This window comes from Microtus pennsylvanicus, chromosome 7 (genome assembly GCF_037038515.1).
Source record: "Microtus pennsylvanicus isolate mMicPen1 chromosome 7, mMicPen1.hap1, whole genome shotgun sequence".
Taxonomy (NCBI): domain Eukaryota; kingdom Metazoa; phylum Chordata; class Mammalia; order Rodentia; family Cricetidae; genus Microtus; species Microtus pennsylvanicus.
This window is the reverse complement of record NC_134585.1, coordinates 77,693,773-77,820,101: the sequence shown is the minus strand read 5'-3', so window position 1 is coordinate 77,820,101 and position 126,329 is coordinate 77,693,773. Positions and strand designations below refer to the sequence as shown.

The 126,329-nt window shown below is 41.7% G+C and overlaps 3 protein-coding genes and 1 long non-coding RNA gene across 6 annotated transcripts; 3 read left to right on the top strand and 1 right to left on the bottom strand.

The window, feature by feature from the left end:
- Positions 1–30,697: 30,697 nt before the first annotated feature.
- LOC142853811 (guanylate-binding protein 1-like) lies at positions 30,698–91,011 on the bottom strand. The gene is made up of 11 exons (XM_075978979.1): positions 90,693–91,011; positions 43,756–43,965; positions 40,162–40,289; positions 39,330–39,439; positions 36,803–36,999; positions 35,859–36,107; positions 34,782–35,062; positions 33,963–34,175; positions 33,389–33,491; positions 32,974–33,167; positions 30,698–31,122 (listed from the first exon to the last, which is right to left on the bottom strand). Exons 2-11 carry the CDS (start codon positions 43,943–43,945, stop codon positions 31,012–31,014), a joined length of 1,776 nt encoding a protein of 591 aa, XP_075835094.1. The 5' UTR covers positions 43,946–43,965; positions 90,693–91,011; the 3' UTR covers positions 30,698–31,011.
- Positions 65,056–72,772, top strand: LOC142854023 (guanylate-binding protein 1-like). Its single transcript, XM_075979164.1, has 10 exons — positions 65,056–65,245; positions 65,483–65,610; positions 66,313–66,422; positions 66,645–66,841; positions 67,495–67,743; positions 68,525–68,805; positions 69,405–69,617; positions 70,322–70,424; positions 70,651–70,844; positions 72,662–72,772. The coding sequence occupies exons 1-10, from the start codon at positions 65,056–65,058 to the stop codon at positions 72,770–72,772; spliced, it is 1,776 nt and encodes a 591-aa protein (XP_075835279.1).
- On the top strand, positions 83,752–86,767 carry LOC142853810 (uncharacterized). Of its 2 annotated transcripts, XR_012911262.1 has the most exons (4): positions 83,752–83,937; positions 84,230–84,337; positions 84,999–85,086; positions 85,390–86,767. It is a non-coding gene; the product is annotated as an uncharacterized LOC142853810 (long non-coding RNA). The 2 variants fall into 2 exon arrangements; XR_012911261.1 differs by lacking the exon at positions 84,999–85,086 and having other exon boundaries at positions 83,759–83,937; positions 85,390–86,764.
- Positions 91,012–91,233: 222 nt separating the features above from the next.
- Kyat3 (kynurenine aminotransferase 3) lies at positions 91,234–124,728 on the top strand. Of its 2 annotated transcripts, XM_075981178.1 has the most exons (14): positions 91,234–91,349; positions 94,388–94,487; positions 103,712–103,770; positions 104,514–104,658; positions 104,901–105,050; positions 107,447–107,533; positions 107,939–108,064; positions 108,156–108,276; positions 111,139–111,215; positions 112,698–112,787; positions 115,647–115,833; positions 118,968–119,041; positions 119,479–119,565; positions 124,308–124,728. In XM_075981178.1, exons 2-14 carry the CDS (start codon positions 94,389–94,391, stop codon positions 124,368–124,370), a joined length of 1,365 nt encoding a protein of 454 aa, XP_075837293.1. In that variant the 5' UTR covers positions 91,234–91,349; position 94,388; the 3' UTR covers positions 124,371–124,728. The 2 variants fall into 2 exon arrangements, with proteins under 2 accessions (XP_075837293.1, XP_075837294.1); XM_075981179.1 differs by lacking the exon at positions 94,388–94,487 and having other exon boundaries at positions 91,250–91,349.
- The last annotated feature ends 1,601 nt before the right edge of the window (positions 124,729–126,329 follow it).

Genomic DNA, 126,329 nt, shown 5'->3' with positions numbered 1-126,329 from the left:
ACATGGATTACAGAATAACATGATGACACCTAAGCATAATGTAGAGCATGTAACTTTAAAAATGGATTCTAAATAATATATGAAATCTGTCAAAGGTATTCTAGTGATTTGCTTATAATCATGAATTTATACTACTTTTTTTCCTATTATTAATAGCTGGGTTTGAAATACTATTGATTTTTCACAAGCAAAATAAAGATTATTTTCTTGTACCTTGAGTAACACTTAGTACGATTGAATATGTGTGTGTGTGTGTGTGTGTGTGTGTGTGTGTGTGTGTGTGTGTGTCCCAATGCCAAAAGTGCAAATTGATTAACTAAAAGGGATTGATAACTATTTTGGAGGATGGCTTAGAGGGTGAAGTGCTTGCTATACAAACACGAGGACCTAAATTCAGATCCCAGCACCCACATAACGAACCAGACATGGTGGTGCACACCTGTAATTCTAGCACTGAGGTTAGCTCAAGGGCAGACAGGAGGATCCCTGAGGCTTACTAACCAGCCAGCCTAGCCAACAGATGAGCTTCAGGTTCAGTGAGAGACCCTCTTTCAAAAACAAGGTAGAGAGAGATTGACAATACAGTTTGATTGTTTGTTGGAAGTGTATGGAGCCAATGATAATCATATTAGTCAAGTTAAATCAAGTCTAAGAAAGACAGATAAATATTTTCTTTAATATATAGTACCAAGACTATATATAGATACATAAAATTACTTAGATATACATGATATGAAAGTCAAAGTGAAGCTAAAAAAAAGGGAAAAAACTAATGGAAGCAGTAGGCATAAAAAGAGGAGTAGGGAATAAAAGAGTATGTAAACATACAAGATATAGTTATATTAAAATATACTCCTGAAGAACAGCAGCATTATAATAAATAGATGCAATGATAATTATTTTAAAAAGCCTGTGATCATCAGTTAAGAACATTTTAAAATAAGCACTTTTACAACTCTATAAATTTTAGTTGAACTTTCTTTGGACTGCCAGCTCACAAAAAAATAATGACACAGAGACATCTCACTAATTATGAAAACTTGGTCTTAGCTTAGGTTTTTGCCCAACTAGCTGTTGTAACTTAAATTAGTCCATCTATGTTAATCTACATTCTGCCACATGGCTCATTAGCTCTCCTCCATACTGTGTGTCTTATTTTCTCCATCTGGCTGAGGAAATCTCTCTTCTTCCCAGAGTTCCTATCTCTGCCTGAAAGTACTGCCTATCCTATACCACACAGTTATTGGCCATTCAACTCTTTATTAAACAAATCCTAAGGTGCCTTGGTAGAAACACATTTTTATAGTGTGCAAAAGATTATCCCACGACAGTTAATAATATTGACAATTTAGATACATCAATCAATTTCTCAAAGAAAGCACACAGCACTAAAACTTGTCATATTTGTTACTTCCCTTGTTGCTGTAACAAGATACCCAGGAAAAGCAACTTAAGGAAGGAAGAGTTTATCATGGTGGACATAGCATGCTGGCAAGAGTGTGAGTAACCTAATCACATTGTATTCCCAGTGAAGAGACAGAGAGAGATGAATACTGGTAGCCCATTCAGTATCTCCTTTTACTCAGCTGAAAATCCCAGCTTATGACATTGTGTGTCCACAGTATGGGTAGGCCTTCCCACTCCATTAACCCAATGTAGAAACTCCCTCACAGATATGCCTAGGGGTGTGTCTCCGGAAGGTTCCAGATCTTCTCAGCTTAGTAATCAATATGATTAAATGTCACACACTTTTTTAGAATAAGCAAGGTTGCTTGAATTACAATCTCTCAAAAAATTAGATTTATAGCTGTAAAAAAAATTAAAAGTTACTTCTCCAAATCCAGAAGATTTTCCCTTATTGTGCATGTAAAGAAAACATAATAAAAAGTTGTTTAGAGCTTCATTCAGAAAATACAAGAAGAAGCATTTGCTAATTCATTCTATGAGAACAACACTGTCTTTATGCCAAAAATTTATCAAAAACAGTACAAATCAAATAAACCCACAGATCAATACTCTTCAGGAACTTAGATGTAAATCTCTATGGCAAAATATTAGTCAACAAAATACAGGAATGTACCAAATACAGAGTGCATAAATGGCTTCGTAATTGTGAGTTTGATAGACATGTGTGCAGATGTGAGTATCATTACTCCAGAATCTTTGCATCCAAATTGGCTTCTTCAAAAGGCAGATGTCCAATTCCTAAGAATTGGAACCCTATCTCAACGAAACAAAGCATGAGACGGGTTGAAAGCATAGGGCTAGAAGGACAAAGAAGAAGGCTGAGGCCACAGTGGATAATATTGCAGTGAATTTATGGGGTAGTGACCTGCTGCAGCAACAGAACACTCAGATTGTAACACCCGATTTGGTGTTACACCCTCGGTACAGTTCGCGCGCCACTGTACCGAACGCGAGTCGGGCAAGGGCCTGGAGATTGAAAAGAAGACACAGAGAGACCAGGGTCATTCGAAAGGAGATCAGCCGAATGCCACTTTATTCAGCATTGGGGGAGTCTTTATCTACCTGACTGCAGCACAAGGATCTCCGCCCAGGCAGGTGGGAAATTACCATATTATCAATGGAATGAATGCCCTGCAGCTAACCACCAGGCGGGGCAGGCGTAGCACAGAAACACACAGGAAGCTTAGTTAGTTGATCATAAACTGTCCCCACAAATGCACCACAGGAATAAGGGAGACCAGGGCCCTACAGGTCCCCCTTTTGTATAAATTATGACTAGGCCTGTCTAGGGTGGCATTGGACGTCAGGCAATACCCCTTACCCGTCATGGAAAAGCATCCAGGTCAAAACACATTTCCTGTCTTAGGTTGAGGCAGCCCCCCGAAAGCCTTTCCCGTCTTTGGCTCACTAGTCATCCATCACCGAGTTCAGCCAGATTTGTGCTGAAAGATTCTCTGGGGCAATAGCTAAGAGGACTTGCCACGTGGCAACATTGACCTGAGCTTGCCTTTGGCTCTGGCATCATAACCATGAAGATGATGCTCCAGCATATGTAAGCATCCCTTAAGGAGACTGTGATTGCTCAATCCTTAATAATTCTGCCCAAATTGGAGCCCTTTAAGTAAGTCTCAGCGCTGGTGAAAATAACCCTGGTATAGCTAACTAGAATAATCTGAGAGCCAATTAGTAAATTGTACACCTCAGGGTCCGTAAACAACAGCAATAAGCTTATTACTGTAACATCTAGCAGTGGTCTATAACCACAACCAAGAGCAAAATTAACTGCAATATTCATATGTAAATTTAGCTCAATTTGAATGGCTACGGCATTTGCAACCTGCCCTGAGAAGGTATCCTTTGTGCTAGCAGGAAGCAACTGACTGACTAATGAAAAATCCAGCAGCTTTAGCTGCTATGGCAGCAACAGCTGTGGCTGCCGATATCATGGGATGGGTAGATAGGTAGACGGGCGAGGAACAATCCTTGGCACTCGGACCACCACAGCCAGCTCATCAGGAAACCCGCAACTCTTCAGTTGACAAGCCAGAATCTCTTTGATCTCTCGGCTCTGTCCTGTCTTCAGGCTTCTGGACAGGAAAATCCACAGCACGCACCAGCCGCTCAGGTACCCATATTGGATTGTCAGTATCCTGCGGGAAAACACAAACAGCCCCTCTTCCCCACACCAGTACAGGATCTGGACCATGCCAGGTGCCATCTGATAGATTCTTCCATTTGACATGAGGCATCCCGGAAGAATCTGGCTGCCAATGCCTGTCAGCGGCAGTATGAGATTGAGCATCAACAGTCAAAAAATTTAAAATGTATAAAATAAAAGATAAATGATCTCTGGGGGTGGAACCATATTCCCCCTTTTTTGTTTTATGCAAATAGGCTTTGAGAGTACGATGTGCTCGCTCCACTATAGCTTGTCCTTGAGGATTATAAGGTATACCCATTTTGTGAGAAATTGAAAACTCAGAACAAAATTTGGCAAAGCCAGTGCTAGTATAGGCTGGTCCATTATCAGTTTTTACAGTTTTAGGAACTCCCATGTAGGCAAAAGCCTGGAGACAATGACTTTTAACATCTCGTAATCTTTCTCCTGTGTGAGCTGAGGCAAAAATGAGATGAGAATATGTATCCACGGTTACGTGAACATACTGCATGCGCCCAAAAGAAGGAACATGGGTGATATCCATTTGCCATAAATGATTAGGGGCAAGCCCATGAGGATTAACTCCCAAATGGGGAACAGTTAAAAGTTCTGTACACAGAGAGCACTTTTTAACAATATTAGTGGCTTGCTCTCGAGATATCTTAAAATGAAATCTTAAAGATCCAGCATTGAGATGAAAACGATTATGAGCTTTTTCTGCAGCTTCATAAGATTCCTGACTAACTACATAAATCTGACGATTAAGCTGATCAGCCAAAGCGTTTCCCTCACTCAAAGGACCAGGGAGGTCAGTATGAGCCCGCAAATGCCCTACGTAAATGGGTACAGATCGGGCCCAAAGCAAAGTTTGAATAGCCAATAACTGCATCTGGACTTGAGATACAGAGGCAATATAAGCTGCAGTTTCCAACGGTGCAAGAATTTTGCTTATATATTGACTGTCAGTAAAAAGGTTAAATGGAATATCAGCATATTTCTCTAGGGCCATCTGGACAGCAACCAATTCAGCCACCTGAGCAGAGTTAGTATTAACAGACTGAACATCAAAATCAGGAGGGGAGGCTACCACAGCTCTCCCAGTGGAAGATCCATCAGTAAACACATTTCGTGCCCCTGCCAGAGGCTGCAAAGAAATCATTTTAGGGAAACATACCGGATGATTTTTAAAGAAGGTGACTAACTTGTCAGAAGGATAATGATTGTCTAACTTGCAGGAATTAGTGCATAAAAATAAAGTCCAATCTTCAGCAAAATTTTGTAACCAAGTTATTTCTGCCTGGGTATAAGGTGTAATAACCTTATCAGGTAACATTCCAAAAGTTTGCAAACTAAGCTTATATCCTTTCTGAATAACACGTAGCACAGCTGATGGATAAGAGATAACAATTTTTACAGGTGACACATGTTCATGCACCCACAGGATGGGTCCTTGCTGCCAAAAAACTCCAGTAGGACTATGCTTGGAGGGGAAAATTATCAACAGCAGTGGCTGACTATAGTCAATATAATGAATATGAGCAGAGGCAAGCTTTTCTTCAATTAGAGTAATACATTGCCTTGCTTGAGGTGTTAACTCACGAAAGGAGGTTGGGTCTGGATTCCCCTGCAGAATGTCAAAAAGTGGTTTTAAGTCTCCAGTAGGAATTCCCAGACTGGGCCGGACCCAATTTAGGTCTCCAAGCAACTTTTGAAAATCATTCAAAGTTCGTAGTCTATCTAGGCGAAGAGTAACCTTCTGCGGTTTTACTCCTGTCTGCAACAGCTGATGCCCCAAGTATTGATCAGAAGCAATAACTAACCCAGCATGTGCTAGGCATTCTTGCAAGTCAGCAAAAGCCTCAAGGACTATTTCTGGGTCCTGTCCAGCTAATAGGATGTCATCCAAATAATGACTTATATACAGTTGAGAATATTTATACCTAATAGGGGCAATAACCCGTGCCACAAACATTTGGCAAATTACAGAACTATTGGCCATACCCTGGGGCAGTGTTACCCATTGGTAGCGCTTGTATGGTTCTTTGAAATTTATAGAAGGTACACTGAAAGCAAATTTATCAGAGTCTTTTGGATGCAAGGGAATGGTGAAAAAACAATCCTTTAGGTCAATAACTAAAAGATAATATCCTGCAGGAATGCCTACAGGCTGAGGCAACCCAGGTTGAGTTGCCCCCATAATTTCCATGCAATCATTTACTGCTCTAAGATCTTGCAATAACCTCCATTTACCAGACTTTTTCTTAATAACAAAGATAGGGGTATTCCAGGGAGAAGTGGATGGCACTATGTGTCCTGCTTCTAGCTGTTCCAGGAACTCACTCAGTAGACCAAGCTGGCCTTGAACTCAAGAGTTTCCCAAGAGCTGGGATTAAAGGCTTGCACCAGCACACCTGGTTTATTTTTGGGGCTGATTAACCATCCCTTTACCTGTAGGGCAGTTCCTTTTAATGTATCCTGATCTTCCCCATTGAAAACAATTCCTAGGCCTAGCTCCACCTTGGCCTTCCTTGAGGGCAGAAACGATGACCTGGCCCATCACGTGGGTGCCATCAATGTCTCTGCATAATCGGATAAAGTCATTCAAATCTCCATCTCTATGGGGGCGTAAGACTTGCTGACAGAACTTGTTTGCATTTTCGAAGGCCAAATGTTTAACGACTGGCATAGCTGAATCCACATCCCCAAAACTGCGGCTTCCCACCTGTAGAAGGCGGTCAATGAACTCAGAATAAGGTTCTGAAGATCCTTGAAGGATCTTAGAAAGCTGTTCTCGTGATCCTTTGTTAGGTAAAGTTTTCCAAGCTTTAACGGCTGCTGCAGCTATCTGAGCATAAATTGCAGGATCATAAGCAATCTGTGCTTCTAAACTAGCATATTGTCCTTCACCAGTTAACATGTCAAGGTTATTCTGGGGGAAACCTGCTTCAGCATTTTTGCCTGCAGTCTTTTTGCAATTTTCCTGCATTTCACCTCTCCATAACAAATAATCTCCCCCTGAAAGACAAGCCCTGCAAAGCTGCATCCAGTCATTGGGTATAAGGTTGAGGTCTGCAAAGGATTCCAATAAAGCTACAGTGAAAGGAGCATGAGCTCCATAGTCTACAACTGCTTCTTTTAACTGCTTAATATCCTTAAAAGCCAGAGGGTTATGTTGCCTGGCCCTCTGTCCCTGCTGATCAATCTTTTCCACAACAGGATAAATCTGCTTCTCTCCACTTAGATAATTTAACCTGTCCCGGATCTCTCGGATTTCTGCCTCTAAGTCCATAGGGGCAGAAGCAGTAGTGCAAGGATTATGCGGAGGAGACATGGAGACATCTCCGTTTGCTTCCTTCCTTTCCTCTTTTTCTAACTTCTTTTTTATCAGTGCGATCTCCTTTTCTAAAATTGCTTCTTCTTCTTCTATATCCTTTCTATTACTTCCTGTTCCTAAAACTTCCTGTTCCTCAAAACTCTTAATAGAACTCACAGATTCTACTTCCTGAATCTCCTCAAGGGTTTTGTTTAAACACTCTAATTGCTCTTTCATTTTAACATCATCACTGAGAAGAGCATCTCTGACCAAGAGCCATAGTGAAAATATCGCCATGGGGAATTCTTGTGGCCCTCGCTCTTTCAGTGCATTTTGAAGATCAGCCTTTACCTGCTCCCAATCAGTAATATTAAAACCCCCTGCATGTAGGAACCAGGGACTAAACTCTAAAACTGTCTTAATGATCTCTTCTGCTGTCTCAACTTTAATACCGGTGCCTTTATTTTCCAAAAGACCTAACAACTGGCCTGTTAACCGGCCCTTTAACACAGGAACAGAATAACTTGCACCCATAACCAATTCACCCTCGCCACACAATTTCTTACCTGCTGGCCAGGCTTCCCGAGGGCGACCTCTCAGGGATCCCTACTTCCCGATCTCGCAGATGGGTCTAGTTGCCGATGATCATCCCAGCGGTGCCTTCAATTGTAACACCCGATTTGGTGTTACACCCTCGGTACAGTTCGCGCGCCACTGTACCGAACGCGAGTCGGGCAAGGGCCTGGAGATTGAAAAGAAGACACAGAGAGACCAGGGTCATTCGAAAGGAGATCAGCCGAATGCCACTTTATTCAGCATTGGGGGAGTCTTTATCTACCTGACTGCAGCACAAGGATCTCCGCCCAGGCAGGTGGGAAATTACCATATTATCAATGGAATGAATGCCCTGCAGCTAACCACCAGGCGGGGCAGGCGTAGCACAGAAACACACAGGAAGCTTAGTTAGTTGATCATAAACTGTCCCCACAAATGCACCACAGGAATAAGGGAGACCAGGGCCCTACATCAGATTAACATTTTTGCAATCCCAGAAACTCATATTTCTGGGAAGGATATTATGAGGTACTATACACAAAGGTCACCAGCCATTCAGGCTATAGAAGAACACAAAGCAACTAGCAAACCTTTAGAAGTACAAACAGCTCTACATTTAAAATGGTTGTCTAAGAAACCAATATGGGTTAAACAGTGGCCTTTAATGGAAGAAAAACTGCAGGCTTTAGAACATCTGGTACAGGAGCAACTAGATACTCACCATACTAAAGAATCAACCATCCCTTGGAATTCTCCTTTATTTGTTCTTAAAAAGAAATCTGGTAAACAAATAATGGTGATAGATCTAAGAGCTGTCAACAAGGTAATTCAATCTATGGACCCTCTACAATCTGGAATTTCTCTGCCTTCTCTATTACCAAAAGGATGGTGTCTTATAGTTATTGATTTAAAAGATTGTTTCTTCACTATACCTTTACAAGAAAAAGACAGAGAAAAATTTGCCTTCACAGTGCCAACTTAAAATAATTCTCAGCCCCACCCTGTGCCAATATTTTGTATATTAGCCATTGGAAATAACACATAAAAAATTTTCCTAAATCTATGATTTACCCTTACATGGATGACATTTTGCTCTCTTATTCAAACATAGATACTTTAGAAAGAATGTTTGAACAAGTAAAGAAAGTTTTGCCAAAATGGGGATTACAAATTGCTCCTGAAAAAATACAGAGAGGAGATTCTGTAAATTACCTAGGTTATAAAATTAGAACACAAAAGGCAGAAAATAGGAGAGACTGATTGTACATTCTAAATGACTTTCAAAGTTTGTTAGGAGACATTTCCAGTCTACAACCAGGTGTTGGGATAACACCTAATCTAATAGTTCATTTGAACAAAACCTTAGATGGTGACAATGACTTAAATAGTCCCAGGGAGCTAACAACTAAAGAGGAAAAGGAATTCATTGTCATTGAAGGAGGCAAATGCAGATAGGATGAATCGAAATCTTAATTGCTTTCTAGTCATATTGCCTTCCAGAATTATCCCTACAGGAATTTTAATGCAAAGGAAAGATATTATCTGGGAATGGATCTTTTTATCATATAAACCAAGTAAAATATTAAAAACTTATGTTGAAAAACTCTCTGAATTAATTCATCAACAAGCAGATATAAACCCCAAAGAGATTAGTGCCTTTTACTTCTGATGAAATTAAAAGGATATGGGAAGACAATAAACAATGGCAAAGACCTTGTACTAATTTTTAGGAGAGATTAATAGCAATTATCCCCAAAGTGATAGAAACAACCTTATAAAGAGAACTGCTTGGATCCTTTCCCTCATTGTATGGGACACCCCAATAACTGGAGCCCATACATTCTATATTGATGCAAATAAATCAGTAAAGGCAAGTAACAAATCAGAAGATTTAAGTAAGATAGAACAAAGTTCTTATATTTCTGTCCAAAAGACAGAATTACTATTCTCATGATACTAAAAGACTTTAAAGAACCTCTTAATACACTTACTGATTCACAATATGCAGAATGAGTTGTCTTGCATATTGAAACTGCTGAATTTATACCAGATGATACAGAATTGACATCATTATTCATATAGGTTCAAGATATAATCATAAATAGGCTCTGTCCTATATACATAATACACATATGATATTATGGGGGTCTGCCAAGTCCTCTAGCACATGGTAATGCAGAAATTGATTGATTATTGATGGAAACTGTGTTGAAGGCCTCAGAATTTCATAAGAAACACCATGTCAATAGGAAAGGTTTCAAAAAAGTTTTCTATTACATAGCAACAAGCTAAGGAGATTTTAAAGAGATGCCCTACTTGTTCTTTCTATAACCAAACACTGCTATCTGCAAGGAGTAAACCAACGAGTACTCAAAGGAATAAAATCTGGCAGATGAAATGTGTTCCACTTTGCAGATCTTGGAAAATTAAAGTATGTATACAAAGCCATTGACACTTTTTCAGGTTTTCACTGGGCGACTGCTTTGAGCTCAGAAAAGGCTGATTCAGTAACCATGCATTTATTAGAAGTTATGGCCATCATGGGTATACATGCACAAATAAAGACAGATAGTGGTCCAGCATATGTCTTGAAGAAAATCAAACAGTTTTTTGCTTATTATAATATAAAGCATATTACAGGTATACCAAACAATCCTACAGGTCAGGCAGTTGTAGAAAGATCAAGTCGAACTATAAATGATATGTTAAACAAACAGAAAGGATGGAAAATAACGTCAGAAATAAATTATATAATGTTTTATTAACCTCGAATCTTCTTAACACTAAATAGAAAAGAACAACAGCAGCAGAGAGACATTGGATAATATAAAAGTCTTCTGAAATAAATCAGCTGGTGTATTTCAAAAATGTAGTGACTTCACAATGAAGACCAGGTGATGTGCTACATTGGGGAAGTGTTTTTGCTTTTGTTTTAGCAGGAGAAGAAAAGTTATGGATACCATCAAAATTAATAAAGATTTGGTTTGAAAAAGAGAACTCTCTTGAGAAAGAGAAATCATGGCTCATCCACAGAGGTGACAACTAATCAGGTGGTAAGGGTTGCGGTAGAGTTCTCTTCTTGTCTTTGCAGGAAAATACTGATCTTCAAAAAGTCAAGAGACCCTAGAAATCTAAATGCCTAAAGAGAAAAAGAATTATCCAAATAAGATCCCAAGCAAAGAGAATTATGAATTATGAGGACAGATCATCTGAGGGTAAGAATCTCTTAACATAAACTAGAATAATAGTCATGACTCATTTAAAAATCAAAGCTTACTTTGGAGTTGGACAACAGCTCAGTCCTTCTCTAAATCCAAGCATGTTGTTAAAAGAAAAATTCAGAGTTTCTGTCTCATGTTAGGAGCCATCTGGTATGGGACAGAAAAAAAGAAAGAATTTAGAAAAAAAATTACTTTTCTTCAAACCTATTTTCATCTCTATCATACCTTTTGTTGAATATATGTCTGTACAAATAATGTTTAAGTTTTCCTCAATGAACAAGGAGTTTAATGCAGTAATCTTTGAAGCTGCCAGGAAGAAGATGGGGCCCCACAACAGTGACTCCACCTGGTTGATATGATGTCATGATGCTGATAGTGATAAAATAAAGACTGTTTTGGGAACCAACTTGGTTAGTTAAAATGGTTCACCGTTTTTACAATCTTCTGGCCAGAACTCCAAATAGGAACCTCAGGAAAACCCTACTGAACACTCAGAGACTATTTGTAATTATACCAAACAGTAATCTCGAAACTTAACCATCATTTTACTTTCACAGGATCTCATAGAAAGAACAATGCCCCGATAACAGCTAGAAGTAATTCTAGCAGACAACATCCCCTCTCCCAACAAAGTTTGTTCTCAGGGTTAGGGACATCAATTAGGAGTTGATCATAATTGGTATATGGTTGGGTGTTAGGGGGGAAATTATGTATCCTCAGGGATCTCTTTGTGGAAAAAGGGAAATTGGTTGGGATAATAGAAAATTATGTAACAGACCCTAGAAACAGTGAATGACCTCATTGACAGATTAGTCTGTAATAGTTTCCTCTCTTCCATGCTGAGGTCAGCCCTTTGTGACCACAATCATGAGGAGAGAGGGTGCTGTCTTGCATGTGATTGGAGTGTGACTCCAAAGGTTGTAGATTTTGGCCTCAGTGTGGTGATATTGAAAGTTGGGGACTTCCAAGAGGCGTGGCCATGGAATGTAGGGTGTGGGTGTGATAAGGTGTGAAAGACAAATTTTCAAAAGCTAATACTTTTCTTGGAGCTTCATTTTGTGGCCCTGAAGAATGTCTCCCCCATGAGTGTGATATCTAAAGAACCCTTGGTTTCTTGCTCCCTTTCTTTCCATGTGACCTTTCTTTCCGTCACTGTGGGCCTTCTCCACTTGATAGCCTGTGCCTTGTTTTACTGTCACCAAAATACATTCAGCAGACACTGAACTAACTAACCACACTTGGCTTTTTAGCTTCCAGTATTGTCAGGTAAATGAATCTCCTTTCTGTATAAAAAAAAATCCAGTCTCAGACATTTTCACTTTTTTGTAACAACACCAAACTACAGAGAGCATGCATAGTCCTGCCTCTGTCACTGAAACTAGTCCTAGTAGTTGTATGAAAATGTTCAAGTATTTGTCTCTGTGTTCTTTGTAGTAATAGGGAGCGGCAGCGGGGCTGCGTCCCCAACACCCCAGCCGCCTGCTCGGCTAGCTTTTGCCCCGAAATAATTACACAGACACTGTATTCTTTTAATCACTGCTTGGCCCTTTAGCTCTAGCCCTTACTGGCTAATTCTGATATCCCGATCAACCCATCTCTAATAATCTGTGAGCACCGGTCTTACAGGAAAGATTCTAGCCTAAGTCCATCCTGGGTCAGAGCTGGGGCATGGTGTCTCTCTTAGGCATCTGCTCCCGAGAGGAGAGTTGTGGAGTCTGAGCTCACTTCCTCTTCCTCCCAGCGTTCTGTTCTGTTTACTCCACCTACCTATGCTCTAACCAATAAATGGGCCAAGGCAGTTCCTTTATTAGCCAATGACCTTCCTCCATCAGCTCTTCCTTTATTAATTGCTCCTTAAGGGAAAATGGGGGAGAAGGAAGAGAGAGATTTCTCCTTAATCTCTGAGTGGTGGAGTGATTTCTCACACTAATTCTATAACAATACTAGTATACTAGTATATTAATAAAACACCTACCAACAGAAAAAGCTCATTTCCAGGAGACCTCACTAGGGAATTCCACTAAAGATGTAAAGACAAATTAAAGAAAATTTCTCATAAACTTGACAAAAATAGAACAGGAAGAAATAATTTCCAACACATCATGAAGGCAGCATTTACAGTGATTTCAGACATCAAACACAAAGTGCAGGCCACCATGTCTTCTAAATGAAATGCTAAAATCCACATCCAGACTCTTTTTTTTAATTAAAAATTTCTGCCTCCTCCCTGCCTCCTCTTTCCCTCCCCCTCCCCCCACTCCCCACCCCCCAATTCCCTCCCCCTCCCTCTCCAGTCCGAAGAGCAGTCAGGGTTCCCTGCCCTGTGGAAAGTCCAAGGTCCTCCCCCCTCCATCCAGGTCTAGTAAAGTGAACATCCAAACAGGCTAGGCTTCCAAAAAGCCAGTACATGCAGTAGGATCAAAACCCAGTGCCATTGACCTTGGCGTCTCATCAGCTCTCATTGTTCGCCATGTTCAGAGAGTCCAGTTTTATCCCATGATTTTTCAGTCCCAGTCCACCTGGCTTTGGTGAGCTCCCATTAGATCAGCCCCACCATCTCAGTGGGTGGGTGCACCCCTCGTGATCCTGACTTCCTTGCTCATGGTTTCCCTCCTTCTGCTCCTCATTTGGACCTTGGGAGCTCAGTCTGGTGCTCCAGTGTGGGTCTCTGTCTCTATCTCCATCCATCACCAGATGAAGGTTCTATAGTGATATGCAAGATATTCATTAGTATGGCTATAGGATCGGGCCATTTCAGGCTCTCTATCCTCAGCTGCCCAAGGACTTAGCTGGGGACATCTCTCTGGACCCTGGGAACTCCTCTAGAGTCAAGACTCTTGCCAACCCTAAAATGGCTCCCTTAATTAAGATATATACTTCCCTGCTCCCATATCCACCCTTCCTTTATCCCAACCATCCCAATTCCCCCAAGCTCTCCCCATCCTCCCCTTCTCTCTTTTCTCTCCCCATTTCTCCTTTCCCCCACCCCAACCCACCCCCCAGTTCCCAATATTTTTGCCCAGCAATCTTGTCTACTTCCAATATCCAGAAGGATAACTATATGTTTTTCTTTGGGTTGCTGTGTAAAAACACAACCACAACCAAGTGTAGTTTACCTAGAGAATGAACAAAGAATACATTGTTCTGGCAATGACAAGCTTAAGGTATGGGGGTAGAAATATAACTAATATAAAGGTTTTAGTAAAAAAAATAGATATTATAGATGGGAATAGACATTCCCATCTATAATAATAGGCAAATTCTCAGATAATCATCTCCCTCACAGGATATGGGTAACTTGTCCAGCAGTTTTCTGACCTCATCTCCTAGGCACTTTGTGTGTGTTCACATTTAAAAAGATGAGGTAGACAGCTCATCACCTTGTTAGTCAGTACATTTTAGAACACAGTAGCAGAAACAGAATATAAGACACAACACTGTACACTGAGAGATGGAGAACTCAGTGATAAGGTATGAGCTGATGATGTTACTCAGAGCAAGGGCCTCAGTACTCAGACCCCAGTACTTTGTCTCAGTGGATTTCATTGGCTACACAGCATCACTTTAGGACATTCTTTCTGGCAAGTGGACTTTACATTTTAGTTTACATGGTTACAGACCTTTACCAAAATTTTATTTTTCTCAATCCTTAAAAAACAGGAAGCCAAGTATACAGAAGAAAAACAGCAAGATGAAGATATCTACTCTGGTAGTATATGTTTCTTAAGGCACTAAGATAATATAATTGGCATAAAAAGCATGTTGTAATAGGAGCGGCGAGGCTGCGTCCCACCACCCAGCTAGCTTTACACCCGAAATAATTATACGGAAACTGTATTCTTTTAAACACTGCCTGGCCCATTAGTTCCAGCCGCTTATTGGCTAGATGTTACATATTGACCTAACCCATTTCTAATAATCTGTGTAGCCCATGAGCTGGCTTACCAGGAATGATCTTAACCTGCGTCTGCCTGGAGTGGGAGAATCATGGCGACTTCTTTACTCTGCTTCTTTCTCCCAGCATTCTGTTCTGTTTACTCCGCCTACCTAATTTTATGTCCTATTAAAGGGCCAAGGCAGTCTCTTTATTTAACCAATGAAATTAACACAAGCCAGAAGGCTCTCCCCCATCAAAAGCAAGTAAAATCCTTGAAGAAACATAATGTGTTTTATCTACAGTATAGTCTTAAGTCTTTCCTATTAATGAATTCTAATTATCTTCTTTATCAGTAACCTTTATACTTGGGACTTTCTGTGGTAGAATGAGATCACACTGGCCATACAGAATAGATTATAATTGCTTGTTTAATACATCAAAAGTCACTGAGAATTTTACTGGGGAGATATGAACAAATATCATTATACCAGATAAGGCTTGACAATAGGCTAAAAAACTGAACCCACTCAAGTCAAACTTGATGAATCAGTGAGTATGTTGGGGTTCCTCACAGGAGTGTGGATAGGGTTTTACTTAAATGAGTATATACAACTCACAGGAACTCACGCACAGGTTATAACTCATGAAAACTGCATGCCAGAGTCTTTCTGCAAAACTCCAGGCAGCCTGGCCAGTGGGAGAGTCTTCTCTAGTCAGGAATTTTTACTGCTTGTTTATCATTAGGAAGGGGCTTGTAAATCCTGTAAGTTTCAGGATCTTCCTCAGTTATAAGTTTTTCTTTACTCCTTGAGCTTTAATGCAATGTTTCAGTTGGGAGGAAATTACCACACAGCACTGTATCCCTCCCTACAGCTCTTACTGTCTTTATATCACCTTTTCTGCGGTGTTCTCTGGACCTTGAAGGGGATGAGATAGATTTTTGAGGATTGTATTCTCTGATAGTGTATTAGACAACTATGCAAACTTAGCAGTCACTTACTCTCAGGAGCTGTTCCTCACCCCTCATGTCTGGTTGAATTTGGTGACAACAGCATCCATGGCTGTAAACACAAATGTTCAGAAGGAACTTTGTTAAGAGAACTTCACATCCATCTAACAAATCAAAAGCAATATCTTCCTCACTAGTGCCTGTGACCCACATCCTCTTATCCATTGACTTTTCCCTGGCTTTTAACACCAGATATAAGTTTATGTGGGGTTGGACATAAACGTTATCAGAAGGCACTCACAACTGGTATGCCACTGTTGCCCAAGTGATCACATGTCTGGATGTTGGTTCTGGGTGAGATAAGTCTCATAGCCCAGCAGGGCTGTTTGTGATAGTTCCCCTCAGCTGCCTGCATGTTTCCTTCTGTGGCTATGTTATGAGGACCATGCAGCAGAGGACATTCCAGTTCAGCTCTGGCTTGATATCTCACAGTCCTGAAGCCAAAGTGTGCCATGTCTATAGCTACCAGGAACTTTCTATCTAATTCTGCCATGCATCCAACAGCAGTGGCAGTAGCCCTTACAGTTTCTGGAGGTTTAGGGCCCTCTATATTCAATCTGATTAGGAGGTTGTCTATCTGTAGTACTAAGATTTTCACCCATTATCTTTAAGACTAATTGGAGTACCTTCTCCCATTAATACAAGTTGTCTTGATGTTACCTCCTTAACTATTGTCTTTGCTGTCTAAGTTTCTAATTCAGGATGAGCAATGTGTAATAAACTTTTTTCATAGAGATAGGGTAGGATCTCTGAATGCTAATCATGTCCACTTCAAGCAAATGACAATTTGTCTTGAATTTCTAAAGGGATACTTATAAAGAAATTATACCAAGGTCCAATGAAATAGGAAAAGGTCTCATCACTTATATCCAATGTTTGGTTAAAAGTGCAATGTTGGACACAATGACGTGGATGGAAGATATTATCCCATCTAGCCTTCACAATCCACAGTCATTTTCTAAATTAGCATCAGGGCTCCACATCCTGGATGCAACTTCCACTTCAGGAACATTTCACATCTCCTCACCCCTGAAAGCCTTGGTGGGATTGACATTGGTCTGGCTCATGCCTAACACTGGTTACAGCTCCCTGCTTCTCACTGGTTCTGGACAGAAACTTGACCCTTGCCCTTGCCTTCCCATCAGTCACATATGGCTGCTGATAGGACCTCAGGCTGGGTGAACAATTGTTACTGTAAAACACTCTTTATTTGGAAAGGATAAACCTACAGTACAGAGTTTCGGGGAATAATTGATTACTTACTGCTCAAACTTAAACCTCTTTATATCTTCCACTGTATCATTTAAATGTTCTGTGAACTGCAGTGTAGGATTTAAAGCAATTAAGACAGTTGCTAACACTGCATCTGGCTATTCATTAATTTTCCTCAAAAACTCCAACCCAACATAAAAATACTAATTTGTCTTCATGTGACTCACGTTCCATTTTCATTGCCTTTTTGTCTTCTCTCGTGAAGGTTTTACCACTTTGCAACTGATTAAATGTTGATCTAAACCATCCATCTCCTCAAAAGTCTCTCCAACCTCATAAAGGCCATGCCTTACTAGGGGCTTATCAAACCCTTAACAGTGCTGAGGTCCCTGAAGAACCCACCACTGACTTAACTCTTCTGTGAACACAGCCCACTCTGGCCCGTTGAACTGGATACCACACCGTGCCTCCTCCCTAGATCGGATCCTCAGTAATGTCTGTTCTTCCTCTATCATCTTTCAGTCCCTGATATCATGGGGTCCTCAGGTAGTGTTACCCTAGTGTCCCCAATGGCTCATGATCCAGTCTCTCAGGATTTCCCTGATGTTGCTTTGACCTATGTAGGATTTGTTTGATAAAGAGTTGGGTGGTAATATTTCTCTGCCTCCCCCACACTCAAACTGTTCTCACTCAACACCCTGTGCCACAAGTTAGAAAGAATCTCTTCTTCTCTTTAATCATGAGTTTTACTCAGTTTACACCACTCAGATGCAGACTATTTTCTGATTATCAAGGCTTATTATGAACCATCTGCATGCCAAATCGTTGATTTTCCCTTCCTCTCTATTATGGGTCAAAGTTGAGGGCTGTCTTCTATTGTGATTTTGTTTCTGTCTCTTCATTACTCATTTTCTGCCATTGGTCTCACAGTTTTGGGGCTAGGAAGGTCTCTTTATCACAGTGATGGCCTGTATTCTTTTCCACTATGTAAGATCAACTTCTAAGAAGTGCCACGTCAAAGCCCAAACTTGTTCTCCTTTCCCCCATATTTTTTCTTGCCAAAGCAGTGGCAAATGAAGCAGATAGCATAGATCCCTCCCCCACACTCTAGGTCTTCCATTACATGGTCAAGTTCTTTTATGAAGAGAGCTAAAGCTTTGTTTCAGGTCTTAGAGCTCACAACAAAGACCACATGGTTACCACTGCCAAAACTTGCTTACGTACACATGTCCTGTGTGGTGCTCTTAGCCGTGGCAATGTATTTCAGTTCATCTACTTTTCCAGGCCCTTACACTCATGGGATGGAAAGAATCTATCAAATAGGCATGCCACTCCACAGTAATTATCAGAAGTAGGCAGTACAGGGATTTGCATCAGGGTCACTCTGACTCTTGGATGACTCATTCTTAGCTACCTATCTTATCCTCTCAGGGAGCATGTGGCCACCACTACAGTAGGGCGTGCAGCATCCATGCTGCATAGAATAAAGGAGCTATATCAAGATTGGGTCTGCAATGTGACATGGATCGGCCTCAGTAGCCTGTCTCAGATCCCACGACCTCACTCAAAACAGGAACCTTCATTCAGGCAATGTGTGTAAGAGTTACAACATAATCACAAGATGGCAGATCAAAAGTATCTTTAAAATTTACAGAGACCCAGGGAGCAGCTGTCAGAACTGAAAGGGAGTCATGACAGAGATAGTGGCACAGAAAACCAAAGGAGTATGAGTTTGTAGTCAGTTTGAACAGCTGGACAGAAAAGAGAGATCATGGGCACATGGGATGGGAAAAGAACCCATTACCTCAGCGGAATGCCTCTCACTCACTTAGAAACTTGAATACCAGCCCAGGTATTCAGCCCCATAAAGGCAGATAGAACTGCATATGCAGATATTCCATGTGACCCAGGCTTGAGGCCTGAGTGTATATTCCTTGGTCAGGGCCTCATTCCTTTCCTCAGACACAGCCTAAGTTTATAGTGAAGATTCCTGATCTTCCTATAGCACTGTGAGCTGGATGTACAATTTCTTAATTTTAAGCCTGTGAGGTGTCCTCAGGAACCATATTTTAAAGGCAGTAAATTCAAAACCCAGTAAACTCTATATGTGATTATAATCTGATATATGACAGGTACACCGAGTTGTCCATTATTATTCTATATGTGTTGTCTGCACTTTGTAGAACAACAACAAATATAGTTTGAAGGTATTAGATGTATTTTGTTTGTTTTTTAAAGATTTTATTTCATTTTTCTCATGTGCATGTGTCTGTCGACAACCTGCATGCAGTTTCCTGCAGAAGTCAGAACAAGCTGTGGGATTCCCTAAAGATGGCCTTACAAACAGTTATGAGCTGCTCTGCAAGATTGTTGAAATACAAACTTTGTTCTTTGTAAGAACAGAAAGCCCTGTCATGGAGCAATCCCTCTAGTCATTAATGTCTTGTTAATGATTTACCAGGTTACAGTGTTCAAGAGCTGATTAATCTGGGTTTTCAGCAAACATTAAGTTGGCCGGTATTAATAGAAGGTCAATGTGGGTTTCTTTCTTATTTCTTTTCTCTTTTTTTCTTTTGTTTCTTGTCTGTTTGTTGATTTAATTTTTGTGTTGTTTTTACATATTGACCTCAGTTTCAATCCTCCACTTTTCCCAGTCCTTCCCCCACCTCCCCTCCATTCCCCTATCCAGTCCTCCTCTTCTGTTTCTCTTCAGATGAGGAGAGTCTCCTATGAATTACAGTCAGCCTTGGTATATAAGGTTGCACTAGGCACCTCTTTTCCTATTAAGGCTGGATAAGGAAATCCAGTAGGAAGAAAGGGCAAGTGCAAGCAACAGAGTCAAAGGCAGTGTGAAGCCCCCAAAAGGCCAAAGGTCAGAGAGTTTGGGACTAGTTTTTAGTTCATTCAAGGTTATTGTGTTTCTAACTTAAACAAAGGTCCCACCTATTTGTAAATCGGAGTTCTGCTCTCTCGGGGCTACTGTCAACAGATGTGGCTAGTTGCCAGACCTAGTGCTCCTGAAATAGGAAAGTAGTTGGTTCCTACCTAAAACAAAAGTCAAAGAATCCAACTAAGTTTCAATTCCCTTTATGGAAATAACTTGGGATTCCACCCAGAGAGTGGTTTGCTTACAGAGTGTTTGGTCTAGAGCATGAGACTAGGGCATGAGCAATGAATGTAGCCCTTGACTTTCAGTTGATACATTAATGCAGTCTTTTGTCTTACTCCTACCTTTTGGGATCAGAGGCATATTAACTAGTTGGAAATTAAACACAGGTGAATTTCCAGTACTCACTGAAAAATTCCCTCCCTATACTATCCTACATGTTTCCGCGTTTTATTATTTTTAATTCACATTTTCATATTCTTTACTATATTTCTAAATTCCCACACCTCCACTCTGGAGAAAGGTCTTTTTGTCGATGCTGGTCCCAGACAGCCCCTGCTTCCACTTTTAAGAGTCCCACAAGAAGAGCAATCTAAACAATTGTACTATATATGTATAGGGCTTAGGTCAGTTGCTTGCAGGCTTTCTGCTTGTCGGTTCAGTATCTGTGAGTCCCTATGAGCCCAGGTTAGTTAATTCTGTACATTTTCTCTTAGTATCTATGACCCCTCTGGCTCCTTCTTCCCCCTTCCCCCTCTTCTGCAGGATTCCCTGAGCTCCAGCTAACTTTTTGGTGTGAGTCTCTGCATAGAATTCCATCAGTTACTGAGTAAAGCCTCTCTGATAACAATTGAGCTAGGCACATGTCTTAGAATTTCTATTGCTGTGATGAAACACAGTGACAAAAGACCAAGATTGGGAGAAAAGGGTTTATTATTAGGCATATACTTCAGAAATTTTGTTCATCACTAGAGGAAATCAGAAGAGGAACTCAAAACAGGCAGAATCCAGTAAGCAGGGGTTAATGCAGAGGCCGTGGAGGGGAGCTACTTACTCCCTTGCTCAGATCGTAATCTTACAGAACCCGGGACCAGCAGCTGAGGAGATAGCATCAAACACCATGGGTTAGGCCCTCCACCATTGATGACTAAATAAGAAAACGCCTTACAGCTGGATCTCATTGAGGAATTTCCTCAATTGAGTTTATTCCAATGATGATTCTAGCGTGTGTCAAGTTGACACACAAAACCAGCCAGAACAGCACCAATCTATGAGTATAGCAGAATATACAAGAAATCATTTCATTGACTTATTTATACTGGTCATGTTTGTTTCTATCCTACATCTTTGGGCTATGATTCCTCTGAGTCCTTGACTTCAGTGGTGAGATCCATCTCATTGTAAGGGCCTCTAGTGGGGCAAGGCATTGGTCGATCTTACCCACAATATCTGAGCCATGTTTACTCCAACATATCTTGTAGGAAGGATAAATTGTAGGTCAAAGGTTTTGTCATTAGGTTGGTGTCATAGTCCCTTCACTGAAAGTCTTGCAAGATTGCAGGAGAGGGATAGTTCCATTAAACTAGTTTTCAAGCCCTTGTCAGAGATACACCCAGTTTCCAGTTGTTTCTCCTAGTACTGTCTCCTTCCATTCTCCCATGACACCTGATGTCTCCTGTTCCCATCCACACCCTCCCATTCAGATCAATACCCCTGTCCAACAGTGATGTCTATTCTATTTCCCCATCACAGTGAGATTCATGCCCACCTAACCTTGATATTTTTTTCATAGCTTCTCTGTGTCTGTGGATTGTAGCAAGGTTATTCTTTATTTACAGCTAGTAGCCATTTATAAGCAAGTTCATACCATGTTTGTCTTTCTGGGTCTGGGCCACCTCATTCAGAATGATTCAGTTGTCACTGAGGGAAAAAAAGACTGAAAGTAAAAGCAGACAGGCTCAGCCTCTCAGAAACAGCCTTGTTGTCAAGAAACCAGATGACTTCTAGAATGGGTTAGAATCCATTTTGAGCAGGCTGTTGTGAGGTTTATTGAAGTACAGAATTATGAATATCAGGTGTCGAATGCTTTCATGCTAAATGGCACATTACAAACTGAACTCTGTAGCCAGATCTACTGCACAGAAACAGGGATCACAGAGTTCACACAGAACAGATGCAAGACCTTCAGGTTAGGAAAATAATGGAAACAGTGCATGTGGATGTTTAGTGAGCACCAGTACTGTATACACAGCACTCTGGAAGATATACAGGGCAGTGAGAAGTCTCCTTAGACTCATTCACTGCCCTAACAGGGTTTACTACAGTGGATAAAATGGACTCTTTAGAGGGTGGAAGGATAGAAGAAAGCAAGAGCCCTAGACACTATATAACTGAATAGCCCAAGAGTGCCAAGAACAGCATTTGAACAGAACCTTACCCAACAATGAATTTATTTTAATAGCTTTTATGTGAAATGGCTTCCAATTTTTGAAACATGGTCTTATATTTTCTTACTTGTAGTTTTTTACAGATACGTGTTAGCTTTTTATTTTAGTAAATTCAGTGCATTTTAAATGTCTATTGGTTAATGTACGCATAAAAGTATCAGTCACACACAGATTTAATTTTGCTTAAAGAGAATCACTATGCAACACAGGCCAATCTCAAACTGACATACCCCTGCTTTAGCACCTCAAGTACTGTGAGTCTACGTGTATGCCACCATACCAGTTCCCTCATGTATCTTAGAGATTTCAGGGTTTCTTTCCAGAGCTCTGCTTTGACCCCCATGACTAAAATAATTCTCCGAGTAGGAATTAGGATCACTTTTTGTAGTTTCAGAGAAACTGCAGTTGTATTTAACGAAGTGGGCAATTATACATTGATTTATAAGTATTTATAAGTATTATTTTTCACTAATTCCTCTCATTTGAATCCTGAATTGTTTTCCAATATATTTTAACTTATTTAAAATGACTCCTTGTTATTGAGTACACTTTCCCATTTTTATTTTAAAGGTTTTAGCTTGTAATTGAGGGTGGGTACTGAGGCATACTGCATTTTGGGATAAGATTTACTAGAAGTTACTAATGCCATGGAAAGACAGACAGCAGTATGATGTCTCCTCGTTATTGAGTACACTTTCCCGATCAAAGGAGAGTTCAGTCCCCAAACTCAGTGATATACAGTATGATGAGGGCTCTGAAGAGAAGTCAACCCCTTGTGGCAGAGTGACAATCTCTTCTTGGAGGTCTGAGAAGAAGGGTACTTGTACTTTGTAACTCACAGCACTGACCTGCAGCAAGTCTGTGTTCCTGCACTGGGGAAGGTAGAGAATGCAGGATTGTTAGGATGTAAGGAAGAGAGGAAGAGGATACATCTATTGCAGTGGATCAGTGTGGCATAAGACCTTCCTGTCCAGGAGTCTGGCATCCTGAGGTGAGACTCAGAAAAGTAAGAATTAAATGAGGATGGCTTCTGTTCTCCAAGAACTAGAAAAACATGCACAAGTTCATGGCCACAGATGACTAGCATTAAGGAAAGGAAAGCCAGATGCTAAATTCCTCACTGAATAAAGAGATTAGGAAACAAGTGGAAGCCTAGAGAACAGAGTCCTGTCTAGTATAGACTGATGAGTCGTGCTCCAAAGACACATTTACGTTTTGTTAGTTCTCATGTGCATTTCTTGGGGTGATACCTTGGGCCTAAAGAAATAAGACAAAATATCTGGACATCAAAATGAGGAGGAAGAGAGACATCTAACCTATTCATTACACCTGTAACTCCTTCAAGGTCATGTGTCAGGGAAAATTAGTCACCACTAGATGCAAATGCTAGCACACCCATGAATATACAAGTCAGTGCACCTTCAAAAGCCCTGGGATTCCTGTGACTCATTTTTTTTCCTAATGGGCACATCAATACTGTATTAATAATGTTATGATACCAAATGGAGGTAATGTACTTAGAAGTCTTCACACACTGTTAGGCTTTTATTGAGCATTTAAAATGTATTGATATTAAATGTCAAAACATTCCCCAAATTTAGCATTGAATTGGGTGCATCTTCCAAATACATTTCTTTGACTATTTCTGTCTCTCTTTGATCCAATGTAAAAATGTAGATTACTTCTAAAGGTGTAAACCTAAGCTCTGAACTTCACTGCCATTAGATTAGTAAAAATCTGGCAGCATGAGGAGGAAATGGTTATTATCAGTGGTTATAAGATTTTGTTTGTTTGTTTGTTTGGGGTTTTATATTTCTTTTTGTTTTGATAAACTCTCCAAGAAATTCTAAACTCAGGCTTCTTTTCTTTCCTAATATTTTGCTTTTTATTTTTACATCAAAGACCAAATTAGAAATAAAAAGAAATTAATTGGGAAGAATCTACAGGCATCCTCAGATTGCTGCTCAGCCCTACTTAAGGATATTTTCAGTTCACTTGAAGAAGATGTAAAACAGGAGATTTGTTCTAAATCAGGGGGAAGAAATGGGGGTTGAAGAAAAATTACTGTAAGGAATGCAAGAGGGAGGTTCAGGTACGCATGGTCATATGTGTGTTGCGGGAAGCTGCTGACTGCTTTCAGATTGTAGTATGTCCCCAGAGACATAATGTGAGAGGGTCTTACTGTTGACATTCCAGGCATAGACTCCTTCAATGTCACATACATGAAGGTTGTCACACTGGATGTGTCCTGATTACTCATCAGAGACAGTGCACTCACTCAACACTTGAGTTCACACTGGACAATCACATTAACCACCAGTGTGACTGTCACCCTGTGTTTCAGCTGGACTCTGTGTTACAAAGGACCCAATGATATCCCCTTAAACAAAACTTGTAATTCATCAGTTTGGACTTCACACTGGTTTTAAAGGACAGCTGAGTGCAATATTATCCTATGTCCATCTGTCCATCATTCTTTCCCATCCCCATACTTCCCTCCCTTTCTTATTTCCTCTGATCTTTTTGTTGTCCCCAAGGGATTATATCTTCAACAAACTCTCCATCTGTGACCACAGCACTATTAACTCCAAAGTTAGAGCCCTAATCTTAGAAAACTATCTTTGTTCTCTACCATAGGCCTCCAGTAAAAGATATTTTTTCATGGGCTCCAGCCTGGACTGGGTGCCTGCTTCTGTTTGTTGGGCCTCATAAGGCCTGGGCATGAGGCCCAGTGTAACTTCCTGAACCTAGCTCAACTTTGGAGACCTGTCTTTGGCCATGACTTCCATATAGGAATGACTCAGCACAGCCCAACCTAAACCCATCTCTGCCCAGCCACTACTAACATGACAGAATATTATTGGCCCTTATTCTTTACTCCACCTCAATCCATCCCAAGATTTCCACTCTCTATGTCAGCTGCATATAAGTTGCTGCCTGATGCAATAAACCGAGATCCTGCTTCGGCAGATTCCCAACTCAGTGTGTGTGTTTCTCCCCAGTGGCCAGGGGGGAGTCTGGATAGTCGACACTCATCCTCATGCTCAGTGCCAGGGAAATCCAGACAGGTCTGGCTTTGCCCCCGCCCTTTCTGTTAGAGAACCCGGCAGATTGGTGCCCCATGTGAGGAATTCGAAAGGTTTTGAGGATAGGCGAATCGGTCAGAGGGTGAGTGTACCCCCATTAAATGTGGGGCAGTCCTCTTTTAAGCAAAGTTCTGCCTTGGAGTCCCTGCAGGTCCTATATAAAAGCAGGGGCTTTAACTTTTCTGACAGTCAAGTCCTCCAGACATGGACTTACCTACTCAGGATCGCCCCATGGCTGCCCAAAGGCAGCCTCTTTGATTGGGACACCTGGAACAGGGTAGATAGAAATCCTGATCCATAGAGCTCAGGTAGAGAAAGGGGAAATTCCCCCTCTGGGAGCCATTGCAACTGTCACTGCCTTAAGGTGCTGTTTTCCTCCAAGGCCCTCCAAAGAGAAAGACTTTGTGAAAGTCGCACTTCCAAGTTAACAGTTTAGGGAGGAGTGCCCAGTTCAGGCTGAAAGAAATTAGGCTACTAACTCCCCAATCCCCCTCACCTGTGGAATGTTTTCTGGCACTTCTAACCAGTATTCCACAGGTCTTCAGCAGGCCACCATTCCTACCACCCATCACGAACAAGTGTGGGTGCTGGGGCTGGCCTCTTGGGAGAAATTGGAGGACAACTTGCCTTGGCACAATACCCAGAGCTTAATCGCCACCCCATTGCTCTCCCTAGGATTCAGGTTGACCTTGTCTTTGACATCCATACGGAATCTCTTCTCCACATGGTTTTTCCTGTACTTAAGCAGACACTGGCTTTGCCTACAAAACAGAAGAGGGTTAGACCTACTAACTGCTGAAAAAGGAGGCATCTGCTTGTTCTTACAGGAAGGGTTCTTCTTTTATACCAACAAGTTGGGGATCATCTGAGAGAAGATCAAAAATCTTCAGGAAAGCCTAGAGAGAAGACTGCAAGACATTCAAGATTATCCCCTGTGGACAGGCCTTCAAAGATTCTTACCCTGCTTGCTTTCCCTACTCAGACTCTTTCTTTTCCTTATTCTTCTCCCATTGGGCTTTGTATGTTCAATAAGATTCACAATTATTTACCAAAGATTGGAGGCAATTAAATGACATCAGCCCGAGGTATACTTTTATAGGCTGGCCACGTAGAAGTCTAGCCCCTTTTATGACTGGTAATCCTCATATAAGGACCCCTCTTCTATCCTTCACTTGACCAGAGATGGGCAAGATCTCAGACTGGCTGAGATGACCTAAAACAGGTCATGGTTCTTCATTAATGAGATACCTGGTACTCAATAACGGGTAAGATCTTCATGTGGGAAACAACCTAATACAGGGGCCATGTCTTCAATCTTCCTAATAAAAACAAAATGGGGAGATTTGGGGCCTCATTGGCCCAGGCGTGAGGCCCAGTGTAATTTCCTGAGTCTAGCTCAAGTTTGGAGACCTGCCTTTGGCCATGACTTCTGCATATGAGTGACTCAGCACAGCCCAACCTAAACCCATCTCTGCCCAGCCATCACTAACATGACAGAATATTATTGACCCTAATTCCTTGCTCTGCCTCAACCTATCTCAAGGTTTTCACCCTCTATCAGCCCTATATAAGTTCTTGCCTGATGCAATAAAATGAGATCCTGCTGTGACAGACTTCGGACTCAATGTGTGTGTTTCTCCTTGGTGGCCAGGGGTCAGGTCTAGGTCATCAACCCATAAAAAGTCCAGCAGATCCAGCTCTATCCCCTCTATTTTTGCCAGAGAACCTGGCATCTGTATTTGGGACTCTTAGGCCCAAGAGACTCATTAGAAGAAACGGAGTAGGGAGAAGGAAACAAAAGCTTGCAGTTGTTCCTGCTGTTAACTTAATGTTCTCTGGACTCAATGGCTTTAAGAACTCAACAGAAATTTTTACAGTCCAAGTAAGGTGTAAGTGATGCAATTCTACTAACAGAACAGACACTCGCAGAAAAGAAAAGGTATATTGAAAGTGAGGCACAAGTTAAGAGACTATGTGCCATGCAAAATTGTGGAATGTTTAAGTTCCTTGTGATCCTGTAACCCTAAACCAGAGCTAAAAGAAAAAGTTTTATCTTAGTAGTTACATAATAACATTGTGACAACTCAGCATAATGTAGAGCTCTAACTTTAAAGATGGACTTTATATTATGATGGGTAATCTGTGGATATAAAACAAACTGATGATTTATCTGTGTCCATAAAAATATTCTAAACTTTTTTCTATTATTAGCAGCTGGACAAGAGATCTTGTTGATTTTCCCCAAGCAGAATAAAGATGATTTTTCCATATTTTGACTAACTCTTAGTGTTGTGAAGTGCAGATTAACTATTCCACCTTCAAAAAAATATAAGATAGATGGTTACCGTCTTTTAAAGGAAATAAAAACTCGGAATGGGGGTTGCCTGGTTCAGTAAGTAAAGTGCTTGCTGTACAAACAGGAAGACATAATTCAGTTCCCAGCACTCACATACAATCCAGACATGGTGGTACACTCTCAGTGAGAGACCCTGTCTCTAAAACAAGGTGGAGAGCATTGAGAACTGTGTTAGGTTGTTTGCTGGAAGTGGATAGGAGCAGAAAAAAATCATATTAAACAAACAAAATCAGACTCTAAAGGACAAACATATGTTTTTAGTATATATCTTCAAGACTGTATATAGATACTTAAAATTATTATGTGTATATGACATGAAATTCAAAGTGAAACCTTCTAGGAAAACAAAAAGGAGTGGTGGAAGGAGAAGGCATAAAAAAGAGTAGGGGTTATGGGAGTATTCTAAACATACATGATATGCTTATATGAAAATATCCTCCTATGCACACCATTTGTATAATGAATAAATGTAATAGAATTATAAAAGCAATTTGTGATAAACAAAGAACATTTTTAAACTAGGCATTTGACATCTCTCTGTAAATAATATTTCCAGTTCAGTTAAACCAACTAGCATCACAAAGAACTCATAAAGCCCTAAAACTCACTGTATTAGTTACTTCCATCATTGCTGCAACAAATTACCCAGCCTAAGGAACAATTTATTATGATGTAATATGTATTATGATGACAGGAGTGTAAGGTAAGTGGTCACTTTGCATCCACACTAAGGAAACAGAGTGAAATGAATACTGGAAGTTGAATCAGTTTTTATTTGCCCTGAAACTCCAGCTCATGCAATTGCTCTGTCCACAGTAAGATCTCCAAACTCCATTAGTCCAATCCAGAAACTCCCTCATACACATGTCTAGAGGTGTGTCTCCTGGGGGATTCCAGATCATGTCAAGTCTATAGTCAATACTATTAACTGTCACACTCTTCTAGGATAAAAAAAAAAGGTTTTGTGAATTACAACCTCTCAAGAAATCAAATTTATAGTTTAAAAAATCCTAAAAGATACTTCTTTTGATCCAGAAGACATTCTTACAGTGCCTGCAAATAATAAATAATATAAATTCTACAGAGTTTCTCTAACAAAATATGAAAGGAAGTATTTCCTAATTTATTCTATGAAAACAGCATTGTCTTGATAGCAAAACAAGTCAAAAAACAGTACAAATCAGAAAAACCACAGATCAAGATCCTCCATTAATTTAGATGTGGAACTCAATAAAAATATTAGAAAATAAAATCCAGGAATGTACCAAAGTAGTTTACTTGTATCAGGTGGAATTTGGCCCAAGAATAAAGGCTAGAGTAGACATGCAAGGCATAAAACTTGGAAGAGTTCCACAACTGCCACTCAGAGAGATCATGTTAGCTGCTACTAAGATGAGCAACTATGTGGGGAAATGATATGTTGACAGAGGTTTCTGTCCTGCCTGGTCCCACAGCTATTCAGTCCCAAAGAAGCACACAGAGGCCTACATTAATTATAAACTGATTGGCCTATTAGCTCAGCCTTCGTATTAACTAGTACATCTTACATTAACCCCTAATTCTTTTCTGTGTTAGCCACGTGGCTTGGTACCTTTTATCAGTGAGGCATTCTCATCTTGTATTATCTGTGTCTGGGTGAGAGCTGCAGACTGAGCCTTTCCTGTTCCACAAATTCTCTGATTCTGGTCACCCAGCTTCTACTTCCTGCCTGGCTACTGCCTAGTCAATGTTTTATTAAACCAACACAAGTGACAAATCTTTACAGAGTAAAAGGCCATTGTCCCACATCAGAGATGGGAGAGAAAGAGAAAACAAACTGTGCACTATGAAAAAAGGTAGAACTGAGGGTAAGGAACATCTTCATGTGAATAGGCTATGATGCCACCTGAGGCCATGGTGATGTCATGGCCTATTCTGCCACAGAGGGCCATGCCTGGGTTTATGTCCTTGGCTCATGTTAACTCCAAAGGCCATTTAGACTTTCCTCGTCTGAGTTTATACCTAGGACCATGTTGATGTGAAGACTGTATAGAATTGGCTCTGCCTCTCTTGAAGGTCCTACCCCTTACGTGTGTTGCATGAGATATCTGGGTCTGGGCACATGAGAGTCAGAGAGTTGGCCCCACCCCTTTCTGCAGCATGTGGGAAAGGTGGCCCTTGTCATACATGCAGAAGAGCAGGCAGATGGACAAACTCAGTTACCACCCAAGCTCCCTGATTTCTTGCTGTTTACATCACAGTTACTTTCTGCAGTATCTAGTATTTGCATTGGTGCTCTCACAGCCTCTCTAGGTTTAGGCTCATTGTAGAGCTGCATTTCAGGTCACTACTCTTGTGCAATCAAGTCCTTGGAAGAGTCGTTGTAATGCATCGTCATAGATTTTGCAAACAAAACAGAAAAATAAATAAAATAAATAGCCATTTGTAGCTTTATGTTATTAATATAATTAATTCTGTGGATAGGGACATGTGCCCATGACATGAGAAAAGTTATTAAGATAGGTAGAAGGAATATATTTCATAATCTCTAGAAATTATCGTAAAGGTATGCATCAAACAATGAAGCATTAATTTCTGGATATCTTTATTCATTACAAAAGTAAGCTAATGAATTAATGAATATTTAATTGATTATATACAACTGCAATATAAAACTATTTCTCTAAATCTGACCTGTTTTCTATTTGATGTCTATCTAGTTTTAAAACTTTAATAAGAAGAGCTTTCTATGTGAAATTTATTGATTGAAATATTTGTATTGTGAGAGTGTCTGATATTGTCATAGTTACATTTTAAAGGAAATTCTTTAACAATATTCTATAAGATGCTAAAATTACAGAGGTTCTTCTTTGTCTATGTCTTTAATGCACACAGTACTCTTGTGTTCTTTAAGGATTTCATAACTCTGCCTTGTGAGTTAAGGGTCTGATTCTAGTTAGTCTAATATTTCTCCTAGGATAAGCAAGAACAATGGCCTCAGAGGTCCACATGCCAAGCCCTTTGCTTTTTCTTCTAACATCTGTGAATGCAGGCATGCACGTGACACACAGAAAAAATACTCATACATGCGTATACTCATATATCTAAGATTAAAATAAATAATGCATTACAATGACTTTCCCATAGCACCCCTGGACAACTTGGTTCCAAATTATGTGCCACCATTTATGAATGTACGCAGTGTTCTTTTGTCTCTTGGAGAACATCGATACATCTCTTGTGGTAGAGACTCAACGATATCCTTGATACTAAGTTATACAGGGAACCAAACACTATTTTAATGATCGCACTGCACACCATTGCAGATTTTTTTATTTTCTGATACAGGACTCAATTAATACCAAGTGGAGTGACACTATGTCCCCATTAAACATCATGTTTAGTTGTGCTCTGTAACCCAGGACAGCAGTGTTTGCTAGACCTTTAGATTATGGTCAGTTTCCACTTTGGCTCCCTTGTCTGGAGATTCTTTATCTCATCTTGAAGTCTTTTGCGCTCCTGCTGGAATTCCTCATTTAGTAGTCGAGCCTGTTCCTAAAAAGTGACAAGTGGAGACAATGAGTCATTCAACATATCCCCATGTTCTATGCAGGTTCCATATGAGTTAATTCTTATCATTTAATTTCTTAAATTTTCTCTAACCTTAATTTTATTATAATTTTAACCTGTTTTTAGTCATAAATAAATTTTGATATTCAAAGGTTTTCTTTTATTTTTCCCTTTTGGACGTTTTTATCCCCATACCCCAAATTTTGCTTTTTCTTGGGCAGCTGTGGTCACTACTCCTGGGGATTCCATTAGCTAAAAAAATATAATATGAGGGTTTTTTTTCTCATTGGTTGTCTATGGCCCCCATAGGTAATCTTAATCTTGTGTTTGACTTCAGACTTTAGCATTATAGACTTTAATACATCCACCTACTCATATCTTATATAAATATGCAGCACAGGAATGAATTCTTAAAATCTAACTAAGCCTCTGAATCTTACACTAAGAAATGTAGTCTAGAGGCTGGGGGATGACTGTCAGTAGCACGCCTGCTGCTCAAGTATAAGACCTAAGCGGGAATCCTGAACACCCAAGTAAAAGATGCAGCACAGTTCTGTAATACCGTGCTGGGAAGGCAGATATAGGCAGATTCCTGAAGTTCATTGGCTAGTTAGGCTAGCCCCATCATTGAGTTCAAGGTTCAGTGAGAGACCCTGTCTCAAAAAATAGGTGGTGAGTAATGAAAGAAGATTGGAAGTACATCTAGCCTTCACATCCATGTGCATACATGAAGAGACACTAACATACACATGCATGTTCACACACACAAAGACAAAGAGAGAAGAGAGAGAGAGTAAGAATAAGAGAAGGGGTGAGGAAGAAGAAGGAGAAGGAGGAAGAAGAGAAAATGAAGAAGGAGGAGGAGGAAAAGGAGAAAGGAAAAAAAGGAAGAAATTTAATGTAGTCCTCCAGAACTTGAGAGCAGAGGTATCAGATGATAGTTAAGAAATTCAGAGTCCCCACCTGAAAATAATGGATTTCTACATTCTGGCTGAACACAAATTGGAAACAGAGTACAGGAAAGAGGAGGGACAGACAATCACATGACTGTTAGGGCTGAGGAGTTCCTCTCCTCATAAACACACTCTCAGGAATAAATTCATACCAGTAAGACAGAAAACTACCATTGTGGATTCCACTATAGGAAGCATAGTTTAATTTATTGTATGTATCTTATAAATAGTGACCTTTTGTTTGTATGTTTGTTCATGTGGGGGGACAGGGGCTATTTCCCTGGTTGGCTTTAAATTATATAGCTGAGGATGATTTTGGCCTTTTGATCTTCTTGCCTTCACTTCCCAAAGTACTAAAGACTGTATATTTTTTAATCTTATATTAACTTGTGTTTCTGTCTTCTGTATAATACAGATATAGTTCTTGGTTCATGGAGTCTTAAAAAGAAATAAAGAAAAACATAAAGAACATAGCTGTCATAAACATGTATTACTTAAGGACTTAGTATGACAACATTACACATTACTATTTTAATCACCAGACATGGGCAACAAACTCAAGCAGGATTTAGAAATAAACAGCCCAAGAGATTAGGCTTGGTCAGCCTTTAGGCTCCATTACCATTCATGGTGAACAGAGAGCAAGAGACTGGATAGATGGCTCAGCAGAAATGTGTGTGTTACTGGCTAGAATTCAATTCCAATTATCCAAGTCAGGTGACTCACAAGCACCTCTAACTCAAGCTGCAGGGGATCTGACTTCCGCTTTGGGTCTCTACATATACTAAAATCACATTAGCAAATGTACACACACATATAAACACACACACACTTTAAATATTTTTAAATAAAGAGAATATAGATGATCATGCAATTTAAATACCTGAAGCTTGTTCTCAATGTCCTGCTGTTGCCTCTCTTTCAGTTGGGCCTGTTCCTTCTCCATCTTCTCAGTCAACTCTTTCACATGCTCCTGGTAAAACTTCTCTTTCTCTTTCATCAACTGGTTCTTCTTCTGATGCATCACCTCCAATAATTTTGCTGTAGCCCGTGCAGCTTCAGCACCCACATGCTCCACTGGGGGGAAAAAAGCAAGAAGGAAGGTGACAATGCATCATGTGTTATTCTTCTTCCTTACCTGCGTCACTGTTACCGATGACGTCATAGTACTACCTTGGCTGATACCAGTCAGTAAGACACAACTTTGATTTTAGCTATGGTTTAGGGTCTCAGGTTTACAAATAATTTAAACATTCCACAGCTTTCAAAAGAACAGAGTCTCTTAACTGGTGACTCACACTCAATCTCCTTTTCCTTTTCCGTCAGAGTCTTGTCTGTCTGTAGAATTGCATCAGTCACACTCTCCTTAGATTGCAAAAATTTCTGCAGAGCCTTTTCAGCCTTCAAGTCCAGGAAACAAGAAGTTAATATCAGAAATTACTGGATGCTTTTATGCCTGTCTCTCTACCCTCCACTCCTCCAAAGATGCCTTTTGGTGTTTGGAGTCCCAGTCATAGAAATAGGCACATGATCTAGGATGGACCCATCCCACTAAGGAATGTCTTTATTGTAGGCCCATGTTTTGTATAAGGAGTATCATTTGGGTCTTTTGCAATACAAAGAGTCTAGCTAAAATACAGGGTACAGCCATACTGGTGTCTGATGTGATTGTTCAGTGTGAACTCAATTGTTAAGTGAGTGTATGTTTTCTGATGAGTAAGCAGAAAGCATTCCCTATGATAATCTTCTTGTATATGATGTTGACCTTATACGTGGTATGCAAACAGTATGATCCTCTCTCAGACATTCTGGGTGTAACTCTGCAGTCTGAAGATCAGCAGCTTCCCAGAACACATACATAACCTTGGTCACCTGAACCCCCTTTCTGGGTTCCTCATAGTACTTCTTCTTTAACTCCTTTATCTTCCCATTGAAAAGACAGTATCCCCCTGGTTTAGAGTAAACGCCCTGCTTCACTTCATCTTCTAGAGGACTGAAAATATCCTGAAGCAGAGCTGAGCAGTGATCTGAGGATGCTTGTACATTCTTCTTATATAATTCTTTCCCCTTTGTTTCCAACTTGGCCTTTAATGTAAAAATGAAAAGACAAAAAATTAAGAAGGAAAAAAAGCCCGAGTTACAAATTTCTGGGAACATTTCTCAAAACACAAACAAACACAAAACAAACAAAGGAAAACTTATGAGCATTCACTATAACGACATCGCCTCCTCTGATGCCAGCTTACTGATGTCATCCCTTGCTCCTTGGCTGTGATGGTTAGAGCAAAGTGATCTTCTTTTTCAGACTGGACTAAAGGTGGAACACTAAATGAACATGGCTCAACATTAATTTGCCTCTGATAGCTAAGGCTACGATTTTTTAAGATATTGACTTGAATATTGGATCAGTCAACAGACACCGTACGTGCAGCTTGATCAGACATGACTTACTTACTTTTGTATACTTAATTCAGTGAAGTGGCACATTGCCAGCTTATTCATGCAAGGAGAAATGTTTTAAAGTTTTAAGTTTATTAAAGTCCATTATTTCTGATTATTGTGATTATTAATAGGTACTTGTTACTAATTCAAAATCTAGTAACAGTTGATCCCCTCAAACACCCATTTCATTTCCCCATAGCACTTTGCCTTCCAAAATCTATATCCAGGTAAACATGAGGGAAATATTACCACTAATTCCATTTGGAACACTTGACCAATATCTTTGAAGGAATTATCCCTGAAGATCTTGATGGCTTCATTCTCAATGGCCCTGTGTAGATGCAAAAGCTCCTCGAGGGTTTCTGTGGGCAGCTGCAACTTCTGGCTCATCTGCTGGTCATAGTGGGCAATGGCCTTTTGCACTGCAGCTGCATTCTCTGTCTTAGACAAAGCCAGGACAGCATTCTCCATGCACGGAAGACCACCACTGCTGATGGTGTTGACATAGGTTACTACTAAACTCTCTAGTCCTGTAAACAGAAAATAGATGACAATGTTTGTTACAGGTGGATGAAGGAAACACTTATCTATGTAATTCTGAATATCTCTATCATTGATGTCTTTAAGGCACCAGTGTCCTTAGCATCATTTGGAAGAATGACAGACAGAAGCATCTCAGCCTCTACCTCACATTGTTGAGATAAGATCTTCCTCTGTGCAAAGATCCTCTCATGAGGTATTTAAGACAACAAAGGCAAAGCATGCTGGATGAAGGTTACAAGAATCTGTATCTATGGGATTTTGTGCCCATTTTAATTCACAATAGCATCTCTCATGAACATGGAGAATGTTTGCCTGTGTTCGTCAGCTCTTCCCATAGTAAGCATTCCATTTCAATTTGGCATAAAGCATGCTTTCCTGGTCAGAAATTCTCCAACAAGTTGATTACAAAAAAAAATGGCATTGCTAAATACTATCTGTAGGTTATTAGCACATGCTATCTGTATACACTGATGTGACAATGGCTATCTCAATGCAGATTCTATTGTACTTACATATTAAGAACCACATATGTTTAGTCGATATTGTATTGATGAACACAGAACCAGATTGCTGGGTAATTTAAAAAGGATTTTTTTCTTTTACCCCCTTTTCTCTATTCCCAAAAAGAAAATGTGGCAGACAAAATCTATTATAAATGCTGGCACCATCTGCAGCTTAGCACTACAGTGGTGACGGGTCTACATTTCTTCAGGGCTGAAGTGGGTCATTGCCATCTCATAATAGCATGGCCTAGACAGTGAGCAGGACTGGGCAGAGACTCACGTGGTCCATTGACCTTGATGCCTCCTGAAAGCATTTTAACCTTGGAAGAGCTGAACACATAGGAACAGAACTCTGTCACTTGTTCCATGAAATTGGAGTTCAGGTCTTGATCCTGCAGTGATTCCAGCTGGCCAAGTTTCTTTCCGTGTGCTGGCCGCTCAAAGACAAAGCATTTCTTCTTTGGGAAGAATTTACGGATACAGAGCCGAGGCAAATTAAACTTTTGTTCTTTATCTCTTTTGCCAGTACCTAGATGGAGCAAAAGCAAGATTTTCGGTCAGGATATAGAAGGGGAGTATATGTTTTTTAATTTGGTCATGTAAGCTTTTGAAATCCTAGCACGCTGAAAGCTGAGGCAGGAGGATCATAAATTGAGGCAAGCCTGAGTCACAGAGTAAGATCCTGCAAATACAAAACAAGAACAGAAAAGGGAAATTGTCTGCTTTAAGGATCGTCAGTCTAGGAATTTCCTGAATGCTCTTTTAGGATTTGCAGGGGAAGTGACCTCTATTCTAAGCATTCAAATCACTGGACCATATATATACACAATATGCAAAACCCAAAAGTACAGCATCATTTCATTTCCAAAGACACCTGGCACATGAACAGTTGTGTGTGGGCCACACTTTTCCAAACATATATACATATATAATCTGAAAATATATAATAATTGTTGTATACTGTATTTTGTGTTTTGGCATAAAAGCAAGTCCAAAGCAGGAACTCGAATTGATCATGGTACATGGAAAGGTGCATAAAATAAATTTGCTCCTAGAACAAAACAGAAATGTTTAACTCAATCTATTAACTAATACATTAATCACTAGTCTTAGGAGTAGCTAGCTAGAATAAATAGAAACTGTAGGTTAAGAAGATTACAGATAGAAAAATATGAATTTTTATTATTGTTTCCCATCCCATTTAGTAGTTGCTAAGTCTCTTACCCTGTATAAGCCTCAGGGAATTCTCTAGGTATTCATCTGGAGAAATAATTTCTCCATTTGCTTTCAGCTCAAGAGAGAAGTCCCTCAGAGCCCACACAAAGTCTGGGAAGAAGCTCACAAACTCATCTGAGTCTTCTACCTCATCCTGGTCAGATGAGGATCTTGTTCTGATTCTGTCTGACAGTTCTGTCACATAGCTGAATGGTTAATTAAAGAAAACCCATGAAACAACCATAGCACCAACCAAAGTTCTAAGGTGTCTATCAAGTATTAGTTCTACTTTTTCCCAAACCCTAGCCCAAAAGTTTCATTTACCTTATTCTTAACATCAGTGTGAACACTTTAGGTCATACATTGTAGAATATTTCTTTACACTCTGTGAAAATGTATCATTGTGATTGGTTTAGAAAAAGCTAAACAACCAATTACTAGGCAGGATGTATCGCAGGGACTTCTGGACAGAGAGAGCTCTGGGAGGAAGAAAGGTGGAGTTGCCAGTCAGATGGAGACAAAGTGGGATGGGCAGTATAAAGATAACCAAGCCATGAAAAAGAATCTAAATTAAAAGAAATTGGTGTAAGAGGTCCTTCTTTCTATGGGTTGCTTGTATTGGTTAATGAACAAAGAAACTTTGCCAAGACAAGGTAGGAGAGTCCTTCAAAATTCCTGCTTCACAGAAGGTTTGTCAGATATTCTTGGCCTGTAAGCTGAGGATGAATGACACAATTATACAGAGGAAACTTGAGGTAACTGTCCAGGCAGTCAGATGTCTCTGTCATTTCTAAAGTTACTCAAGTAATAGTTTATCCTTATTGGGTCTCTGATAGGGACTGGAGACTATATCATTACAGTTTTACTTGTTATCAAATTCAAAAACAACAAATAGCAGATGTAACATTTATATGGTTGAGAAACATAAAAGCTTAAGTTGTTTATCTAAAAAGATGTTATAAGGTCTGAAAAGACTTTTAGAATGGTAATACAAGTTCTGTCAGAAACATGGTTTAGGTATAAAATTTGAACTAAGATAGAATAGATAACGGAGTGTTTTCTCTAAATTTGCCAAATACAAATGTACTGGATATTGTGAATGTAATTCTTACCTGCTGACTGTTCTTATTGTATATAGTTTTTACTGTGTTTGTTGCATGGAGGTCACTTGTTCATCCCAGCTGCCCAGAACCAAAATAAGCACACAGAAATTGTATTAATTAAATCACTGCTTGGCCCATTCTTATTGGCTAACTCTTATATTAATTTAACCCATTTCTATTAATCTGTATATCACCATGTGGCAGTGGCTTACCAGCAAAGATTCAGCATGTCTGACTCTGGCAGCTCCATGGCTTCTTACTTTGTCTACCCTTCTTCCTCCCAGCATTCAGTCCAGTTTTCCTCACCTACCTAAGTTCTGCCCTATTAATAGGCCAAGGCAGTTTCTTTATTCATTAATGATGATCAAAACACACAGAGGGGACTCTCACATTATGTGTTAGAGTTAAAATCTTTCTTTTTTTTATTTAGACAAAATGGGGAAATGTTGTGAGATATTTTTATTGCACTGTGTAAAGATGTGTCACTGTGATTGGTTTAATAGAAAGCAAGATAGCCAACAGCTAAGCAGGATATCTAGGAAGAATTTCTGGACAGAGAGAATTCTGGGAAGAAGAAAGGTGGAGTTGCGAGCTAGATGAAGAGGAAATAGACAGGGCAGTGCAGAGTAAAAGTTACTGAGTCATATAAAAGAACACAGATGAAAAGAAATTGGTTAATTTAAGTTATAAGAGCTAGTGGAACAATCCCAAGATATAGGCTGAGCTTCTAAAATTAATAATGTCTCCATGTCATTTTTCATGGGCTGGCAGTCCAAAGAAAAATGTGTGTGTGTGTGTGTGTGTGTGTGTGTGTGTGTGTGTGTGTGTGTAATTTTTATGTTATTTGTTGCATTAACCAATATCTAGAGGTTCATGAAGGTAGGTCACCCCATTCATACTGATGTAGCTCGAATTCTAATTGGTCTTGATAATAAAAACCCAGAATCATATATAGGGGTTAGTGCTGAATGATCAGAGAAGCAGAGCAGCCACTAGTTTTTAATCTCTGCTGAATTCTTAGACCAAGGGGGAGATCCTGTTCCTACAAATCCTAAGACTGAGTGCTCTGAGCTCTGTCTCCTCCTAATATTCCTCTCTTCACTCAGCCTTATCACTCCTGTCTACACCTCCCTAGTGCAGGGATTAAAGGCATGTGATAGATACCAAGGGCTGGGATTAAAGGTATGAACTATCACCATCTGACTCTGTTTATTTTTGAGACTAAATTAATCTCATGTAGACAATGGTGGCCTTGAAAACTTAGAGATCTGTCTGCCTCTGTCTCCCGAGTCTTGGGATTAAAGGCCACTGCCTGGCCTCTGTAGCTAACTAGTGACTTAGCTTTATACCCTGATCTTCCGGCAAACTTTATTTGTTAGATCACAAACAAAACATCACCACACTGGTGCTCTTTGGAGCCACAGAAAGGATACTGCAGCTGGTCCATGGCCTGCTGGTTAATGGTTCCCATACTGTTGTACACAAAGATGCTGCTTAGAAGTATAGCCAAAGCAAAGATCCAGCAGTCATTCTGGTTGTCACCCTGGAAGTCAGAACACACGTGGGTCAGGGGTATGTTTTGTTCTCATGTCACTTTTCAGATCAGTAGTGGTAAAATATATTCACTGCATTAAAAGGGATTTTAGAGTTCTACTGAGGTTAAAAAAAAATGAAACCTTTGTGGCCAATGCATGGTACAATACAAAAGAAAAGAAACAACAGGAGACCTACAAATGCCGTCCACAGTACTTGCAGGGTGAATATTCTTTTGATTTGTGGTTTTATTTGTGATGCTTCTCACTAGTGCTGCTTAGTCTGTTGTTAGTGCTTCAATACTGAAGACTAGCACCCTGCTGTTCTATGATCAGATCTTATGACTAGTTCCCTCCTCTTTGTTAACTACACATGACGGCATGTCACATAAGTAAAAATGAAAACGATGCTATAATGAAGTTTAAACTCTGAGTGAAAAACTACAAGGTTTACAGTCCTACTTATATCCTTAGAACCCACATGGTGGAAAAAGTAACTGCACCCAAATATACTCTAACCTCTGTATGTGCAATGTAGTACATGTACCATGCACATATATTGCACTCACACATATACTTAAAATGCATACATGCACGCACACACACACACACACACACACGGGAACACAATACACATACAAATGAACACACTAGATTTTAAAGCACCATAGATAACAGTACATAATATTCAGAGATGAGGGGATGAATTGCACACTGAGCCCTCAATCCTTACTTTCTCCACATCTCCCAGGCCCTCAGTATCAAGCAGAACTAGAGTGTGGTCTGCCTTCTGGGGATGAGGCACACACCACATCCAGATCCCCTTGGTGTGAGACTGCACAGTGGAGCCCAGAGAGAAGCCTGAAAAGCAGAGAGAAAAGAGGGATCAGACATGTGGAAACAAGTGCTTTAAGAAAATGATGATAAAATTGGCATAATTGATCAGGGAAGATGCCGCAGTGGTTAAGTGTGCCTGCTACTCTTGCAGAAGATAAAAGTGTGGTTCTCAGCATCTATGCAACAACTCACAACTGCCTATAACTATAGTTTTAAGGAAACCTATGCCCCTGCTAACATCTATGAATGCCAGGCATGCACATGGTACACAGGCTGTGGACAGACAGCAGGACACTGGAGAGCTGATTGCATCACTTTTTCCTAGACAATGTAAGGTCAGTGTTTTCCATGTGCCTCTTCCACGAGAACCTTTCACTTTTACCTGGCGAAGCCTGCTGTTCTGATACTTCTGCCTCCTATGCTATGGAGACCTGGGTATGACTGTATATGGACTGGTTCTTGTCATTTTTAATAGATTTGGAAGGTGTTTGGTCTGTCCTTAAGTATAATTTATTTATCCTTCTGAGATCTCTAATAGTATTGATGGCTAGGCTAGCTACAGCTTTGTTAGGTTGGCAATCAGAAAAATGTTCTAAGATATATAGAAGTCTGGGGATATAAAAGGTCATAAGCTTTAAGGGTCTCAGAAAATAATTTAAGATATAAATACAGGTTATAAAAGTATAAATAAATATTAAGTATAAAAATCTTTTAAATTTTTCACCTTCTATGTTATAATTCTGATAAATCTGATAGAGCAATGACTGCTTACTGTTTGGGCCACAAGCTCAATATTTTAAATTTCTTTTGGTTGTCTTCTGAATGTAGACTTACATGCTTTTAACCCAAATTTACAGTTTTTGCTAGGACTCAAAGGTATGAGTCTATTTCTGCTTTTTCTATGAAATGGATTTTGATATGGGCCTAAAAATTTCAAATGCATTATTTTCCTTTAACTACATACATTTTAACTTCTGTTCTCAGTTTGAGCTAGTCTCAACAGGTTTTCACCAAGCTAGCAGACATATCAGTTGCTGACTAAAATCTGTTTCAAATGACTGCAAACCCTGAAATTGCTGAAAGCTGATATGGACCAGGTCAGCGATGTGACTGCTCCATGACTCTTCAACTGAGTCTGTGAACCAGACTCTCCTGATAAATATCCCATTGCCTGAATTCCCTATATGCTTTTTGACTAGAATTTCAGCCATGTTAGCCCCTGACAACAATGCCCCAAAGTCAGCCCAGTTACAGAAAAGAATATATCATCCTGTGATCCCTGGCTGAAATGGTAAGTCAAAAGAAAACTCCCTTACGTAGTGGGACTATATGCAACACTGGATAGAAAAAAATTGTTTCTATGTTGACCATTCAGGATAATAAATATCCATGGCCAAAATTCAAAAAGGACTGGCGAAATACAAAAAAGAATGAGAGGCAAATCCTCTCTTCATATTAATCTTTCTCCTAACTTTTGGACCTCGCATCTTAAATAGGCTAGTACAATTTATAAAAGAAAGACTTGGGACAATTCAGCTAATGGCAGCCATATATTAATGAGTGCCTTCAAATACAAGGAGATAAACTTATTACCAGCACTTGTCCAAGGAAACCCAGAGGGATTTAATAAAATTAGGTAAATTAAAGCAATATTGAGATCCATGATTGGGCTCTTATAGTCACAAAAAAAGAGGAAGGAATGGGAATGTGAGGACCTAACTTTGCAAACTCCATTTTCAAGAAGGGGCTTCATCTTAAACCATATAATGAGTGGTGGGGCAATCTCAGCTCCAGAAATGTGCTGTGATAACTGAATTTGAACGGATACCCTAAAAATAGTCAATTATGGAGCTAGGGAGCAGGGCCATTAAATATAATGAGGTCCAGATATTCCAAGGAGACATGCTGTCCTTGAAGATACCTTGTCAGTTATTAATGACTCATTGTTAAAATTTTCACGCCCCATAACTGACCAATAGCTTTAGAAACTACCTTTCCCTATGCCCTCCTTACTTAGTTCCAAGGCAAAAAGACGTGAACTCCCCCTGATTATGGCATTTCCCCTTCAAAAGTTCTCCCCTTTCCCAGGCTCACCACTGAACTTCCCTTACCCACTGCATGTGTGTGCTGGAACTGTGATCCAAGCTAGAGTATGTACATTAAAGACCTCATGCAATTTTCATCAGAATCCAGGCTCTGTGAATTCATTTGGGGATGAGTATCAAGTCCATAACAAGTTCAATTTCATTTTTAGGCCAGGGCAGAATGCTCTTGTTTTGAATGTAAAATTTCAATCGCAGGCTCATGTATTTGAACACTTGGTACACACTTAGTGGTATTATGTTCAGACCTATGGAAGCATTAGGAGGTAGGACCTGACTGACAGAGGGCAGGCCTTTGAAGGTTCTTACTGGCCTTGCTTAAGGCCCTATTCTTTCTGCTTTCTGGTCAATCACGATATGAACAAGCCACAAGCTCCTACCAACACACATATAGCCACAAAGTTCTGTCCCCCCAGACATAGTGGACTGATATCCCCCAAACTGTGAAGCAAAACAAATCCTTCTTCCTTACATTGCTGCTGTCAGGCATTTTATCCATAAGACTAAAACAACCTGGCCTCAGACAGGTGTCTTTATGGGCATCTTCATGGTACCATCGTTCAGAGTACTCAACTGTCCTGTTTACAGGTGAATGGATAAGGTAATTATGACATACTTTACCAATGAAGCTCAAAAAGAAAGAATATTTTTATACACTTTTCTCCAAGTGAGAAAACTTAAAGGTATCATGCTAAGTGAAAGAACCAATCACAAAACCCCCATGTTTTGTAGAATCCCTCTTAAGTGACATTCCTAGGACATTTGTACTGACAGACAGAGCATGTGGAAGAATGGGATAAGGATGGACAATGAGCTAGTTCTAGAGAAGGAGGGGAGATACACAGATGCATACATTTAGCACAGAAAAGTGTACTTAAAAAACAATCACAAAGATAAATCTTATATAATTTACAATAATAAAAAGTCAACACATATAATCCAGATACAGGCAAACTTTTTAAGCATTAAAGACCCACTGATGCTACTTGAACATTTTATCAATGCATTAATGCTAATTAACAAGTAAATTAATTCATCTTTATTACCTCCTTTCTGCTTCTGGGGAAGGAACCAGCTGTGGTTTAAGAAGGGAAACCATGAGTTAGATGTGGTGGTGCATCTAGCTGTCATCAGCACTCAGGAGGCCAAGGTTAGATCATAAGTTCAAGGTCAACAAGACTATGTACTGAACCAAAGGCCTGCTTGTGCCCTAAAGCATGACCTTGTCTCAAAAACAAAACAAACAGATAAAGCAACAATAACAATGACAAAAGGGATGCCAACATCCAACTATGACCGAAAGATTAAATTCTTCACACTCTCATGCAAGCAGCAGACAATGTAAGTGGACACAAGGGTACCAGCATAGCATAGTTGGAGGCACTCACCTGCATTCTTCCCAGCCAGCCTGTTCATCAAGTAGGATTTGCCTGTGCAGTAGAAACCCACGATGGCCACCACCACCACTGGCTGCTTGAAGGCAGACAGGATCTGCAGAGCCTCCTGGTTGGCTACCAGTTGGCCTTTCACATTCTCAATGAGGCACACAGGGCCTGGCATGTGGTTCTCTGAGGCCATTGTTCAGGCCCGCCCCCTGTCTAGAAAGGGAGAGATGAGATTACCTAGAATCTATTCTTTTTACTCAGAAGGTAGAGTGATGAAATTCTCAACAAAAATAACAGTGTTAGGTACATCAGAGACAAGGCTGAGGGAGAAGCCATATAATTTTAGAGTCTTCTAAACTATTATTCAAGAATTTCCTTTATAATATGACAACATTCTACTGCGCTTACATCAGAAATATCCCATTTTATTTAGCACTGAAATTTTTTCTTATTCAAGATTTTACACTACATATCAAATAAAAAACAGAATCAGATTTAGAGAAATTATTTTACATTGTTGCTATACACTCAGTTAAATATTCATTTATTCATTGCCATTATAAGGAATAAATACCCCAACAGGAATTAACACTTCTTTTTGATGCATGTTTTTTCAATAATTACTAGAGATTATAAAATACATTCATTTTACCTATATCATGGGTATGAGTCATCCGTAGAATTAATTACATTGCCATTTCAGAAAAAGCATACACATAGAAAAAACATTACATGTTTCTGTTTTGCAAAATTTATGAAATTATGTGACAGTGACACTTACAAGGACGTGGTTACACATGAGCAGTGCTCTGAAACTTAAGCAGCTATGCCTCAAATGTGCCTAAACCCAGAGAGGGTATGTGAGCACCAATGCAAATGCTGGATATTGCAGAAAGCAGCTGTGCCGTAAAATAGCAAGAAATCAGGGAGCTGCTCAATACCACAAGAGAGGAAATGTTTCAAAGAATTATTTCCTGCCATTCTCCTTTAGGTTTTCAGTTTAGTTTTCACTTGGTAGAGAAAGTGGGGACATAAAGAAGAGGCAAAGAAGCACTGGGAATAAGAGACCAGGAGCTGAACAGTTATCAAGCAAGAATGTGGTGAGTGAGAATGGTGCCCTACTGGGGTTCTGGATGCCAAAAGGCAGGAACGACAGCCTGAGGACCTGAAGTTGGGGACAAGATAAGCAGACTTGTCCTCAGTCTTTTGTTCCCCACCATTAAGAGAAAGCCCTTCAATACAGTATAAGAGCTTGTTTTGCAGGAGAGGGTTAAAAACTACATGAATATGAGGAATAAGCCAGTCTTCCTACTGAAGGAAGAAATTCTCTTGGTAGCCAAGATCAGATGTGTGATGGTCAACGGCCCTGACCTTCATATTTCACTCTGAGTTTCATCTGTGACCCAAGGTTCCCAGAAAACAGGCTCAACAATGTCAATGAACCAACAAGGCTGACTGACTGACTAGATTTTGGGTGAACGTAGAGAGCTGATTGTTGTAAAGTACGAAGCCAGATTTTCCTGGGCTGTCTTCAGCTGCCTTCATGGTGATTTCTTGCATCAGAATACCTGTAGCAAACTGCCCCATTTTCCCATAATCTGCCTGCCTCACACTGCCACCACTTTTTTAAAAATACCTAAATCTATGACTTTCTTTATTCTGTTCCCACAGAAACTTGCCAAGTTGGAACATGCTGTGTGTAAGCTGATCATTCATATTCGTCACTTGAACAGATCATATCTCTTCTTCCTTTTGTGTTCTTACTGTGTTAACTCACTTTGCCCTTCACCAAGCCAGCAGCTGATCACTGTTCTGTTTCCCCTCATAAAAATCAGCCACAGGCATCCCTTTCAGTAGGAGTGGGAAGGCATCAACTCTGCTCCATCACTGACCATGGTCATTTCACTGTGTCCATCAGCAGACATCACGAGCATAGAGAAAGGCAATCCCAGTGTGTTTCTCACTCTTGGCTTAAACTGCACATATTCTGGTCCCTCTCTTAAATCAAGCCCAATAGTGCCCTTCAAGACTGGTTGTCCTGATCACACCACTCAGGGTTCATCTGCTGCTCTGCCCCAGCCAGGCCCAAAAAAAGCCTTTTCTAGTCACAATAATTCTACAGAAAATGAATTAACTCTCAAAAACACCATCTCATTCCTGCTCAGGATGGCGACCCCATGTTCCGGAGTAGAGCTCCCCAGACCTAGCAAGAGCAAGTGCCCCTAATGAGCTGCGCTTGCTGCTCAGCACAGGTGGATGTTGTCTTTTGTTTCCTCCTCCAATCCTGTGAGGCTTTCTGGTTTGCCCCTAGTGAAAAAACGGTGAAAAGCACTGTAACCTTTGTAGTGGGTTGAAGTACCCAGAAACTGAAAACATTCTGACCATGGAAGTAAATTAACAAAGCCATGCAAAGACTTCATTGAACTGTGTGGTCAGTAGGTTTTGTCAGGAACTTCCCAACCAGAACCTGCAATATCTGGATCAAAAAGAACTTGAACCCATTTGTTATTTAAAAGCAATTCCACGTGATATAGAATCTATGGAGTAATTTTCATCTTTGAGCCAATGAGGAGCAAAGGTGTAATCCATTTAAAGTGTAATTTCTGAAAATGATGTACGAGGCCCCCAGACCTTACCACAACTGACTTCATGATGGAAGTGTTATCCAGGCCATGAAACTCAGCGTGTAGACTGCATTGTCAGCCAAAATGAAAACAAAGACCTAGGTCTTCAAAATCCATAGTTCTGGGAAGGCCTCTAAATGTACTAACTCTGCTTTCTGACTTCTTGTGGCTAATTGTTCTTGCTCACTGATACATGTCTATCCAGAACATGGATGCTGTGCTTGAAAACTAATGCTCAGAAAGATTTGAACTGCTCTGGGATCCTGAGCACCCAGTGTAATCACTGACCAGCTAATAAAGGATTACTACTGGCTTAAAATGATGTCCAAGCAGTCTTCTCTGGTATATATGTCGTTGCATTTCTCGAGGTCACACTGTGATCCCCAGGATCCAGACCCTGAGACACTGTGTGTCTCAGAGCCCCTCAGAATACGGAAGATTGCAGTGGTCAAGTGGTGAGTCAACCCATGTTTGCTTTTAAATGGACAGATCCAGAGGGAGGTTACAGCAGGCAACTTTCATGGACTCGATTTCCCCAGGAATTAACAAAATTCTCTAACCCTGTTTGATGAGACTCCAAATGCTGACCCCTGCCCTTCCATCAGAAGTTTCCCAGGAAAACAGATTATAAAAGGGCACCAAGGGAAAGCTGCAAGAATTACAGACCTTGGTCTGCACATCGTCTGCTGAGAACTTTATATATCAGAGGCTACCTATCTTTAGCCACTAGCTGAGAGGGGCAAAGGGAGCCCATCTCAGAATAGGATGGCCACCGTCCTTCAGATCCCAGCTCCAAAGACTAAGTGATGGGTTCATGAGTCTAGGTGCAGCTGATATTGTTGCCTCTGGATACCAGAGTTTTCAGGAATAGCAAGCCCTCTCTAAACACAATCACAAGAGAGGAGTGGCACTGGATCCCTCGTCTGGACTGAGACTACAGAAAAAACTTACATGCTTTAAAAGCAGTCCTGACTTCGGCTCCAGGCTAGCCCTTCCAGATGCCGCAAAACCTTTTCAGATGTCTGTCTATGAAACAAAAGCAGCTTTAACCCAAACACTGCGGCTATGGAAAAGCCCTGTGACGTACCTGTCCAAATGGTTAGCCTCTGTAGCGGCAGGATGGTTCCCCTGTAAGTGCTGTGGTGGCTACTGTTAGCATAATAAAGAAAAGAACAATAGAAGGAAGAAAGGAAGGGAGGGAGGGAGGGAGGGAGGGAGGGAGGGAGGGAGGGAGAGAGAGAGGGAGGGAAAGACAAAAGGAAGGAAAGAAAGAAAAGTAGAACTAAAAGACCAAACAAAACCAAACTACAAAGAAAAAAATGAGTTAACTGTGAATCAGAATCATATCCTCAGAGTACAATTTAGTTGATGCCCTCATCTGAGGAACACCAAAATGCTGTCTGTCTAATGCCTGTGTGACCCAGTCACAGGTCCTACTCCTGGACCACCCTCGAGGCTGGATTGAGAAACTCACCACCGTCAGTCCTCCTACCCTCTTGCCTGATGCGGACTTGCAGGTGCTCATGTATGACTGTCACCAGGCTCGTGGGAACTGCAGTAGTCACTTCAACCAAAATGATTTGGGTCCAAGCCAGGTTCCTTAGCCCAGAGGACAGAACTCATTTATCTGATCCCGGGTCTCAGATGGGAAAAGGAAAGTACACCATGGTACACACACAGTCACTATGCTTTTACTGCCAGGAATGCCCACAGTTTGAGGGATAGAGAAAAGGGGCTTCTGATCACTGGAGAAAGAACATCCAGAACAAGGAGATAATCGTGTCCCTCCCAGAGGCTATTTGACTAACCCTACAAAATGTTCTCCTCCACTGACAAGGACATCAAGAGACTCCCCCGAGGCAAGAGGTAACTGGGCACCTGACCAAGCTGCCTGGCAAATGGCCCCAAGACCAATGAGGCTTGTTGAAACTCTGTGGACATGACCTGACCTGACCTGGTGTTGTCTGAGAGACTCCACGGTACGACCAAGAAGAAATAGAGAATGAAAAGAGAAAAAAACCATAGACAGTTGAAACCCACAGGTCAGTCCCTAGGGAAAGATCATTCTCCCAGAAACAGCTGATAGGACTCTGGGAAGAGATACTCACCAGGGTACTCATCTGGGGTTCACAGAACTTCCTTCGTGTCTTCAGATCAAGGTTTGTTATACTTAGACTGAACAGCCTGGCTCAGGTTGTGCCATCCAGATACCAGGTTCTTGCTCAAAGAAATATAAAGCTGAGAGTGCTTTCCCAGGAAGGGGCCTCAGGGAGAGTCCGACACCCTGGAAAACTCTGGAAAAACTGACTTCCCCAAGATCTGGCCTGTCAGGGAAGATACAAGAATGTACCAGTCTTTAGAGATACCTTTTCTGGGTAGGTAGAAATGTTCTCCACCAGGACTGAAACAGTTCAAATAGTAGTTTGATTAGCTCCTCCTGGAACTGGTTCTGATGGGATCTAACAATTTCCTGTCTTTCAAAACCTCTCAATTCACAGCTAAAGTTTTAGGCATGGATTAAAAGCTTCATTGTACATACAGATCTCAGTGTTCTGGAGAGGTAGAAAAAAATACACTGTACATCAAAGAGACTACCAAAATTCTCATTAGATTCCAGCAAAGGGTAGATAGACCTCCTTATTTTGTTTTGCTTTGGGCTTGCTGCATCCCATATAGGGAGGGATTTACCCCGACTACTTCCCATGCTCAGAGACCAGCAGTTGACCCAATTCTTTAACCATTTCATTGTCAAGTCACTATGGGGTCTCCAGTCCTCTGTAAAGCCCATTCATCAGACTACTTGAGAGACCCAGCAAAACACTGAGTTCATCAGTAGTTTTCTGTTGTTTCAGTATGGGGATACTGTCTGGGTTAAGAAGGTAGCCAAAGCATCACCAGAACCAACATGAAAAGAACCCTACACTGTGATTCTCCCCACCTCCATAGCTATGAAGGTAGCTGGCATTCCACCATGGATCCACCACACCTACATCATCATGGCAGAAGCCCTGGATGGTGGTTGACAAATGAACTATCTCCAGTCTATGGATGCATAAAACTTAAGGTTCCATTGGGCCTTTCCATTTCCTGCCACTCAACCTCCTCCTGAGTCTTATTTCTGGTATAAACACAGGAACATGATCCAACCCTCACACAGGTCTAGTCCTAGAAACTAAGGAAGCTAGATACAGGAATGTTAATAGCTAATATGACTTCAAACTAGCAACCCATATTCATCTTGACCTTGGCTCACTGATTCCCAGTTTAAATGTGTAGTTTCCTTTTTCCTAGAAAAAGGAAAGATGTGAAATTTGTCTTTTGAGATAGAAATACAGAGTTTACAATTTAATACCTGCCCTGTGACTTGGCTCCTTGGCTATTAAGTACAGGGGAGTTTCCATTGCAAAAACTGGGGTTGTAAAACAGAGGCTTCCTAAAATCATGTAGATGAATATATAGAAAGGAACCCCTCTTTCAAGGAACGTGTAATAAGGAAACATAATCCAATGGCCATAAAACTAAACAGCGTGATCATTGGTCAGCTAATGAAAACAAATGGTGCTCAAACATTTGGCAAGAATTTCTATATAAAGCCTGAGAAAGCTAAAAAAATAAATCTTGAAAGAAAAGAATAGAGTTAAGCACAACTTCTTGGTAGTAGCATCGCCTCAGATGGGCTCCGTTGTTTGCTAGAGGCAAACAGAAGCATGGCTCCTTTATAAAAGGCTTCCTGACTTGCAGTTAGCAGCAAAATTCTTGCCACCCTTTTAAGAGACTCTGCCACCAAACACTTAAATGGTGTCTATAAGCAGTTGATATCAGGCTTCTTCATAGTGGCATGAACCTAGAAACTCCACAGAGACAATAAGTGTGACTCCCGCCAGTACCTGTGACTCCCACCATGAAGCTAGACTCTCAGAAAGCTAAGAAATGGGGTGAATTCAGCTGCCAAAGCCTCAGCTGTAATCCTAGCCATGCTGTTTAGCAGACTTAAGACTCATGTGCTCAGAAAAAGATAGAGATATACAGTAAACACAGCTTCAGATGGGGTAAAAAAAAAAAACCCAAAACTTCTAAACGGTTTACAGTATGTTTAAAAATATCACTTTCTTTTGCATACTCCTTGTCCAATTAGGACAGCATACTGTCAGCAGTTGAGACTAGTTACAAATTATTATTGATAATGGTCAGGAAGAAAACTAAATAGCAGAGATTAGATTCGAGGTTCTTGCTGGCTTAAACCCATGTTCTAGCAGTCTTCTCGGGTGGATATCTTACAACAATTAAAGACTAATGATAGAAGTGCATATTCTTTTAGAGGTGCAGTAGGTAAAGATCTTAAAGCAGGAACAAGTCAAGGCTGATCACTTTCTCTGTATTCAATGTTGTACTTGAAGTTTTTGCTAGAGCAATAAGACAATAAGGGAGATCCAGAGGATACAAATTGGAAAGAAATATGTCAAACTTTTGATATTTGCAAATGATAAGATAATATACTTTAGTGACCTCCAAAACTCTACCAGGGAACTCCTACAACTGATAAACACTTTTAGTAAAGTGGTGGGATACAAGATTAACTAAAAAAAAATCTGTAGGCCTCATATATACAAATTATACTACTTCCTGAATATAACACCAGTGCACAGATACTGAGATCAACAACTAATAAATGAGACTGTCTGAAACTGAAAAGTTCTATAAGGCAAAGGACATGATCAATAAGACAAAATGGCATCCTACCAAATGGGAAAAGATCTTCACCAACCCTATATCTTAAAGAGGGTTAATCTCCAAAATATATAAAACCTGAAGAAACTAGACATTAAAGTAACAAATAATACAATTAAAAATGGAGTACAGATTTAAACAAAGAATTCTCAACAGAAGAGTCTCAAATGGCTGAAGGAAAATTAAGGAATTGCTCAACATCCTTAGTCGTCAAGGAAATGCAAATCCAAATGACTCTGAGATACCATATTACACCTGTCTGAACAGCTAATATGAAAAACCCTGATGGCAGCCTATGTTGGAAAGGATGTACAGTAAGGGAAACACTCCTCCACTGTTGACTTCCCATGGGAAGCCTTACCCTCTCTGAGGAGTAGATGGGGGTGGGGTGAGAAGAATATGGGGGGAGTGGGAAGAGGGTAGAGAATGGGAGAAGGGAGGGAGAGGGAACTGGGATGGGTGTGTAAAATGAGAAAATATCGTTTAAAGTAAATAAAAAAAAGTTCTAGAGCCTCCAGGCATGAGTAGTTTCAATTAAATTTCTTTAATCCTTGTCCAAGAACTACTACTATTTACCCAGTTTGTTTCTTTCCCACTTCCTTATTGTCATTAATAAACTGTTAACCCATATCTAAACATGAATTAAACCTTTACCAAAGCATAAAACGACCTTTAGCTCATACCTATACATAATTTTTATATTGCAGGCCAAATGATTGTATCTAACCATGTACACCCTATTCATACTGTGCCCTGCCTGACAGCAGACATACGGTTACAAAAATGAAAGACACCCAAGCCCTACAGTTAAGTTTTTAACAGTATAGTGCTTTATATTGTTGATGTCAGCAGAAGGTATGATAACATTCCTAGAATTATATCTTCCAGGTATAAATCTGATAATTTCTAAATGATCTACAGTTGTTCTTTTTTTATACACTTTCAGGATGGTAATGATTAGTACCTAACACTTAACTGTTGGGACTAAGTTTTCATACTATTTGGGAGTTTCTCCTTCTACTTTTATCTCTGAGGAGACAGAAAGATTTAGACTTCTTTGTTGATATTTTGGCACTGGAGATATGTGTGACCTTTCATGTTGTTTATCTTTTCCTTATATGTACCATATGTTTTTAATACCATTTCTTAAGTAATCATCTCCTAAGTTCCTGGAGTTTAGTTTCTCCTCTAGAACAAGGTTCTAGTGGGCTCCCGAGGACATCTTTCTCCTTTGGTGGATACATGAACTCTCTTTGACTCTGCCTTCTTTCTCTCTATATCTTTTCCAGTCTGACTATATTTTGACCTGCTATTGGCCCAAAGCAGCTTCTTTATTCATTAACCAATAAAAGCAACACATATACATAAGGACTTCCCACACTATTAAATCACATACAATTGCAACAATTCAGCTATTGGCATGGCTAGATTTTTTTTTTAAATCAGCTTTACTTCTGTTTTTGTTGGTGTTTAGTTATTTTAAAATTTATGGTATTTTTATTGCATTTACTAAATTGTGTGAGCATGTAATATCCCCATATTCTGCTGCAGATCTTAGTAACTAACTGGAAAGCAGCTGAAATGCAGTGACTTTTCCCTGTGCTTGTCTATTCCCAGGTTTTAGAGGTAACTGTGGATGGAGATTTCTGTTCTGCCTGGTCCCACAGCTATTCAGTACCAGTACCATGAGGCAGAGACAAACAAACAAAATCAATTTTTTCCATATATTTGAAATTTTCAAATTCAGATTCAAATTGTTGCCAAAGATGTTGGCATTTAGAATGAGTTTGCCAGGCTCAGAATATTCTAGAATGAGTTGAAGAGGGCATTCTGGAAAATATTATCCCACCTTCACATAGAAGTCTCTAAATATTAAATTTTTGTGACCCTGGAATTAAAAAAATCTGAAAAACTGGAGTTTCTGGAGAGGTGAATGTTGATTAAAATTTGAAATCTGTTTTTTGTCTACAAATGAGTGAATTTTTAACTTAATTCATTTTAATCCATTCACTCACCTTTGGGCCATTTCTTTGCATCATTTTCAAAAATAATCTGTAAACTTTAAATTCCAATTTGTATGCGTTGAGTTTTAATCTTTAAATTTTAATTTTTTTAAATTTAAGTTTTGATTTTTTTTTTTTAAAATATTTTATGATTAGCCAGAGTCTGGTGCCGCGAACCGCACCCCCGTGTCTGCGCTGTGTGCACTATTACCCAGTTTGCATTTTTCGAGCAAGGGGCTGGAAGTTGAGAATACACAAACACACACAGACAGACAGAAACACGGGTCATCCTCGAATTCCCCAAGAATGCCCCCTTTATTGTGTTCAGGGGCAGATTATATAGAGATAGCCACGCCCCAGCCAAACTCACCAGAAACCACTCTCCTGCCATCAGGAACTCCTGAGGGTCTGGAGCTCAGAGCAGCTGTGGGCACTCAGATCAGGGGAAAACAAGTTGTTTACAAGAAATTCAGGCTCTGGGGACTCACTGCTCCCAACAGTCTGGAGCTGAGCAATGAACCATATATACTGTGAAATTGGGGGATTGGTCTGTATTTTCTGATGGTCTCATGCCAGCAATACCCACAGCCTCAGTCTGTAGTAGGCCAAAAATTTAAAAAAAGAAAAAATTAATAATTCTTTGTTAAATTGAGAACAGAAAAATCTATTTCATATGTGGTAGTGAAATGTCTTTTCATAGAAAGAAAATTTAGAGTATTACAGAGTTCTATCAAAAATATATAGTTACAAAAAAATAGAAAAGGAAGAAATAATTTTGGACACATCATGAAGACAACATTTCCAGGGCTTCCCTCATGTGATGGGCTGTATGTCCTCAGATCAGGACCCAAAGTCAACTGTTCTATCAGATATGTAGTCAATGCAATAAGGCATGAATTTAACTCAGGAAAGTGGTACCAAGAATAGTGTCTGTGCTGTGGGATCAGATCACATATACCTCACACAAAACACATTCAGACAATGTGTGTGATAGATAAAAGCAAGCCAGAAGATGGCAGATCAACAGAATTTTCAAAATTTGTAGAGCCCGGGGGAGCAGCTGTCAGAACGAAAATGGAGTCACAACAGAGACGGTGGCACTGAAAACCAGAGGAGTATGAGCTTGAGGCCAGCTTGAACAGCTGGAAAGACAGAGAGACCATGGAGTTGTGTTAAGGGGCCTTCACCCCAGAGTAAAGCCTCTCACAAGCTGAGAAACTGGAATTCCAGCCCAGGTGTCCTGTGCTGTAAAGGCTGATGGAACTGTGTATGCAGACATTTCATGTGATCCAGGCTTAAGACCTGAGTGTATATGACCTTGATCAGGACCTCACTCCTTTCCTCAGACATAGCCTAAGTTTACGGTCAAGGTTTTCTACCTTCCTATAGCCCTGTGGGCCAGATATTCATTTTCTTGACTGTAATCCTCTGAGGTGTCCCCAGGAACCACTACACCTATCTCCCTAATGTGTTCTTAATAGTTTATCAGGCTATGTCCAGACAGCTGGGTGATCTGGAATTTCAGCAAACAGTAAACTGTTTGGGTTTCATCAATAGGATCAAGCATTTTCTGTGCATGTATGCCTGTCTGTTCACCTCCCTTCATTTGAAGTCTACACAGCCCCTTGCCCACTCCAATTAAGGATGAAGGAAGGCCTCAGGTTCCTCTGCTTCTCTTTGTGATGGAAAGTCTTCTGAAATCAATTCAGGACAACATGGACCTCTTTTCTTTTGGGCGCAAGACTGAAAGTGAAAGCAGACAGGCTCAGCTTCTTGGAAACAGCCTGAATGTCAAGAAATCACGTGTTCTTTCTTAAATGTTTTGGAGTCCTGTTTGTACAGTTTGTTTTACTTCAGGCTACTTGAAAGTTTTTCTACATCCTGAGATTATTGACATCAGGTGTGGAATGCTTTCATGCTAAACTGCAGATTACAAACTGAACTCTGTAGCAAGCTCTACTGCACAGCAACGGGGATCACAGAGTTCTCAGTAGAACAGAGGCAGGATCTTCAAGATAGGAAAACAATGGATGCAGTGCATGTGGGTGCTTACTGAGCGCAAGTACTGTATACACAGCACTGTGGGCAATGTGCAGGGCAGCAAGACGACTCATTAGACCCAGTCTCTGCCCTAACAGGGTTTACTGCAGTGGATAAAATGGATTCTTCAGAGGGTGGAAGAGAAGAGGAAAGCAAGAACACTTGACCCTAGATAACTGAACAGCACAAGAAGACCAAAGAGAACTTTGGAAACTAAATAACAAGGAATTTGTTTTAATAGTTTTTATGTAAAATGACTTCAGAATTTTAAAAATACTCTTTTTTTAATATATATAGAGACAGAGACCCACACTGGAGCACTGGACTGAGCTCCCAAGGTCCCAATGAGGAGCAGAAGGAGGGAGAACATGATCAAAGAAGTCGGGACCACGAGGGGTGCACCCACCCACTGAGACAGTGGAGCTGATCTATTGGGAGCTCACCAAGGCCAGCTGGACTTTGACCGAAAAAGCATGGGATAAAACTGGACTCTCTGAACATGGCGAACAATGAGGGCTGATGAGACGCAAAGGACAATGGCACGGGGTTTTGATCCTACGTAATGTGCTGGCTTTGTGGGAGCCTAGCCAGTTTGGATGTTCACCTTCCTAGATAAGGACAGAGGGGGGAGGACCTAGGACTTACCACAGGGCAGGGAAACCTGACTGCTCTTTGGACTGGAGAGGGAGGGGGAGAGGAGTGGGGGGAGGGAGAGAAGGGTGGGAGGAGGGGGAGAAGGGTGGGAGGAGGGGGAGGGAAATGGGAGGCTGGGAGGAGGTGGAAACTTGTTTTTTTTTCTCCTTTTCTCAATAAAAAAAATAAAAAAAAATAAAAATATATATATATATATATATATATATATATATATATATATATATATTATACGGTGACTGCAGTTTCCACTTCCCCCACCAGGTTCTTTCCACACTTCCCTTCTCTCCCTGACCAACATACTTGGTCCCCCCGTAGAAAAGAGCAGACCTCCAAGAGGCATCAATGAAACATGGCATAACATGCTACAATAAGACCAGACACATACCGTCATATAAAGGCTGGAAGAGGCAACCCAGTAGGAGGATAGGTGTCTCATAAAGAGGCACTAGTGTCAGAGAGCACCCCTGCTCTTACTGTTAGGAATCCCACAGGAACAGCAAGCTACTCAGCCATAACATATGTGCAGAGGGTCAAAGCTAGGCTCTAGGTCTACCATACAAGTTCCCTGATCTTATTGGATCCCCATGAGCTCCAGTCAATTGATTCTGTGGGCCATGTTCTTGTGGGGGCCCTGACCCCTCTGGTTCCTCCTATCTATTCTCCTCCTCCTCTACAGGACTTCTCAAGCTCCACCCAATGTTTGGCTGTGCGAATCTGCCTCTGCTCTTATCAATTGTTGAATGAATTCTCTCTGGTCTCTTTTATGATGATTTTGCTAAGGTCCAGTCCCAAAACACTCTGCAGATAGGACAAATGTATTGTGGCTAGGTTGGTGTACCAGCCCCTGCACTTGAGGCCTTCCCTGGTTAAAGATGGCTGGTTCTGGCTTCATTGTCCCCATTACTACGAGCCCTTGATAGGATTACTCTCATGGATTCTATGGAGTTTCCATTGCCTTAGGTTTCCATCTCATCTCCAAAATGCCCCCCAATTATAGTCATTTCTCCCAGTATCCCCCTAACTTGATCTTTCCTGTTTCTATCTCCCCAACCGTCAGTCTACTTTTTGAAATCTATTTTGGCTCTGCTTCCTAGGGAGATCTTGCATTCTCCCCTAAGTCCTCTGTTACTTAGCCCTCTGTATCTGTGTACTCTAGCATGATTATCATTTGACTTCACAGTAATATCCACTTATGAGTGAGTACATACCATGTTTGTCTTTCTGGGTCTGGATTATCTCACTCACAATGTTTTTTCCTATTTCCATCTATTTGTCTGTAAATTCTATAATAACTTCATTTTTAAACAGCTGAATAATAATACTCCATTGTGTAAATGGTTTAGATATCAGTATGGCAATTTCTCAGAAAATTAGGGAACAGCCTACCTCAAGACCCAGAACTTTTGGGTATATATCCAAGGTCATACCACGAGCACATGTGTTCTGCTATGTTCATAGCAGCATTATCCGTCATAGTCATGACCTGGGAATAACCTAAATGCCCCTCAATTGACAAATGGATAAGGAAAATGTGGTGCATTTACAAAATGGAGTACTACACAGAGGGAAAAAAATAAATGACAGCTTGAAATTTGTGGGCAAATAGATGGATCTCAAAAACATCTTTATTGAGTGAGGTAACCCAGACCCAGAAGACAAATATAATCTCTCATAAGTGTCTTTTTGACATAAAGTAAAGAAAGACCAGCCTACAACTCACAATTCCAGAGAACCTAGACAACAAAGAGGACCCTAAGAGAGACATACATGAATCTAATCTACATGGGAAGTAGAAAAAGACAAGATCTCCTGAGTGAATTGGGAGCATGGGGATCATAGGAAAGGGTAGAAGTGGAAGGGAGAGGAAAGGAGGAGAGCAGAGAAAAATATATAGCTCAATAAAAACAATTAAAAAAATAAAAAAATAGACCTCTGGAACAGAGAACTCCAATTGTTAAATGTGTAAATGTCATTTTCCCATTTTTCCTGTCATTGCTAACCTTTTGTTTTCTATTGTTTATGTCTTGTCTTAGGCATTTGACTTGTCTTTGTGTTGTGTTATTATGATTTGGGATGGGCATTGTGGAGATGTAGGTCCCACAACCAATTGTTGCTTATGCAGTCCTACTTCTTGCCCATGAAAATAGAATTCAGAGCTTATTAGGTACTCCTCCCCTGAATTTCCATCACTAGAGGAGTTAGGAACAGTTTTACCTGTTTTGTATGTATGAATGGATCTGTGCCTGTACGTTTTGTTGTGAGCATGTTTGTTTCTGACTAGTCTGGAATGTATAAATGTACTAAAAGTCTTGATTATAAATTATTGGCTTTTAATTTATTGAATATGGTTAAGAATCTGTAATATCTGCAGCAAAATCTGATTAAGTTTGCAACTTGGAGTTAGAGCCATATTAGGAAATGGCCTGTGGCTTATCACCATCCTAACTAAGTTATGGATGGTTGCCATTTTGACTAATGTTAGAGAAGGGGGTTGTCCTGGCTTCACTGCCATCTTGACTAAGGGCAACTGTGTGGTATGAGTCAGTCAAAGAGACAGCAAGTCTCAAAAGATACTTTTGACCTGGGATAAGACTTTTGTATAATTCCCGTCTTGTCTTAAAAACTAGGTTTACAAAGGTTTTAAAAATGCTTCTTTAAGCCGGGCGGTGGTGGCGCACACCTTTAATCTCAGCACTCGGGAGGCAGAGGCAAGCGGATCTCTGTGAGTTCGAGACCAGCCTGGTCTACAGAGCTAGTTCCAGGACAGGCTCCAAAGCCACAGAGAAACCCTGTCTCGAAAATAAAAAAAAAAAATGCTTCTTTAATGAGGTAGTAAAGCCTCATTGGCATGTGTTCATATAAAAAACACATCCTGCTGACCCTCAAACTTTATAACATGGTATTGATTTTAGAGACACTGGATTGTTTACACTGCTAAAATTTGGTTCTGGTTTCTACATGTTATGGCTGTGCTCTATGTCATCGCTTTTGAAATAAAAATGATACTTGACTTTGATATTACTAGAACATATAGTTGAGAGATTTTAAACTTTAAAAGTAAATTTTAGAGATTTACAGAAAGCATAACTAAATTGGATATTTTTAAGAAACAGTTTTTTAATGTTCAAATTTATAAGACTATGGGCCATTTTTAAACTTTATAAGATATTCTATCAAAATATTTTTGTTAATACATGATCTTGATACATGGATAAATAAAAGACAAAGCATCACGGGAAAGTATGGTAGCCTAAGGGTTTTGTCCACATAAGCCCTACCAACAAGTGTCTTGAGGACATTCACCTGGAAAGTTTCCAGATGAAGGTCCTGACCAAATTCCATTTTGGTCAGTATTTAAAATTTTGATAAAAGCTTGCTTAAATTCTGCCAAATTGGTGGTTTTTCTGGCAAATATTAGTATTAACATAAGCCAGGCCATTGTTGGACCCTATTGGTGTGGGACAAGTCATGGGGCCAGTTACTGGAGCAGGTTTTGATCTACTATTTGAACAGTTCCAGTCCTGGTGAAGAACACGTCTACCCACCCAGAAAAGGTATCAATAAAAGCTAGCAAGTACTTGTATCCTTCCCTGGCAGGCCAGATCTTGGGGATGTCAGTTTTTCCAAAGTTTGTCAGAATGTTGGCACCTCACTGAGATCCCTTCCTGGGAAAGCACTCTCAGGTTTGGATTTACATCTGCCAGAGATTTGACATCTGCCAGAAATATCCTGAGTATTGCTGCTCAGACAAATATTATATATTTGTCTCAGAAAGTTCTCAGATCTTGGATGAGTAGCCTAGTGAACGTCAGTTTCCAGAGTCCAGACAATTGTTTCTGGGAGAATAATCTTTTCCTTTGGACTAGATATTTGACTTGTCTATTTTTTTCTCTCTACATCCTCTATTTCTTCTCGGTCGTACCATGGAGTCTCTCAGACAACACCAGGTCAGGTCATGTCCACAGAGTATCAACAAGCCCCATTGGTCTTGGGCCATTTGCCAGGCAGCTTGGTCAAGAACCAGTTACCTCTTGCCTCAGGGGAGTTTCTTTTGATGTCCTTGTCAGTGGAGGAGAACATTTTGTAGGGTTAGTCAAATAGCCTCTGGGAGGGACACGATTATCTCCTTGTTCTGGATGTTCTTTCTCCAGTGATCAGAAGCCCCTTTTCTCTATCCTTCAAACTGTGGGCATTCCTGGCAGTAAAAGCATAGTGACTGTGTGTGTACCATGGTGTACTTTCCTTTTCCCATCTGAGACCCGGGATCAGATAACTGAATTCTGCCCTCTGGGCTGAGGAACCTGGCTTGGACCCAAGTCATTTTGGTTGAAGTGACTACTGCAGTTCCCATGAGCCTGGTGACAGTCATACATGAGCACCTGCAAGTCCGCGTCAGGCAAGAGGGTAGGAGGACTGACGGTGGTGAGTTTCTCAATCCAGCCTCGAGGGTGGTCCAGGAGTAGGACCTGTGACTGGGACACAAGCATGAGACAGACAGCATTTTGGTGTTCCTCTGAAAAGGGCCTCTACAAAGCGGTGGAGTACTTTATGACTATGACCCTGATGCAGAGTTAGCTTGTTTCTTTGCTTGTTTGTTTGGTTGGTTGGTTGACTTATACTTCTTTCCTTCATTTTTCCTTCCTTCTTTCTATTGTTCTTTTCTTTATTGTACTAGCAGGAGCTGCCACAGCACGTACAGGGGAACCATCCTGCCGCTACAGAGGCTAACCATTTGGACAGGTACGTCACAGGGCTTTCCCATAGCCGCAGTGTTTGGGTTAAAGATGCTTTTGTGGTATCTTTTGTTTGATAGACTGACATCTGAAAAGGTTTTGAGGCATCTGGAAGTGGTACAGCTGGAGCCGAAGTCAGGACTGCTTGTAAGGCCCAAAAGGTCTTTTCTTGAGTCTCAGTCCAGATTAGTGACTCAGGGACCCCTTTCCCTTTTTGCTCACATACAGAGCAAACACCAGTATCCAGAGGCAACAATACCAGCTGCACCTAGACTTTTAAACCCATCTCTTAGTCTTTAGAGTTGGGATCTGAAGGACGGTGGCCATCCTACTCTGAGACGGGCTCCCTTTGCCCCTCTCAGCTGGTGACCAAGATAGGTAGCCTCTGATATATAAAGTTCTCAGCAGACGATGTGCAGACCAAGGTCTGTAACTCTTGCAGCTTTCCCTCGGTGCCCTTTTATAATCTGTTTTCCTGGGAAACTTCTGATGGAAGGGCAGGGGTCAGCATTTGGAGTCTCATCAAACAATATTGAAGAAATTTTTAAATCCTTGAAGCAATCGGGTTCCTGTAAGTTGCCTGCAGTAACCTCCCTCTGGATCTGTCCATTTAGAAACAAAAATGGGTTGACTCACCTCTGCCAATGGGAGACTGGAGAATGCATCTTTCAGGTCCAAAACAGTGTATTCCTGTTTCTCTGGAGGAATCAGACTCATGAGAATCAGAGGTTCCAGGTCTCTTCACAGCCAGGAGGTCTGTTTTCTAGGGTGACTGGCAGGGCACCAGGCTGCCTGTTCATCCAAGCCACAAAATAAGGATTGTATTTTTCCTTTTCATTTCCAGGGTCATTTGGTATGGTTTCTGCATCTCATCATCAGAGAGGGAGAGAGTGGTTTTCAGCTTAGGCAAAAGGTCCTGTCCTAATCAGTTCTCTGTTCTTAAACACCTTTTCAGCTACCTCCAGCAACTGAACCTCCTTATGTCTTTACAATTTTCTGACATTTATACCTTTTTTTCCCACTATCTGGAGCTGACTGGGTGGCAAAGGAAATATTTTTAGCAGCTCTCTTTAATCTTTCTAAAAAGGGCCTAGTGAACAGTATTAAAAGTCTCTTTGTTCAGTGTTGGACAGAGGAGAAAATCTGTTCTGTCCCGGCTACATTGTCAGGTAACTATGCTCTTGCTCACCCGGCCCCTTCATTCATTTGTTCATTTGTTTGTTTGTTTACCTTTATTTTCAGAGAATAGTGAGTTTTGAATTGTCCAATTATAGGGATCATTGATTGAAAAAAAAACCACAAAAATAACGAAAGACGAAAACTTTCTTCTGTTTTCTTCTGTGGGGCTGCTTAGAGCAGGCAGTGATCTTGGGGAAGTATTTCTTCTTCCCTGTGTACACTCAGCTCAGATAGCATGGTGACCTGGATGAGAGGCTCGGCCCCACCCTGACATGGGGACCAGGACAACTGGGGACCCTGAGCAGTAGTGAAGCCATGAAACAAGCAAGAACTCCAAAGTAGGATTGGGTGTTGGGTGTTTGTTTCTCTAGGTGATCTGGCAGAGCCAAAAATTACATAGGGGGCAAAGGTCTTAAGCCTTGGTGGGGTTATCACACCAGAGGAAGCCATTGTTCGGTACCGGGAGAAAGAATTGGCAGATGGGAATCTGGTGAAGTCTCACACCTTTCTGGACACTGGATCAGCAGCCTTTGTCAACCTCTCCTGTGAGCACAAACAGAAGGCACCTTAACCAGATTGTCACTCCAGCGGTGACAGGCCAGGAGACTTTCTAATTGCTTCCTTTTGGGGTGGAGGTGTCAGAATCCTCAGAAACCTTAGGCAGCAATTGACCAAAGGGAGTTCTGGGGACCTGGAACACCCCAGGTTTGGCATCCCTGAGGAATGCCTTGACCCTATTCTGAGGGGCTCTGAGACACACAGTGTCTCAGGGTCTGGATCCTGGGGATCTCAGTGTGACCTCAAGAAATGCTATCACATATATACCGGAGAAGACTGCTTGAACATCATTTTAAACCAATAATAATTTTTTATTAGCTAGTCAGTGATTACACTGAGAAGCAAAACAGAAAGCCTCACAAGTTGGAGGAAAAAATAAAAGACGGCAACAGAGCCCATTTACCTGTGCTGAGCAGTAAGAGAGGCTAAGAAGGGGCACCTGCTCTTGCTAGGTCTAGGGAGCTCTGCTCTTGAACATGGGTTCATCAGCCTGGGCAGGAACGAGATGGCATTTTTGAGGGCTAATTCATTTTTCTCTAGAACTATTGTGACTAGAAAAGGCTGCTCCTGGGCATGGATGGGGCACAGCTGCAGGTGAACCTGGGTGGTATGATCAGGGCAGCCAGTCTCTAGAGGTCACTATGGAACTTGCTGTAAGTTAGGGATCAGAATATGTGTGGTTTAAGCAAGAGTGAGAAACACACTGGGATTGTCTTTCTCTGTGCTCGTGATGTCTGCTGTTGGGCATGGTTAAATGATCATGGTCAGTGATAGAGCAGAGTTGATGCCTTCCCGCTCCTACTGTCTTCTAGAAAGCAGAACCCCAGCCAGGCACCGTTCTCTCTCATCCCAGTCTTCCTGACAGCTTTGTTCTGCCTGGTCAGCTCCTAGTCTGATTCCCGGTGCTTCTCTTCCTCCTCTTTGCATTTCTCCTTTCTCTGCCAAATGGAAACTGCTCAGAAAACCTAAGGAGAAATAAAGAATTGCTCAACATCCTTAACCGTCAGACAAAATGCAAGTCAGAATGACTCAGAAAGTTCATCCTACACCTGTGAGATGGCTAAGATCAAAAACACAAATGACAGCTTATGCTGGAGAGGATGTGGAGCAAAGGGAGCACTCCTCCACTGTTGGTAGGAATGCAAACTTGTACTGCCTTTTTGGAAAACAATATGGTAGTTCCTCAGAAAATTTGAAGTCAATCTACCTCAAAATCCAACTATAGCATGCTTGACCATATACCCAAAGGATACTCCATCACACCACAAGGATACTTGCTCAACTATGTTCATAACAGCTTTTTCATAATATCCAGAATCTGAAAACAACATAGATGCCCCTTAAATGAAGAATGGATAAAGAAAATATTGTACATTTACACAATAGAGTATCTGTTACTCCTCTGTTAAAAAAAAAAATGACATCATGAAATTTTCAGGTCAATGGATAGAACTAGGGAAAAAAAAGCATTGTGAGTGAGGTAACCCAGACCCAGAAAGACAAATAAGGTATGTACTCACTCATAAGTGGATATTAGCTGTAAAGTAAAGGATAACTATGCTACAATCCACAGACCCAGAGAAGTTAGGTAATAAAGGGGGTCCAAGGGGGGAATACATGGCTCTAAATTCGGAAAAGGAAATAGAAGAGATCTCTTATGTGGACTAGGGATGGTTGGTGATGGGAACATGAAGGGTCAGGTTGGGGGATGGATGGAGCGGGAGAGTACTGAAAGAGATAACTGGAAGGGGGCATTTGGGGATCAGGTATAAAAAACCCCAGAAGTCTACAAGGATGACTCCAGCTAAGACTCCTTGAAATAGCTGATACGTAGCCTGAACTGGGCATATCCTGTGATCAGATTGATGACTACCTCAACTGTCATCAGAGAGGCTTCACCCAGTAACTGATAGAGATTTGCAGAGACCCACAACCAAACATTATACTGCCTTTGAGGAATATTGCTTAAAAAAGGGAGAAAAGACTGTAGCAGTCAGAGGGGTCAAGGACATCATAAGAAAACTCACAGAAACAACTAACCCGGACCCATACACGCTCACAGCATCTTAACCAACAATCAGGGAGTCTACATAGAACCAACTTAGGGCCTCTACATACTTGTGCCAGTTGTGTGGCTCGGTCTACTTGTGAAACTCCTACCCATGAGAATAGGGGTTTCCCTAATGCCTTGGCTGGCTCTTGGAAAGGTATTCTTCATACTGGATTGACTTGCCCAGCCTAAATACTGGAGGGCGGGGGGGGGGGGGGGGTACTCAGTTCTGCTACAACTTTATATGCCATGATTTGTTGATAGCCATGAGAGGCCTGCCCCTTTCTAAACAGAAACAATGGAAGAGTGAACTGGGGAATGGTAGGAGAGGAGGGAGGGAAAACTTCAGTAAAGATGTAAAATAAATAAATTTGATTTATAAAAAAATGAGTAATTGAATACTTAGTTAATTATATACAACTACAATATAAAATAACATCTCTGAATTTGATTCTCTTTTTATATTTGATGTCTTTAATAAGGAAAGTTTTCAGTGTTAAACTAAGTGAAATATTCGTGTTGTAAGGGAAGTAGAATGTCCCTCTTACATTATAATTAAATACTTTAATAATATGCTATAAGATTCAAAAATTATGCAGATTCTCTTTCACCTGTGTCTCTGATGTACACAGCACTGTTGTGTTTTTTAAGAATTTGATTAAAATTCTGAGCAAAAAGAACTGATTATAGTTAATCTCATCCCTTCCTCTCTAGGCAGGGGGCGAGCCTGAACAATGGCCTCAGAGGACCACATGCCAGGCCCTGTGTGCCTCATTGAGAATGTGAAAGGGCAACTGGTAGCCAATCAGGAGGCTCTGCGGATCCTATCTGCCTTCAAGAAGCCAGTGGTGGTAGTGGCCATCGTGGGTCTCTACCGCACAGGCAAGTCCTACTTGATGAACAAGCTGGCTGGGAAGAAATCAGGTAAGTTCCTCCAACACAGCTGCTGGGTCCCCTGAGTCTACTCACATTGTCTGCTTTTCCCTGAAACTGGAGGTGTAGGCAGTTGTGAGCTGAGAGCTGAACTCTGGTCCTCTACAAGAGCAGCAGGCACTCTTAACCACTCAGCCATCTTTTCTTTTCGATTATGCTAACTTTATTATCACCATCTTGAAGCACTTGCTTCCACATGTCTAATCCCTCTTTCCTCTCTGTTTCCAGGCTTCTCTCTGGGCTCCACAGTGCAGTCTCACACCAAGGGGATCTGGATGTGGTGTGTGCCTCATCCCCAGAAGGCAGGCCGCACCCTAGTTCTGCTTGACACAGAGGGCCTGGGAGATGTGGAGAAGGTAAGGACTGAGGGCTCAGTGTGCAATTTATCCCCTCATCTCTAAATATTATGCACTGTTACCCTGTTCTCTATGCCATTTTAAACCATTTACACTCAGTGTGTATGTGTGTTTGTGTGTGTGTGTGTGTGTGTGTGTGTGTGTGTGTGTGTGTGTGTGTGGCCTGCTGCACAACAGGTGGGGTCAGTTCTCTTTTTCACCATGCAGCTTCAGAACATTGAACTCAGTTCTAACTTGGCTGAAAGCATTTTTTTCCCACCAAGTCTTCTCACTGGAAATCTAGTTTTTCACTCAGAGTTTGAACTTCATCATTGAATCCTGTTCATTTTTGCCTACGTGACATGTAGTCATGTTTAGTCAACAAAGAGGAGGGAACGAGTCACAAGACTGGCTCACAGAACAGGAGTGTGGCAGCCTGCAGTGTTGAGACACTAGCAACAGACTAAGCAGGACTAGTGAGAATCATTGCAAATAAAACCCCAAACCAAAGAACATTCACCTGCGAGTGCCCTGGACAGCATCTGTAGGTTCATTGCTGGTTTGGTTTTGTTTTGTTTTGTACCTTGCAAAGGTCACAATGGCTTCCCTCACTTTTTTAGGCAAATGTTTCCTCTCACGAAATCAGTATATTTAATCACTGATGATCTGAAAGTCACATAAGAGCAAAACATACTCCTGAACCACATGTATTCTGACTTCCAGGGTGACAACCAGAACGACTGCTGGATCTTTGCCCTGGCTGTACTTCTAAGCAGCATCTTCGTGTACAACAGCATGGGAGCCATCAACCAGCAGGCCCTGGACCAGCTGCAGTATCCTTTCTGTGGTGCAGCCCTGCCTTCTGTGACTCTAGATCTTCCTTAATGCAACATAAAAGATAAAAATAACTCATATGTATGCACCAATGTTAGAAACAAGGCAAATGAAGGTTCGGGGCTAGGGTCCAGGAAGATGTGGAACTAATACAGGATGATCACCTGGAGCTGTGGTTGGTGCTCTGGTTGTTTCTGGGTTTTCCTTAATTATCTGTTCAGCTATGTGACAGAGCTGACAGACAGAATCAGAACAAGATCCTCATCTGACCAGGATGAGTTGGAGGACTCAGATGAATTTGTGAGCTTCTTTCCAGATTTCGTGTGGACTCTGAGAGACTTCTCTCTCGAGCTGAAAGTAAATGGGGAATCCATCTCCCCAGATGAATACCTGGAGAATTCCCTAAAGCTTATACAGGGTAAGGGGCTGATACCTGGTAAATGAGGATTTCAAAACCCTGAAAATTCAGATTTTTCTATCTATAATTTTCTTATTCCTGGTGCTCCTCTTTCTTCTAGCTGGCTACTCTTAAGAATTAGTGCTTAATATAAAATTTGATAGATGAAGTAAACATCTTCTCTTTTGTTCTAGAAATAAGTTTGTCTTTCACTTTCCCTTTATAGTGATTGATTTGACCTCCCTGTCCTGGACTTGTTTTAAGATGAAACACAACGATTATATATTTGAGAAATGTAGATTAAAGTGTTACTAGAAATGAAGCCCAAACTTTGGGAAATTGTGGCCTACACACAACTGTTCATCTGCCAGGCATCTTTGGAAATGAAATGACACTGTACTCGAGAGATTACATGTTGTCTATGCACACAGTCCAGATTTTTATAAAGCATTTTAGATGACTATAAATTCTTAAAATAGGCAATCCCCATTTTGGTTTGTTGTTGTTGTTTGCATTTTCAGGGTCTCACTATGTAACATAGGCTGACCTCAACTTATAATTCTCCTGCCTTGGCTTCCAGTGGTCCAAATTTCAATAGCTCACATGACTGAATTTTAAAACATATACTCACCTTCCAGAACCTGGTTGAAAATCCTGTTTTCTGCTCTATCTAGGTACCAGCCAAAAAGAAAAAGAAAAACAGTTAAATCTGCCACGGCTCTGTATCCGTAAATTCTTCCCAAAGAAGAAATGCTTTGTCTTTGAGCGGCCAGTACAAGGGAAAAAGCTTGGTCAGCTGGAAGCATTGCAGGATGAAGACCTGGACTCTGACTTCGTGGAACAAGTGGCAGATTTCTGTTCCTACGTGTTCAGCTCTTCCAAGGTTAAGACGCTTTCAGGAGGCATCAAGGTCAATGGACCACGTGAGTCCCTTCCCAGTCCTGCTCAGTGCTTAGGCCACAGTACCATGAGATAGCGATGACCTACTTCAACCTTGAAGAAATGTAGGCCTATCACCACTGTAGTGTGAAGCTGTAGATGGTACCAGCTATTTATAATAGATTTTTCTGTATCACATTTTCTTGTTGAATAAAAAGAAAAGGGGCAAAAGAAAAACAAAAGCCTTTTTAAATTACCCAGAAACCTGGTTCTGTGTCCACCAGTGTTATATGAACTAAACAGATGTGGCCCTTAATACATCAGTACAATAACATCTGCATGGAGCTAGTGAGTATCATCAGCGAATACACAAAGTTCCCTTGGGCAATGCTATTTGTTTCTAACCAACCTGATGGAGAATTTTTGACTGGAAGAGTACATTTTGCTCCTGAATTGGAGTGAAATGTTTACTATGGACAAGACTGATGCCACAGACACATATTATAGAGGTGTGGAGCCTGTTCTCATGGTGGTGCTGGTTTAAAAATGGGCACAAGCATTGCGAGGACACAGGCTCTTGAAATCTCTATCCGACATTCTTAGCCTTTGGGGTCTCAGACTTCAGGAGAGGGTCTTTGCACAGAGTAATGTCTAATCCCATCAAGGTGAAGTAGAGGCTGAGAGGCTTATGTCTGTCATTCTTCCAAATGATGCTAAGGACACTGATGCTTTCAGGCACCAGTGATTGACATATCCAGAATTCCACAGAATAGTGTCCCCTTCATCCTTCTGTAGCAAATATTGTCACCTGTTTCCTGGTTGTAGGACTAAAGAGTTTGGTGGCGACCTATGTGAATACTATCAGCGGTGGGGGTCTGCCCTGCATGGAGAATGCTGTCCTGGCTTTGTCCCAGACAGAGAATGCAGCTGCAGTGCAAAGGGCCATTGCCCACTATGACCAGCAGATGAGCCAGAAGTTGCAGCTGCCCACGGAAAACCTCCAGGAGCTGCTGGACCTTCACAGGGCCAATGAGAAAGAAGCCATCAAGATCTTCATGGAAAATTCCTTCAAAGATGTTAACCAAGTGTTCCTAACAGAATTAGTGGTAATAGTTCTCTCAGGTTTACCTGGATATAGAATTGGAAGTCAAAATTCTATGAAGAAATGAAATGGGTGTGTGAAGAGCGCAAATGTTATTAGATTTTCAAGTACTAACTGCTACATATTAATAAATAGAATAAATAGTAAAAATGGGTTGTCACAGACTCAAAATTTTAAAACATTTCTCCTTTCATGAATAAGTTTCTAACATTCCCCCTCACTGAATTAAGTACAGAAAAGTAATTAGAGTGTCTGATCAAATTGCATGCCCAGTGTCAGCAGACTGATTCAGGCCAATAGCAAAGAAAATGTTAGCCCTAGTTATTAACATTGAACCATGTTTATTCTATGTTCCATCTGTCACACTGTCTGGAAAAAGTAGTTTGCCTCTAAAGGTGTGAATCTCTGCATCGAAATCCATGGCCAAGGAACAAAGATGATGTCAGTAAAAAGCTGGATCAGACAATCATCAGTACTTAGAAGTTTTCCTCTGGTTGTTTTTTTTTTTTTTCTGCGTTTGTTTTTCTTTTGAGAAATGATCCCAGAAATTCTAAACTCAGTTTTTTTTCTTTCTTTCTTTTTTTTATCATTTTTACATTAAAGACGAAGTTAGAAAGGAAGCAAGAGGAATTTCTCAAGAAGAATGCACAGGCATCCTCAGACCGCTGCTCAGCTCTGCTCCAGGATATTTTTGGTCCACTAGAAGAGGACGTGAAGCAGGGAGTTTATTACAAACCAAGGGGTTATTGTCTTTTTAACCAGAAGTTACAGGAGTTGAAGAAAAAGTACTATAACACACCCGGAAAGGGGGTGCAGGTAACCAAGGTTGTGTGTGTGTTCTGGGAAGCTGTTGACCTGGTTCAGACTGCAGTGTGATCCCAAGCATCTGTGAGAGGCTCTTACTGTATGCATTCCAGGCATTTGCTCCTTCAACATCACATATGTGAAGGACACTGGATGTGTCCTGCTTACTCATCAGATACAGTGCACTCACTCAACACTTGAGTTCACACCAGACAATCACATTATCCATCAGTGTGACTGTCACCCTGTGTTTCAGCCGGACTCTTTGTGTTTCAAAGGGCCCAATGATGGCCTCTTAAACAAAACTTGTAATTCATCAGTTTGGACTTCACACTGGCTTTAAACAACAACTGTGTCAGATAACGTCCTATGTCTGTCTGTCCATCACTCTTCTGCAGCCCCAACTTCCATTCTTGTCTCATTCCCTCAGATCTTTTTTGTTCTCCACGAGGGCGACAGCACATTTTCCCCATCTTTCACCATGGTACCATTAACTCTAAAGTTTGAGCCCTCAATCTGAAAAGACAATCTTCGTTTTTTAAAACAGTCCTCCAATAAAAGATATTCTTTAGTGGAGTCCAGCCTGAACTGTTTGCCTGTTTCTATAACTGGAACTTTTAGTACCAAGAGGCATCACTAGAGGAAAGTGGGTAGGAGGAAGGCACAAAAGTTTGCAGTGATTCCTGATGTTAACTTCATGTTCTCTGAATTTGGAGGCTGAAGATGCTCTGCAGAAGTTTTTGCAGTCCAAGGAAGATGTGATTGAGGCAATTCTACAGACAGACCAGGCTCTGACAGAAAAGGAAAAGGAGATTGAAGGTGAGGCACAAATTAAGGGGTTATATGCCCTGCACAGCTGTGGAATGTTTAAATTACTTGTAAACCTGGAACCTTAAAGCTGAGCTAAAAGAGCAAACAAAGCTGTATCTTACTGACTTGCACCAGGCATGGTAGTACTATGACGTCGGCAGTAACAAGGAAGCAGGTGAAGAGAAGAGAGCAACACGTGGTGTATTTTCACCGTCCTTCCTGCTTTTCCTTGCAGTGGAGCGTGTGAAAGCTGAAGCTGCAGAGACTGCCTCAAAAATACTGGAGGAAATGCAACAGAAGAACGATCAGTTGATGAGAGAGAAAGAGAAGAGCTACCAGGAACGCATGCAACAGCTGACTGAGAAGATGGAGAAGGAACAGGCCCAGATGAGGGAGGAGCACCAGAGGGCCATTGAGCACAAACTTCAGGTATTTTAATTGCACCACCTCTGTGTTCTCGTCATTCAAAAAAAAAAATCTTACGTGTGTATGTGTGTTTGTATGTGTGTATTTCACTGTGTGTGTGCATGTATGTTTATTTGCATGTGTGCATATAGCATCTATAGAGGCTGAAAGGGAGTCCAATCCCCAGGAGCTGCAATTACAGGTGGTTGGAACTGCCTGATTTGCAGACTTACAACTGAATTTCGGTTTACAGGCCTTTTTATTGCTGAGCCATCTATCCAGCCTCCTGTTCTCTCCATTTCTATTCATCATGAAATGCAATGAAGCCTAAAGTCTAACCAAGCCCTTATGATCTTTATTCCTAAACACCCACTCAGGAGTCAATTGTCCCATGTCTGGTGATTAAGTTAGTAATGTGTAATGAAGTCACACTAAGTCCTTTAGTAATATATCTGTTTATTTATGACAGCTATTCTCTTTATGTTTTATCTTTATTTCTTTCTTAATACTCCATGAACCAAAAACTATATCCCTATTACATGGAAGAAACACAGGTTCACCTAAGATTAAAAAATATACAATCTTAGTATTTTGGGAAGTAAAGGCAGGAGAATCAAAAGGTCAAAGTCATCCTCAGTTATATAGGACATTCAAAACCAACCAGGGCAATAGACCCTGTCTCAGATATAAATAAAGAAAGATAGATAGGTAGATAGATAGATAGATAGATAGATAGATAGATAGATAGATAGATAGATAGATAGATAGACAGACAAACACTATTTATAAGATACATATGACATGTCTATTCCATCTTACCTGGTATGTGTTTATATCTAAGAGAGTTTATATCTATGTGTCAGCCTGTCTGTTCCTCCATTTTCCTACTCTGCTCCTAGAGTGTGTTCAGTTGGGAGTTAATGATGAGGAAATTCATTATCTTCAGTCTGGGGCTCTGATTTTTATACCCACCATCTGTCACCCTGTTACCAAGTTGTGGAAGCTTACACTAAATTTACTCTACCCCTCTGTCTCTGTCTGTTTCTCTCTCCTCTCTCTTTTCTGTCTCTGTGTGAATGTGAGTGTGTGTTGTGTTAGTGTTTCTTCATGTGTGTGCATGGGTATGAAGGCCAGAGATCTCCTTCCATCCTTCCTCCGTCACTCTCCACCATATTCTTGGAGACAGGGGTCTCTCTGTAACTCAAGCTCACTGATGGGGGCCACTGTCTATATCTGACTTCCCTGCCTGTTATTACAAAACAGGGCTGTGTCTAGCTTTAACTTGGGTGCTCAGGATTCCAGCTCGGGTCTTATGCTTGTGCAGCAGGCATGTTACTGACAGTCATCCTCCAGCCTCTAGTCTAAATTCCTTAGTCTATGATTCAGAGCATTAGTCAGATTTTCAGAATTCATTCCTGTGTTGCATATTTATATAAGATACGAATAGGCTGATGTACTAAAGTCTATAATGTTAAAATTTGAAGTCAAACACATGATTAAGATTACCTACAGGAGTCATAGGCAACCAATGTGAAACAAAAATTGTACTGATAATTTAGGTTTATCAAGGGAAATGTTTTTAGCTAAAGGAAGCCCAGAAGTGACAACAGCTGCCCAAAGAAAATGATAGTTTTGCAGGGAATAGAAAATCCAAAGAAAGAAAATTTTGAATATTAAAGTTTACTCATGACTAAAAACAAGTTAAAGAAGCATAATAAAAATCCAGGGTAAAGAAAATTTTAAGGGATTAAATAATGAAAATTAATTACTATAGAACCTGCATAGAACATGGGGATGAATTCAGTGTGATGGCTCATTCTCTCCACTTGTCACTTTTTTAGGAACAGGACCGACTCCTAAAGGAGACCTTCCAGCAGGAGCGCCAAAGTCTCCAGGAAGAAATAATAGCTCTCCATGAAGAGGCAGCTTCACGCAAATGCATCATAAGCTGAAGGCCTAAAGAACAGTGATTTCCTAACACTCAAAATAGAGATGAATAGGCTGCAGAACTGGGAACAAGAGTTGCTCTGGTTGATAATAATTGGGTCCTGCATCAAAGAACTAAAAATCTGCAAAGATGTTCAGTGTAATCATTGAAATCATGTTTATCTTCATAAATGATTTTGTACTAAGGATGCCATTGAGATCTTTATCATAAGGGAGGTACTAACAGCACTGCCCAGAAGAAAGTTTTGTTTTCCAGGTCATCTCCAGGAGGCAAATGGACACTGAACCTTTGCTCCAAGTTGCCTAGAGAGGTGATGGGTCTAACGGCCAGCCTCATTTCTTACTGGAGACAATGAAAAGTTCTCCGTTATTTCAAAATTGCTCAATCTTTCAGCAGTGGCATGATTTGTGGTGGGAGATAATCCTACCAACACACTCTGCATGGAGTGTGTGTGTGTGTGTGTGTGTGTGTGTGTGTGTGAGTGTGTGTGTGAGTGTGTGTGTGAGTGTGTGTGTGAGTGTGTGTGTGTGTGTGAGTGTGTGTGTGTGTGTGTGTGAGTGTGTGTGTGTGTGTGTGTCTGTCTGTGTGTGTGTGTGTGTGTGTGTGTGTGTGTGTGTGTGTGTGTGTGTGAGTGTGTGTGAGTGTGATGGAAGAAGTCATTGGCATGACAAGGAGAAGAATCCACAAATCCATGGGTGAAGAAGGAAGTGTTTCAATGCACATAAATTGAAACTATAACAGAAATTTCCAAACTTTAAGAGTTGGCTTTGAATTACATAGTAACATGATACTTAAGCATAACATAGAGCAGTAACTTTAAAGATGAACATTAAATGATGATGTGTAATCTGTAGCTATCAACGGTACTTTAACAATTTATCTATAGGGGCTGGAGAGATGGCTCAGTGGTTAAGAGCATTGCCTGCTCTTCCAAAAGTCCTGAGTTCAATTCCCAGCAACCACATGGTGGCTCACAACCATCTGTAATGAGGTCTGGTGCCCTCTTCTGGCCTGCAGACATACACACAGACAGAATATTGTATACATAACAAATAAATAAATAAATAAATAAATATTTAAAAAAACAATTTATCTATAAATTTACACTACTCTTTCCTATTATTATCACTTGAAATCCTGTTGATTTTTCACAAACAGAACAAAGATTGTTTACCATCTATTGACAAGTTCTTAGTACTATGGAGTATAGACAAACTGTGTTCCAACTGCCAAAAATGCAAGATATATTTAGCATCTTTTAATGGGATTGAGAGCAGAGCAAACATGAGGACCTAAATTCAGATGCCAGCACCCAAATAGCAAATCAGACGTGGTGACATGGTGATGTGCACTTGTCAGTCTAGCGCTGTGGTTGGGGCAGAGGTAGACAGGACAACCCCTGGGGCCTAGTAGCCAGCCAGTCTAGCCAACAGACGGACTGGGTTCTCTGAGAGATCCTGTTTCAAAAAATTAGGTGGAAAGAACAGATTTGTGCTGTTTGCTAGAAGTGAATGTGACCAGAGATAATCATATTAAGCAAGTTAAATCAGTCTCAGAAAAAAATGTTTGTTTTCTTTAATATATAACTCATAGACGGCATATAGATATGTAAAATTATGTATGTATCATATGACAAAATAGTTTAAAATGTAACCGTCTAGGGAAACAAAGAGGACTAGTGAGGAAAGCAGGCATGAAGAGAAAGGTAGGGGCAGGGGGGTATGCTAAACACACAAGATACACTTATATGAAAATAGCCTCCTATAATATAGCAGCATGTATAATAAATATCTGCAATAAAAATTACAACAACCATTTGTGATCAACAAGGAACATTTTAAAATAAGAATTCTAACAACTCCTTGTAAAGAATATTGGCAACGCAGATCAATCAACTCATTTCTAAAAGGAAGCACACAGCAGCATTGAAACTTGCGGTATTTGCTACTTCCCTGGTTGCCGCAACAAAATACCCAGCAAAAGCAACTTTCTAGAATAAAAGAAACTTTAACTTTTTAGAATAAAAACGAAGAAATGTACCCAATAATAATGTGAGATTTAAAATGATTTAAAATAAGTGGAATAACAATTCAGGCTTAAAAATGAGAGGACTTAGTTAAAAATAATGTTTATAAATCAATGTATATTTACCCACTGTGTTAAATAGAAGTACAATTCTTCTGAAACTTCACAAAATGATCCTAATTTTGACTCAGAGAATTATGCCTATCACATGGGTCAAAGCAGAGCTCTGAAAAGATGCCCTGAGGTCTCTAAGGCATGTGTAGGAGCTGGTGTGATAGCACATACTTCAAGTCACAGTACTTAAGATGCAAAAGAACAGGTCTTATTAGTTTGCGGCTGGTCATAGTGAGACTCTTAAAAAATTGTAACTGATACCAGAGTTTATTAAAATAATAGAAAACATGTATCAGGAAATAATTAAGAGTAAGAAAACTGCAACACATGCTTTAATAATCTGAATCCATTTTTTTCACATAAAAACCATTAAAATAAATTTGTCATTGTTAAGCTTTCAATGCTCTCCTTGACAATCTTGGGCTCAGTTATCTAGCGCCTAGGGCTCTTGTTTTCCTCTATTCTTCCACCCTCCGAAGATTCCATTTTACACTGCAGTAAACCCTGTTAGGTCAGTGCTGGATTCTAGTGAGTCTTCACACGACCCTGTACAACTCCCACAGTGCTGTGGACACAGCATTGTGCTGTAAACACCCACACACATTGTGCCAATGGTTTTTCTAACTTGAAGGTCCTGCCTCTGCTCTGCAGGAACTCTGTGGTCACTGTGGCTGTGGCTATATCTTTTCAGCATTAAGAAAAACAGAGTAAGACTGACTCCTGGATTCAAATGTTTTCCTTAATCATCAATCTGAGCTCTGGTCTAAATCAGTTCCTAGGTGGAATTCATCCACCTTAAATCTGAAACATATCCTTGTATTTATTTTTATCCATCCAAACTGTAAAGGCAATCATTACTATGTCAATTAGACAGAATAGTTTAGGGAGGAATCATATTCTTGACAATTCACAGATAAAGTGTCCAGTAGATTAGGGTGTACTCATGTGACAAACACACTACATTGTAGGCAGTGGGGATCTCCACACATCCACTCATACCATGCCAGATACCAGAGAAAGATTGTAGCAGCAAACATGTAAAGGCACAGCAGAAACAAAAGACATCAAAGAGTCTGTAGTCTTGTAGCTTTGCTTAAAGGAGATTCACTCATCACAGAGTTTCCTCCTGGTAGACTGACCCCTTGCATTTCAATTGCCACCTGCTGCTCCACCAATGGCCATTGGCTCACACACATTGTATCAGTTGTTTTCCTAACTTGACAGCCCTGCCTCTGCTGTGCAGGAACTCTGTGATCCCCATTGCTGTGAGGTGAAGCATGCTACAGAGTTTGGTGTATAAATGGCAGCTACCATCAAAGTATTCCACATACAATATTCATATCCTGGGACTTGAAGAAAACTTCCAGCAGCCTGATGTACAAACAAATTGCACAAACCAAATCCCAACCCATTCGAGAAAAAAAGCATCTGATTTCCTGACATCTGGGCTGTTTCCAAGAATCCTAGACTGTCTGCTTTCACTTCTGCCAGAAATAAAAATGAGTCCAGTTTGTCCAAAATACACCAGGAGATCTTTCGTAACAAAAGAATTGGAGAAAGCCTGAGGCTTTCCTTACCCATTGTTTGGAGACTATGCAAATTTCAAATTCAGAGAGCAGGGAGGGACAGCCTTACAAGGGGAGAAAGTTTCTGATCCTGTTGGTAAAATACAGTTATTCAGAAACCCAATTTGAACCTCTGCAGAACCCAACTGAACAATGGCCAGTTTACCGTTTGCTGAAATCCCAGATGGGCCAGCTGCCTGGACACCATGGTCTGATAAAATATTAAGAGCACATGATTGGCCTGAGGGATGGTTTGGTGACTAAGGACACAGCTTTCTGTTCTTACAAGGACCAGAGTTTGTACCTCAATAACTGTGCAGAGCAGCTCACAAATGTTTGTAACTCCAGCTCCAGGGATTCCACATCCTCTTCTGACTTCTGCAGGCACCTGCACACAGGTGGTTGATAGACACACACCCACGAGCAAATAAAACAAAATCTTAAAAAAAAAATAATCTAACACCTTCAAGCTATATTTATTGTTCTCCAAAGTGCAAACAAAAAATGCATATAGAAGAAATACCGACCAGCTCCTGTAAAGGTGGAGTGTGCCTGTCATATGACAGACAATAATCCCATATAGACTCTGCTGGGTTTTGAAGTTACTGCCTTTACAGAGTGGTTACTGAAGACACCTCATAAGATTACAATCAAGAAAATGACTATCCGTCTCACAGGGCTATAAGAAGGTAGGAAACCTTCAGCGTAAACTTAGGCTATGTCTGAGGAAAGGAGTGAGGTCCTGATCAAGGTCATATACACTCAGGTCTTAAACCTGGGTCACATGAAATGTCTGCATACACAGTTCCATCAGCCTTTACAGCACAGGACACCTGGGCTGAAATTCCAGCTTTTTAGCTGGTAAGAGGCGTTCCTCTGGGGTGAGGGGCTGCTTGCCCTTCCATGTACCCATCATCTTTATGCCTTCCTGTCCAGCTTTTTTTTTTTTTTTTTTTTTTTGGTTTTTTGAGACAGGGTTTCTCTGTGGTTTTGGAGCCTGTCCTGGAACTAGCTCTTGTAGACCAGGCTGGTCTCGAACTCACAGAGATCCGCCTGCCTCTGCCTCCCGAGTGCTGAGATTAAAGGCGTGCACCACCACCGCCCGGCTTCTGTCCAGCTTTTCAAACTGGCCTCAAACTAACACTCCTCTGGTTTTTGGTGTCCCAATCTCTTTTGTAGCCCATTTCAGTTCTGAGAACTTCTCTGGAACTCGAAGGATTTTGAAGATACTGTTGATTTTGTGGTTTGGTTTTAATTGTTCCACAGATTACCTGAATGAAGGTCTCTGTTTTGTGTGTGGTTTATGTGAGCTGATCCCACACTGGGAGGGAAGTAAAAGAACTTCTAGAAGTCAATGACAAAAAGAGACATTTTTGGACAAATGTTCCGCGCACCGCACCCCCGTGTCTGCACTCTGTGCGCTAGAACCCAGTTACCGAGCTTCAGGCATGGGGCTGGAGGTTGAGAATACACACGCAGAGTCAGACTGACACACGCAGACCTTTTAACACTGATACCAAAGCCCCAAGAATGCCCTCTTTATTGAGTTCAGGGGCAGATTATATAGAGATAGCCACGCCCTAGCCAAACCCACCAGAAACCACTCTCCTGCCATCAGGAACTCCTGAAGGTCTCATGCTCAGAGCAGCTGTAGGCACTCAGATCAGGGGGAAACAAGTTGTTTACAAGAAATTCAGGCTCTGGGGTCTCACTGCTCCCAACAAAAATGTACAGAAGTGAGGGGTTAGAAGGAGAAGTTTGTGGACTGAGTTTAGCTGGAGTCTACTCTTAATCTTTTACAAAATATTGAATATCAAGAGTTTTGTACCGAATGATGGGTGGATGATCCCATTCATTTCCTGCTTGACAGAGTTTCTGTCTGCCTGCCAGTTCTAGCCTTTTCTTTGACTAGAGCAGGGCAGAAACATCTATTTTCTTCTCTGGAAACATGCTTCAACTCTTGTCTCCTGTGCAAAAGTTAGTAAGGGAAATTACAGGCAAAAAGAGAAGACCAGAGGGAGGAAGGCTGGGCAACAAACCTCTGATTGCACCACCTATCACAGCTGATAAAGGGGAAGCTGAAGCAGAATTAATATTTGTGTTGGTCCACTATCTCCTTCAATGTTTATTGAATTGAACAGGGTCTCAATTCTGCCTTCTTTCTGCTGGGTTGGAGTGATGGATTGAGGTTTTGGTGTGGCCCCTCTTTTTGTAACAGCATTCCATGGGAAACAGTTATAAAGCTTTATTAGCATGCTACAGAGCAAAATCAAAGGAGGTTGAACAACATATTAAAATTAGCTTTTTTGATTATATATAGTATCATATATATATATATATATATATATATATATATATATATATATATATATATATATACTGACAGAGCTAGTGCTTATTCCTTTCAGTTACAGACTAAACGGAAAATGAAAAGTGCCTAAGTACATTTGCTCATTTGTGCTCTGATGACTGACATAGCACAGTTAGGGACATGGGTCAGCCTGAAAGAATGCATCATTAGTACACTGAAGATCCTAAAAAGAAACCCAACTGAACGCGCTTACAAATACTAATGACTCACCCCAAATGCAGTGATTGTGGATAGGCTGGGATGTTAAGAGCCAGAGCATAGTTGGCCCCTTTAAGTAGTCATTTATTGTCCATTTCTGTGTGTGATGAAATATCCTTGTGAGATAAGCCCTTTTGGAATATGAACAGACTCTCTGACTTCCACCAACCCCAAATCTAAGAATGTCCTCTTGATAGCATGTGAGATCTATAGCAGAGATTCCCCCACCTTGCTGTAGCCTGCTCACCTAAGGTTTCAACTAATGTATTTGAGAAGTGTCTTGATATATGACTGTAGTAATATGGACGGTGGCGGGGCTATGTCCCCAAAACCCCAGCCGCCTGCCCGGCTCAGCTAGCTTATGCCCCGAAATAATTACACAGACACTGTATTCTTTTAAACACTGCTTTGGCTCATTTCTACCTAGCATCTTCTAGGCTAACTCTCCCACCTGGACTAGCCCATTGCTTATCATCTGTGTAGCACCGGTCTTACTGGGAAGATTCTAGCCTAAGTCCATCCTGGGTTGGAGCTTCATAGCGTGCGTCTTCCCTGGAGCAGGTAGCATGGCGTCTCTGCTGAAGGCATCTGCTCCCGAGAGGAGAGCTGTCGGGTCTGACCTCACTTCCTCTTCCTCCCGGCATTCTGTTCTGTTTACTCCTCCCACCTATCTCCTAACCAATGAGAGCCAAGCAGCTTCTTTTATTTTAACCAATGACCTTCCTCCATCATATGACTTATTTTCTTCTATTACTATATAAAACTTCATGAAAGTGTTGTCACACTGGAACATGGAATGGGGGATAAGCTAAATGTGTGTTCCCTAGTCAAGGCCATCGCTCATGCCAGGGTTGGCCTTTTGGTGATGCAATTGCCTTTAAGCCATTCACTCACAGGTTCACTCATCCAGACTTTGATGGGACCACTTCTCAAAATGTCATGGGCACTTTATCTTAGTTACAGTTGCTATTGCTGTGGAGAGACACCATGACCACGGTAACTCTTCTAAAGGAAAACATTCAATTTTTTCTAAGCTGGCTTACAGTATCAGAAGTTTAGTCCATTATCATCGTGGTGCAACATCGTGGCATGCAGAAATGATACTGGGGAAATATCCAAGTGTTCTATATCTTAGCTTGCAGGCAACAGGAAGTGGTCTGAGATACTGGGCATGGCTTGAGCATATATGAGACCTCAAAGTCCACCTCCACAGTGACACACACTTCTTCAAATAAGACTGCACCTGCTCTAATAAAGCTATACTTTCTAATGGTGCCACATTCTTTTTTTAAAAAAGGTTTATTTATTTATTTATTTATTATGTACACAGTATTCAGCCTCCATGTATGCCTGCAGGCCAGAAATGGGCACCAGACCCCATTACAGATGGTTGTGAGCCACCATGTGGTTGCTGGGAATTGAACTCAGGATCTCTGGAAGAGCAACCAGTGCTCGTAACCTCTGAGCCATCTCTCCAACCCATGGCGCCACATATTTTGGGGGGCACTTTTTCTCAAACCACCGCACACTTTTTTATGGTGAGTAAATGTTTGTTCACATCTTCCTAGGAAAAGTCACAGAACACAATTGTCACCTGTACAAGTATAAAAAGGATCAAAGATGACCTGGGAAGGACTGGTGGCATGGTCCCTACAATGGATGCTGAAGCAGGCAACTGAGGCTGGGCCATGCTACATTGCAGGCCCAATCCCTAAAAGGCTCCTTTTACCAATGTAGCATAGGATGCTGTGCCTCTTGCTGTAGAGGTGATTACATGCTTCCTGAGAGGGTGAGACATGAACAAGTCATCTGAGAGTGAGAGCAACCTTGAGGGAAATCTCAGTACAGCCCTATTGCTCTATCTGCTGTTTGGTGGCAAGCCTCTTGGGTGGACTGAGTCCATCTGTGAGTGTAGGATGTCTCTGAAAGTAGACAGACTGACTATACTACAGCTACTGAGAGCACCACACAGGACAAGGGTGTGTAAGCAAGTTTCGGCAGTAGTAGCAGTGTCTCTTTGTTATGAGTTCTAAGATCTGCAACCAAGCTTTAGCTGTCTTCACAAAATGAGCTTGACAAAGTAATGACGGTCTTCGAGTAGGGGCAGGGATGGATGCTATCTGCTTCATTTGCCCTGGTTTGGAAACGTAGAACAGAAAGGAGAAGGAGTTGAGGCTTTGACTTAGCATTTTTTACAGCTGACTGGATGGAAAAGAAAGGAATCCAAGTAAGTTAGAGCTGTGATAAAGAGCCCTCCTTGGGATCCAAACTATGCCACCCTTGGCAAGAACTGAATGGCGAGGATAAAGGGAGTGAAGCCAAACCATCATAGAAGACAGCTCTCAGTTCCAGCCTTCAATGGAGAGAAAGGGGAAATTTAGCTGCATACTGGGCATGTTTAGAATGGTTCAGTACGAAATCGTGATAATTAAGAAGTAGTCTGCATGATCCTCACTGACTTGTGGGATAGGGTAGTAGGTGGGACAAGGTAGCAGGTTGGACTGGTTTGAGTGTGGGGGAAGGAGTGAAGGGGAAGGTTATTCTTAAGAATAACCCTGTGTGGGCTGAGGCAATACCAGGGAAACCATTCCCTAAGACACTGGCTCACATGAGCCATTAGGGACACTAGAGTAACACTGCCTGAAGACCCCAGGAATGGCAGAGACTGGAAGATGATTGAGGACAGACATTACTGAGGAACCTAGGTAGGAAGGAGGCACAGTGTGGTGTCCAGTTCACTGGGCCAGAGGGACAGTGTTCACGGACAAGTTAATCTGATGATTGGTTCATCAGGGACCTCGCCACTGTTAAGGGGCTTAACTGTGTTCCCTCTTCTTTGAGAAGCAATTAAAAAAGGAACATAGAGACAAATGCTTTAACGTCTTCATACCACCATTGGTACTAGCTTCAGGGACTGAGGCAGGACTATGCTTGCCCTCTGTCAGTTCGGTGTTGTTATGAGAAAATTAAAAATAGCTGAGCCTAAGTATTTTACAGAGAAAGAAGATGTACTTAGCTGTCAGCAGGGGCAGCTACCAATCCAAGTGTGAGTCGTTAGTTTAGTGTCTGCTGAGTGTATTTTGGTTACAACTAAGCACATGCTGTCATGTCAAGAAGGCCCACGGTGACAGAGGGAGATGTCACATGGTGAGACAGGGAGAAAGGAGTCAACCTTTCTTTTGAAATCACGCTCTTGAGGGAGACTCCCCACAAGAGCCACAGACCACAGCTGCCAGGAATGTTTTCATCTGTCTTCCAAACCTCATCACCCGCCACCCCACGGCCCCACCTCTTGAAGCTCCCTGCCTTTCACTCTCACCACACTGAGGTCTGCTTGAAAGTTTTATCTCCACCACATCCAAGACAGCCCTATCTCTTCATGGCTGTAGTCAGGAATGGCTGACTCAAACATGAAACAGAAGCTATCAGAAATTAATCTCGCTTTCCTAGCTCAGTAAACACACAGACGGCATAGTGAGGTGGTTCATAACAAGGCTTGAGAGTCAAGAGTGCCTGCCTCAAGATTCCTTAGATGTCATAACCTGATGGCTGATAAAGTCTTCTTCTACCTTTATTTCTATGAACTCATGGGGCAATCTCGGTTAAGACACCAAGATGTGTGATCTACGAAAAGACATCAGCATTGAATTGGGACACCTGTGTGAAAAATGGCTCTGCCACCTGACCGCACTGAGCCTAAGAACCGCAGACTGAGTGCTAGGAGGCTGTAAGACATGGTGTCCCCTCACTCCCTCACCTCTAAAAGAATGCTAGTCTGTACTTTTCAGAAATTAGACCATAAAGATTATATATATCCTTGTTCCTCATTTATGCTTTTCCAAAAAGTCCACAAACTGAAAATTACTCCACATCACAAAGAAATGCTTTCGCGCATGCTTTTGGGTGTTTTGTTTATCTGTTTGCTCGGTTGGTTGCCTTTTTTTATTTTCTTCCCAGTAGTGTTTGGGTTTTTGTTGCTGTTGTTGTTTATTTTGGGGGGCAGGTGTTTATTTCCCTTACATGTAAGATGGTTCACAAACATGACACTGGGACTTCGGCACTGTGGGAGAGGGGAACAGCCCTGGCCTCTTAGGGCGAGACGATCTCGACTTTAGTGTACACTGAAGGGAAGGAAGGTGAAATCTTTCCTGCCTCGCCTGAAGGGACAATCAGTTCCACTCGTTCCGGCCTCCTCCCCGAGCCTTGGTGAAACAGGTGGCATGTTTCATTCTAATCACTGGATTAGGTGCTAAAGCGATTGGCCTGCTCCCAACCATTACAGGGAGATGTAAAAGTTTCGGAAAGGCATAGGGTGGGTTAGGACAGGAGATGGGGCAGATGACATCAGAAGCATGTGACTGGTGGGAGCTGTTCCTAAGCTTCTGGGCAACCTAGTCCTGGCCTAGTAGAGGACAGGGGACATGGACGGTGCTTATTGTTTGGCATTGATGATGTCCACAAATTCAGGCTTGAGGGAAGCACCACCCACGAGGAAGCCGTCCACATCAGGTGTTTGGTTTTATACTGGATCTCTGGGCTATGCAGCTTCTGCTCTGGGTCCTGGCCATTCACAAATGTTAGACTTGGGCTCCACCTTGTGGCGTGGTTTGAAATAACAAAGGGGTTTCAAGATCTCTTTGGACCAATTATTGAAGGTTCTGGTTGGGAGTCCTTCAAACCCTCCCCCAAACACAGTTCACTGAACTTTTAACACCATTGTTGATCCATTTCCGTGGCCAAATGGTTTCTGTTTCTCATAACTTCACCCACTGCAAAAATTACAGTGCATTTCAGCATTTGCTCACTTGGGAAAATCCAGAAAGCCTCACAAGATTGCAGGAGGATAGCATGGACAAGAGGCAGAGCCCTTCCACCCACACCGAGCAGCAAGAGCAGGTAAGAGGAGGCACTTGATCTTGCTAGGTCTGGGGAGTTCTGCTCTGGAACATGGGGCCACCAGCCTGGGCAGGAATGAGATATCATTTTTGAGGGATAATTCATTTTCCTTAAAATTGCTGTGACTGGGGCACAGCAGCAGATGAACCTTGGGTGGTATTACCAAGGCAGCCAGTCTCTAAGGGCCAGCACTAAACTCATTTTGAATTAGGGACCAGGAGACATGGGGCTGAAACAGGACAGGGTATGCACTGGGATTATCTTCCTTGGTGTTCTCCTTCTCTGCTGACAGGGACACAGTTAATACCTATGGTCAGTGACGGAGCAGAGCTGACACCATGTTCCAACTTGGCAAGATTTTTGAAGCTGCTATGGCAACAGAATAAAGTCACAGATCAAGGTACTTTTAAAGTACATTGGTGGCAATGTGGGAAGACAGATTACGGCAAAATAGGGGAGCTTGCTACAGGCCTCCTGATGTTATCTGATTATATTCTTAGCCTTTGGGGTGGCGAGCCTAGAGGTCTCTGTGTACATTCCAAAAGAATTTTTAACTGAAAGTCCCAAGGAGGTTAAGTGATTGCCAGAAAATGGCCATGGAGGCAGCTAAAGATCACCCGGGAAAATCTGGCTCCAGCCTTAAAACGATCAGTTCTCCACAATCACACCAATTCTGATCCGTCAGTCTTGTAGGGTCATTGGCACAGCTGTGACTGTTTTCTGGGAAGCTCAGGTCACAGCTGAACGCCAGAGTGAAAAATGAAGTGGGGTGGTGGCCATCACACATCTGATCTTGGCTGTCAAGTGAATTTCCTCCTTCAGGAGGAAGATTGGCTCTTTCTTCATCCTCATGGCCACTTCCTGTGTAACCCTCCCCATGTGATGCCTAATACAAAGTCTTGAATAAGGAAATTTTCAGTGCAAAGATTAAACAGAATATATGTGTTGTGAGCAGTAGAATGTTGTTGCTGTCACGTTATGAATGAAATTCTTCAATAATAAAGGTCAATACTGGTAACTTAGGTTCACCAATAGAACTGTTCTCTTTTAATGTGCCCTAGCAATGAAACAGCCTGGTATCCAGCTAGAATGAACGAAGAGCTGCCATCTGCTCTGCCCCTCACGGATAAGAACAGCACCATCACCAAGGTGTCACTTTGCCCATGGCTGGAATTTGTTTCTTAGCTAAAGCAACTTCCCAAGAGACAGGATCACAGCTACCCAAGGAAAAGCATAATTTGGGGAGGGGGATAAAAAAATTAAAAACAGAAAAAAATTTTCTTTGCATGTTAAATTTTATACATGAATAAAAACAGGTTAAAGATGTATAAAAATTAAGGGTAGAGAAAATTTTAATAAGTTAAATAATAAAATAAATGATTACACAAAATGCATAGAACATAAGAATCTACTCAGTGCAACAACTCATTGTTTTCTCTTGTTGCTTTTTAGGAACAGGCTCGACTACTACAGAGAGGATTCCCGAAGGAGGCCAAAAAACTTGAAGAAGAAAGGATACATCTCCAGCAAAAGAAGAAACCAAAGCGCAAAGGGCATCGTAAGATATGGTTCTAAGAATAGCGCCATCCTGCCTCTCAAAACAGAGCTGATCAGGTGTAGAATATGCAACAAGTGTCACTTCAATTGATAAAGATCAGAAACCTAAAAGTCTACAAAGGTGTGTGATGTGATTGTTGAAATCGTGTTTATCTTCCTTTAAGATTGGGCACCGAGGATGTGATTAGCCTCTCTACCACAGTAGAGGTAGCAACAGCACTGCTCAGAACAAAGTCTTTTTCTAGATGATCTTCAAGAGGTAAATGGACACTGTACACATTCTTTTTAAAAGAAAAACTTTATTTTTATTGTTTCATGTGCATCAGTGTTTTGCCTGGATGTATGTCCATGTGAGGGTGTCAGATTTTGGAGCTAGATATTTGGTTTATTTGTTTGTTTTCAAGACAGGGTTTCTCTGTGTAACAACCCTAGCTGTCCTGGAACAAGCTCTTGCAGACCAGGCTAGCCTCAAACTCACAGAGATACACCTGTCTCTGCCTCCCAAGTGCTGAGATTAAAGGCCTTGTGCCACCACCACCCGGCCTGGAGTTAGATATCTGTAGCTGCCATGTAGGTGCTAGGATTTGAAGCAGGGTTCTCTGGAAGAGCAGTAAGTGCTGTTTAACCTCTGAGCCATTTCTCCAGCCCCATACAGAGAACATTCTTAAATGGTAGCCCATAATTAGGAACCCAGTGGTCCAGGGATGTGGTGGGTCTAAAGGACAGGGATAGCCTCATTTCCTACAATCAAAGTTCTCCATTCCATCAAAACAATCAACCTTTAAGCAATGGAATTATTTGTGAACACTGGTGATGGATAACCCTATGAACACACTCCATTATAAATCAAGACACCTGCATGGAGATCAGAGTCCCCATGTATAATATCCTCAGGAAGAGGGGAGAAACCATCAGCATGACAAGGAGCTGGATTATAGGTCCATGGGCTAAAGAAGGAAATGTTCCAGTTTATGTGGATGGAAACTGTAGCAGGGCATTTCCAAATCTAAGATTCGACACTGATCATATAGTAACACAATGACAACTACACATAATGAATAGCATATGCACTTATGTATAAAGTACACATAAGTATATATTATGTGTCCTTCATGTGTAACTTAAAATGCACTTTAAATGATGATGGGTAATCTATAAATATCAAAGGAATTTTAATGATTTAGCTTTATAAACTTATGCTACTCTTTTTCTTATTATTAACAGCTATACTTGAAATCCTGTTTGTATTACCCAAGCATAATAAAGATTCTTTTCCACGTTTTGACCAGATCTTAGTGTAATAGAGTATAGATAAACTATTCCAACTTCCAAAAATGCAAGGTAATACTATTAACTGTCACACTCTTCTAGGATAGCAGAGGTCACTTGAATTACAAGCTCTCAAGAAATTAGATTTAGAGTTTTTTTTTTAAAAAAAAAATCTAAAAACTACTTCTCCAGATTCAGAAGGCTTTCTCTTACAGTGCATGTAAACAAGAAGAAAGAAAAATTCTACAGAATTTCTTTTGAAAATACAAGAGGAAGCATTTCTTAATTAATTCTACAAGAGCAGCATTGTTTTGATAACAAAAATCAGTCCAAAAAAAAGAACAAATCAGAGAAATCACAGACAAACATCCTTCATAAACTTAGATGCAAAACTCCGTGACAAAATATCCAACAAGATTCAGGAACGTACCAAAATACATACCACAGGCCCTGCCACAGTATAGGAAAACACAGAAAAGAGGAGAGCCTAAAAGAAATGACAGACACCTTCTCCCACATTTTATTACAGAGGTTGTCCCGATTTAGGTTGGAAACCGTCTCTCTGGGAAGTTAGATAAGCTCATGCAGACAACCACATTTGCCTAAACTAGAGGGATTATTTTTTTGAGAACTCTTGGCTGAACACCAACAAGGCACTCTGCCAAGAACTGGGAAGTAGGTTCGGTAGTTAAGGGCACTGGCTGCTCTTCCAGGAGACCTAGGTTTGATTCCCAGCACCTATGTGGTGAATGCTGTGAATGTTGTACACTGTGGAGATTTGCTACTCAGGTTGGTTTAATGAAAAACTGACTTGCCGGTAGCTAAGACAGCAAGTATAGGTGGGAGAGTCAGACACAGGGAAGGCTGGGAAGAAAGAGGGGAGGAGTCAGAGTTAGTGGAGAGCCAGATGGGGAAGAAACAATATGAAGTTCATAATGAGGTAAACAAGCCTCAGGGCAGCACATAGATGAATAGAAATGAATCCATTTAAAATGTAGCTAGCTAGCAACCTAAAATGTTAGCTAGCAACGAGCCTGGGCTATTGACCAATCATTTATAGTTAATTTTAAGACTCTGTGCATTTCTTTGGGAGCAAGCAGTAGGGACAGGAAAACTCCACCAACAGTGATGGCTTACAACCATCCTTCACTCCAGTTCCAGAGAATCTGGTGCTTTCTTCAGACCTCAATGGGCACCAGGCATGTACATGATGTACATACATACATGCAAACAAAACACTACTACACATAAAATTAATTAGCTAATTAATAATTTAAAAGAATTGGAGAGTAGCTAACAGTGTAAGCATGAATAAAGATATTAAACAAATATTCAGAGAGAACTAAATGTGCTAGAAAGAGGAGGTTCTTTCTGATTCAGAAATGAACCACCTGATCATATAAGATGTTATCATATCTCTGTAGCATGTCTTAAATATATTCTCTGACTGGGTGAGCAGTAGAGAAAAAGAATCAAAAAAAAATATCCAAACTAGGAGGCAAGAGATCGGAAGTGTGAAAACCTGCCAAATTCATCCAAAAACACCCTTAGTGATGTGTCTTGCACTCAACAGCATTGCCTGATTCAAAGCACCAGATGTGTGAAATTCAACAGCAAAGTCCGCCATCTACTGGCTGTCACTTTCATTACTATCTGTGAGTGTTATTGTACCTGTTTCCCCTCCAGCCAGCGGGCTGGGTCACCATAGCATCATCAGAACCTGCATCAGAGAGTAGTGTTACATCATCCTGACTTGGTTTTTGATGCTTCTCCCTTAAAGTTTACCACTGGATAAGAACATATCACAAGAGGATTCCAGGAGTTTGAGGCATGCTTATATTCTTGTTCCTGCTTTACTTTACACAAAGCCTTTCATCGCCATTAAGAATGTGGAGAACCTAAGTTGTCTTAAGTCAACCTACCTTGAGGCCCCAGTGTGCAGAGAGCATGAAACAGTGCCTTTGAACCGGCAGGAAGGCCAGAAGGACTTCGCGCAGCATGACAGACAGAGGAGGCAAGATGGAAACCTTCACAGACAGTCTCCAGGGCTGAGAACCTACAGCCCATTAGAGAGCAGCGTCCCTTGAAAGCTTGCATGCACTTTAATGGATGTAGACTAGGCATTCCAGGCGCACAGTCCCAGAGAGAAAATAACCAGACACTCATCAAAGACCAGTTCCCACCAGTTTCCCACCCAGTGGATGCTTGCCAGTGTTCACACTTTCTGATGCTTGGCTAGAAGCTGTGTAGTGAATCCATGTCTGGAAGGCTATGTCAAGCTTTCCCCAAGGACAGTTTTAATTATTATAGCTTGCACATATACCCCGTGTTTTTAATCACTTTCCTACCATACTGCTATGTAAAGTCAAAATTCATTTTCCCTTTTCAAACAACACTTCAAAGGTGATTGATTAATTTAAATGGCAAATGCTAACAAACTGCGCTCAACCCAGAGAAAATATAGGTGGATAGAGATAGAAAGATTGAGTTATCCTCAAAATATACGTGGATGGAGATGGGAAGATTCAGTTACCCTTAGCCACCTTTCTGTGATAAATGAACAATTTCTGTTAAGGTTTGTGAAGTATTTAAACTAATGCCAATCTCATTGTTATTGCCTAGATGGGAAGTGATGATTAACAACGTACAAGCTAAGCATTGTATTGCATGCCCGTATACCCTGGCCCTCAGGAGGCTGACGAGGAAGGGTTCCTGAGGGTTTGGGAGCAACTGGGGCTAAATAATGAAACCAGACTGGGTTGTGTGGTGAGATCCTGTCTCAAAAACAAAACAACAAAAACCTTTGTAAATTCCATGTTGTCTCCAAGCGGGCTGCAAAATTACATTCAAACTAGCAAGGAAACCACAAATCAAAGAAAGACAAAAAGCAGCATTTTATCATGTGGCCGGTCTAATCATATCAGAAACTCGGAACACAGCGTTCATACCACATACCGTGTGTCTTGAAATTACAAGCAAGCAGCTTACTGTAATGGTTGTATATGAAAAACAGAGAAAAGGAAAGCAACTGAACAGCCACTTAACCTTAAAAACATTCAGAACAAACCCTGATGTTTCCCAATCTAATCTCAGCAATGTCAACGGAACATCAACTGCAGATAAAGCAGATAAAACTGAGCACCGAACTGGTAGACAGTTTTAGGTCCAAAGGGAAATACTATAAGAACCCCAAAAATGGGCAGACTCACTGATTTGGTCCAAAGTGAAGTGTTTTAGCTCAGCTCAAACTAGACTGTGGGATTGCTGGTAGAGAGACAAAAGCTCACTCTCGGCATTGCTCTGTCTAAGAGCAAGAGCCACTCGCCAGCAAGATATATAGCTCATACCAAACCCACAGGGCCCTCAAGTCCCCCCCCCCCCCCCCGGCACCCTAATCTTCCAGGTCGTTCCAATTCACAAGGTACACACACACACACACACACACACACACACACACACTGAGAGAGAGAGAGAGAGAGAGAGAGAGAGAGAGAGAGAGAGAGAGAGAGAGAGAGAGAGAGAGAGCGCTGCATCTACCGGTGCCCTTCCCTCTGTTCCCAAGAGACAGCCCTCTCAGTCTGCCCCTCTCCTCTCTGCCCTGAGAGGTAACCATGACTGTTCTGGACTTTCCCGAAGGTCTCTGGCTATACTTTTTTTCATACCCTATAACAAAAATCTCCCCACTCATGGATCCGTCCGTTCAAGGGCTTCCCAGCGTCCTTACAGTCAGTTCTTTAATGATCACGCCAAAATACGGAAGAGGCTCGCTGTGCCAAGGGCAACGCATCCAATCAAAGTCTGATTTTGCTCTTTCCTTCCAAGCATGATCGCAACGCTCAGTCACTCTTATACCCGCCACCGCCTAGACTTCTTTAAAAGCAAGAGGAAGAAAATCTAAACCCCAAGCAGAGCTCTTAACAGAAACTCACTTTTCGATTCTCTCCCTTCTTCCCCTCAGCCCGCCACCGTCCCGCCCAGGCCCCGCAGCAGTGCCTGGACCTCTTCTTTTTTCCCTTAGTCCCGGTTTCCTCCTTAGAGACCAGGTGTCTTCCATCTTCACTCTCGCCTCCTCCGCCCGTTAGGTCTTGTATCACTTTACAGTTCCGAAGGAAGGGTTTCGTCTCCCTCCTCTCGCCCTTTAGATGGGACGAATAGACACCTACAAGCCCTTTTGTACACAGAACAGGAGGAGCGACTTCCACAATCTCTCACCTGTACCCGCTCCAAACCCACTCGCGGGCGAGATTTACCCACAGACCAAATCAGTCCTGACCCAGCCAGTAGTACACACCCATTTCAGCCCGGATACGCATCCGAGGCCACGCCCCATCCTCCCAGACTGGTTGCTTCATTCACACTCTCACTGAGCACTCCGGGATTGGAGAACCCCGCAGCCAATCCGTACCCTTATCCCGATGCCAGGGGCCAATCCCCAGCCAGATCCAGGCGCCGCCTCCACCCTGCCCCCTTGACCCTGCTTGAGGGTCCTTGCTGCAACTGGAACCCAAAGTGAATTTCTCCGGGACCCGCCCCCTCCGCGCCACTTCACGACTGAGGCCAGGGTCGATTCGAACCCGTCGATCGAGGTGAGTGGGCGCGGGACGTGGTGCGCTGTGACGCGGCCCGGTGAGTACGGAGTTTGCAGAGCCGGGAACCAGAGGGAGAGCAGCGGGCTGGGTCCTGGCCGGACCACAGTGGAGACTACGGGATCAACCTTGGGGTTGACACAGTGGTCTTTGGAGAAAGAAGGGCTCCGAGATAACTCGACCTCAGTCCTCTCTTGTCTCTTTTACTCCTGATTGTGTAAATTGATGTATTTAGAACGCATTCGTGAAAGGATAACACTGACTCCAGCTCTTCCTTGATAGATTGTTGGGGTTTTTTGAGGCAGTCTCCTGTTCTCGAAGTAACTATGTAGCGGAGGGCGATCTTGCACGTTTTATCCTCCTGTCTTCTCCCCGTGATAGAATTACACGACTGCTGGTTTTATTCGGTGCCTGGGTTAGAACCTAGGGCTTTGCCAGGGACAGGTAAGCACCCTACTCATTGAACTCCCTCTCCAGTCTGGGTAACCGACAGTTCAAGGTTGAAAAGGGAAACTGAAGCAGTTAAACCCGAAGAGTGAGTCTATCTTTCCCAAGGGTTTCAAAGATAGAAAACAACCTTATCTGTCAAATCTGAAGGCCCAGCATTCCTGCAGACCTGAGCCTCCAGTCACTGTTTGGTGTCCCCTCCCTTCCACCTTCCACCCGAGGGCTCCTCAGCACCACCTGATGGGTCGGTAACAGCTGGGAAGCTTGCACACAGCGCAGCCAGTCGGGTTTAAATCTGTTGAAGTTTTTGCCAGTGTGCTGTATCCCAACTCCAACATCGAGCGGCCACACAGCTTCTCTTGGGAGAAATTTGTGATCACATGAATCCCACTTCCCCCACAGCGTTCAAGCCACTTTTGAATGGTGCCGCATAACTCATGCTGATAAAGTTTAAATTTTTCCGTGCTTCCTGTCATTTCCGGCTCTTTGGATTTTCCAGGCCAGGACCTTGTCCACCTGCCTATGTTGCAATTAGTGAACTTTATAAACATTCTGGAAGCCAACTAGCAGGTATGGTGTGTGGTGAAAGCAACTGATACCTGCTCATTGGCACACTTTTTAACTTTAAACATTTCTAAACTGAGTTTGAATGCTTTGCCTACCTTTGAGAGTTGCATTTTGCCTTTAATAATTCACCTTGAATCTGTAGGTTGTTCACCGTCTTCCTTTGGAATCAGTCTGCTCTAGAGATGATAAAATTGCAATTTGATTTTCTGCTGGTCATATGGATCAGGTTTTATAACTGTGTACAGTGATTGGGCAGGCGGGGTCACTGATTGGCAATCTTCTAGTTTTGTCCCAAAACCTCATGCCAGCTACCTTTTTACCTCCAGCTTCATGACATCTGAATGCATCGGTTTATTTAGTCTATTGGTGAATATCAATATACAGTGTTAATTGCGTTGGAGCAGAACCACATTTATTTAAAGAGCAGAAGCCATATTGAGGTCATGGTACAGGCCTGTTATCCCACGTGGAAGGTGAAGGCCGGAGGATCAGGAGTTCAAGGTCATCCTCAACTGCCAAGTTTGAGGAGAGCTGGGCCACATGAGACCATATCTCAAAAATTAAAAAATGAATAGGAAAGCTGGGATTAAAGGTGTGCACCACCACATCTGGCCTAAAAGCTTTATATTTAATTTAGATTATCATTATGGCGCTCCAGTTTTAAATGATTTAAGCATTGTTGATCTCAATAAAAACATCAGTGGGTCTGAGAAAATTTCTCAAAAGAATATTAGTATTTATTTGGGAATTGCAGAGCCCCACGAGGGGAATGCAGTGCCATAGAAACCTACGGACACATTCATATTCAAATAGGGATTCAAGGGGAGTGATCTTTAGGGCTTTTTTTTAAATAAGGTGTTGGGATTAAACACACGACCTTGCCTGTGCTAGGCAAGTACCCTACGACTGAGCTGTATTCCAGTCACTCAGTATTTTTAAACAGGCTTGCTGTGTAGCCCAGGCTAGCCACAAACATATGACCCTCCTGCCTAATTCTTAGGAATGCTGGGATTACAGATATACAACACCATGCCCAGCACACACAGGGAAGTTTAAAAAAAAACAACCCCAAGGAGGATCGCATAAAATACTTTGAAGCACTAATCCTTGTTGTGGAATATTCCTTTACACTGTGTGAAGATGTGTCACAGTGTTATTATGGTTTAATAAAAAACTGAACATCCAATAGCTAGGCAAGACTTTTAGCCGCAGAGGATGCTGGCAAGGAGAAGGGCAGGGACGCCAAGACACAGAGCAGGCAGCATGAGCATCACAAAATAAAGGATTGTAGATTAAAAGAAGTGAATTATTTTAAGTTAGAAGAGCTACTTAGAAACAAGCCAAAGATATCGACCAAGCTTTCATAATTAATAATAGGTCTCCATGTCACTACTGGGGAGTCGATGGTCCTGATAAAAACTCCGCCTGCAAATCCGTTGACATTACCTTGGTCCCAAGCTGAACACTCCGTTGCTTGTGTATAAGATTTCAGTGTCCTTTCTGCCAACCTGTGGTAGTCTTTTGTGCTGTTATCAGGAACAAACCTGTAACAACTGTAGCTTTATTACCTCCCATTTTGTATTCGTAATTTTGTTCTGGTTGACACAAGTGACCCCATCTTGATTCTAATCACTTAAATATTTCCCTTGCAGTGTATACTTTTATAAGATACAGAAGAATAGCATTAGGATGATGCCAGAAATGAAAAATATAGAATAGAACAAGAATCCAAGAGGCAGGAAGGGAAGGAAGTTAGGTGAATTGTCAGAAATGTGTTCCACACTGGGGGATAGCTCAGCAGGTGAATATGCTCGCTGCCAAGCTTGACAGCCTAAGTTGGATCTCTCTTGTGAGCTTCACATGCACACACACATATCTACCTCACAATAAATAAGTGCAATTTTAAAGCTTTTACTGTGTTTATATTTACATATAAGCCTGTGCTCTGCCTTCGGGTGACTGGTGGTGACGTAATTGACACGTGACTCCCACATGATTCCTTTTTCAATGTTTCTTTTCTCTAGCATGTTTTTTGCCCAGAGGAGGCTCTCTTCCCTTGGCAGCCAAGCAAAGCATCTAAAGACAATTTATTCTTCAAACGTCCTTGGATTCTCCACTTCTGCCGTAGGTATTCCTTATCACAGACAGACAAATTATTGTGTATATTTTCTCATGTTGGGGTTTGGAGACAGAGAGATGATGGGAAGGGAGCTTTCTGGATCATGCAGGGGCGAGCTGAGGTTCCAGCTAAACAGTAATGGCATTATGGTTGTTTGTCAAAGATATACACCAAATGAGTAGGGTGATTATGGTGATTATAGTAAGGTCTGACCTATTTTGAAATCACTCCGTGGTTAATGAAAGAAAAGGGCTGTGGGATCATGGCATTGTCAAATTCATACTCTCATGTGAATGTGAGCATTTGGTATCAGGCTGAGTTTTCTCTAATTGTCCTTTTCATGAGCCGAAAATGGTAGAATGTTAGGCGCTTGGTGCTGTTCACCCTCATTCCAGCCTCCCAGCCCTTACTATGTCAATTTTTGAAAGTTCTAAAAGTATAATTGACTTTCAAATCTTATGACTTCTACCTCATGAGCACCTTGAATTTCCTTTCCCCCATACATGAAGACTGAATCCAAGTGATTGTGATCACCCAATAATGGTGATTATATGAAACTATGATACTAAGAGGTATGAGCTGGGTGTAGTGGTGGCGCGTATCTTTATCCTGACTCTTGGGAAGCGGAGACAGGAGTTCAAGGTCAACCTGATCTACACAGAGAGTTCCAGGACAATTAGAGGCTACATGGAGAGACCCTGCCTCAAAAAATTAAACAAGAACAACAAAAGTGTGCGTGATAGTTAGATTACATGTATGTTTACATGTATGACTCACACTAAGATATGCTGATCCTTAAATCTGGAATATTCTTAGGGAAAAATGTGTCTAAATGATTTTCATCTACATCTCAGGCAAGAATCACCAACAGGGCATTATTCAAACCTGCTGACTGCTTGGCATACAATCCACTACCACCACGACCAGCAGCAGCAGCAACAGTAACAGCAGCACCCCACCACCAGCGGCAGCAGCACCCCACCACCACCACCACCACCCCATCAGCAGCACCTCCACCACCAGCACCCCCAAGCAATGGGATGACTGAGTGACATGTTGACTCTGGGCTTAATTTTTAACAACTGCCATTTTAAGGACTGACCCTGTCACGGAACATTTTCACAATTCATCAGAAGTTTTGCATTAAAAATCACAGCAAGGTTGGGGGAGGGTCTGGAGAGGTGGCTCAGCCTTAGGAGCACTTGCTACCCTTGCAGAGGGCTAAGAATTCACTTCCTAAATCAGACCATTCACAACTGCCCATAACCCACCAGGCATCTTATATCCTTTTCTAACCTCTGCAGGCAACTGCATGCAGGGACACATATACACACACACTCTACACACACACAGTACACACACATTACACACACGCGCACAGACACAGACCAACTACACACACACACACACACACACACACACAGTACACACACGCGCACAGACACAGACCAACTACACACACACACACACACACACACACACACTAATAGAAATCTTAAATTGTCATCCTATCGGAGGATGATAAAGCACACTGAATGGTGTCTGAAAAGCAACAGTGGGCAGTTCAGGCTATCAGAGAGTGCCTGTGCCAGCCAGGATGTTTACTATAAACTATAGTCACTGTGTAGCCCAAACTGGTCTGAAACGTGGTAGGTGGACCAGGCTAACATCAAATTTGTATTGATCCTTTTTCTTCAACCTCCAACACTGTCAGATTACAGGAATAAGCCCCCAAATCCAGTTTAGAAATAATTCCGTATAAGACAGAGCAACTAAGTATGCATTGCTTAAAAGCTTCAGTTAAATCACACACCTCTGCGTCAGGTATAATCGCCTCATTCTTAAATCTTAATTCAGATAGCCCCCTGAATTTTACATTCAGTTTTCCATCATTGTGGGAGCAGTCTGTGGTTTTGCTGCCATCTAGTGGCAAAATAAAGCAATCCATCTGGTTTTCTGAATTTGCAGCTAATACCTTGTAAGAGCTCAAATCTGTGACATAATCTTGTTAGTGTTTGCTTGAGGAACATTTTTTTACACAGAGAGAAAGGAGGCATCATTTTAGAAGACCCTGGCAACCTTTCAAATCAGTTCTGTCTAGATACAACAAACTAGAGCTTTCGCATGAGAACTCAGTGATCATTTATTTGCTGTAGGGATTTACAATGGAGTCCCTGCCTCAACAATCACACAGCTTCTCCATCACCCTGAAAACATTCTCCATGTCTTTCTGTGGCCTTACCTTGTGGTGCTGGGAATTGAACCCAGAGCCTTGCAGACACTAAGCCAATGCTCTTCCACTGAGATATAAGCCATTTGTTTATATTTTTTATACATAAAATGACTTTAAGTGTAGCATATCTGGGAATCCTTCCTCCTTGCTATGCATGCTAGTTCAGTGTGTGGGTGTGCCTGTTTGCTTTTCTTTTTTTTCCTTTAATAGGCCTTTGTATTGTTTCTAGGTTTGGGCGTCTATGAATAACCTTCCTAAGGACACTTGTGAAAAGCCATTGATTGTAGATGTATGTCTTCATTCTTTTGTAAACACCTCACAGTGAGATATATGGCTGATTTTTAAGCACCTTTAATAATATTTACAATATGTTTAGTTTTTAGGTCACTGCCAAGTCATTTCTCAGACTGCCTGGGCCCCTTTATTTTCCCACCAGGGTTCAACACTAGCCCAGTTGCCCTCTGTCTCTGTCAACACTTAGTATCTAAACATCTTAATGGATACGTCACGGTGTCACGTGATTTTAATTCTCATATCCCTTATAATTGTGTGGCCTAATGTGCTTTGGAGACAGATTTGAGTGCTCCAGTTTTCCGTCCTTCTATGATAGTGAATTTGGGGAGTGTGACTGCATTTGGTCTCGTGTGACAGGAAGCAGAATTGAGGCAAAACCCTGTGGGGTTCAAGTTCCCCTCCATCACCTGTGAGCTGAAGGTAACGATTTTCCTTTTCTTTTTCTCCAGTAGCATGAGCCCTTTGTTTCATTCCTTTTCATGTCAAAGGGAAGGTGGATTTAGTCTGTGTCTCATGCAACTAAGGTCTGGTAGCTTAGATTGCCAATGGCATCTTATATGCTGGGGGAATCCTCTGCCCTTAATAATGTCCCAGTGCCATCCTGAGAGTCCCAGATTTCACAGAAGCCTGAGTGACAGCCAAGAACTTCACAAAAGAAACCACAGCATAGGTTGGGGGGTGGCGTAGTGTTTCAGTATAGCTTTCCAGTGTGTATTAAACAAAGACATTTAGGAGGTAGTATTAATACTAAGGAGTGAAGGGAGCCCTAAGTGCCATCGCTGTGACCTTCGAAGCATCAAAATATAAAAGCTAAGTAAAATAAAGGCACAGCAAAATATATATGCACATGTGTATGTGTTCTCACGCATTGTATATAATGTTGCTGTTTCTATTTTTGGCCTCTCTTGTCCTCTTGTAGTTTTTGGCCATCCCCTTGCCTGCTCTGGGTAAAGACTTGCTAAATAGCTCCTACTACACAGATTTGACAGCCTTGACTTCCTCAGCTTCAGCCCCTCCTTTGGGAGGCTTTTTATGTACCTGTCTCATCTCACCTACATGTGTTAGGTCTTGTGGGATAAGTCCTTAAAGTGTATGCACCTGGAATTTGGTGTTGCAGGCTCTTGTAATTCCTCTCATTTTAAGAATTTGCTTTGTTGAAGCTTTTCCTTTTCTTTGCAAAACTCGCCACCTTGTGGTGAAGCAGTAGAGCAGCACCCTTTCCCTTCAACCTAATGGAAGATTACCTTGTGATTTCGATGGTAACTTTGTGTAATCTGTATATGCCATGCATAAAATCAAACTGATGGAGAACTGCACATCACATGGTTAGCTGCATTCAAAGATCATACTAGACCTATAGATGTTCTCTTATATATCTGGGAGTTCATTCTAACCTCCTGGTGCTGAGTCTACCCCAGGAAAACGGGTTTGTGTGTGTGTGTTTCAACACAGGTTTCTCTGTGAAGCCCTAGCTGTTTTGTAACTCGCTCTGTAGATCAGGCTCTCCTCAGACTCAGAGATCTGCCCACCTCTGTCTCACAAGCACCATTTGCATCTGCAAGTGAGTCTGGCTGTCCTCACTGTGCAGTGTGACATGACCTTTGTCACTGTAAAGACACAACCCTCACCTCAAAGGTGATAAGAGATAACACTTATTTGGGAGCCAAGTAGGAATAACCATGGAACACAGATTCAGGGTACCCCAAAGAACGTGTTCCAGTGTGGTGACAGTCTGATGAATCTTTTATGGTAATGGACAGAGAGAGATTAATTCTATAAGTTATGACTCTAGAGAACCCTGTCTAACACAGCGAGTCAGTTGATTTACTCTGGTTGTTCTAACAAAGCAAATGGTTAAGAAATTAGATTTCTTTTTTGTTTTGTTTCCTTCACTGCCTTTGGAGGCTGAGAAGCCTGAGCACATTGTAAACAGGAACACTTCGTCCTAAGGAAACATCTTCCTTGACTTCCAGTGATTTCTTGGGGATGTTGGCATCCTTGACTTGTACACAAATCCCTTAGCCTTGGCCATGCCCTTTACACAGGCTCTCTCTGTGTGTCCTCTTAAATTAGGGACCCATGGGCCAAAGTAGATGTGAGCCTCCCCAAAAGACCTTTTTCAACTATCGTCTATGCAATAGGCCTATTTCTTTCCTGTCTTTTAAACAATAGGCAAATCTTTGTTTTAATTCATTATATGAGTGTTTTGTCCACAAGAGGGTGCTGGATCTCCTGGGACTGGATTACAGACAGTTTTGATCCACTCATGTGGGTTTTGGGAATCAAACCTGGGTCCTTTGGAAGAGTAAACAGTGCTCTTATCTCCCAAGCCAGTGAGACCCCAGTGACTCTGTATCTGTGGACACATTCTGAGTACTGAGAGTTAGGACCGCAACCTATGTAATTGAGAGGGACCAAATTCAACCTGTAACAATGACCTGTCTGATCTTCGCTGTAGGGCGACCACTGCTACTTGACAAAGTTCCAGCAGCAGAACACAATCTCCAGCGCCTGTTTACTTTCATTTTTAATGATTCTCATTATGGGTTATGGGGGTACCCTTATGCTTTTTCCCTTGGGAAACTTTTTTTCAGGTTTTGAAAGATGAAAAATGTATAAAATGGCAACCTCTTTAAACAAAATAACTCTTTGGAAAAAATCCCCACCACCATGGGACCATATAGGGTGATCACCCTGCCTATTCCTTCACAAGTTAACACCAAGCCGCTAGAAAGTTTAGATGAGTAACATATGCTTGATAAATAAGATATATTTGATAATCAATATTTATAGATTCCTAAGGTCTACTCATGCTGTGGGATTCCCCTCTGTATGCTATGAATATGTTTTATTACCATTGGTTACTAAAGAAGCCGTTTTGGCCAATAGCTTAGTAGAATAAAGTTAGGTGGCAAATGGGAACAGGACAGAGAGAGAAAACAGGCAGACTCAGAGAGATACCATGTGGCTGCTGAAGGAAAAAGGTGTGAGCTGCCAGTCACAAACTTCCTGGTGGGCTACAACCTCGTGGTGATACACAGATTAATAAAAATGGGTTAATTTAAGATTAAAGGATTAGCTAGAAACATGCATAAGCTATTGACCAAACAGTGTTGTAATTAATATAGTATCTGTGTAATTATTCGGGTCTGGGTGGCCTACATGTCTGCCCACATACTCAGGTTTACAGTAATATTTCTACCCTCATCTTTGCTCTCTTTAAACTTTAATTATTTGAATATACTAATTCATATTAAAAAAACTTCAATATTCCATACTAGAGAAAGTCCTTTTCCCAAGGTCAGGCATTTAAATGAGAGCCCCCATTTTCTCAGGGGCATAAAGAAAGTTCCTAAAAAGGGAGGTATTTTTATCTCTGGCCAGAGGAACTTGTGGCCCTTCGATTAACACGTGGCTGGTGCCTATTAACTTGTGAAGGTCAATGCTAGCTTCCTCAACCCCTAATCAAAAGCCACACCCCAGCTCACAGGCCCCCTTGCTCCCATTGAATCTTTTGTGCAATAAAGTAGCAATCATCCCAATTCACCTTCAGCTTGGGTCAATGTCCTTCCCCTCGCCCACTCCACACCTCCACTTTGGGACCTAATCCCCATGGGAGCTGGACTCCCACAGCTTTACTTAGTCATTTCCACAAGCACTACTGCTTCCTCTCCTGATCAGTCCTATAACCTGGCTCCGTGGCTCAACTGGAAAGTATTGGATCCCCAGTTATTGGGGAAGTAATAAGTCAAATCAAACAGAATTAGTAAATCCAGATTCAATCAACAGAGCAGAGTGAGACAACTCCCAGGTAACTCTCAGGAAGGCATGAGATCTATGGAAGATCTGTGGGCAAGGTCTTAAATAGGTGGTCTTGAGCAGTTCCGGGGGAAGAGCTGCCAGTGGTGGGCTTTCTCAGGGGCAGGGTCTGGAACAGGAGTGGGGCTGGGCAGAGCTTCCCAACATCAACCATGAAATCACTATGACAAGAAAAAATGTATAAACAGAAGAGATGTGTATATATCCAAGCAGGGTCTTCTAAGATTGATCTCTTTGTTTTAAAGTAGGCTGTGCTCTTCGCAGAGACTGGCTTATGTCTCAGGATGAATGACATGGAACAGAGCGACAGCTGAGTTTAAATGCGCGAGTGGTGTAAGCAAAAGGAAACCTTTATAATTCTATGCTGTTAATGTATCAGGGCTGGAGAGACTGTTCCGAGATTAAGGCACTGGATAGGGTATTCTCAAGGCCAAAGAAAAGTTACATGAAAGAAACAGAAGACAGGATAGACTCGGGAGGTCTGTCTGGTCATGCCCAAGCAGCCAAACAGCCCAGAGTTTACTTCAGAACTTGCTTAGCAGAACAAAGCACAGCACAGACGGTCAGTCAGTATCCAGCCACAAGACCATCCCTGTCCTTGAGTGAGCAGCCTCCTCTCCAACACGTGCTTGCTGCTCGGAAGCAGTCTCACTTTCTATCTTGATGTTCCTGAGGTTTGTCGTCAGCCGTATACTCTCTACTTGATAGAGTGTTCTTTTCTCACGGGCTAAATCAGAAGTCTCTCACAGCCCTCAAGGCTATTGGAAAAAGTAGAGCAGGCAAGCTTGAATTCAAAGGACTTCCTTAAGTCAAAAAAGGCTCCAAATGGAAACTGGGCCATATGTGGGCTCCCACAGTACTCCGTGTCTGTATTGTCTATGGCACCCCATAAAAACTTTTCGTTTTCAGTTTGCAGGGGAACAGTGCATGCAGGAGGGTGCACATGCCAACGAATGGGTATTTGGAGGCTCAGTGTCAATGCTGGGTATCTTTCTCGGTTGTGCTCTACCTTATTTTTGAGGCAGGGTCTCTTATTGATTTTGTCTGGAGTTCACTGTGTGAGATGTCTTGGCTGCACTGGAGCCCCTGGAACCATTCTATCTCCGTCCCCGTCTTGGAGTTACAAGCCATGAGAGAACCTGCCTTCTACATGGGTGCTTGGGATACGAACTCAGGGCCTCATGCTTACCCAGAAAGTGATTTGCCCACTAAGCCATTTCCCCAGCCCTGCTTTTATTTAAATATATAAATCTACTTTGCATTTCTGATCACGTGCTGAGTGAATCATTAAGTTCTCAACACATTTTCAGAAAGAGGCAAAAATGCCTTTGTTAAAAATATCCTTTTCTGTTCTGCGAGGTCTTTTGAGTTTTATAATTGTATTCTCTAGAGTAGCATCGTGTTCAGGTGGGACTTCATCAAAATGCTGTTCTAGAAGTGTGTTAGCCTCCAGAGAGTTTATTCATGATTCCTTTCACTGGAGTTTCAAAGATTACAAATAGGAGACTGAGAAAGCTATTTCTTTGGTATCGTTATTGGAAATAGAATAAGAACAATGTTCTATTTAATAACCATTATCATTATCTCTTTTCCAAATTGAATTAAAATTGCTTTAATATTCTATTATAAAATTCCTTACAAAAATGCTGTCAATCATTTTTCTTATTTCCACCAGGCTGCTAGCAATGAACTCAAAGCTAATTTAATACTTTTGAGAAAGAGTCAAAATATAACTTTTGAATTGAAAGAACTGAAATAGTATGTATGGTATGGTAATTATAACTTCTAATATTTTCCTACTACAGTCTTAGCTTGCTTGCTTAGTGTTAGCAGACCTAATGGGAATGACTGCTATATTTTAAGCTACAACTTACAGTCATGTTTCTTAGAAGGTCTTAGTATGTGAAAACCAGTAGAAGGTAATTTAAGTATGGGCTGTCGAGAAAGGTCATGGGCTCAAATCTTGGGCTGAACCTGTTTGAGATTGTTTTACAAGTATTGCTAGATGTAAAAAGTTCTTTTCTTTTCCAACTTCGTGGTACCTCAGTTTTGCTCATGCATAAATGGGGTTCATAATGCTACATAGGGCTGGTGTGAATGTTAAAATTTTAGTCACGTAAAGTGCGCAGAATGGTGCCCAATACATAAGCATTGCTTCATAGTGTTAGCATCAGTATCCGTAATTGAGCAGTGTAGAACCATTTATTGAGTTCTTCCTGTAGGCCATAGGAGGAGCTTCCTTATAGAACTATGGATGTATAATATGTTATGCAAACTTCATGGCATGGCTCAAGATTCTCTTGAAATCTTTTCTGTTGGTGTTATGATTGAGCTCTAGAGTCTGTTTCAAGCCTTTTCTGTTGGTGTTGTGATTGAGCTCTGGAGTCTGTTTCAAGCCTTTTCTGTTGGTGTTATGATTGAGCTCTGGAGTCTGTTTCAAGCCTTTTCTGTTGGTGTTATGATTGAGCTCTAGAGTCTGTTTCAAGCCTTTTCTGTTGGTGTTATGATTGAGCTCTGGAGTCTGTTTCAAGCCTTTTCTGTTGTTGTTGTGATTGAGCTCTAGAGTCTGTTTCAAGCCTTTTCTGTTGGTGTTGTGATTGAGCTCTAGAGTCTGTTTCAAGCCTTTAAATTGATTAGCTCTTTATGCTGGGGTGGGATTTTTGTTCTTGAGTGTAAAGATATGAGGGCCACAAGGAAAAACTTTCTGTAGAACAGTAGGAAAGAGTTGACAATTCCTTAGAATTTTGCACTGGGTTCTAAAACTTCTTTGCGTGGTACCATTTACAAGGTAACAGAAGACAAAAGGAAGAGAGGCCCATTGTTACTGGCCTCTTTGAATTTTGAATAAAGAATTAAAAGAAGCTTTCAATATTTATCTTTCAGAAAATGGCTTTGAAATTCAAAAATGCCAAACGAATCGAAGGCCTGGACAGCAATGTGTGGTGAGTGTCTTAGACGAATAATCATGTCAGGTTTCCTGTGTCCCTTAAATTGGGTTTTAGCTTCAGCCACAATCCAATAATGAAGCCTTTCATTTAATTCCCCCCATTAATTAAGCTTGAATGGGAGGATGCTGGTCCCTGGGCTAGCACTGGATACATAGCCGAGGATATCTTAAACTAAGTTTGACTGATGCTTTCATGAAATTGACAACAGTTTCCTTTTCTTTGTTTCTTGAAGTAGGGCCTTGCTATGTATGTAGCCCAGGCTGGCCTCAAACTTTTGAGCCTCTTGCTTCAGCCTTCCCTCCTGGGATTACATTTACAGGCATTAATATACCTACATACAAATATGGCTCAAATATGAATGTTGTTAAATTGAGGTCTCTAAGGAATATAGGGTCATTTTTTCAACCATCATTTGCTAGATAAATTCATTCTGTGGGTGGTAACGTTTTTGTTGGGAACCCATTGTGTTTCATCTCTAAGACAAAGTCCTATTTTTTTGTTTTATAATGAGAACATATGATATTTTTTGTTTGTTTTTCAAAACAGTATTTCTCTTTGTAGCCCTGGTTGTCCTGGAACTCACTCTGTAGGCAAGGCTGGCCTTGAACTCAGAGCTCCAACTGCCTCTACCTCCCAAGTGCTAGAACTAAAGGCATGGGTTACCACTGCCTGATCACATATGATAATTAAGCTAACTCTATAATTTCCTAATTTTAGTTGTTTCCTTTGTTAATCAGGGTTGAATTTACTAAGTTGGCTGCAGATCCTGCTGTTGTGAATCTTGGACAAGGCCTTCCAGATATATCCCCTCCTTCATATGTAAAGGAAGAATTATCAAAGGCTGCATTAACTGATAACCTGAATCAGTACACAAGGGGCTTTGTGAGTCTATCGGGACCATGTGGGGCATACACTGATACGTCAAGCTGGGGTGTGTGTGTGTGTGTGTGTGTGTGAACCACTCCTCCTTAAAGGATCAACTGTCCCAATCTGGAAACTCAGAAGCCCCTTGCCCTTACCTCTTGGGATGAATCCTCCCCAACTTCCAGCCTTTCACAGTCCTGTTTTGGCCCTGCATTGACTGTTATTCTGAAATTGTTTTGTCTTTATCTTTAATACAACAGGGTCATCCACCACTTGTGAAAGCTCTGTCCTGCTTATATGAAAAAATTTATCAAAATCAAATTGACCCAAATAAAGAAATCCTCGTGACAGTGGGAGGATATGGATCTCTCTTTAATGCCATCCAAGGATTGGTTGACCCGGGAGACGAGGTGAGTAATGAACACTGTCCTAACACCCAGTGCTTCTGTCCCACATTGGAACCTTCTCCTCATTTTGTTCCTTTCTTTTTCTCTCTCAATCAGTTTTGAGGTCTAGTGGTGGTACATTCAAGCCAGCCTTGAATGTAGACTGGGATAATTACCATATAACTCTAGCACACATAATGATACTGCATCTTCCCAGTGTCCAGAAGATTTAAGCCCTGTCCTGGTGTCTGTCGCCCAGAGTTCACCCTTTTTTTGTAATCTGCATCTCAGTTCATTCTCATGGCTCTTTTATTGGATAGAGGTGGGAATAAGATGGTACAGGCTCTTGAGTTTTGCTTTGTTTTTCTTTTCATGTGTTATTATGTCTGCGATATTTGTTCGCTTTGTAAAGTTCTTAGTTAATTGGCTAGTTTGCTTTATTGTTTTTGAGACTAGCCCAAGCTAACCTAACTTCTTACGTGGTTGGCATGCACACCCACCTCCACACACAGAGACACATACACAGATTCAATAAAAACCTTAGACTGTGTGTGTTTGTAAACAAGCTTATATTCTTCCATCTAGAGGTAGCAATCATGTGAATTTATTCAACTGGCCGTTTAAAAAAGGAGAACTATAGACACAAATATAGCACTGTTATTTATACATGCAAAAGGTAAAAAAATAATTCTTAAATTTTGGGAACTCTCAACATTAATGTAAGAGCAAAAATTAAAATTATATGACATTTTCATGAAATTGGGTTAGGTTTAAAAAAATATATAAAAGCATAAGCTGGAGAAGTGGCTCCTTGGACTGGCAAGGGGGCTCATATGATAAAGCCGTTTTCTGCCAAGCATAATTTGATCTCCAGAACCCACATGATAGAATAAGATAACCAAAAGCTGTTCTCTGGCTCCCGCATGTGGCCCATGGTGCACACAAGAGCATGTACACAACAAGTAAACAAATAAGTGTAAAAAAATGGTATAAAAGCTAAGCAAGTGTGGTGGCACATGCCTGCCATCCCAGAACAGGGGAGGTTAAGCCAGGGGTCCGGAGATCAGTCAGGGCTAGAAAAGATCTTATTTCAATGGAAGGAAGGAGATGGTCTTAGTTACTTTTCTGTTTCTGTGACAAAATATCATAATCAAGACAGTTTACAGAAGAGAACATAATTGGAAGTCTGCTTAGATTCAAGGGTGAGAAGAGACCATAGCCATCATGGCAGAGAGCATGACAGCAGGCAGGCAGACAGTCATGATGCTGGAGCAGTGGTGAGAGACTTCATGTTGAAACAACAGCCATGAGCCAGAGGGAGGGCCGAGTGGAATGCAGTGGGCTTTCTATCTATCTGTCTGTCTGTCTATCTGTTTGGTTGTTTGTTTGTTTTTTGAAACAGGGTTTCTCTGTAGCTTTTTGGAGTCTGTCCTGGAACTCTCTCTGTAGACCAGGCTGTCCTCAAACTCACAGAGATCCCCCTGTCTCTGCCTCCCTACATCCGCTGCCTCTGCCTGAGATTAAAGGTGTACACCACCCCCACCCAGCTGGAGTGGGCTTTTGAAACCCCACTGATATAGCTCCTGCAACAGGGCCACACCTCCTAATCCTTTCCAAACAGTTCCATAAACTAGGGCCCAAGCGGGCAAACATGAGCCTGCGGAGCCCTTCTCACTCAAACCACCGCAGAAAAAAAAGAAAAGCAGAACTTCTAGATTGAGTCTGCAGGCTGGGGTGTGATGGCAGCAGACAAGATCAGTCCCTCCATTTGAAGCTGCAGCAAGGGAGGTTGGAGGGGAGTTTGAGAGGTCAGAAATCTGATCCAAGGACTGGGAGGAAAAGGTGCCAGACACCACATACCTGGGGAGGAGGGGCTGTGGGCATCACACAAGAACAATAGCATCCACTCTGACCCCTGACTCAATTGTTTACTCTCAACATACTGTCTCCAATTGGCACTCCACTCTAGAAACGAGCACAGTGTCATTTCCTGAAATCCTGCTCCTATCACTGTCTGGTATATCAAGTTCCTCCTGCATTTCGTTTTCTAACTTGAAATACAAGAGAAAAAAAAAACCACCCTTACTGGTTTTGCTCAGAACATACTTTTGAAAATATGATGAGCAGTCCAGGCACCAGATAAAATCTGGGTGTGCATCTATAATAATTGGCAATTTTGAATGTCCCCACTGTAAGCCTCTCTGTAGATCTCCCAAGAGACCAAGAACTCCATCTCTGACTCCAAGGATGCCTTTATATCCAGGGTCTTTTGCACTCAGACGTTCGCTCCATGAAGACCGAGCCTGTCTTTTTCGTTGCTGCATTTTGTCACTTGGCACAGCGCCTCTGACATAAGAGGCACCACATTCCGGAGGTGAATTGCTGGCTGATACCCTGTGTTCTTGTTTCTTTTATCTCAGGTGATCATAATGGTGCCTTTTTATGACTGTTATGAGCCCATGGTGAGAATGGCCGGAGCAACGCCTGTGTTTATTCCCCTGAGATCTGTAAGTCCCCAGACCATCCGCTGGCCCGAAGAATGTTTTAAATTACTTTGTCGTTGAAGATATAGCTAAGTCTTTTGAAAATAGCCAAGGTGACTCACTGACTCCTCTGTCAGTCTTATGGTGTCACACCTGGCCCATAGATACAGCTGGCTTCTGGGAAGGAAGAACAGCTGTTAGTTGACAGCGTTCATTGTTTCTTTAAACAGGTGTGTACATAAGACTCAGGGCCTCTGGGTCCTCGAGGTTGAATTAGAGCCTAATTATTTGTGCCTGTGTTCTTCATTAGTCATGTATTCAGTTACCTTTGTCGGGTCTGTCTTTAATCTTCTTTCTTCACTAGGTTGTTTGTAAGACAGTAAACATAAATTAATTCGTTCAAATCACATCTTTATTCTTCATGCTTAGAAACCTACAGATGGGACGAAGTGGTCTAGTTCTGATTGGACATTCAATCCTCAAGAACTGGAAAGTAAATTTAGCTCTAAGACGAAAGCCATTATATTAAATACTCCACATAACCCCATTGGCAAGGTAAGCGAGCCTCTTTGCTTACACAGGCTGGGAGTCCCTGTTTCCTCACGTGTAGTATAACTGGCTGTGCCCTTTCCTTTAATATGTGTAGGTGTATACCAGAGAGGAGCTGCAAGTCATTGCTGACCTCTGCATCAAGCATGACGCCCTGTGCATCAGTGATGAGGTTTATGAGTGGCTTGTCTATACGGGACATAAGCATATAAAAATAGGTACTGATTCGGACGGAGTCTCCAGTCTGAGTGGGTCTGGACACATGCGGAACAAAGGATCCGAGAGGACCCCAGGCCAGCTTTGAAATAGTCTCTGCAATGGGTATCTACGTGCACACTTACGAGGGGCATTTAGATGGAGCGTGCTTGAGAGATTAAAGCTCAGCTTAGTGAACGGATGTCCCAGTGGGGGAAGGGACTTGAGATCACACTGTAAAGCTGGGACGTGAGCAGAGTAGGTCTTTTGCCTATCTTTGGCTCCTTAACAAGAATCCTGCTGTTCCTCAGTATATAAGACACTGGGGACAGAGCTTTTTATGAAGCGGTTTGTGATTGTCCTGAATGAGTTGCCCAAATAACAGCAGGGAGTTATAGAATGGCAAGCTATTGCTCTTCTGTTCCTAGTGGGATTTTGCAATTGCTACTGGGCTACCTCACTCAAATACTGCTGTATCAACTCGGCTGGCCCAAGCTCTCAGCTGTAGAGCTGTAAGCTGTGCGATAACCTTTGGGTCTTGCACTGTCGTTCTGTTGCCTAGAAACACCCTCCCTCTGGTGTCCGTGATTCCCTCGGGGCTTTGTTCCCTTCTCAGTCTCCCTCACCTCCAGCATTAGCTTCCTTCACTTTTATTTTGTTTTTCCCTATATCGTTAAACAGAATCGATGCATTTTTCTTCTAATTTACCAGAAGGATGAGATTATTATTTGTGTTGGTCTCTTCTAAATTCTCATTTTCCACACATGGTAGAAGCGACTCAGCATGACACAAACCAGAGTCAAGAGAGGAAATCCCAATTGAAGAGTTCCTGAATCACACAGTCATTTGGCTACCTCTGTGGAAAATGTCTTGATGATATAAGAAGGTGCGCTCCACTGTGGGCAGTGCCATCCTTCGGCTAGTAGTCCTAGGCATTGTAAGGAAAGCAAGTGAGCGTGAGCCCATGGTTCAGCATTCCTTCATGGTTTTTGCTGTGCTTCCTGAGCTGTTAATTAGTCCCAACGCTGGCTTCTTCAATGATGTGCTGTGACGGCAAAGTGTAAGCCAAACAAACCCGTTCCTCCCCGAATTTGCTTTCGCCCATGACATGAATCATGGAAAATTAGAAAGCAAACTAGAATATTTTACGATCAGATGTCTTTGCTGAGTAAGATGAATAGGAAACATGGAAGCGATAAAGTTGTACACCTGCGTGTGAACAGAAGTTCTGTGTACCGTCATTGTTACGGTGGTGCATTATAATTGGCCACAGAGACGGAAGGAGAAAGCAAGGGCTTGGGGCTTGAGGGGATTAGAATGTAACAAGTCTTCCCTGTCCCTCCTGCCTGCTCCCAAGTCAGAAATCACAGACTTATTATTAATTATGAAAGTTCAGCCGATAGCTTAGGCTTGGATCTAACTAGCTCTTATAATTTAAATTAACCCATTTATATTCATCTTTTGCTGACACTTGACTTGTAGCTGTTACCTCTCCTCCTGCATTTTTGATTATTTTCTGTCTCTTGGCTTTTCTTCCTCTTTCTTACCTGTGGGTCTCTCTGCCCCAAAAGTCCTGCCTAGCTCTTGGGATTTGAACTCAGAACCTCTGAAAGAGCAACCAGTGCTCTTAGCCTCTGAGCCATCTCTCTAGCCCCAATCTTTGAAATCTTAAAATGTAAATGGTGTAATTTTTTAAATCAAAGTCTGCATAATAGCTCAGTTTGGCAATATTCATCCTAGAAGAACGTAGAGGATTTCCAAATGTACTGTTTCCTTATAAATGATAAGCACCAGGGAATAGTATAACTGGCGTGATTTGCTGAAGATCACAAGACTTCAAAACCTTATTGATTGGGCACTCACACATGATAGCGTGTATGTTGAAGCCACAGACCACTCTGTGGAGTACAGTCTCTCCTCCCACCTTTCCCTGAATTCCAGAGATCCAACTCAGGCTCTCCCAGCAAGTGCTGCTGCCCACAGTCATTTTGATGGCCCTCAAGGCATATCCTATTACAAGAAGAAGAGGAAGAGGAGGAAAGAAAATGACAGAATTTCCTCTTATTCTTGGTCAAATAGCTCCCACTGACAAAACTGCCATTTCAATCATCACAAAGAATGTTCCTCTCTATCCCCACCTCATTCATACACTAAATGACTGATATTTGAAAATTTTTCCTTATAACCTATGCAGCTAATTAGCTGACCCCTTAGGAAGAGAGGGGCATCCACTTTTGCGTGGTTAAAAAAAAATAGTCATTGACAAATTGCTTAGATTATTTTTTAAAAAAGTGATTACATTTCATATTGTAGCACAGAATGTCTGCCCTCCCCTTTTCTGCCTGCCTAAGCTGATGTGGTGTTCCAAACTTTAACCAAATCCTCCCTGGACCAGGAGGCCTCCTCTCCCTTCCACCATTGCCTAATGCCCCTGCCTGCCCCTACTTCAGCCGCCAGCACAGTGCCTCTGAGGCCACCTGGGTGTCACTTCCTCCACAAGGCCTCAAGCCCTTCAGAGGCAGAAGCCACAGGCTCCTCTTCTTTGTTTCCTTTGCCACTCTTAGTTTTTAAGAAAGACTTGATGGACAATTGTGAGTGGATGACATTGGCAGACATCAGTCAAGAATGCCTTGGCGACTCGCCTGTGGTTGGAAAAATTGTTCTGAAATTGAAGGTAGCGATGCTCGTGCAGTGGTGGATTATACTTGCGTATACTTCTTTAGAAAAAGAAGACGGAAATAACTACACTGATACTATTTAATATCTATTCTCACTGAGTTCATGTTGTCTGCATTGTGTCTTTAGGTTATACTAAATGAAAAGTAACTGGAAAAAGAAAGTAATTGATAGCCAGTTATCGACTTATTTTTCTTTTCCTCTTTAAGCCACTTTTCCAGGTATGTGGGAGAGAACAATAACAATAGGAAGTGCTGGCAAGACTTTCAGTGTGACAGGTTGGAAGGTAAGAGAAGGAGGGTACTGCTGGGCTGGGGGTGTGGCTCAGGAGTAGAGCCCATGCTTTGCAAGTGAAAGGCCCTGGGTTCAATCCCCATAGGAGGCTGTTACACAGAGAGCCCCTGTCTTGGAAATAATAAATTAATTAATTAATAACAGTAATAATGAAGCTCATAATTTAATTTTTGTACAATATTTTGCATTTTAAATGCATGAATAATATATGTGGAGTTTTATACTTAGTGATCTTTTCCATTTTTACTGATTTGTTTGGTTCTCATGCAAGCTTCATCCTATTTGTTTTTAATTACATGTATTTATTTGGGGACTGGGCGATGTATGCTGTGGTGTGTGTGAGTGTGTGTGTGTGTGTGTGTGTGTGTGTGTGTGTGTGTGTGTGTGTGTAGGGCAGAAGGTAATATGTAGGAGTCAGTTTTCTTCTTCCACCATGTGAATCCCAGAGACTGAACTTGGGTCCTGGGGCTGGGAAGCAAGCAAATCTTTACCCTCTGAACTATATCACTGCCCCATCTTTCATCCTTTGAGACCGAGTAATTTCCTTAAAAGAAAAAAAAATGAAGCAATTTTAAATGCTATGAATGATCAACTTATGATACTTTTTACTTTACAAAAATATTCACATATGAAATGAGAAAGATAACACTGGCTAATCCTCCAGCTTTAACTGTGACCCAAACAGTAAGTGTTTTCAGCAATGCTAATTCTTTTCATTCTTAACAGCACAGTATAAAGTGGGCAAGGTTTTCATCTCTGTTTTACAGACTATAAAACTAAGTCACAGTAATTTTTACTGCCTGCCTGAGATTACACTGCTAATAAAGACAATCCAGGGCAGGTAGCCTGCCTTCAGAGTCCCTGCACCAACCACTGTCCTGTTGATCACGGCAACGCATTCATCAGGATCTATAATCCTGAGCCACAGGGAGTGGAAGCAAGAAAATCAGGAACCCAACATTCTCTCTGGCTAACTTATGAGTTCAAGGCTAGCCTGGGCTACAGGAGATACCGTCTCAGTATCTCCTGTATTATTTAACAACGAATAATGTCCCAGTTAAAATTCAGTTCTCCTTCAGCCTTACCGACGCTAGACAGGGAGGGCTAGCAGACCAGAGGAATGGGTGGAAACCAGTGTGCATTAATTGTGGAGGAGTCTTCTGAGCCATTGTACAGAATTACTTGTGCCTGTACTTAGAGCAAGTATAACTTCTGGCTTTTATTCCTCGTGAGCCCCAGAAGGGGCACCTCAGCAGAGGGAAGGGCTCACAGTGATCACAGGTTTTGTTAGCTTCAGGAGGCAGGGTGAGTGAAGAAGACAGACCTAGGAACTTCACGAAAACAAGTGTTGCCCCGCTTTTCTCCTGGGGACATTTCTGAACTACCTGTGTTTGTCATTTGCACTAACTACTCTCTTAGATATGATATATGTCCTTAGATTGGTTTTTGAAATCTGCTTTTCTCTTTTTCCCAGCTTGGCTGGAGCATTGGCCCTCATCACCTGATAAAGCATCTACAGACTGTTCAACAAAACACTGTGTACACTTGTGCAACTCCTCTACAGGTACATGTTGGCCTTTGTGCATGCGGGAATTAAATAGCTTCCTCATGAGCAAGTCCTTCTAACGCAGTTTGGGAATTCTGGGGCAGACAGATAGTCAATGGATAAAGTTCACTGGGTGTGGTGGTGCATGCCTGTCATATTAGTATGACTGAGGCTCAGCCAGGAGAGTCTTGAGTTCAAGGCTGGTCCAGGCCACACAGAGACGTTAAAGCATAGCTGGACAGTATAGAAAGACCCCATGGGAAGTGGGAGCGGGCAGAGAACAAAGAGTATTTGGGAAGCTACATGGCGTCTGCCTGTCTCTACCTTCTTTCTCCCTGCACTCAGTTAATTTTCCCACCTACCTATATTCTGCCCTGCCACAGGCCAAAGCAGCTTCTTTATTAACCAGTGGTAATAAAACATATTCATAGCATAAATCCCACATCAGTATGTAAAGGCCTAATAGATGGTAGACTCTTTCTCCCAGGTGAGTCTTTTTCTTGAGCACATGTCTTAAGCTCCCAAACTGTGGGATTACAGTCAAGTGCCACCATTCCTGGCCCTTAATGCATATCTTTGTTAAACGGTTGCTTTTTTGTATACGTTCATAGAAACAGATCTATTTATCATTCTCCTCTGAATACCCCAGATACTGAAACAGTGTTCTAGTTCTAGAAGGCAGTTGAGGCACAAGAGAACAAAACTACTGACCCCGTTGAACTTGTGTGTTTGGTGATTTTTCTTTCAAAGTTGTCTACCCAGTAGGAAACAATCCCATTGTTTCAGTGATTCTCTAAAATAACCTTATGAAAAAAGGCTCGTTCCAAAACTCTGTTTTATTATAAGTTCATTTTTATCACCTCAAAATAAAGCCATTTATTCATTGAAGATTTACTGAAGATTAGAGATTTTACAAACAAAAAACAACTGCACTCAGGGAGCTTAACACCCAGTAGAGGGACATAAATAACAGAGACGCTTTTAAAATATATTATGTCAGGTTTTGATAGATACAAAGAGAAGGTGGGGAAGAAGGAAGATGTAATGATCCAGGTTGGGGAGTGTATGATGTCATATTGGGTAATTCTTGTGGAGAAGACAGCATCTGGTTAACCCAGAGCAGAGCCCTGTGGCCTGAGAGAACAGGAAGGGTGAAGTAGACAATATAACTGTCATATCATAAACATAGTTACTGGGATGAGGTCACCAAGGAGGAAGAGTAAGAGAATCTCAGATCTTGAGCGGTAGCTGGGAGTCACATCAAGTTGGCCCATGTATGTCACTGTTAGGACTGAGGGACATGGGACGCCGTGGCAGTTTTGATCGTAAATTATCAAATGGAGGCTGGTGCTTCGTTGAGGGAGAAGGTAAGGGAAGAGTTCCATGAGAGAAATATTAGTGCATTAAACCAAGGTGAGAACGGCAGAAGTGATGAGGAGAGATGGGACTCTGGACATAGCTGGAAGATTACGTCAGTGGTGTTTGCTACTGGTCGACATAACCGGACTTGAACAAGAAAAATCCAGATACACTTAGCACAGCCGTTTGTGTCTCTGTGCTCTGGATTTCCCAGGGCAATGACTTCTATCGTCAATGGACAGATTGCTCATAGAGGTACAGCTGAGATCCTAGAACGTTTCCTGGGGCATCTTAGTCGCTGTTTCAGAAAAATCCACAGACAGCTGCGTTTGGATGCTGTTTTCCTAGCGTTGAAGAATTGCTGATTCTGTCTTACTGCTAAATTCTCCTGCCACAGACTTCCCTCTTGCCCCTTCCCACCTCATCATGTTCTGTCTTTTGCTACAGTTCTCTCACACAGAACAGATTTTCTTCTGCCCTTTCCACCTCACCTCTCTACCCACCCTTCAGTACGCACTAATTGGAGGTTTTACGAAAGCCAGAGCCACACCTATGTTGTGAACTGTTCTGTTCCCAGCTCTTACTGAAATGGCTCACTTTGCTTGCCAACCCTCTAGCCTTCTGCTTGGTAGATCTTTGTGCTGAATTCCTCCTGTGATTATGACTTGTTTTTATCATCCTGCCCTGACATGTTTCTCATGGATCTGATGATCACTGCCAGATAAGGACCTGCTACCTCATTTGTGTCCCCTTTCCAGTGTGTTCTCCCATGATGGAAGTGGTGCTAGTACCATTCCTGAGGCCTCTAGGCTTCTGGCCTAATCACCCCCAAAGGCCATACTTGCTAATGCTCATTCCTTGGAGACCAAGAACTCACCATATGGAGTAGGAGGAACACAAACATTAAGTTCTTTGCTCTATATTATTGGTTTTTCTTGGTCCCACTTCTCTGTTCTCTTCTTGAGTCACCAGCGCTGGAGGAGTTGCCCACACAGTCTACATACTTGTTTCTAGCCCCCATTTCATGTACATCGCCTTGCTGTGGTCAGGATGATTTTAGCATTTCCTCTGAGGAACAAGGAACTTGTATTGGCTTGTCTACACAGCAGGCCAGCTTTAATTTCCTCCTGTGCTGTCCTAGGTAACGGAAAACACTGACTCCCCGTCACCTCTCTGGACATTCTTTAGTCTGAGATTTAATAAACTGGATGACGGCTCACCCCAGTAGAAAACAGTTCATGTCTTTTGTTACCAAGGACACCATATTTATGTGACACCTCTTTTTTGGTTTGGATTTCTATGTCTTCCTTTGTTTGTCATATTAGATTTAAACATTTACATAAAACTTCCTCCATCAACCCAGGGAGCTGGATAGTTCACAGGAATCTGGCTGTAACTTCCTGAGTGACTTCCTTGCCACAAATCTTAGTTGGATGACCTTTATTTATTCTTCCAGTAAATTGAGCCATAACTGACATTACCATGCTCTCCCCTCCCCTTTTATATCTTAACATGCAGGCAGCCTTGGCCCAGGCCCTTTGGACTGATATCAAGCGCATGGATGACCCAGAGTGTTACTTTAATTCTCTGCCAAAGGAATTAGAAGTAAAAAGAGATCGGATGGTCCATTTACTTAACAGTGTTGGCCTGAAACCCATCATCCCTGACGGGGGTTACTTCATCATTGCCGACGTGTCTTCCTTAGGTTTGTGAAGCCTTTGCTATTTCACATCTACAGACACGTATGTTTGAAAGGAAAGCAGAGACATATGAGGGAAAGGTGCCCAAGCCAGAACGCATTTTATCTCTAGGAGGGATGATTTCAACACTTTCAACAGCTCACTTTCCCTTCAGAACTTGTACTTGAACTTTCACTCCTGGTAAATTGCTATCAGGTTGGTGTTGTTCCAAAGTGTTCTCTTACAGAACTGTTCTCACTGTGTTCCAGGGTGTACCTGGAAATTCTGAGTGTGAAACGGTACACTTGAAATAGTTCATGAACATTTTTCTAACTTTTCTAAATGCTGTTTGGTAGACTCTGTGAAGCCTCGGGGAATACCTGCTGTTTGCAGAGCTGAACGCTGGGAACAAGGGGAGTGACTGACATCCGTTGAGACTCTACTATATGCCAGGCTCTCAAATACCATCTTCTAGAAAGCATTGCTAGTGCCACCCTTGCAGGCAGGAAGGTTTACAAAGCCTGAAGTAACTTCCCAGAGTCGTGCATATGGAATATCCACAGTTCTGCTTCCAACACATGGCAATATTGACTCCTTTTACATGGGGTATGGGCACCAGCCAAGGCTCATGTGTGGAGGGCAGAGAACAGCGTTGGAAATCATTTCTCTCCTTCCACCATGTGGGCTCTGCACCTTGACTTCAGGTCACTAGACTTGCCTTCAACTGATGCTGATGGCATGATCCTGACTTGTCACCCACAAATCTTCAAGCTGGAAGTATAATAATGAATAAGTATATAGGAATCTTGTTGGCCTTGGCGCCAACCTATGCAGATCCGCAGATCCGTTTACAAGATCTGGGATTTGAGGACCTTAAAGAATGAATGGGTCAGATGACAGTCAAACACTACAGACAGCTTTGCTTCATTTAGTGTACTTTCTTACATAAATGTAACAAAGAAAACCATGATCCAAAGAAGGTTGTTTGGGTTCAGAAAAATATGTAAACCAACACCAGTGAGCACAAACTAAATAATATTAACATGCTGAATATTAACAGTCCTCTCCCAGAACTATCTCAGGACAGACCAGTCTTAACACGATTGCCTGACACAGGCTGTAGATTGTCTCTGAAAAAGCAAGCAAGGCAGAGGACCCTATCCAGATTCAGGGCACACGGAGGACGGCACTCAGCATATCCTTTCCCCAGATTGGATTCTTTAGCTATGTTCTGACATCCAACAAGAATAAACATACCTTATAGATTGAATGTAAATGTTTGTCACGGGAGGCGTGAAGCCGCCACATCCAAGAGTAATCCAGGGACAAAATGTACCTGAGGTAAAAGGCCCTCTGCCTTTTTTCCTGGAGCCGCTCTCAGAGTTCCCCGAGGCACCGTTCACCATGCGTCATTCCTTTGGCCATGTTCCAACAGTTTTTACACAAAACTTATATTTTTTTAATACTTAAAAATATTATTAATAATAAGTCTTTGATACTCATTATTGATTATGATCACTCTAATATGGTTTTCAATATTTTAGATTGTAATAACATTATATGCCACTGAATTTGAAACTGAAGTTTCTCATTTATGCTAAATTTTAGAAACCTAGAGGAAATAAAGGAAAATTCAATTTTATGTGAAAAATGAATGTATGGTAGTTTTTTTGGGGGGTGGCAGCATGAACATAGGTTCATTATGAGAAAGTGGGGGCTCTCCTGAAGTAGGAGGAGGCTCCCTTAGCTCTGGATTCATGTAGGAATCATTTTGCTATACACAAGCATTAGACATTAGTAATTTTTTTTCATTATAACAGGTTTCAGAGAACTGCGATGCTAGACTTTCTTGTAGTTGACACTTGAAGTCCTTTCCAGGAAGTGGTCACAACTACTGGCCCCACCTTGGGCTGCAGGGAAGGCTTTCATGGGTTTTTATGGAGTGCCTGTCCCAGAACACACCCTTATCTTGGTGAAGAGCCTTCTGAACCCCAGGAAACTTGTTTAGACTGGGGCGCCCTCTGGCTCTCGTCTGACCCACATCCAGTTTCTTCCCACCAGCTACTCTTTCAATTTCAAATCTTCAAGGTTTTCCACCCAAGTTCATTTATTGAGAAAATAGGTGGAGGACACCTGGGAAATGACCCTCGAGGTTCTCCACTGGATCAGCTTCCCCAAGACAATAGACTACAAGAAAGGATTTATCTCAGGGTTGCCCTAAGCGCCCTTTCCACATTGCCTGAGCCGGTGCATCCTGTGCCCACATCCTGTTCGAGTCTTAAGTTCTGGATACAGTGTGGTTAGGTAGGAGCCAGAGGATTTGGATGGAAAGCCTTTTCTGATATCCACTCTTTATGACATGCTACCAATGGGGGAAATATTAACATCTCAACCTCTCCTCACGAACAAACTTTCATTTACTGTGTGTGGATTGTTTCCTATACTAGAATTTAGTTCTCCCCCTTTTCTAGACATAAAAATTAAAATTTCATTTAGTGGTTGCATCAGAATAAAGGTAGCCGGGAGGCTTGGAAAGGAGAGATGGCTCAGTGGATAAGAGCACATATTGTTCTTGCAGATCAGAGTTCAGTTCCTGACACCCAAGTTAGGCAACTCACAACAGCCTATAACCCCAGCTCCAGGGCTCACACTCCCTCTTCTTGTCTTCTTGGGTACCACACATACACACACAAAACCCGTGTACACTCCCATATGCATATACACAATTAAAATCAAAATAAATAATTTAAAAGGAAAATTAAAACAGCCAGGCATGGTGATACATGTCAGTAATCCCAGCATTCAAAAAGTTAAGGCAGGACAGTTGTTACATGTTCAAGGCCAACCTGGGATACATAGTCCCATACAGCCTAGACTGCCATGGGAGATGCTATCTCAAAAGTTATAAAGAGAAAGAATAAAGGCAAAATGTAATTACCATGATACCTTGCGATGCAGGACAATGGAAGACTAATGGTTATTGAAAACATATGGTATGGCAGGTCTTGTATTCAGAACTGTGTTACTAGCACCTTCTCAAGAGAGCCGTGTGACATTGGTGCTGCCGTATCCTCACTGAGAGATGACAAAGCGTGGCATCATGCCATCTTCTTTCTGGAGAAGCAGTCCTTCCTCCGCTCACCTTTCCCTGTGGTTGCAGATGCTGACCTCTCTGACATGAAGGGTGATGAGCCTTATGACTACAAGTTTGTGAAGTGGATGACAAAAAACAAGGTAACATTCACTGACCCTTGAGCGGCTGTGATGTAGCAAGCTTATCAAGGAGCTTGTGCATGTGCTTTGAGTGACAATTCTAGCTTTGTTTCTCCTCCTTTTCTTTATTTTAGAATCTTGGTTTACCTGAGCTTCGATTTTTGAGACAGAGTCTCACTATGTAGGCTCGGCATGCCTGGACCTTGCTGTGTGGACCAGGCTAGCCTTAACTCTGGGAGATCCGCCTGTCTCTGATTCCCCAGTGAGAGGCAAATGTACTGCCCTGATTGCAGCCTTCATCCAAACAGTCCACTTAGGGCTTTTTGAGGGATTATAAGAATATTTTTCTTTTTAAAAAATTATGACCAAACAGTGTCTATTTCTGGAGTCTGTGGTCTCTTCGGTGACATTTGGAATGGGTGTGGTTTTTCTGTTACATCATCTCCCTTGTTTTCCAGAAACTGTCAGCCATCCCTGTTTCAGCCTTCTGTGACTCGCTGTCTAAGCCACAGTTTGAGAAGCTGGTGCGGTTTTGCTTCATTAAAGTAAGTGTCTGTATTCTCACAAAAGTATCTTGCATTCCAACTTATGAAGCACCTTCTTTCCTGTTTCTAAAAATGATATACAAAGTGATGTTTTTTTAAATTTGACTCGGTGCCATGAAGTTAACTGTAAGTCAGTATTCTGCCTCTGTTTGCTGTTACTCTTGTTTTCAGTTTACTTATTCATTTGTGGTTTCTTGAGACAGGGTCTCACTCTGTGGCCCAGGCTGCCCTCTGACTCGTGACAATCCTCTGGTCTCAGTCCTACAAGTGTTAGGAGACACCATCCTTGAGTCATAGTTTTTTTTAGGGGACGAATATAATCCTACACCCTCTTCTAGCCTGTGTAGATGGATATCTGCACATTGGTATCCTTACATGTGCGGCATATGCTCACACACACACATTCACATACACATGGCTTTTTTAAAGAAAAAATGAATTCTTAAATGAAAACAAAAGATGTCTCTATGGCTAACCAAGAGCATTCATCACCGTTAGACCACTCTAGAAGATCTGCTGTTCTTTTTTTTTAATTTATTTATTTATTAAAGATTTCTGTCTGTTCTCCGCCACCGCCTCCCATTTCTCTCCCCCTCCCCCAACCAAGTCCCCCTCCCTCGTCAGCCCAAAGAACGATCAGGGTTCCCTGCCCTGTGGGAAGACCAAGGACCGCCCACCTCCATCCAGGTCTAGTAAGGTGAGCATCCAAACTGCCTAGGCTCCCACAAAGCCAGTACGTGCAGTAGGATCAAAAACCCATTGCCATTGGTTTCAATTACTTGAGTTCTCAGTAGTCCTCATTGTCCGCTATGTTCAGCAAGTCCGGTTTTATCCCAGGCTTTTTCAGACCCAGGCCAGCTGGCCTTGGTGAGTTCCCGATAGAACATCCCCATTGTCTCAGTGTGTGGGTGCACCCCTCGCGGTCCTGAGTTCCTTGCTCATGCTCTCTCTCCTTCTGCTCCTGATTTGGACCTTGAGATTTCTGTCCGGTGCTCCAATGTGGGTCTCTGTCTCTGTCTCCTTTCATCGCCTGATGAAGGTTAATATTCAGGAGGATGCCTATATGTTTTTCTTTGGGTTCTCCTTATTTAGCTTCTCTAGGATCACTAATTATAGGCTCAATGTCCTTTGTTTATGGCTAGAAACCAAATATGAGTGAGTACATCCCATGTTCCTCTTTTTGGGTCTGGCTTACCTCACTCAGGATAGTGTTTTCTATTTCCATCCATTTGCATGCAAAATTCAAGAAGTCCTTGTTTTTTACTGCTGAGTAATACTCTAATATGTATATATTCCATACTTTCTTCATCCATTCTTCCATTGAAGGGCATCTAGGTTGTTTCCAGGTTCTGGCTATTACGAACCTGATAGAAGAGAAAGTGGGAAGTACTCTACAACACATGGGCACAGGAGACCACTTCCTACGTATAACCCCAGCAGCACAGACATTAAGGGCCTCGTTGAATAAATGGGACCTCCTGAGACTGAGAAGCTTCTGTAAAGCAAAGGAATCTGTCACTAAGACACAAAGGCAACCCACTGACTGGGAGAAGATCTTCACCAACCCCGCAACTGACAAAGGTCTGATCTCCAAAATATATAAAGAACTCAAGAAACTAGACCGTAAAAGGCTAATCAATCCAATTATAAAATGGGGCACTGAGCTGAACAGAGAATTCTCAACAGAAGAACTTCAAATGGCCAAAAGACACTTAAGGTCATGCTCAACTTCCTTAGCGATCAGGGAAATGCAAATCAAGACAACTTTAAGATACCATCTTACACCTGTCAGAATGGCTAAAATAAAAAACACCAATGATAGCCTTTGCTGGAGAGGTTGTGGAGAAAGGGGTACACTCATCCATTGCTGGTGGGAATGCAAACTTGTGCAACCACTTTGGAAAGCAGTATGGCGGTTTCTCAGGAAATTCGGGATCAACCTACCCCTGGACCCAGCAATACCACTCTTGGGAATATATCCAAGAAAGGCCTTATCATACAACAAAAGTATATGCTCAACTATGTTCATAGCAGCATTGTTTGTAATAGCAAGATCTGCTGTTCTTAAGATGTTATTGCTGGGCTATAGAGTAAGTAGCTCAGTAGAGCAAGCACTTGCTGAGTAAACATGAGGACCAGGGTTCTGATCCCCAGAACCCACGTAAAAGCAAGATAAACAAGGCAGTGGCCTGTAATCCCAGCATTCTAAGGTGGAGGCTGTGTCCCCAGGCCACGCTGACAGCTACACCAGTCCATAGCTGGTGAGCTGTGGATTCAGGGAGAGACCCTGCTTCAATATATAAACATGAAGAGTAATAAGGAAATTATCAATGTCAGTTTCAGGCCTTCATAGGTTTACACACATACACACGCGCACCCATACACATGCAAAACAAGCACATGCCGTACATACATACATACTACATGCATGTTATGGCTACTCAAAACACTGTGACTGAGACCTAGGCAATCTCTATACTAACTCCATTCATCCAAAGTCTACCTAATATAACATAAATACTTTGTTTTGTTTGGTTTTTATGTTTGTTATTTGAGTCAGGGTTTCTCTGTGTAACCTTGGCTGTCCTGGAACTCAGTGTATAGACCAGACTGGACTTAAATGAACAGAGATCCACCTGCCTCTCTCTCCTGAGTGCTGGGATTAAAGGCTTGTGCTGCCACCACCCAGTAGTAAATACTATTTTTTACAACAGAATAATGTGAATATTTGGTTGACTAAAATATAAAAGAAAAAGAAATACAATCATAATGGCTGGCCTAAAAAAAAAATCTAAGCCCTAGTGTCCACTTACAATGGAGATATATTAATGTAAGTCTTGTTCAAAATACTGTATGTTGAAAAATGCATTTACCACAACCACATTATTGAACAGCGTATCTTAGAAATGCAGGCGCCTGGCGTCGCAGCCATTTACCTTTTGGATCATGAGGCTCCTTGCTACATACAGCCCAGCACTAGGAAAGAGTATGAGAATATCCTACCATATATTATCAGCCCCCCAAAATATCAAAATTCAGATCATGGTTGCTACTGAATATCTGTCATCATAAAATCATAACATAGCCAACAAGCCACCACAAGCCAGAGGCCATCTTTATAAACACATTGTTTGAAAATACAAACATAATCGCCTGAAGGAAAAAGTCACCGTAAGGCTTCAGTTTTATGTGGGAGTGGTAGCCTACAACCTTTAATCTCAGAACTCAGTTGGGGGACACAGAAGCAGACAAATCTCTGAGTTCAAGGCTAGCCTGATCTACATAGTGGGCTACACAGAGACGTTCTGTCTTGAAAAACAAAGCATCAGCTTTACTCCAGTAAACACAGCCCTACTCCTTTTCTCTTCTTGGAAATAATTCAGAGAGTTGTAAAATGATTTCACAAACTACCCAGCATACAGGGAATGGTTGCCAAGTGTCATCAAAGTGGTGGTTAAAGGAAAGGATGCCTAGAAAGGATCTGTGTCTCAAATAATAGGTGAAGCCAATGGACCAAGAACAGTAGAGATTGCAGATGTTCTGACGGTGGAAGAAACAGGACACAAGTCTGCAGTCATGTTGTGTAAACACTGTGAGCCTGGGTGGAAAGGAAAGTCTAGCTGGGCTGTGAGTTCCTCATTATGTCAGTGTCACCAAAAGTTGCATTGAGACAATATGGAGGAAAGGTCTTCAGTTAGGACATGGAGTTAATTCCCAGTTGGCTGACCTCGCCAGCTCTACGTGAGTTGTATTAAACTTGTTGATGAAGAAGAGAGAATTCTGTTGTCTTCTAGCACTGCCCTTTTCTGGTATTCAGGCATATATGCAGACAGAGCATTCACAGCTAAAAATATACATAAGTCAATAAAATGTAATAAAAACCATATTGCCGATTCAACAGCTAAGAGGATTTGTTTTCAATAATCATAGCCGTTTTTCTCAGAGTATTGATTAGAATGACTTATTTTTCTTATTGAAAGCCAACTATAGTAAATAACACAGTGTTCACAGGTAAAGAAATAAAGCCTGAGTATATGATTGGATTTTAATGGCAGTCATTAGAACTAAACATGAAAACTGCCATGACAGGTTGTCTTGGGGAACAGAGGGATTGACAGGGAAATGGGGGGAGGCGTTGCCTATTGGTTTTCAATATTGTCGCCTCTGAACTCATGACTTCTTTCTCTAATTATAATTAATGGAATAACTGCTTTCCGTTTTTTAGCTTTTGTTTTTTTAAGTATTTTTATTTGTGTGTGTGTGTGTGTGTGTGTGTGTGTGTGTGTGTGTGTTCATGTAGGATAAGAGCGATTCATCCTATCCCCTGGAGCTGGAGTTTCAGGCAGTTTTGTGAGCCACCCAGCCACATGAGTCCTCTATAAATTAGTGCACGCCTTTAACCTCTGAGCCATCTTCCCATTCCGCCCTCATTTTTTTTTTTGCATTTGTATTTTTATTTTGAAATTCTTTCTTCACCTAAAACTAAATATTTTCTTATGCCTTCTATGGTTTTTGTTTCGTTTTGTTTTTTTAGAGATAGCAATTCTCTATGTAGCTCTGGCTGTCCTAGAACTCACTCTGTAGACCAGGCTGGCCTCAAGAGATTCCCTGCCTCTGTCTCCCAAGTGCTAGTATTAAAGGCCACCACCACCACGACGTGGCTTTATCTTCTATATTTAAATATTTCTCTATCTTGAGTTCATATTAATATGTAACAATGCGATTCTTTTATTAATTTCCAGAAAGACAGCACACTGGATGCCGCTGAAAAAATCATCAAGGCGTGGAACAGCCAGAAGTCTTGATGTGAACCGGTGCGAGTGTTTCCAGCCTCTTTCAAGGGCTTTCTACTCAGTGCTGCCACCTTGTGGGCACTAAGAAGAAAACATCTCAGGACAAACATTTCCATCGCCTTTCCAAAATGAACCCCATTCCTAAAAATAGTCAGTAAATTCTGATTTTATTCGTCTGGAATATATTAAAACACCTGACACGGTAATTTTGTGAGAGTCAGTTTCTCTATGTTGTATTTTCTCACAAATGGAAACAGAAATCCCATTTACATTTCCCATACCTGATAACAGCGCTTGGGAGGTAGAGGCTGGAGGTCATCCTGGACTACATGAGACTCTCTCAATAAATAAAACAAGCAAAAATAACACATACTTCATATGACGCGTGTCTTTGAGGATTACTGGCCCAGTCTGTAGAATGCATAGTAAACAAACTACGGACACGTGGTGTCGGCCAGTTTCACTTCCCCATAGCATTGGAACCAGCCAGCTATGTGGGTGCCTCCAGCTTCCTCCCAAGGACACTGAACTTTGCTCCTGGCTTTGCTTCTCTGTGCTAAGCGCTGCCATGCCTTGGGGTGGCTTTGAGGTCTGTAAGGGCAGCCTAGGTTTCACATCCCTTGACCTGTTGCCTCCGCTGCTGTTCACCTCTGCACCAGCTGAGCCACCTACTCCCTTGGCCACACCTTGAAAGTGTCATCACTCAAGGCCGGTTCACCTTTGAGATGGAAAGTCGTCTCTGTAACCACCTGTCCCCTAGATCACGGTTTCCTGAACACCTCCCATCCTCCAGGTCCTGTTTTCATGGCTGAGTTCTCTCTCCCCTCTCCCCCTCCTCTGTCTCCCTTCTTCCCTCTCTCTGTCCCTTTTTAAATGTACTGCAATTTGGAACCCAGTATTTCTCAGAAAATGGTCCATAGCCCTCTTACATCAGCATCAACTAAGAGCCTTTTAAAAACAGGCTCTTCCCCTGAGAGCTAGTAAATAATCTCAGGGCCTGACCTCTCTTCTGGCGATTTTTACACAGATTACAGTGTGATTGCCTCTGCTGTACTTCATTGGGTCTTCAGTGTGATTCCTATTAGACTTCACAACTACGCTCATGTCCTCGCCTTCCCTGGGCTTCATTGTTCTGTCGCGTGGGGTTGAAGTTCTATGCCTGCACCAGGGTTGCTGGGCACAAGCGGGTATAACCTAGCAGCTGCGAGTTCACCTCCTTAGCCTTTGATAGTGAGTTTTCCCTACCTGTGGCCACATCAGCGATTGCTAATATTCTCTATGATAGGAAACCAAAAAATCCACTCTCTTGTCTTCTTCCCACATCACGCCCCACCACCAGCAACACAGCTAAGTCGGAGTAAAGTCAGAAACCGCTTGCGATGTACCTGACCTGGCATTTGTCCTTTCTTCATCTACATAGTAACAAAGGTCATCCCCAAACCTGTCCAGGCCACACAATTCGCAGGTAGTGATGGAATAGGGAAGGTTGTTGCTTGAAAATTGGGTCCAACTCTCAAAAGGAGAGCTTGTAGTTGGGAATGGAGCTCAGTAGTACAGTGCTCACCTAGTGCAAGCAAGGCCGTGTGCTTGAGTCCCGGACCAAAAAATAGTAAGGCTTAGAACCCTGGAGACAGTTGTTACACAGCCTACAAGCTTCACAGGAACCTCAGCCTATCAGCCCTGCTGGGAACGTGGGGAGGTTTTCACCTGGCCTTGAGCCTGCCCTCTGTAGCCAGCCCTGTACTCACTCAGTGGCCATCTCACCACCTTTGCTCCAATGATGTTTCTTCTCACTCTCAAAAACGTAGTTCTATTTTCTTGTGTCTCTTCAGAAATGAGTCATGTCCACCCCTCTCCATCTTACAGTTTTCTTTCTAGAATTCTTTCTTCTACTGTTTTCATTCTCCTGCAGGTAAAATTCTTCCTCCTTCCTTCTTAGTTTCTCTTCCCTCCTTTCCCACCTGTCTTCCC

Coding starts and splice junctions, on each gene's coding strand:
- LOC142853811 (XM_075978979.1), bottom strand. CDS start 43,945: ATGGCCTCAGAGAACCACATGCCAGGCCCTGTGTGCCTCATTGAGAAT. Junction 33,492..33,962: donor AACCCAGAAAGGGGGTTCAG/GTGACCAAGGTT, acceptor CTGGACTTGAAG/GCTGAAAAGGCTCTGCAGAA. Junction 31,123..32,973: donor ACATTGAGAACAAGCTTCAG/GTATTTAAATTG, acceptor GTCACTTTTTAG/GAACAGGCTCGACTACTAAA.
- LOC142854023 (XM_075979164.1), top strand. CDS start 65,056: ATGGCCTCAGAGGACCACATGCCAGGCCCTGTGTGCCTCATTGAGAAT. Junction 65,246..65,482: donor GCTGGCTGGGAAGAAATCAG/GTAAGTTCCTCC, acceptor CTCTGTTTCCAG/GCTTCTCTCTGGGCTCCACA. Junction 70,845..72,661: donor CCATTGAGCACAAACTTCAG/GTATTTTAATTG, acceptor TCACTTTTTTAG/GAACAGGACCGACTCCTAAA.
- Kyat3 (XM_075981178.1), top strand. CDS start 94,389: ATGTTTTTTGCCCAGAGGAGGCTCTCTTCCCTTGGCAGCCAAGCAAAG. Junction 103,771..104,513: donor GGCCTGGACAGCAATGTGTG/GTGAGTGTCTTA, acceptor TTTGTTAATCAG/GGTTGAATTTACTAAGTTGG. Junction 108,065..108,155: donor CACATAACCCCATTGGCAAG/GTAAGCGAGCCT, acceptor TAATATGTGTAG/GTGTATACCAGAGAGGAGCT.